Source organism: Bubalus kerabau, chromosome 4 (assembly GCF_029407905.1).
Source record: "Bubalus kerabau isolate K-KA32 ecotype Philippines breed swamp buffalo chromosome 4, PCC_UOA_SB_1v2, whole genome shotgun sequence".
Taxonomy (NCBI): domain Eukaryota; kingdom Metazoa; phylum Chordata; class Mammalia; order Artiodactyla; family Bovidae; genus Bubalus; species Bubalus kerabau.
Genome location: NC_073627.1, coordinates 15,936,300 through 16,062,985, shown reverse-complemented (window position 1 = coordinate 16,062,985; position 126,686 = coordinate 15,936,300). Strand labels below are relative to the sequence as shown.

The 126,686-nt window shown below is 52.6% G+C and overlaps 7 protein-coding genes and 2 non-coding genes across 15 annotated transcripts in view; 2 read left to right on the top strand and 7 right to left on the bottom strand.

Moving 5' to 3' along the window:
• Nucleotides 1-5,388: 5,388 nt before the first annotated feature.
• CD79B (CD79b molecule) lies at nucleotides 5,389-13,171 on the bottom strand. Its single transcript, XM_055575529.1, has 7 exons — nucleotides 11,062-13,171; nucleotides 9,668-9,777; nucleotides 8,980-9,033; nucleotides 7,703-8,014; nucleotides 7,332-7,450; nucleotides 7,045-7,086; nucleotides 5,389-6,920 (listed from the first exon to the last, which is right to left on the bottom strand). Exons 1-7 carry the CDS (start codon nucleotides 11,223-11,225, stop codon nucleotides 6,822-6,824), a joined length of 900 nt encoding a protein of 299 aa, XP_055431504.1. The 5' UTR covers nucleotides 11,226-13,171; the 3' UTR covers nucleotides 5,389-6,821.
• A 1,110-nt stretch (nucleotides 13,172-14,281) lies between these two features.
• Nucleotides 14,282-66,833, bottom strand: SCN4A (sodium voltage-gated channel alpha subunit 4). Its single transcript, XM_055575528.1, has 25 exons — nucleotides 66,551-66,833; nucleotides 47,260-47,921; nucleotides 47,053-47,170; nucleotides 46,813-46,903; nucleotides 46,420-46,548; nucleotides 45,851-45,942; nucleotides 43,280-43,594; nucleotides 41,536-41,599; nucleotides 41,149-41,290; nucleotides 39,404-39,613; nucleotides 38,638-38,791; nucleotides 36,262-36,500; nucleotides 34,132-34,305; nucleotides 32,958-33,314; nucleotides 25,996-26,484; nucleotides 24,246-24,378; nucleotides 23,436-23,590; nucleotides 22,745-22,918; nucleotides 22,521-22,643; nucleotides 20,797-21,075; nucleotides 20,457-20,510; nucleotides 20,117-20,254; nucleotides 19,491-19,595; nucleotides 18,602-18,872; nucleotides 14,282-17,554 (listed from the first exon to the last, which is right to left on the bottom strand). The coding sequence occupies exons 2-25, from the start codon at nucleotides 47,530-47,532 to the stop codon at nucleotides 16,329-16,331; spliced, it is 5,505 nt and encodes a 1,834-aa protein (XP_055431503.1). The 5' UTR covers nucleotides 47,533-47,921; nucleotides 66,551-66,833; the 3' UTR covers nucleotides 14,282-16,328.
• On the bottom strand, nucleotides 18,232-18,304 carry TRNAR-CCU (transfer RNA arginine (anticodon CCU)). The gene has a single exon. It is a non-coding gene; the product is annotated as a tRNA-Arg (tRNA).
• A 7,283-nt stretch (nucleotides 66,834-74,116) lies between the features above and the next one.
• PRR29 (proline rich 29) lies at nucleotides 74,117-77,865 on the top strand. Its single transcript, XM_055579595.1, has 10 exons — nucleotides 74,117-74,189; nucleotides 74,373-74,422; nucleotides 74,689-74,764; nucleotides 74,856-75,043; nucleotides 75,834-75,876; nucleotides 76,359-76,500; nucleotides 76,712-76,808; nucleotides 77,121-77,332; nucleotides 77,491-77,561; nucleotides 77,731-77,865. The coding sequence occupies exons 1-10, from the start codon at nucleotides 74,117-74,119 to the stop codon at nucleotides 77,754-77,756; spliced, it is 978 nt and encodes a 325-aa protein (XP_055435570.1). The 3' UTR covers nucleotides 77,757-77,865.
• Nucleotides 77,866-77,959: 94 nt separating this feature from the next.
• On the bottom strand, nucleotides 77,960-90,259 carry LOC129648839 (intercellular adhesion molecule 2-like). Of its 3 annotated transcripts, XM_055575525.1 has the most exons (5): nucleotides 90,154-90,259; nucleotides 82,884-82,988; nucleotides 81,151-81,408; nucleotides 79,568-79,888; nucleotides 77,964-78,906 (listed from the first exon to the last, which is right to left on the bottom strand). In XM_055575525.1, the coding sequence occupies exons 2-5, from the start codon at nucleotides 82,945-82,947 to the stop codon at nucleotides 78,722-78,724; spliced, it is 828 nt and encodes a 275-aa protein (XP_055431500.1). In that variant the 5' UTR covers nucleotides 82,948-82,988; nucleotides 90,154-90,259; the 3' UTR covers nucleotides 77,964-78,721. The 3 variants fall into 3 exon arrangements, with proteins under 3 accessions (XP_055431502.1, XP_055431501.1, XP_055431500.1); XM_055575527.1 differs by lacking the exons at nucleotides 82,884-82,988; nucleotides 90,154-90,259 and adding an exon at nucleotides 81,702-82,847 and having other exon boundaries at nucleotides 77,960-78,906; XM_055575526.1 differs by lacking the exon at nucleotides 82,884-82,988 and having other exon boundaries at nucleotides 77,961-78,906; nucleotides 90,154-90,254.
• A 1,843-nt stretch (nucleotides 90,260-92,102) lies between these two features.
• LOC129648838 (intercellular adhesion molecule 2-like) lies at nucleotides 92,103-105,431 on the bottom strand. Of its 3 annotated transcripts, XM_055575523.1 has the most exons (6): nucleotides 105,310-105,431; nucleotides 98,039-98,143; nucleotides 96,857-97,036; nucleotides 96,306-96,563; nucleotides 94,724-95,044; nucleotides 92,103-94,063 (listed from the first exon to the last, which is right to left on the bottom strand). In XM_055575523.1, the coding sequence occupies exons 4-6, from the start codon at nucleotides 96,523-96,525 to the stop codon at nucleotides 93,948-93,950; spliced, it is 657 nt and encodes a 218-aa protein (XP_055431498.1). In that variant the 5' UTR covers nucleotides 96,526-96,563; nucleotides 96,857-97,036; nucleotides 98,039-98,143; nucleotides 105,310-105,431; the 3' UTR covers nucleotides 92,103-93,947. The 3 variants fall into 3 exon arrangements, with proteins under 3 accessions (XP_055431498.1, XP_055431496.1, XP_055431497.1); XM_055575521.1 differs by lacking the exon at nucleotides 96,857-97,036; XM_055575522.1 differs by lacking the exons at nucleotides 96,857-97,036; nucleotides 98,039-98,143 and having other exon boundaries at nucleotides 105,310-105,410.
• TRNAV-UAC (transfer RNA valine (anticodon UAC)) lies at nucleotides 102,896-102,968 on the top strand. The gene has a single exon. It is a non-coding gene; the product is annotated as a tRNA-Val (tRNA).
• Nucleotides 105,432-107,281: 1,850 nt separating the features above from the next.
• LOC129648835 (intercellular adhesion molecule 2-like) lies at nucleotides 107,282-120,683 on the bottom strand. 3 transcript variants are annotated; one of them, XM_055575517.1, is made up of 5 exons: nucleotides 120,475-120,682; nucleotides 113,198-113,302; nucleotides 111,465-111,722; nucleotides 109,893-110,213; nucleotides 107,282-109,231 (listed from the first exon to the last, which is right to left on the bottom strand). In XM_055575517.1, the coding sequence occupies exons 2-5, from the start codon at nucleotides 113,259-113,261 to the stop codon at nucleotides 109,116-109,118; spliced, it is 759 nt and encodes a 252-aa protein (XP_055431492.1). In that variant the 5' UTR covers nucleotides 113,262-113,302; nucleotides 120,475-120,682; the 3' UTR covers nucleotides 107,282-109,115. The 3 variants fall into 3 exon arrangements, with proteins under 3 accessions (XP_055431492.1, XP_055431494.1, XP_055431493.1); XM_055575519.1 differs by lacking the exon at nucleotides 113,198-113,302 and having other exon boundaries at nucleotides 120,475-120,683; XM_055575518.1 differs by lacking the exons at nucleotides 113,198-113,302; nucleotides 120,475-120,682 and adding an exon at nucleotides 112,016-113,167.
• Nucleotides 120,684-123,808: 3,125 nt separating this feature from the next.
• Nucleotides 123,809-126,686, bottom strand: part of LOC129648837 (intercellular adhesion molecule 2-like) — a 4,670-nt gene continuing 1,792 nt past the window's right edge. The window contains exons 2-4 of the mRNA XM_055575520.1: nucleotides 126,664-126,686; nucleotides 125,077-125,397; nucleotides 123,809-124,416 (exon numbers count right to left, since the gene is read on the bottom strand). The exon at nucleotides 126,664-126,686 is cut by the window's right edge and continues 244 nt beyond it. Of these exons, the coding sequence (XP_055431495.1) occupies nucleotides 124,304-124,416; nucleotides 125,077-125,397; nucleotides 126,664-126,686 (457 nt within the window). The 3' untranslated portion in view covers nucleotides 123,809-124,303. The remainder of the gene's footprint in view (nucleotides 124,417-125,076; nucleotides 125,398-126,663) is intronic.

The window sequence follows — 126,686 nt, the reverse complement described above, 5'->3', positions numbered from 1 at the left end:
GAGGTGGAAGTGCCCATGACGGGCTTCTAGCTAATACTGGGGGGACTAGTATGTGAGCTGTGGACCACAGGAGAAGCCTCAGGCCTTCCCTAGGAGTGAGGGTACAGGAGCCCGAGTTGGGGATTGCTCGAGAGACACACAAGGTGGGCACATGTGAGGAGTGGTGACTCCAGGCAGGGGACTGCCAAGGACAGGTGGGACCAGTCAGAGTAGGGGAGTATCTCCTCTTACCAGCCCACTTCTGGTTGGCCCACAGGATCCTGGGGGCCCCTGGGACACACTTTTCTCAGAACTGGAAGGTGTAGGGGTGGATACTGGTGATCCTCTTCTCTATAAAGTCTTTTTCAGGATCTTTCGTAATGAAGACACACACACAAGTCATTGCTGCTGCTAAGTCGCTTCAGTCGTGTCCGACTCTGTGAGACCCCATAGACAGCAGCCCACCAGGCTCCCCCATCCCTGGGATTCTCCAGGCAAGAATACTGGAGTGGGTTTCCATTTCCTTCTCCAATGCATGAAACTGAAAAGTCAAAGTAAAGTCACTCAGTCATGTCTGACTCTTTGCAACCCTATGGACTGTAGCCTAGCAGGCTCCTCCATCCATAGGATTTTCCAGGCAAGAGTACTGGAGTGGGGTGCCATTGCCTTCTCCGCAAGTCATGGCTAGTAGAAGATAAACTTTGAATTAGACTTGGGATTTTCCTGCCCGTGCTAGGGAGTCATTCACCCTTTCTTGGGGCATAACCTGGGGCCAGACCCCCAGCTTCTCCGGTTTCAGAGACTGCCGGGCAATGGCCTCTGCATGGTGGCTGGTGGGCAGAGGCTGTGATCAGCATCTCCAGGGCCAGGCCCATAGGGTTAGAGATGAATTCCCCCATCATCTTGGAATCCATGAATTTCAGCGTGTTTGGTAGCCCTTCATATTTTCAGATTCGATCGTCTCTGGGGTTCTCATCACGGATACTCACAGATTTACTCTTGATCTGAGTGTTAGTCGCTCAGTCATGTCTGACTCTTTGCATCCCCATGGACTGTAGCCCACCAGGCTCCTCTGTCTGTGGAATTCTCCAGGCAAGAATACTGGAGTGGGTTGCCATTTCCTCCTCCAGGGGATCTTCCCAACCCAGGGATCAAACCTGGGTCTCTTGCATTGCAGGCAGATTCTTTCTGTCTGAACCGCCAGGAAAGTCCACTCTTGATCTGAAAGTGGCCTCTTTCAGGTTTCAAGAACCCCTCCAAGGTTCAAGTCCACTTGGCTTGGGGCCATCTCATTATTTAGAGTCATACTTGCCCTGGCCTTCGAGAGAGCCGCAAAGGGACTGCAGGTAGCTCTCTCCACTTCCCTCTTGTCACTTGAGGTCCATGCTTCCCATCTCTAGCTCTGTTCTGCCTTCCTTGAATCCAGAGGCTGGGATTGCCCCCAGGATATGCACCACTTCTTCTTTGACTGCAGCACAAGTCTGATGGCTGAGTGGATCACAGCTCATTGGGTCAACGTCTTAAGAATGTTATGTGGGGATTCTCAAAGGCTTCTCTAGGGGACACGCGTAAGGCCAACATTTCCGAGCACTTTCCATGTGCCAGGCACTGTACTGAGTGATGTGGGGAGGATTGTATGAGGATATATCCTTCAAACAAGGATACTCAGGCTCAGAGATAAGTAGTTTTCCTAGAGTCTCTCAGCTCCTAAGTGATAGCAGCCCAAGGTCCCAGTCTTTCATGGTGCCAAGCTCTTTAGAAGCCTCACCTAGGAAAGATGGTAGGGCTGCTGGGCATGAACAAACTATCCTTAGCGCAGAGCTGGCAGGGTGGGCTCAAGTCCCCACTCAGAAAATGCTCAATAGGACTTCCCTGGCAATCCAGTGGTTTGGTTCGGTTCAGTTCAGTCACTCAGTCATGTCCGACTCTTTGTGACCCAGTGGTTAAAACTCCCTGTTTCCAGCGCAGGGGACATGGGTTTGATCCCTGGCCAAGGAAGATCCCACACGCTGTGTGGCATGGCCAAAAAGAAAAAGAAGATGTTCAAGGAGCTTCAGCCCAGAATGAGGTCTGCAGGTACAGGTACCAAGACAAGCAGCAGAGAAAAACAACCTGAGGCAGCCCGATTTAATGAAGCAAGTCACATCATCCTTCACATTTGTGTTGCACGTTTCAGTGTACATCACATTTTCACTTCCTTCATCTCGTCGGACCCTTGGGTTTGCCAGAGGATTCAAGCATGGAGGAAGGGCCCAGGAGGGCTCTGGAGTGGGGGTGGGGAGGATGAGGGCAGGCACCCCTGTGAGCTGATGGGGGTGTTGTTTACAGTGGGTGAGGATCTCTGAACAATCTAGAAGAGCAAAACAACCGACATCACTGGACCTACTGGGTAATTTCACCTTGGGGATGACTCCCCAGGGGGACAAGCCCATTGAGAATGAAGTAGTAAGTACCGGGGTGTGTCCAGCAGCTGTGGGAAGTCTGAGGTGCTTTCCTGATTGGTGCTGTCAACTGGAAATAACCTCTGCCTCCTTCTACCTTATTCTGTGGTTGTTTGTGAACATCTTACCCCCATAGGGGAAGGTAAGCTCTTTGAGGCTGGGTTCATGCCTTTCACCCCTTCATTCGTTCACTCATTCTCTTATTCGTACATCAACCAATTCAATAAGCAGTTGCCATGCCTTCCATGTGCCAGGCATCCGTGTACCGGGCAGATGGGCAGACCTAGATAAACAGAGGACACCACCTTTTCTCTGCTGGAGTTTACAGTCTATGGGAAAGAGAGACAATAGCAGACAAATAAATACCTAACAGTAACATGTATCCAGAAATTTCACATTGTGAAAACTACCATGAAAGGAAGAGCTAAGAGGCGAGAATATAGCTCTGGGGAGAGGGGAGGGACTTGGCAGCTGGAACCATATTCCCAGGCCCAGGAAACTCAACAAGCATCTGCCGAGTGCATTGAATGGATGGAAGGACAGTGTCAAGGAAATAAACTCAAATATCCCCCCGGCCAGGAATGGCCAGGCAGGTCATGCTGCGTCTGTAGAATGAACTTCGCATAACAAGTGTGGAAAAAATGATAACGTGGGATCTTGCAACACACAGCAATACACACCTGAGCAAATTCAAATGTAAAAAGGGGACGGGGTGGCATGCATATGCTGAGGGCAAGCACACAGATGTTCAGTAGACCCACAGCTCACAGAACCTGAGCCCCAAACGGGACCTCACGAGGCGTCTGGCCGCCCACTCCTGCCACGTGAGAAAGTGATCTTAGGGCCGAACAGAACAATGTCTTCTATTATTATTGTTTGAAAAGTACATTATGATCTGTATAAATGTGTTTTAACAAACTAAACTCTGAATTCAGGGTTTCAGGCTTGCTGTTTTGTGTTCTCTGTGGAGTCACCTAAGTTTCCAAGTAAAGGCTCGGGCTGGGAGAGGGCCGGCGAGGTCTCCCCGACGGACTGGCAGGGTTGGTTTTGGTTTTTGTTTGTATCTGAGTCAATAGCGGTTCCCGAGGATGCCGTGCCCAGGTGCAGCAGTGTGGAGAGCAGAGACAAATCCAGAAACTTTACAGTTGTGTGGACTCTGAATCCAGCTGCTGAGGTTGCCTGCGGAGAGCAGAGCACAACGGCGCAGGAGTCCCGAGCCCCCCACCGCCACTCCCCCGGGGCTGAATGGCCTCTGAGGCCTTTCACAGAAGACCCAGCCAGGCTGCACCCCTGCTGGGGGTTGTCCACGGACACCCAGACAGCCTCAGCTTTCCGAGGTTTGTTTTTCTCTCATCTCTGATTCTGCTGGAAAAACACCCAAACCCTCTGGCCAGAGCGCCCCTGACCTAGCAGCACCTGCAGACAGGGGGCCGGAAGTCAAGCTAAAACGGAGGAGGAACCAGCTTGTGCTTCCACCAGGCCCCCGAGGGACTGGGCTGGATTCCCCCAGTGGGCAGCAGGGCATGTGCCCACCAAGGGGGCCTCGGGCTGCATTCTGGGAGGAGGAAGGCTGAGGAGCAGCCTGACATCCGGGCCTCTTAGGAAGGAGCGGGGCCTTCAGGACTCATGAACAAGGGGACACATTTGGAGATGGTTCCCCAGGACAAAGCTGTCCCAGGGTTCTCTCCTGATGGCCCTCCTCCTCTTCCTCTGGCTCAAAGCCTCCGAGCTATAAAGTCCTTCAGGGGAGGCAGCTGTGATGTAGTGGAAAGAATGCCACACTTGGAGTCTGAAGGTCTGTGTGTGACTTGTGGCCAATTACGGTAATCATCTCCCTGGGCCTTGATTTCCTCTTTTGTAAAGTGGGGATGAAGCTGTCCCCTTCCAGGGTTATGCTGGGGAAAGATCATATAAACGAAACGGAGGCGCTCCATAAAATCTTATTGGCAGTGAAGAGAGGCTCCATATATAAAAATCTGGGGGACCCAGTGAGAGAATCTGATTCATGTTTTGTATTTTGGATGTGGTGGTGGTTATTCAAATCTGTATGTGCTGAAACTCATGACAAGAAAACTTTACTGTACGATAATTTTCTAAAAACCAGCATCTGGTTCAACTCCTTTCCTTTGGAGAAGTTTTATGATTCCCATTTTGTAGAAAAAACAACTGAGATCTGAGATAATTATCACTTCCACCAGCATCACTCAGCTTTGTTTCCACTGCCTGTCAGTTCTGGGGGCCAGGGCCCCACACGACAGACACGCAGACACCCACAGTGTAAAAGCCTGTAAAACAGAAGAACAGGCCATCGAGGGCTTCTACATCGAAACCACGAAATCAAGACACCTTTGGGGGTGTCTGGTGGACAAGGCAGGCCTCCCTGCTCAGATGACTCTCTGTCAACAGTGCCTCAAAGCATTAGGAAAACAGTTATTCAAAGATATTTAATTGTCTTTCAAAAAAAGCCAAGGCCTCCCTAGACTGAGGGCAGCCCCAAGCAGGGGGAGACCCTGCCTGGGGGGAGAAGTGAAGACTCCATCCCACCCCCAGCCGGCTGCCCAGGGTCCCTGGTGGAGGTCGAGGACAGAATTAGCCCCACTATGCAAAGCAGCAGGAGAGGAAGAGCTCCAGTTCAGTGGAGGCAGATGCCAAAACAAGTGCGTTTCCTCTGGCAGCCCAGAGACCAGGGAGGGAGGAGGCCTGGCCAGGCCCAGCCCCGGCCTGGCTCAGTGTGGTCACCGCTGATCAAAGCAGAGATGGACCTTTACCCCAGGCGTGGGGTCCTTGGCCACCTGCCTGCCTCACCTGCAATTCCAGGTGGAGCTGCTCTGACATAGAAGCTGCCCTCCCTATGCTGACCTTGATTCTCCAATTAAACTGGCAGCTCCCTGAGGGCAGGAGTTTCTCCCACCTGAATCCAGAATGAAAGTGGCAAATCCAGAGCATGGTCCCCCCAAGGTCAACAGGAAGTGGAGGTCAGCCCGGCCCTGCACACAGAGGTGCACTGAACTTCAGCTCCTAGCCCTGAGCTGCTCCCAGTCACTCCCGCAGCAGGCGGGCTGGGGATTGTTTTGCTTCTGATTTTATGCTGAAAGTCTGAAGGGGTTATCTGACTAAGAATCCCCAGGCTTCCCCACCACAAGGCCTCTTGATTTGGGAATCTCTTGCATAGCTCTGGGTCAAATGAAAAAAAAATAAAAGAAAAAAAATATATCTCCAGCATCTCATAGTTTAATGTTTGACCAAAATCATATCCATACCTATACATTTATTGGATGACAAAGAACAATTTTTGACTGTGAAAAGTTAAGTCAAAGTTCGTAAGAAAAAATGTATATACATATATCCAGGCTTGGTGGAGGACAGGAGGTGTAGAGTAGAGGCAGGGGAAGCCCTGCCCTCAGGGACCTTCTAGTTTAACTGGAGAACGAGGCCAAGACGGGCAATGCAAAGTTGTAGCTACACCAGAGCTGTGGAGGACGGCATCCAAACAGGGATCAGGCAGGGGCTGGGGTATTTTGGGAAGGCTTCCTGTAGGTGGAGGACCTTGAAGGACAAGAAGACTGGGGTGGGTAGGGGAGGGTGGCTCCTCTAGGGCTGAGACGCTCGAGTCCTGCAGGACTCAAGCGCTGCTTGTCAGCTGAAGAGGAGGCAGGACGCGGGCATCCCCACCAAGAAGAAGGACCAGTCCAGTTAGACCTTCTCTGCTGTTCGGGGTCCCGCCAGAATCAGAGCGGGGAAAGAAAGCAGACACGACCACAGGTCCCAACTGGGCCTCCAGAGAGCCGGACATGAGCTGAGCAGACTTCCCCGCCCCCAGGCTGGTGGGTGCCCGAACATTTGTGCCCAAACAGGTACCCTTATCCACTCCAGAACCACAGACGTCACAAGCCTGTGTGTGTTTTCTCAAGACACACTGTTTATTCCACGGGGGAAAGGGCTCAAGGCCAGCAGCCCCCTGGGGATGGGGAGGGCGGGAGAGAGCAGGAGAGAACGGGAGAGGGACGAAGCTCTTGTGGCCCGTCTGCGGCTACTTGGGGTAGGCTGTGACCCTGCCCCAGCTCTCCAGAGAAGCCAGGCTGCTCTGAGTCCACTTGCAGGTTCCAGACAAGTCTCTGCCTTCCCTGGCCTTCACAGGGCCATGGATCCCCCACATAGGACCCCCAGAAGGTGGGGTCCAGTCTAACCCCTGAGGACCCCCTTGGTCCTAATCACTGCCCTGCAGCCCTTCTGTGCCAGTCCCTTCGGTGAGAGATGGGGACCAAGGGCTGGATGGGCAGGTGGGTCTGGCAGGCCTGCTTTGGAGGCTGACGGGGGTCCAGGGAAAAGTGGGGGATGTCTCTGAAGCAGTCACTGAGGGCCCAGCGGGCTGTGCCCAGGAGCATGGGGAGGGCCGGCCCCTCACTCCTGGCCTGGGTGCTCACCCACCGACCACTTCACCTCCCCTGTCCGCAGAGTCACTATGTCTTCATAAGTGGCTGTCTGGTCAATGTCCAGGCCCTGGAGAGATGAAACAGAGCTCAGGCTTTGAACACTCCCCTGGCCGCACGCCGATGGTGCCTCTGACTGCCCCCCTCGGCCCTCGGAGCTTCCAGAAGTATGGGGGGTCCACCTTGCCCCTTACCTCATAGGTGTGATCTTCCTCCATCCCGGCCTTGCTGTCATCCTGGTGGGGAAGGGATGGAGAGCAGAGTGTTAGCTTCACCCACCCCATCCACTGCTGGGCCAGGCTGGGGAGGGCCAGGGAGATTGGTCTTGGGTGAAGGGTGAAGGGTCAAGGGTCAGGGTTGAGGGGCACTCTGTGAGAACAGCTGATGAATGAGGGAGTGTTTGAATGGGTGTGTCAGTGGGTGGGCTCTGGGGCTGGGGAGACAGAGACCCTGCCGGTGTCTGGCCGGCCCCCACGGTCACCTTGTCCAGCAGCAGGAAGATGGGCACAATGATAAACAGAATGATAAGCAAGGTCTGGATCATGATGATGCCATCTTTCAGTGTGTTCCGCCGCTTCAGCTGGGCCAAAGTGCTGAACCCTGGGAGGAGGTGGGGCGGACGTGGTGAGGCTTGGTGGGACCTGTCCCTGCTTTGGGCCCAGACCCCTCAGGACCTGCTTCTCCGCGGCTCTCCCAGGTGCCCAGGGTCACAGCCACCCCACACGGTGTGACCCTCCCTCCTCCTGGTGGAGGGCTGGGGTGGGGTGGGTGTTGGTGGGGCTCCAGGAGCACCCCATGCTCTCCCTGGCTGGAGGGGGGCGGAGTGGGGTGAGGGGCGGGCCCCGCACACACCCATGACCCGGAGCTCGGTGCCACAGCCATGCTCTGTCCTCTGGGCTCCCTTGGCGCACTCCTGCTTGCAGAAGTAGATGCCATTGTCCTGAAACTGGACGCCTAGGATGGTGAGAATGGCCTCCGAGTTGTTACGGGTCTGGATGATGCGGCCCTCCTCCGGGTGAAATATCTTGGGCTCTGAGTCCGGCTTCGGCTTCCAGAACCAGCTCACAGTGCCATTATTCTCCACGTGGCACCTGATCTCCACTGTGGAGCCCCGTTTCTTGGCCACGAAACGTGGGTGCTGCCAGATCCGGGAACAAGTGTTTCCTGTGGGTGTCAGGGCTGGGGTCAAAATCCTGCTCCTTGCATTCTGGACCGCTGGCCGACCATGGCCCGCCACCCCCCCAACCATGGCCCCTGTCCCGGGCAGCGCTGACCCCTGGCTTGGTCTCCTGGCTTGCCCTTGCTTCTCAGAGTGTGGGACAGTCATGAGGCAGAGGTGTAGGGGAACTGAGCCATGTGAGGAGCTGCGGGCCACACCGCCGGACCCCGCCCCTTCCTAATGGCACACTCTCCCCATTTGATTTTCCTTTAGAAGGGCCTGGAACCTTCCAACGCATTCCATGCCCATTACAGCAGCCTGATGCAAGCCTCACCTTCTGAGGCCGGAGGGCCCCCAGGACAGCCTCTAACCTGGCCTGGTGTTCTCCCCTCTCCCTGCCCACACCAGCCCCCAGTCCTTAGGGTGACTCCACAAATCCTCAGCCTGGCAATCAAGGCTCCTGCATCAATCTCCTGCCCATGTCTCCCTTGTCACCCCTTCTGCGTGGTCCTGTTCCTCTTTTTATTCCTATGCCTTTCTCAGCTTGCCACACTCCCCACCACCCATCTGCCCCAGGAAACCTCCCTCCTGCTTGGTCCCCAGTCAGGGGTGCCCTAGGAACCCCTAAGCCCCTGCAGCCTGTTGGGGGCCCCCAAGGTTGCAGGCTCCTGCTGGGGCTAAGCCCAACTCCCCAGCCAGACAGCCCAGGCCTACATACCCAGTGGGATCCCCCCTTCCCTGATCTTTGGGACTCATGTTTGACGTGGGTGACGTTGGAGAAGTAGGGGTTGGAGGAACTTTAGAGCCAGGTCTTACAGAGGGATACAGACCCTCAGGAGGCCTGGGGATGGGTGGGGAGAACCCAAGGGGGCCAGGACACCGGGACGACCATAGGGCAGCTCGCGGACAGGGACCCCCACGTTGGACACAGACATACTTGCTCCCAGAAGGTTCAGGGGAAATTGCTGACCTTTGGGATCCCGGAGCAGGTCATCTATTCTGTCCGCCAGCACCTTCTCACCTGCTGGGTGGGAGGAAGTGGGCGGGGCTGGTCCCTCCGAGTTGGCTGCCCCGCCCCTGCATTCCCAGACCCACTTCCTCCCCCCAGGACATCAGCTCCAAGAGCCCTGCCCTGGAGAGTCTAGAGCAGGGTGGGGTCACCAGAGGATCTGATTCCCAGCCCTGCTTCTGCCCTCGGCCTTTGAGTGGGCTCTTGGATGAGAGGGAAGAAGTCACGCCTGGAGGGCTCTACTGCCTTCCAGACCGGAGCGCCGAGTGGGGAGCAGGCCTGTCCCAGGTCTGGTGGGGGGCAGCCTCTCCACCGCTTCCCCCACCCAGGGCCCTGCAGCACCTGGGGCTGAACGACCCTCTCTCCTTTCTTCCTCCCCGGCCTAGCTCTTCTCCGAGGTCAGAGCCACCAGCCCCTCTCCCCCAGCTCAGCCCGACCCCCTCCGGGCTGGAGAAGGGCTGGGGGCTGCAGACTTCAGAGCCCACCAGCCCCTCAGCCTGGCTGATTCCCACAGACCCGGTCCCCAGGGCTGTCAGAGGGAGACAGGAGGCAGCAAAAGTGAGAGACGGAAGGCGGAGGAGGCGAGAGCAGGAGACAGAAGCAGTGGAAAGAGCGAAACCAGGGGGCCTCTGGGCCCCTCGAGCAGTACCTGAAAGGAGCAGCAGCCCCAGCACCAGCCAGTTGTTGAGCCCGGGAATCAACGCCGACCCTGCCATGCTCACCCTGTCTCCAGCCCCAAGCCCGTGACAACGGAGGCTCCTGGGGGAAAACGTGTAACTGCCTGGGCTGCAGTCTGCCTGCTCCCCGCCTCTTCCCCACCAGGCCCCTTCCTGCCATGCAAATTGGGACCCAGGGGAGGCACCAGCTCTCTGGGGACCCTGGGGGAGGGCAGGCTCTCTTGTCAGCTGTGCTGCTAAGACCCAAGGGTCACCCCGGCTTGGGTACTGCAGCTGGGGTCCATGACGGATGCCCCTGGGGTCCGTGACGGATGCCCCTGGGAGGCAGGGACCCCTGAGGCCCCATCCCAACCCCCAAGATCACGTCCTGGGGCCCGGCGGCCTCGCAGTCCGGAGTCCCAGGCACTTAACTGAATCCACATGGGTCCTGTGGATGGATGTGGGCACAGCCCTTCCACCCCAGACCAATTTATACCCTTCAACTTACACATCCAGGAAGGACGGGGTAGGAGTGCTGGGGGGACAGCTAAGGACCCAGAGCCCAGCCTCTTGGCTAGAGCGCAGGTGGCCATGTTGGCAGTTGATGGAGGCTTGACCTTGTGTAGGAAGGGAGCCACAGAGGCTCTTGAGCAAGAACAGGCCAAGAGTGGCAGCCACTTGGGAGAAGATTTGGTCCCAGCTCTGGTGAGAGGCCCCTCCTCGCTCACTTGGTGGGAGAGTTTGCTGGGAGCTGCCAAAGACGGTGGACTTAGGTGTTGATGGCTTACTGAAAATCCACCACTCAGAAATCAGTGGACTCTCAGGGCACAGAAGTATTATCCACAGCTCCAGGGGTCTGGAGTGGAAGACAAGAGGCTGGTCTGGGGGAGCCTGCAAGTTCTGAAACAGAAAGTCTCTCTGGCTTTTTCTCGTCTGTCAGCAGAGCAGTGGATGGAACCACAGAGTCTAGGAGCTTGTCTAAGCTGAACTATGTGCCCTGCCCCTGGATCAGACACAGCCCTCATCCCTTGGGGTCTTGGGGGGGAGGTGCCCTTGTGCAGTGCATAGCTTGCACAGCTGCCCATGGCAGGCGCATCCCTCAGCCCCACAGCTGAGTTCTTGAGTTTTATGTATTATGGCACCTTCTTTACTCTATCTTGGCCCCTTGCTCTGTCTGTTCCTTCACCCCCCAGGAGGGGAAAGATGCTGAATCCTGTGTCCTCTGCCCACATCTCACTCTCTTCACCACCCGCTAGTTTTCAAGCAGCCTGTGCTGCTGGCAGGTCTGAGTTCTGGGCGACATGGACCCACCACCCAGGCCAGGGTTGCTGGTGAAGCAGGCAGAGGTCTGGGTGCTGGCCCCCTAAGTCCTGGGCATAGGCCTCACCTGGTACAGTGGCATCCCCACCCCCAACCCGAGGAGCACAGGTTGGGGCTGGAGCTGTGGGAAGTGGGGACAGGGGAGTTCAGGTTCCATCCGAGAAACAGCTGTTCCTGGCAGTCCCAGATGTTCTTACTGGTTCCAGATGTTCCAAACAAAGAGAAAAACATTTCTCTGAAAAGGTGTCAGATGTTCCGTTCACAGAACAAACAGCCCAGGAATATAAACATCAGCTAAGGTCAGCATGGGGACCACAGGCCCCTGGTGCTGGTGGGGGTGGTTGGAGACTCCCCCAGAGGAATGCGGGGAAATCCAGGGGTCTCTTCCTTTAGCCAAACACCTCCTGGTGATGGAGGACTTGGTTAGCTTTGGGGCTGGTGGCCCCCAAATTTGGCAGAAAGGTGGAGAAAGGTTGGGGTGCACCCGTGTGTGTGTATGTATGTGTGTGTGCATGTAGCTGCCAACTGGGGTGTACTGCCGAGCTGTAGGGTGTGAGGCTGTTTGGGAGCTGGTCTGCGGCCCAGGGTGCCTCTGGGGGGCCGTGGAGGTTGGGGACGCAGTGGGTACCCTCCAAACATACACACATGTCTGCATCTCCTGTGGGCAGCAATGCAGATGTGTCCTTTGGGCCTCATTCCCATTCATGCCAGGCAGGGATCTATTTTCAGGAGGGGTGGGGGCCCCACCGTCTGCAGGGTTATTTGTCACAGGTGGGGCCGTGCTGTTCCGTCCGCAGTGACAGCACCGAGCTCCTTCCGAGGCTCGTGACGCTTTTTCTTTCCTGGAACAGGAGGCCTCGTTAGCCCACCTCCGCCTCTGCCCCCAGCTGCCCTGGGCCGTACACCCCGACATCTGGCAGCTCCCACCCCACCTTTCCAGGAAGGCAGCATCAGAACAAGAGATGAGAGTATAGGGAGAATGGACAAGGAGCTCAGGGTTAGGGAAAGCAAGAGGGCAGGGACCCCCAGGATCCCCGGGAAGTGGGGGGAGGGCAGAGCCTCAGTTTGGAAAGAATGACCTCTGCCCCTGCCCTAGCCCTTCCTTCCTCACTGACTCTGCTTGGCCCCTTGTGACCAGGGCGGGTGGGCTCAGAAGGATGCCGGCTTGAGTAGTTACTGAGCGCGCACGCCTAGAGCCCGGGCTCTGCAACAAGAGGACCTGCTGCAATGAGAAGCCTGTGACCTGTGACGAGGAGTACCCCCTGCTTGCCACAACTAGAGAAAGCTCTTGCACAGCAACGAAGACCCAGCACAGCCCAAAATAAATAGATAAGAGAAACCAAGCCAAGTCACAGAACTTGTATCTGAAAACAAAAAAGAGAATGCTGGTTTGACCCCTAACTCTGCAGTACACCAGCCAGGAAGCCTCCCCCAGGTACCTGGCGATTCTCAACAAAGGGTGGTCCTGCCCCCCACTGACAGCTCTGGAAGTGCTCCAGGGCTGAGGGACTGAGGCGAACCCAGCTCTCCTGTATTGCAGGTGGATTCTTTACCGTCTGAGCTACCAGGGAAGCCCTTCCAGGGCCATGGTGGTTTAGTTGCTAAGTCGTGTCTGATTCTTTGCGACCCCATGTACTATAGCCCGCCACGTTCCTCTGGCCATGGGGTTCTCCAGGCAAGAATACTGGAGTGGGTTGCCATTTCCTTCTCCAGGAGATCTTCCTGACCCAGGAATTGAACCCGGGTCTCCTGCATTTCAGGCAGACTGTTTACTGACTGAGCTATAAGGGAAGCCCCCTCCAGGGCTGTGGCCATGGTCAAATGACTAGTGGAGAGCACTGGTGTTCCCGGGCCAGAGGCAGCGAAGACACAGCAGTGGGAGGGGCAGGTTTTTCCTGCCTTACCTGCCAACAGCACCCCAATTAAGCAACACTCATTCTTAACCTCTCAGGGACCAAGTTTCCTCCTTTAGGCAAAATACAAATAACTGTAATAAAACCTTCTTTGTGTGTGCTCAGGGGCTTAGTTGTGTTGGACTCTTTGAGGGCCCCTGGACTGTAATCTGCCAAGCTTCTCTGTCCATGGGATTTCCCAGGCAAGACTACCGGAGAGGGGGTTGCCATTTCCTCCTCAAGGGGCTCTTCCTGACCCAGGGATCGAACCTGCGTCTCCTGCATTAGCAGGTGGATTCTTTACCACTGAGCCACCTGTCCTTTGCAGGGCAGTCGTGAGCCTTGAAGGGCCTCTTGTATCTGAAGTGCATGGTGACGTAGGTGGGAGCACAGTCCACCCTCAGGAGGCGGTGAGTAGCACTGATATCTGGGGGAAGCACATGGTTCTGCATAGGAACTTCAGTTACGTTTATCACCCAGGATTTTACCTTTTTCTTTCACCATTCAAGGCTCAGGGGCAACATAGTTCGGGGCACTCTCAAGCTCTCCTGTTCTTGAGGACAGAGAGAGCCCCAACCGAGGTTTGGAGAAACTTAAAGTAAAAAGTGAGAAGGAGCCTTCCCCACCTCTGAGAAGGGGTTCAGCACCCCCGTGCGGACTCAGAGAACCCTGCTGGCACCCCACCCCCGCAGGCAAAGACACCCACAGGGTGGGAAGGGGCTCAAGGACACGGCTGAGGGAAGTTGGGGTGGCCTGTGGGTGCCCCTCCCCAGCCGCCAGGGGAGCCATGTAACCTCAGGACTCAGGAAAAGGGGAGAGGGGATACAGAATCTTGAAAGGGACTAAATATTTACTAGTTTAGAGGAATACAGCCCTGGCTGTCGGAAAGCAAAATTAAATCTAAACTTATATTTCACTCACTGGGATTGTGGCCTGAGCTCACCACATATTTCTCTTTGTCATAGGTCCATGGGATGCTGGGTCCTCTGGGGTCAGAGGCAGCATCCTAGGGGGGATTGGGCCTCAGGAAAGGGAAGGGCCACACCGTGGACCCACAGGCCATGGGTGAGGCAGAAAAGTGATGGGGGCTTCCAGAGAGGAGGGTCTGGGCACACAGGTCCCAACGCCTATTTCCCGGGTACTATTGCGGGCAGGGAGGGGCAGTGTGGGTGCTGCCTGTTAGTGGGGCGGGCAGGGGTGAGGGAACGACTCCTGACCTCATCTGGCTTCTTGAGGAGGCTGGGTTCCAGCCAGACTGAGCCAGAGGAGGGAGCTGGGGCCCTCTTTATCCTGCCCTCCCCAATTCCTGGTAGCTCCCCAAGGCTTCTCCACTTGTTTCCAATCCCCCTAGCCCTTCTTGTCACCCTCAGCTCCCGTCCACGTCCGCACACAGAGGCACAGAAGGAAAAAGTGTACTCGTCCGAGGCACCGGGAGGTTTATTATAAGAACTGTACAAAGGAGCCTTCTGCTGGCCTGGCTTGGGCCTGTTCCCACCCGGACGAGGTGCAATGGCTGTGGGTCTGCAGGGGAGGAGGCCTGGACCCTATTCAGCCACGCTGGCTCTGTACCCGGCCCAGTGGAGAGAGTTCAGTCCAACAGAGGCTGAGGCTCTGGGGCCACACTCATCCGGCCCCAAGGAGGAGGAAGGAAAGGACATGGGCAGGGTGCTGGTCAGAGAAGAGGCTGACCCCTGGAGGAACTTCTGAAGAAAGAGCCGGAACTGCTGCAGGAAGAGATGGAAGAAGCAGGGGCCTCCTTCCAGAGAGGACCCAGGCGGGGCCGGGGAGCGGGGCTGGACAGTGGGTGTGAGAAAGAGAAGCAGAGAAGGCAGAAGGGTGCCCTCATGGCCATGAAAGAAAGAAATGCCTGGGCAGAGCGGGCAGACAGAAAGGAAAGCTCCGGCCTGTGGGCGTGCACACAAGCAAACACACACACACATGTTGTTTGGAGGTTTTGCTGCTTCCTGAGTTTTAATCAAACTGTTCACGAGAAACAAGAAGAAAAAGAAGAGGAACTAAGTGCAGCGGGGGTGGGGTGGGGGGGCTCAGTGTGCAAATCTTACCATGTGTGTTCACACTCACATACACACTCACAGCACAGGACACTTCCACAGACTGGCCGACAGAGAAGACACACGCATACCCACTGGTTAGGCACTCCAGGGCACGCTGACACACACAGATATACACATAGACAGATGCATATGCAGGTTCTATGGGACACAGTGGTTCACAGACGCACACACACACACACACAGGTGAGTAAATCCAGTGACCCCGAGCTGGCGTCTCACCCCCTCCTCCAAGCTCGGCCTCTGTCTATTCACCGGAGCCCAGATCGGTGGTGCCAACAGAAGCACCGCACAGCTTCCAGTGGCTGGAAGTTGGACGCTTGGGCCTGAGCCGGGTGAGCAGTTCCCACCTCAGCATTGAAACCTCGAATGTGAGCTCAGCTAGAACATTCTTAGGACCACTTTGAAGAGGGGGGGAAGGATGACGCAAGAGGAAGAGAAGGGTGTGGCGGGGGGTGAGGAGGGGACCCTGGGGCTGGGGAGGCTGCCAGGAGCCCAAGTGGTGCTGATGGAGGAGGAAGACGGGAATCTTCTTCCCAAGCCCCAGGGTCCCCGACCCCACCCAAGATCTGGGTGCTCAATCCAAGGAAGCCCCCAGTGTAGTGATACACTGGTGGGATCCAACCCCTGCTACCCACCCCATCATGCTTTCTAGAAAAAGATAATTCCCAAGGGGAATCTTCCCTTCTGCTCTTCTCCCAGGGGCCAGCCAGGGAGCCGGAGGGTCTGGGCAATGGATGAATCGGGAAAGGATTCAGGGGCCACAACCCAGCCCAATGTCTCAGCATCCAGTAGCCTCCCCCCCACCCACCCACCACCGGGTATGTGGAGCCATTTCTGAACCAGGGATGTTTTCCTTCTCCTCAGAATTCCTGAGCAGACAGGGTGAGCCGCATCCCAGAGGCCGGACAGGGTGGCAGGCCCTGGGCTCAGGTGTCTGCTCCCATTGAGGTTAAGACTTCCTTGTCCCAGAGGGAGCTGGAGGCCTGAGCCACTGTCTGCAGAGAGGTCAGTACCCCTTAAGACTCTGGGGGCAGGAGGGCAGCCAACCCCTCCATCACAGGCCGGCTCCTCTCAAGTGGGGAGCAGAGACTCTGATGTTCTGACCTCCCCCGGGGCTGTGAGGAGGGCAGCAGGGCCCACGAGGAGGTGAGAGCAACTTGAACGTAAATATCGCGGAGGCAGTGGCCTCAGCCCAGAGTGGAGACTTCAGATACAATTCCCCCCTTCCATGGCCTGGGTGACAGCCCAGCATGGACAAAGCCTGTCCCCAGCAGGGAGCTGGGTCAGTCCTGGATGCACAGCCCTAGCTCCCTCAGTGGCAGGCACCAAGGGGGTGCTTCGGGGCTGTGCCACCTCACCACCACTTGCTAGACGAGAGACTCTTTGACCCCTGGGCGCACCATCTGCCCCAGAGGCGGGGCGGGAGGGAGGGGTGCGTTGGAGGGGCTGATGGGCCTGAGCCCCATGGCAGGTCCGGGGTCCCCCGTGGAGCCCCTCTCCTCCTCTTTGCTCGGCACACCGCTGTTCCCGTTGTTGGGGCCGTACATCTTGCTCATGGTGTCGGCGATCAGCCCCTCCTTCTCGGGGGCCCCTTCCCCACCGCCGTCATGGTTGTGGCGGTACATGTAGGAGGCCTGCTTCACGGAGCGCTGCAGGAGATGCCGGCGGTAGGCCCTCTGGATCTTGATGGCGCACACTTCTTCGTGCTTCCTCTTGAGGGTGGTGGTGATGGGCTCATAGGAGACCTTGGAGGGGTTGGCAGCCATGAACTTCTCCTCCATGGTCTCCTTGAGGGCGTCCATCTCCCCGGAGTCGCCCAGGACCTCTTTGGTCAGGGCAAAGAGGATGTCCAGGCAGTGGATCTTGTCCCCCGGCACCATGGGCAGGTCCAGTGTGATGAGCTTGATCTTGTTGGGCTTGGCGATCCTCAGCGGCTCCTGCAGGGTATCCACGAAGTCGGAGAGGCGGCTGTAGTCGATGAACTGCGTGGCGTCGGGGTCGAACTTCTCCCATGTCTCGTAGAACATCTCGAAGTCATCCTCCCCAAGAGGCTCGCTGCTCTCCTCCGTGGCCACGTTGAAGTTCTCCAGGATGATGGCGATGTACATGTTGACCACGATGAGGAAGGAAATGATGATGTAGCTGCAGAAGAAGCAGATGCCGATGGAGGGGTTGCCGCAGTCGCCCCGAATGCTGGTGCCTGGGTTCTCCAGGTTGGGGTCACAGTCGGGGGGCCCGCTGTTGAGGATGGGGTTGAGGAGCCCATCCCAGCCGGCCGACGTGGTGATCTCAAAGAGGCAGATGATGCTATTGCCAAAGGTCTCGAAGTTAAACATGTCATCAATGCCCGACTCCTTCTTGACATAGGCGAAGTTGGACATGCCGAAGATGGAGTAGATGAACATGACCAGGAAGAGGAGGAGGCCAATGTTGAAGAGGGCGGGCAGTGACATCATGAGCGCAAAGAGCAGCGTCCGGATGCCCTTGGCCCCGCGGATCAGCCGCAGGACCCGCCCGATCCTCGCCAGGCGGATCACACGGAACAGCGTGGGTGACACGAAGTATTTCTGGATCAGGTCTGAGAGCGCCAGGCCTGCAAGGGAGGAAGCCTCGAGGAAGCACTGCTGCCCTGGGGGTGGGCGGCAGGGTCGGGGAGCAGGGGGAAGGCGCAGCTCCTTGGGGCATGGAGTGCTAGGCTCGTCTACCCCAGGAAGGAGCAGTAGAAATTCATCGCTCAGTGCACAGCCTGAGTGCCCTGACCCATTAGACTCTCCCAGGGCTCTTGGGGTCCTGGGCTCCATCTCTGCCCTGATGCAGCCCGGTGGAGGTGGGATGTGCCAAAGTGGATGGGGGGGGGTGGGTAAGGCCCATTGCCAAGGCTGTTCACAGATGCCATGGATGAGAGTGAGGGGGAGAACAGCTCTGGGTGTGTGATGATGGGCATGTTGCCTACCTGGTTTGTGACTCAGTTTCCTCATCTGTAAGATGGAGGTGACAACAGTCCCAGTCTCAGGACATTTGTTAGGAACAGTTACTAATCACACAGCTAATACTGTGAAGTGCATGGCCTAGTTCAGGCAAACTGTAAGTGATGGATAAATGACAGCTAGTTACTGTCATAATTACACACACCTCTCCTGTGCGTAAGGCTGCTAGATCCATCTTCTTTTTTTAAAGTTTCTTTATTTGGCTGTGATGGGTCTTCGTTGCAATATGTGGGATCTTTAGTTGTGGTATGTGGGATCTTTAGTTGTGGCATGCGGGATCTAGTTCCCTGACCAGGGATCGAACCTGGGGCCCCTGCATCAGGAGTGCAGAGTCTTAGCCACAGGGCCACCAGGGAAGTCCTGGAACCATCTTCTTATGTCTTTCCCAAAGCACATTGGGACCTGAACGTGCATCTTCGGGTCAGGTGAATGCTTCTGGAGCTGTACTCGTGTGTGCACAGGTAATAGGCTGCCTGGGAACCCACCATCTGTGCTTCTGTGCATTTAGTGCAGACACCGGGTGCAAATGCATGTGTGTGTGTGTCTGTGTGTGTGTAAAAGCATACCAAGTGCATGAGCAGGTGCGCGTGTGGACACGAGGAGGGGGACCCCGGGCCTTCCCGAACAACTCAGCCCAGCCTGGCCCTGCTCACCCACAATGGACAGGATGACGACCACGAAGTCGAAGATATTCCAGCCGACGGTGAAGTAGTACTGGCGCAGGGCCAGCATCTTGAGCACACACTCGCCCGTGAAGATGATGATGAAGACCATGTTGATGTTGTACAGGATGTCCACCTTGAGCTGGCTCTGGTCGTCCGTCTCCACCATCATGGTGACCATGTTGAGGCAAATGAGGATCATGATGGTGATATCGAACGCCTGCTGGGTCACCAGGTCGTACACCATGCCCTGGACCTTGTTCTGCAGCAGGGGTGGTGGTGCGGGCAGCGGTCAGAGCAGGACGTGCACCGGCAGGAGAGGCGAGAGGACAGGACACAAGAGTGGGGGGGTGGGGAGGTGAGAGAGAGAGAACGAAGGCGTCAGGGCTGGGGCCGCAGGAGGCGGGGGGACCCGTGGAGACGGGCCACTCTGTGGGGTCTGTGGGCCTCCTTCCTCTCTCTGGAAACTTCTTCCTGAATTAAGGGCCCTCAGCAACCCCTCCTCCTTCTCCCGAAGTGGCTGCTCACTGGGGGAGCTGTCTGGACATCCTCTTCCTCCCCTCTCCAGGGGCCCTTGCCCCCAGAGGCCACCAGCTAAGGAGCTGAATGGACGCTGGGGGCGCTGGGCAGGGTTAGGCAAGGGGTAAATCAGTGACTGGAGTTTATCAGGCTGCTGCTTGCTTGTACATGAAGTGTGGCGTTATGGAGAGGTGCCCCTCCCAGCAGGTGGGCACAACCTTCCTGCAGGGGGCCCCAGCCTCACACCAGGGACACAGCCTGGTGGGCAGAGAGCAGGTTGCCTTTTGCACCCCCCGCACAGGGCCCCCTTGGGCAGGTGCCTCATATGGGCTGTAGCGGGAGGGGCCCAGAGGGCTGGTACCTGGGGCCGGGGAATTGGCTTCTGAGGCTTCTTGGAGCCAAGCTTCTTCATGGCATTATAGTATTTCTTCTGTTCCTCTGTCATGAAGATGTCTTTCCCTCCAAAGTACAATGGGATGGGGCCCATAAGGTTGGAGAGTCCCCCTTCTCAGCTTCCAGGACTTCCCTACCTCAAACATCTGTGTAAAACCCTCCCCCATCCCAGCAGGGGGGCCTGGTGGGAAGAGGGAAGGAGACCTGCTTAGAGGGCCAGAGATGAGGGTTGAAGGAGGCAGGGAAGGGGGACGGAAGGGTCCAGAGAAAGGGGGGGCGGGTGACAGACAGAGGGAAGGGGCCAGCGCAGCCCTCACGGCCCACTTTGGGCCACCTTCCATCAGTATTTCACTGGGTCCTCAGAATGAGCCAGCAAAGGAGGCAGCATGAGCCTCATTTTGTACAGAAGGAAACCAAGGTTCACATTGGCCCCGTCACTAGTTCAAGGTCACCTGGTGGGATCAGAACCCAGGCTCTGCCTCGATCGGATGCTTAGTGTTTGTGAACATACGAAAGGAGGAGTGGACAAAGCGGGTGTGAGGAGGGAGCCCAGCGCGGGGAGGACCCGGGGGGGAAGGCGGGCTAGATACTCATCTTCTTCTTCTGCTGGTTGAAGTTGTCGATGATGACGCCAATGAAGAGGTTGAGGGTGAAGAAGGAGCCGAAGATGATGAAGATGACGAAATAGAGGTACATGTAGAGGTTCACCTCATACTGCGGCTGCTCTTCCTTCTGCAGCGGTCACAGGACAGGGGCGGGTATGCGGGGTGGGCTGGGGGCACACGCTGCCTGCTCCCTGTCCTGCTGTGGGCCCACCCACCCCTGTAGGCAGTGGGGTCTCGGGGGCTCCCGAGGAGGCGGCGTGGGGTGGGGATGGATCTGAGTCCTCTCCCCTGGCTCACTCACCAGCCACATTTCGGGGACCCCCACTCACCTCCCGGGAGTCCACGGCAGCATACATGATGTCCATCCAGCCCTTGAAGGTGGCCTGCGAGAGTGTGGTTGGGTGTGAGGGGAGGGGCTGCTAGCTGCTTCCACCATCCATGAGTTTCCCTCCCTGCCCACCCCAGAAGCTGCCTGCTCTGAGTCCCACTGGGCAGGCATCAAATACAGACCATCAAAATACAGACAGGTATGGACACGACCTCTGGGTCCTCCAGCCCTGGAGGCGGGTGGGAGGTTCCCTAACGAGGAGTGGCCATGGGCTCAGTCCCAGTGAGATTCCAGGGGCGTCTCCACCCCTGCCTCATGCAGGGGCCGCACGTCACACTCACCACCTGTAGGAGCGAGAGGTAGCCGAGACCCACGTTGTCGTAGTTGACCTTGACGTTGAGCCAGCGGACCTGGCCCGTGTGCATCAGGCTCTCGCATTCGGACTTGTTGTTGACCTCGGTGATGTCGAATCTCTCGGAGGTGGTGGTGTTGATGCAGTAGTAGAACTTGCCGGCAAATAGGTTGACGCCCATGATGCTGAAGATGAGCCAGAAGATGAGGCAGACGAGTAGCACGTTCATGATGGAGGGGATGGCTCCCAGGAGGGCATTCACCACCACCTGGGGGGCCGGGGGTGGGGAGGAGGGAGTCACTGCCAGATCCTCTCCTAGGCAGCAGGGTAGGGGGCATCACCCAGTCTCCTCTGGGAGAGGACTCCCCACCCACACCAACCAAGGGACCAGGCAGGGAAGGCTTCCTGGAGGAGGGCTGATCTGAATGAACCCAGGCCTGCAGGAGAAGTCTACTGGGCTTTTTGTGGGGGTAGGGGATGGTGGGAACAGGGAGCAGGGGTAGGGGGTTGCCGGCCTGCTGGCTGAAGAGGGCTCTCTGCTTCGCTGGAGCCAACAGCCCAGGGTGGGGAGCTGGGCTTCTTTGGAAGCAGCCCGGCCACGGGTCACCAGGCAGGAGACAAACACTCTTTCCTCGGCCCCCATAGGAAACTCAGTCCCCGTGACCTGGCCCCCCGGCTCATCTGCTCACAGGATTAGAGACAAAGACCCAGAAAAGAACGGAGCCTTTGAAGCAGCAGGCACCTTGGGGACTGGAGCTCTGGGCCCAGCCAGCCCTGGCCACACAGGCCAACCTCATTGTTTCCGGCTGAGCTGAATCTGAGAATTAATCTGTTTTCAAGGAGAAGTGGTTTCATGACCTCCAGACAAAGTGAGTGGTGTAAGCCCGGTGATGCCCAGGGCAATTCTATTCCTGGCTGGGGCATCAACCAGGTGTGCGGCCATGGCCAGGTCATTTTCCCCCAGTGGGGAGGGATCCCTGGCTGGGCCGGGCTCTTGTATGGGAGACCCCAGGCTGAGTGCCCTGCTGATCTGCAACCATCTGCTTCATGGAAGTCTGTCCCCCCCAGAGTAGGCCTTGCTCTTAACAGAACCCCTACTTCCAGCCTTGGCCGGGGAAGTCCCCTTGGTCTTGCCCGAACCCTGTATTTACCTGTCACTTCCGCCCTCAGGGGCCTGAGGGAAGGATGGGCAGGCTCGGAGCCCTGGGGGGCCCCAGTCTGAGGCTGGGGAGAGTCACCTATAAACCCACAGACCTTTCCTTCCTCTCCTGCCTGGGTGCCCTCAGGCCCCTCCTGGGAGTGGCTGCAGCCTCTGCTGCCCCCTAGTGGTGGCAGAGAGGAGTGAAGGAGGGGGCTGCGGGCAGGAACGGGCACCTGGGCTGGTGTGTGGGGGTGCCTTTTGTCGTTGTTGTTGTCGCTCAGTCACTCAGTCGTGTCCGACTCTTTGCGACCTCATGCACGGTAGCCCGCCAGGCTCGTCTGTCCTCCGCCACCTCCCGGAGTTTGCTCAAATTCATGTCCATTGAGTCAGTGATGCTATCTAACCATCTCATCCTCTGCCACCTGCTTCTCCTTTTGCCGTCAGTTGCCTGGGGCCCCCCCAAACCTGGACTCCTGGTGGTGGCCAGAGTACACACACGCCCTCAGCCCCCTTCCAAGCTGTGGCTGCTCCCCCAATCCTTAGCCCTACTCACAGTCCCCCTCGACACCCACCCTCATGCCCTCGAATCGAGACAGTGCCCTCAGGGGGCGCAGGGCCCGCAGCGTCCGCAGGGATTTGATGGGTCCCAGCTCCGAGTAGCCCAGCCAGTTGGCCACCAGGCTGATGATGGAGACCTGCAAACGGGAGGGCGGGTGGTCAGGGAGCGCGGGGCCTTGGCCCCAGTGAGGGCCTCCGGAGCTGGCGGCGGGGCCGGGCGGGAGTGAGGCGGACTCACGTCCACGATGAGGAAGTCGAGCCAGCACCAGGCATTGGTGAAGTACACCTTGAAGCCGTAGGCCACCCACTTGAGTAGCATCTCCAGGATGAAGACGTAGGTGAAGACCTTGTCAGCGTACTCCAGGATGGTGCGGATGACTCGCCGCTGCTCAATGTGGATGTCCTCGAAGGCCTGGGGGCACCAGCAGGTGGGTGGCCAGGGCCCGGAGGCTGGGGCAGCAGCCACGTCCCTACAGCTGCGGGTTCCCAGGGGTCTGGCACTGGGGTTAGATGCGGGGGCAGACTCCCCGCGCCCATCGTGGGGGTGAGCGGGGGAGTTCCTGGTGGGGGGAAGCCCCTCAGCTCCCCTTCCCCAGACCTAATGATAGGAATGTTCACTAACCTGCAGGGGGGTTTGCTGTGACACAGGCTGGCCCCCCCACCCCATATTCCCTTCCCACCTGCTCCCTGGTCGGGACTTGTCAGCCAGGGAGGCATATAGGGTCAGAGCCCATCTGCCTCTTGGTGAAAATGAGCAGTCTGCCACACACCCTGGAAGCACTGGTGAGTTCTTCAGGGCTCTCTCTCTGGGTTCGGGCCTGTCCAGCAAGTGTCCCTCCCATGGTGCAGAAAGGAGGGAGCCCTGAGACAGCCTGCTTCCGGCCTGGCCCCTGCCCCTGCCCATGCCCGGCCCTCAGGGCGGCGCCTACCAAGGCCCCACTGCTGAGCAGGATCATGAAGACAATGAAGGTCTCAAACCAGTTGTGCTCGACGATCTTGAAGCAGGCCCTGCGGAGGGTCCACCACTTCTTCCCTCGACCCTGGGAGATGTCCACGTAGAGGAAGGGAAAGCGCTGCACGCAGGCTGGGGAGGGAGGGCGGCAGGGGCACCCGTCACGGTCAGCCCATTTCCCCCCCTCCCCTTCCCAGGATATGCCCCCTCCCCCCCTCCCCACCCTGACTGCATGCAGAGACACGCCGGAGAACAGGGGTGCGGGCCACCCACGCAGGTTCCACGGCTTTCAGCTGTCCCCATCCTCCCCCATGTCCCCCAGGCAGCCTCCACTCTGCACAACCCAAACTCTCTGGGCAAAGAATGTTCCGGAAGGGCCAGGCAGGCCTCTTTCTGGAAGACGAAGCTGAGAAGGACAGCCTTAGAGAAGCCAGTGCTGAGCGCCTGCTTCGTGCCGGCCATACTCAGGGCTCTATGGGGATTCTGTGCAGTAGCCTGTGGGCTGCTGGGACTGGCACCCACGGCACACACGGCAGGGGGCAGAGGGGGCAGGGGCTCAGAAGCATCTGCTCTGACACCCCTTCCTGGGGTCGCATTCTCCCGGGTGCGGAAGGGCAGGGCACCATCGGAGGAAGAAGGCCCTGCCGCTTTTGGTGACTCCTCTGTCCCCAAGCCGTCCCCAAGGAGACGGTGAGCTGAGGCTGAGGCTCTCCTCGGGCCCTAGCCTGGCCTGCCCCTTCCGGGGTCTTCTGGGCTGGGGGAGGCACCCCGGCGGGCTGGCCCTCACCCTCGGTGAAGCACTCCTCAGGCTGCTCCCCCTCAGGGCTCTCCTCGGCCTGTTCCTCGGGGTCGTCCTCGGGGGGCTTGTAGTCAGCAGTGCTGCAGACGGAGGAGTTCCCATCCAGGGGCTGCAGCGGCTTCTGCGGAGGCCACAGGGTCACGTGGGGCAGAGGGGGTCCAGATGGGAGCCCCGAGGGGAGGGCCCAGAAGGGAGAAGGGGAAGCGGGGTTGGGGGGTGGAGCAGACTCATTCATTCACAGACTCATTCATTCATTCAGCCCTGGATTGTGGAGCCAGCTCTGGGCTCTGTGCAGAAGGACCCAGGCCTTGGCCCTATCCTCAGGGCACTTGGATTTGAAGAGGCTCAGAGATGCTGGCTAGAAGGGAAGGGGTCAGGATGGAGCAAGGTCCGAGCCCCCTTATGCTCTGTTCAGCTGAGGAATCCAGGAAGGATGGGGGAATTCAGAAAGAGTGGGGGTGGGGGGCTGGTACTCCAGCCTGGCCAGACCTCCCTCACCTCCTCCTGGCCCAGCCTCCACTCCTCAAGGGGCCCCCTTTATGGCTGGGGTGAGGCCCCTGAAAAGGAAAATGGAGAGGGTCATGGGATAGTGGCAGGGGGCAGCTGTCAGAATGGTGGCCAGAAAGGGAGGGCCTGGTGCCCAGTTGACAGAAAGGGAAACTGAGGCACGGGGCATTAGGTCGGGCAGGATGCCCACTGAGCCACTGGCCCTGCCTGTGCCCCCCACTTCTCACCGCCCCTCGGGAGCTGTGCCTGCCCCCTTCAGAGTCCCCAGCGCCTTGGCCCGGCTGCTGTCCAGCCCTTCTCCACCCCCACTCCTCATACCGAGGTTGGTGCCACGTTTCCAGGGGTATTTATAGCTTGGCAGGCGCTCGGCTCCCTGGTAACTTAGTATGCCACGTATTTGGGGGGAATAAGGAGTCAAGAGCTTTCAGGGCAAAGTTTATTCAGGCTCTGGTGCCTGCTGGGCCCACGCTGCCAGGGTGGGGGTGGTCAGGGGGCCCTGCCCTAGCTTATGTGCTGATCCTTCCCCTGATGGAGCTGGAGGGTGGGTGAGGGGCTCAGCCTGAGCTTCTGGGGGCAACCACCAGGGCCTCCCCAACCCTCACAGGGGAGGGGCAGGGGCAGGGGGTGGGCATCAGGGCTCCAGCTGAGGCTGGGGCCCAGCTCTCCAGTTCTTCAGCTCCACCCCACTGGATCCCTGACCCCCCCTCCTCAGTGTCTCCAGCCCAGACCTGGCACTCTGGCCCATGCTGGGAAGTTGGGACCGGGTCCCCACCACCACCAGGGGGCGTCTACACAGAAATAGACAATAATAGCAAGAACTTGGTAGGGGCTTCTTAACCCCAGGGCAGGGTTAAGAGAGGCCCCTTGGGTTCCAGCCCTGGATTCAGGCTTCTCAGGTGAGAATATGCTATCTCACAGCGCCACCTGCTGGTGAGAGGGGACCCAGGAGGAGCTGCAGGGCAGGAGTGCAGGGAAAGGCCTGGGGTGTTCAGACAAGTGGAGTGGGTCATAATAATGGTATTTATATGTCACCATTCACAGAGATGCTCTGCACACAGCATCTCATCTAATGCTCACATTAACACCACAAGGTAGGTACCATTACCCCACCTTACAGATGGAGAAACTGAGGCTTGGAGAGGCTTTGTGCCATGTTCAAGGTCATACACAAATGTAGAGTCATCTCTGTCTGACTCCTGAGCCCTGAATCTGGACCTTGCTACGGGCTTACCTTGACATCCTCAGGCTCAGAGAAGGTGTCAGTTTCCTCCTCTGTGGGCATCTCCAGGTCAGACTCCTCGGAGGCGATGGGCACGTGGATGGTCAGGTAGGGGTTGTTGATGAAGTTGAGGTGGTCCAACTCGATGCTGGGGGGAGGACCGTCAGCCAGGCCCATGTGGTTCAGGATGTGGTTGTCCTTCTTGAGGTCCTTGCCATCCTCCTCGGGCGGAGGCTCCTTCTTCTCATCCTCGGGGGCACTTTCTGGAGCCTCGCCAGCCTCCCCAGCCTCGCCGATGCTTCCAAGGCTGAGCATGATAACCTTGGGGCTCAGGACCTTGCCATGCAGCAGCCCCACGAGGAAGGCTTTGGCGAAGCCGATGCCCCACGTGATGCGAGCGATGGCAATCTGCAGGTTGTTCATCTCGCCATCCTCGTCCGAGGCCGCCAGGCTGTCGGCACTGAAGGAGCTGAGCAGCAGGGCCAAGAACAGGTTCAAGACCTGGAGAGCAGGAGGTGAGTGGGAGCCTGAGCTTAGCTGCAGGGCCCCGAGGGTGCCACCTTCAGTCCACATGAGGGTCCTCGGGCCTCCAAGTCAGACCTACCACTTGGTGGGCATTAAAGAGGGGCATCATCTAAGAGAGGGCTTCCCTGGTAGCTCAGATGGTAAAGAATCTGCCTGCAATGCAGTAGACCTGGGTTTGATCCCTGGGTTGGGAAGATTCCCTGGAGAAGGGAATGGCTACCCACTCCAGTATTCTTGTCTGGAGAATTCCACGGACAGAGGAGCAGTGGGCTTCAGTCCTTGGGGTTGCAAATGGTTGGACACGACTGAGTGACTAAACATCAGCAGCAGCACCTAACAGAACCCTCAAAACTGCTCTTGGAGCTGAGAAGTGCTACAGTCATGCCCACTTTACAGATAAGGAAACTGAGGCTTGGGCACAAGAGGACTCTGCTGACCAAGGTGGAGGCAGGGTTTGAGGAGGCCCACTGGGGGACAGGGACTCTTCCACGACTCTGTCCTCCACTTCCACTGCTAGAGGATGCAGATCAAAAACTAGGTCTCCCGTCTCCAAGCTTCGAGGACTCATTGGGAGCCTGACTATTTTGAGCCTTCTCTTGTCTTGTAAGTGGGACTTCTAATAGTCCATGGGCTCCTGGTACGTGCTCCTGTGTCCTCAGTCGTGTCTGACTCTTTTCAACCCCATGGACTGTAGCCAGCACGATTCTTCTGGCCGTGGGATTCTCCAGGCAAGAATGCTGGACTGGATTGGGTTGCCATTTCCTCCTCCAGGAGATCTTCCTGACCCAGGGATCGAACCCATGTCTCCTGCGTCTCCTACATTGACATGTGGATTCTTTACCACTAGTGCCCCCTGGAGCTCACAGGACTCAGACATGCATCCCCGGTTGCTGTGGAAGGACGTCTGATCTACCTCGGCTCACTCCCTTTCTTTCCCCCGGGGTTCCCTGCTCTGCTGGCACTCTTCTCTTATCCTCACTGAAAGGGATGTAAGAGGCTACTGGTCTACCTCCCTCGGCTTTATTTTTTTTGGTGGATATTTACTGAGCCTCTCCTACTGTGTGCAGGAATGACTGGCCTCAGTTTGCTCCCAGCCTAGAGACAGACATTTGATCAGACGATTACAATGCAGTGGGTTTGCACAAAGTAGAGACTGGGGTTCACAGGCTTTGAAACCATGCTGCTTGGCCTTGAACCCCAAGTGATGAGCTGTGTGTCCAGAGGCAAGTCCTATCGCTGCCCCGTGCCTCGGTTTCCTTATCTGTACAATGGCGATGATTCCAGTACCTACCTCCTCACGTTGTTGTTGTGAGGACTGAAAGGCCGATACAACTAGAGCGCACAGTAGGCACTCAAAACGTGTGGGCTGTTATGTGTGCAGTAATAGAAGGTTCTACACGGTAGTGGCAGGAGTGCAATGAACTCTGAGGCCAGCTCTGCCTTTTATGAATGAGGAGCCTGAGTTCTCCCAGAGAGGTGGAGTGACTTGCCTAAGGACACACAGCACATCCAGAACCAGAATCCAGGTTTCCTGTCATTGCACAACTTTGTGTGTGTGTGTGCTCAGTCATACCCAACTCTTTGCGACCCCGTGGACTGTAGCCCGCCAGGCTCCTTTATCCATGGGATTGGCCGTGCAAAAATACTGGCGTGGGCTGCCATTTCCTACTCCAGGGGATATTCCTGACCTAGAGATCAAACCCAAGTCTCTGGCATCTCCTGCATTGGCAGGTGGGTTCTTTACCACTGATGCTACCTGGAAAGCCTGGCACAACTTTGGAGGGCATCATTTATTTAGACTACAGTGTGAAAGGCCACCCCAGAAGCTGTGCAGCGCAGTGGCTCCGTCTTCCATCAACCCACCTCCCAGGACAGAGGAGGACGGTGCAGCCTGACTGAGGAGGGGGAGGTCCTGGCTCCTGTCAACCAGAGGCAGATCTTACTCTGGGGGCCTCAGGGTGGGGCTGAGTGTGCGACTGTACATGAAAGAAGTAGGGTCAACTGCACTACGCTGTTTTCTATCGGATTTGAGTATCCCCAGATTTGGGTATCTGCAAGGGGTCTTGAGGGCTTAGGGAAGCCCCCAAGACGAAAAAGAATCTGCCTGCAATGCAGGAGACCCAGGTTCGATCCCTGAGTTGGGAAGATCTCCTGGAGAAGGGAATGGCTACCCACCCCAGTATTCTTGCCTGGAGAATTCCATGGACAGAGGAGCCTGGTGGGCTACAGTCCAGGGGGTCAACACGACTGAGCAACTAACACACAGGGGGTTTTGGAACCAATTCCCTGAGTGACCAGGGGAGGACCGTACATGTGAATCTGTCTGGCTTTCACCAGTGTCCTCTAAGGTCTTTTTGTCATTGTCTTAACTATCATGTTGACGTATCTTTAAAATAATTATAGGCAGGGAGGTTCGAGAGGGAGGGGATATAGGTATAATTAAAGCTGATTCACATTGTCATATGGAAGAAACCAATGCAATATTGTAAAGCAATTATCCTCCAATTAAAAATAAATAAATATGAACTGGAGCAGAAAAATTAAAAAAATATATATATGTATCTATTATGTATTGTTCATCTTCTCTCTCTGGGGCAATGTGCTGGGGGATTCGCTCCATCACCATGCCTTTTGGCTACTGTCCTGCCTTTGCCCCCCACCACAATGTACTGGTCTGTCTTTCCCTCTCTGGGGGGAGGTGTCCAGTTGCCAGAAACACATCTGAGATGGGAATTAGCTGCTCTCTGGGTCACCAGGGTTTGCACACGGCTCCTGCTTGGGACAGAAATAGCTGCCCCAGGCAAGGCATGGGGGGTGGGTTAAATTAGGGAATGGGGATGGACATTAGGTTCCCCAGGAGTGGGCTCCGACGGGAGGGTTCCCTATGACCTGGTCATTTCCTCTTCTTCACCCCCAAGGAAGTACCTGAGTGCCATGGACACTGGGGACCTGGGTCCCCACCCTCCCTGGCAGGGTGCCCCATGCCCTCTGGCAGACACTTGCTTCCATGAGGCCTGGGAGGGTGGTAGGCGGGGCCAGTGCCCAAGGAGCTGGCAGCGCGCCTCCCCGGGCCGCTCCGCTCCCTTTGAGCAAAGTGGGAGAGCTGCAGAGCTGGGCCTGAGAAGGATGTCAGGGTGTGTGTGTGTGTGTGTGTGTGTGTGTGTGTGTGATGGGAGGCGTGGGGGCACATACAGAGGCAGTGCCGTGCAGTGGTTCTGGATTCTGGGACCTGACTCCTTGGGTTCAAATCCTGCACAGGTTACTAAGGAAGCCCCCTGAGCCTCTGCTTTCTTGTCTATAAAATAGAGATAAGACAGCACATCCCTGGGGCCTCCCTGGTGGTCTAATGGTTAAGACTCTGAGCTCCCAGTTCAAGGGGTCTGGGTTCGATCCCTGGTCAGGGAACTAGGTCCCACATGATGCAACTAAGAGTTCCCATGCCACAGATCACGCATGCCTCAAGGAAGATGAAAGATCCTGTGTGCTGCAACTGGGGCCCAACACAGACAATTAAAGTTAAATATTATTAAATATTTTAATATGAAAAACAAAACAGAATCCAGCACACACCACATGGAGGCTGGTGAGCATTAAGAGATCAATACCCAGGGACCACTCTGGTGGCTCAGTGGAAAAGAATCCACCTCCCAGTGCAGGAGACACGGGTTCAATCCCTGATTTGGGAAGATCCCATATGCCTCAGAGGGACTAAGCCCATGCACCACAACTATTGAGCCCAGGCTCTAGAGCCCGGGAGCCGCGACTCCTGAGCCTCTGTGCCACAGCTATCGAAGCCTGAGTGTCCTACAGCCTGAGCTCTGCAACAAGAGAAGCCTCTGCAATGAGAAGCTCACACGCTGCGACGAAGAGCAGACCCTGCTCGCCATAACTAGAGAAAAGCCCTCAGAGCAATGAAGAGCCAGCAAAGCCAAAAGTAAATAAATACAATTTTTAAAAAGAGAGAGAATAATATCCGGAAATGCTCAGAATGCTGTATGAGCATGAACAGAGGTCGGTTGTCACCACTGGTACTCTGATGCTAACTCATCGTTAGTATCACTAATGATGATATTGATGCTCTTGTTGTTGAAAGTACGCAGACTCAGTTTCTAGTCCAGGCTCCGTTTCACACTTGCTGTGTGGTTCTGGGCTGTGCCTCCTGGGAGCACAGAGCCAACATTACCTGCCTCATGGGGTTGTCAGGAGCAGTAGGGATAATACACGTAAAGCCCCTGGCACAGGAACCGGCACGTGGCAGGAGCCCAGCGCCTGGCGTGTGGCGCCGGTTGGTGGCAGGTGTGGAATCTGCCACTGCTCCCTGAATGCCTGTAACTTTTCAGCTCCCCTGGCCTCGTGGGCCAAGCACTTTGCTGAGCACTTAGGTCGGTTTAATCCTTCCGACCACCAGCAGAGTAGCCACTACCCGCCTCATCCCCATTTTCCAGATGAGAAAAACTGAGGCCAGAGAGAGTGTAAATAACTTGCTCAAAGTTTCCCAGTCAGAAAATGGCGAAGTAGGGGCCTAAAATGTTTTTGAGTTTACATGTACACAGAAACCACTGCGACCCTTCTAGTCACTCCCAGGCCCCTTAAACTTGCCCTCACAAACATCTATTCAGAGCCTGCAACCCCGCCATCAGGAATCCTGTCCCAAAGTCCTGCTGAGGCATTTCCTTTACTCTCCCCGCTCCCTAAGACCCCCTTCTAGGAGCAGTCAGCCTGGGTTCTGCTGTCTGGCTGTCGGAACCCCATCCCACCGTCCCCTCCTCAGCCGTGGTGACTCCCCAGGCCGCCGGTCCGCCCCTGCCCCCAGCGGAGCTCAGCGTTATCTGAGAAGCGCTGACAGAGCAGCTCAAGGATTCCACCGGCCTTTGCGGAACGTGGGGACGTGCGTCTTCCCACCCGCTGTTGCCCGGGGTAGCATCGCCCCCACCCGGGGCAGCAGGGCACAGCTCTCCTGGCAGGGGTGACCCCGCCCCGAGGAGTAGGGTCGGCAGGGTGAGGAGAAACGCCTCCCTCCGCCCGGCTGCAGAAATTCTGGTCAGCTGGACCACGACCTCACATCCCATTTCTCCTGGACCCCTGTACCCCCTTCCCTCCTCCAGCGCCCCACCCAGAAAGTGGCAGGATGGATGCAGTTCAGGCCATCTCCACATCCTCCCAACGCCCGGGGCCTGATTCCCAGGAGCAGAGGGTGAGATGGGAGGAGAACAAAAGGGCCAGGAGTTCCTGGTACCGACCCACACTGTGCTTTCTTCCATCACGGTCAGTTCCCCCGGCCACCTCCTGAGGCAGGGGCCCCCAACCTCTGGGATATGATGCCTGATGACCTGAGGGGGAGCTGATGTAATAATAATAATAATAATAGAAATAAGGTGTTAAGTGTTAGTGGCTCAGTCGTGTCCGACTCTTTTGTGACCCCATAGACTGTAGCCCGCCAGGCTCCTCTGTCCATGGAATTCTCCAGGCAAGGATACTGGAGTGGGTAGCCATTCCCTTCTCCAGGGCATCTTCCTGACCCAGGGATAGAACCTGTGTCTCCTGCGCTGAAGGTGGGTTCATTACCATCTGAACCACCGAAATAAAATGCACAAAAACGGCAGTGTGCTTGAATCCCCCCAAACCATCCCCAACCCCACGCCAGTCCGTGGAAGAATTGTCTTCCATGAAACCAGTCCCTGGTGCCAAAAAGGTTGGGCACCGTTGCCCTGAGGAGTCTACCATTTTTCTCCCATGTGGAGTTAGAGAACCCAGCCAACCAGAGAGCAGTGATTCGTTCAAGGTCACATAGATGGCGAAGGAGCTGGGACTGGAACACAGGCCAGTCTGACTCCGGTTATCATGTTACTTTCCCCAAAACACTAGGTCTCTACTATTTGCATAGGACATCACCCAGAGCTCATTAGAAATGCAGGTTTGGGGGGCCTGGCTCAGAGCTGCCTCACCTGACTCTGGGAGGCTGGGACTGGGAATCTAGGTTTTGAGAAACTCACAAGAGTTTTGAAGCAGGTTAAAATTTGAGAGCCACTGGGTTAAACCATACAAAACTGCCATCTAGGGTCAGGGGAGGAATAAAACAATCACGTGTCAGCGATTTTACACAACACAGTTTCATAGGAAAAGAACCCTTCAACAGTCCGATTTAAGGGAAATAAAGGCATGGATGGGCTTCCCTGGTGGCTCAGTGGTAAAAAATCCACCTGCCAAGGCAGGATTTGATCCCTGGGTCAGGAAGATCCCCTAGACAAGGAAATAGCAACCCACTTCAGTATTCTTGCCTGGGAAATCCCACAAACAGAGGAACCTGGTGGGCTACAGTCCATAGGGTCACAAAAGCGTCAGACACAATTTAGCAAGTAAACAACAACAACAACAAAGGCACGGACATGCATGGGACACTTGGATTTTCTGGGCAAGGGTGCGGGAGCCACCCAGTCAGATGCACTCACCACCAGGTTGCCGATGACCATGACCATGAGGAAGACAGTGAGGCACATGGGCTGGCCGGCCACCTCCATGCAGTCCCACATGGTCTCGATCCACTCCCCGCACAGGATGCGGAAGACGATGAGAAAGGAGTGGAAGAAGTCGTGCATGTGCCAGCGGGGCAGGTTGCAGTCCGCGGCGATCTTGCACACGCACTCCTTGTAGCTCTTGCCAAACAGCTGCATGCCCACCACGGCGAAGATGAACACAATGATGGCCAGTACCAGCGTCAGGTTGCCCAGCGCCCCCACCGAGTTGCCGATGATCTTGATAAGCATGTTCAGCGTCGGCCATGACTTGGCCAGCTTGAAGACCCTCAGCTGCCGGGCAGGGGGAATGCAGGGGTTGGTGAGACCCAGGGACCCCAGGGATTGAACCCAAACCCTCAGCACTGAGAGTGCAGAGTCCTACCCACTGGATCACCAGGGGCTTCCCAGAAAGAACTCTTTTGAATGGCTCCAGCTCCTACCCTCTGAGGGATATGGGGCCTCAGTTTACCTCTCTGTTAAATGGGAATGCTCGCATTCTACCACCTCATCCTCTTCACATGATCAAAAGAAAGAGTCCTCATCTCTTACATATAAAAGCTAAAACATTTACAAGCGAAATAAAATCTCAGGATTTGCTTTAATATACTCCCCCATAAAAAGTGCGGGGACAGATAAAACAATAACTACAGGATGTTGATGGCCGTTGGAGCCAGGTGAAAGGTACACAGAGGCGTATCTTACTTTCTCTACATTTTTGTGGGTGCATGAAAGGTCCCTACGAGGTGGTGAAAAGGATGCTAATTCAGAGTCCTAATCCCACTACTGATGAACTTCCTGAGCCTCAGTTTTCAGGCCTGCAATATGGGCTGAAGTCCCTGCCCCACTGCCCCCCCCAAGTTCACTTAGGAGTCAAGTCCAAATGGCAGCTCCTGGGCTGTCATTCTGGTCTACCAGCAGCCCTGTGTGATAAGGAGGAGGGCATTTTTCTCCCTTTTGCCAGTGAGAAAGGTTCTGAGAGGCAGAGGGGTGCCCACGAGGGCAGAGGGGCCTCCTTTCCAGTCCTCTGGCTTCTTGGGGGTTTCTGCTTGTGTCCTCCAAGCATCCACACCCCACCCTCCCTCAGCCCGGGTCCCGGGGCCTCATGTACCAGACGGAAGGAGCGGAGCACCGACAGCCCCTGCACATTGGCCAGGCCCAGCTCCACCAGGCTGAGGGTGACGATGATACTGTCAAAGATGTTCCAGCCCTGCTGGAAGTACTCGTAGGGGTCCATGGCAATGAGCTTCAGCACCATCTCGGCTGTGAAGATGCCTGTGAAGACCTGCGGGGGGTGGGGTGTGCAAAGCCTCAGGGGCACAGGGCCTCCAGAGTCTCCCACCCCACTCTTAAACCTCCAGCAGAGCCCTCGAGGCCAGAAGAGAGAGTGACAGAGCCCCGAGGGGGCAGGCATTGTACATGTGTACCCATGGCCCACAGGTGTGTGTGAATGAATGAGGAGCTGAACAGCCATGCCACCGGGCAGAGTCGGTACTGCTCAGAGACCGGGGCCCATCTCTTCCTGACCTTGTGACTGTGGGCCTGTCACTTGACTTCCTGGGGTCTCAACCTGCTCATAATAATATTTGACACTCGTAGAGCATTCTGTGTTTCACGTTATGGCCTCATCAGTATCCTGATCTCCACGAAGCTGGGAGGGATGATCACCACGTCCATCCCAGAGAAGATTGAGGCTCCGAGAAGTCAGCAACAAGCTCTCAATCACGCTGTCCATATGAGGTCAGGTCTCAAACCCAGGTCTTGGGGTGCTTAGTTCAGTTTCCTGTCTCTACACTCTACAGCCTCTCTACCCTAGTTGGTGGGGGTGGGGCGGGGGGAGGTCCCAGGACCCAGAAAATCTTGATGGATTCGGAAATCTGGGGTGGGGGGGGTCAGACAGGAGGTGAAGTTGAGGATCAGTGAAAACCAGAGCTGATCCCCCACAATCCTGGACTTGTCTGAGGGCTTCAGAGTCCCTAAAAGCTCCCTGGGCACGGCCCCCGCCCTCCTGCCAGGCACCAGCTGCCCCGGGTCCACAGCCTGCCCAGGCACATGCTGAGCCCCGCCCAGGAGCTGTCCCTAACCATAGCAGGTGCCCAGACGGCAGCAGAGTGTGGGCAGGGGGTGGGCAGGCGGCGGGCTGGGCCCATCACGCACACCCCAGCAGCTGCGTGGCGAGTCCCGAGCCCGCCCTTGCCCCTCCAGCCCAGCCTGGCCATAGCTGCCTCGGGCAGCTCCATGGGGTAGATGTGGCTGCCTCATGGGCTGGGGAGTCCAGGGTCTGATTCCCATGCTGCCCACCCCAGCCTAATCCTGCTCCAGGCCCCACACATTAACGCTCCCTGGGCTCCCCTCACCCTCAGGGTGGGGGGAGCATCTAGCCCATTGGCCACCCTGGACAGATTGAGAAGGGAATCGGGAAGGGTGGGGCCGGGCTGGAGGAGGAGGCAGCGGCTTTTTCCCTTTGTCAGGCTCCACCGGGGCTGGCAACGAGGTGATAATGCTCCTAATGGGCAGGGATAAGCAGGAGGATCAGTGTGTGTCAACAATAGTGGAGCAGAAAGGGCTGAGAGGGGAGCTGGCCTGGTCGTGCTGGAGAAATGGAGTGGGCAGGGGGCCTCAGGGCTGGGGAATGATGCCCTGGGGCCTTCAGGGTGAGCTGGGGCCTCCTGGGCCTGGGTGCCCATGGCTCTACACCCTATCTTCTGGGTCCCTTGGTCTCTCTTAGGCCCCTGGGCTAAGTCACTTCAGTCATGGCCGATGCTTTGCAACCCTGTGGACCATAACCCGCCAGGCTCCGCTGTCCATGGGATTCTCCAGGCAAGAACACTGGAGTGGGTTGCCATGCCCTTCTCCAGGGGCCCACAACAACCTCTGAAAGTGGAGAGACTTGCCATCTAGCACTTCACTCCCCACCCCCAAGCTCCCACTCCCCCATCTCTGCCTCCAGGGCATGACCTGGACTCCAGAACCCCTGGAGTCCTGATCTTAAGAAGCCAGTACTTCATCCCCACTCTCTCTGCCCCCAAATATCCTGAAACCCAAATTCCACGGATCACCCCATGTACCTCCCCTGGTACATCAACTCATGTCCCTGTATTCCCATATGCTAGGAAAATAACCCCAGCCTGTCTCTTTATGCCCCTTAATCGTGCCCCTCATTCCCACACAGCCCGTGGGCCCTGTGGCCCCTCTCCTGTCCTGCCCAGTAAGGACCACCTCTCCCTTGTCCCCTCCGTACCAGGTTGCCCACGTTGAGCACACTGTCAAAGTGTTCTGTCATTGGGTAATGCTCCATGGCCATGAAGAGGGTATTGAGCACGATGCAGATGGTGATGCCCAGGTCCACGAAGGGGTCCATGACGATCAGGTGGACGATCTTCTTGAACTTCACCCACGGGGTGCAGCAGTTCCATATGAGCACTTTATGGGAACATTTGTACCACCATGGTGGGCACTTCTGGTGGGCCTCTTCCAGCTCTGAAAACAGACGGCAGATGAGGATCCGCCCCCTCACCTGCTCCTTCCTCCACCTCCAACTTTGAGCCCACCTTCCAAGCCCCGCCCCTCAGAGCGCCACACCCAAGCCCCGCCCTCTCAGGGATGCCCACCCCAAGCCCCGCCTCTCAGTGGGTCACCCTCAAAACCCACCCCTAGACCCCGCCCACATAGCTCCACCCTCAGTGCTCCGCGCCCCCAGTGACCAGTCCCTTGAAACTGAAGGTGTTCAGTTCAGTTCAGTTCGGTCACTCAGTCGTGTCCGACTCTTTACGACTCCATGAATTGCAGCACGACAGGCCTCCCTGTCCATCACCAACTCCCGGAGTTTCTCAGTAGTATCTGACTCTTTGAGAGTCCATGGACTGTAGCCGGCCAGGCTCCTCTGTCCATGGGATTTCCCAGGCAAGAATACTGGAGTGGGTTGCCATTTCCTTCTCCAGGGGATTTTCCCGACCCACGGATCACACGCAGGCAGATTCTTTACTATCTGAGCCCCCAGGGCAGCCCCATAAAGAGCCATGCCCTCAGAAGCCTTATCCCAGGTCACTTCTCCCAGTGCTCTACTTCAGCTCCACCTTTTCAGCACAAAATCCCCCTATGTCATAGGGTGACTTCCATCCACTACCTATGGCCCAGGGCTGCGATCCCGGCTAGGGAGGGGCCCGAGGGCCTCAGGGAGAGGCAGGAGGCCACTGCAGAAGGCTGGGTCTCAGTTCCAACTGTTGCTGGCCAGAGCCTCTGAGGAGCACACCGAGTCCTCCCTGGGGGCTCTGCCTCACACTGCCGCCGGCTCCTCCAGACCGGACCCTGCCAGTCCTTCCCCACCAGGGTAAGCTTCCTGGAAACATGCCCTGTTCCTGCCCCTCCAGCTCTAAACCCCTGGGGCTCTGTCAGGCCCATGGATATGCTACATCTCCTCCAGGTTTTCCAGGCCTCTGGTGCCCATGGGAGTTCTCAGCCAGGGCGTGATCTCATTTAATCCACGAAAAATGTATGAGGTAATAATATTAATGCCCCCATGTCATCGATGAGGAACGGGAACTGGAGTCAGGGGCTGTCCCATAGACATGTGGGTTTGAGGGCCTGAATGGGACACCCCAGGGAGGGGACGGCTGAGTGTCTCCCCCATCCAGCAATTAGTAAACCGGACCTCCCAAAGGCTGCAGGTTCTGACAGTAACAACCCCACTCCCAACCCAGGTGTTACCGCAGGTGCCTCAAATTGTGTCTGAGGTCCCAAACTTCCCACAGTGGTCCCAGCAAGGGCAGTGTTGAGTGATCTCCTTGGCTGTCTCTGCCCAGCATCCCCTGGGGTGTTCTCTGTCAGGGCACAGACACCTGGATGCCCTTCAGGCAAGGTCAGCTGGGATAGAGGTTTGCAAAGTCCTTCAAGTCCTTCCTGCCAAAAGGCAAGACACCTGGGGAGGGGACCCAATCCTTCTGATGTCAGATTTCCCTGCATCTTCCTTTCCTGCATTATTTCCTCCTCCTCCTCCCTCCCTCTCATCCATCCACACACCTGTGTATCTTCCCGTTCATTAATCTTTCAGCCCACCCACCCATCCATCAAACCATCTGTCCATCCATTCACCCATGCATCCATCCACTCACCCATCCATCCACCCACCTACCCACTCACTATCTGTCCATCCTTCCAACCATCCATCCATGTGTATGTCTACCCACCTATCCTTGTTACCTAGTCTCCTGAGGCCTGGGGGGCAGCATGGGGTTTTTTGGGGGGTCTGTGGCTCTATCTGGGCAGAGTTTGACTTTGACCTTTAGCTTTTACTCAGAAGATATTTGTGGAACAGGATCTCCAGTTTCCGGAACATTGGGCCTTCCTGGTTAGTATTCTTATCCTGCCCTTTCCCATTGCCTTGGCAGCCCACAAGGCCTCCCGGAAGCCCCCAGTTCCCGCCGCAGCCTGGCCTTGTGGCTAGAATCGGGCCAGGTTAAGCCAGGACTATATTTATCATGGCCATTTCTTCAATGCCAATATTAAGTTACTGTCCTGAAGCTGGGCCCAGCCAGGCCCTCCCTGCTCCCACCCCGGAAGCCGGAGTGGCCCGATGGGCAGGGTGGGCAGGATGGGTCTGGGGATGCTAGGCACTCACCTTCCATGGCATCGGAAATACCGCTGTCTGTGCCGCAGCTGGGCCTCGGAGGCCCCTTCTCCCCCGCCGATGTGTCCAGGCTGCCGTTGCAGTCTTTGCTGTGTGCTGGGTCCCCGTCCACCTCCCCACCTTCCAGAGCCTGGGCAGCCTTGGCCTGTGGACCAGCAAGGGTAATGGACATAAAGTTCGTCACCAAGCCATGGGAATGGACTCTCAGAGCTTCTTCCTGAGTCCTTCAGGCTGGGGACCTCTCTTTTTGGCCTGCACCCAGTCTACTGCAATAGGGGTGGTTGGTGGGGGGATGACAGGATAGGGACCAAAGTGACTGAGGACCCTCATCCCTGAAGACCCTTCCTTCTCTGAAGCCTTAACTGACCCTGCACTTCATGAGGTGGATGGGTGAATGCACAGCTGCTCCCTGGGGCCTCATCAGCACCCACCTTTCCCTCAGCCTGGACCCAGACACTGCCCATTAAAAATCATAAAACCATAGATATTTGAGCTGGAAGGCGACTTCAGGTTTAACTACTCCAGATTCCTGGTTATGTATGGGGAAACTGAGGCACTGAGCTACGAAATACTCTTTCCATTGCCTGGGAGCCTCCCACCCCACCAAACCTCCAGCCTGAGCCTTCTGCTCCCCATCCCCTGTCTCGCAGCCCCCATCCCACACCTCCCCGTGCCCCTCAGCCTGCCCAGGGTACCTGGGCTGAGGGGCAGGGAGACCCCTGGATCTTCCCCTCCCCCCACCTCCCCAAGTCCAGACCTTCTCCAGCTCCTCCTGCTGTTTTTTGAATTTCTCCAGCATCTGCTGAAACTCCTCTTCTTTCTCTTGATCCTCGGCCAGGGTGGCCTCGTTCTGCTCAGCGTAGGCCATGGCTACCACAGCCAGGATCAGGTTGATGAGGTAGAAGGAGCCCAGGAAAATGATGACCACGAAAAAGATCATGTAGGTCTTGCCGGCTGCTCGAAGGGTCTGGGAGTGAGGGAGGGGGAGCAAGTGTCACGTGGTACCCTGCCTGCTTTCACCCAGGGCCCCCCTCCATACAACCATTGCCCAGAGAGGCAGACAGGAAGGATCCCTCACAGAGCCTGGAAGTTTGAGGGCTTTTGAGGCAAGGTATGGCTTCCCACGTGGCACCAGTGGTAAAGAACCTGCCTGCCAATGCAGGAAACACAAGAGATGTGGGTTCAATCCCTGAGTCAGGAAGATCCCTGGAGGAGGAAATGGCAACTCACTCCAGTATTCTTTTCTGGAGAATCCCATGGACAGAGGATCCTGGAGGGCTACAGCCCATGGGGTGGCAAAAAGTCAGACATGATGGAAGTAACTTAGCATGCACGCACATAAATAATTATGTCATCTGCAAATAGAGACAGCTTTCTATCTTCTTCTATGGCCACCCTTGACGGGTTAAACCACATTCTGGGGCATTTCAAAATATGAACTTGGGACTCAGACCTTCCTGGGCTCCTGACTCAGAGAGCCCTGAGGACCCTGGCCAGGCATCTTGAGATCAGAGATCCAGGATAAAAATTGGAGAACGTGGGCTTTGGGATCAGCTTGAATCCTAGTGTCCCTATGATGCCTGGCATCTAGTAAGAGCTCAGCAAATAGAAGCTATTATTGTTATTATCATTACAGTTATTTATTTATTTTTGGCTGTGCTGGGTCTTTGTTGCTGCACACTGGCTTTCTCTAGTTGCGAAGAGCTGGGGTTACTCTCACTGTAGGGCACAGGCTTCTCGTCGTGGTGGCTTCTCTTGTCTGAGTGTGGGCTCTAGAGCATGGGGTCAGTAGTCCTGGTGCATGGGCTTGGTTGCCCCATGGCTTGTGGAATCTTCCTGGACCAGGGATCAAACCCATGTCCCCTGCATGGGCAGGTGGACTCACCTTCTTCTTTTTTTGAATATTTATTTGGCTGTGCCAGGTCTTAGATGTGGCTTTTTTCTTTTACTTTAAAAATTTTATTTATTTTTCATTGAAGGATAATTGCTTTACAATATTATGTTGATTTCTGCCATACATCAACATGAATCAGCCACAGGTGTACATAGCAGGCAGATTCTTAACCACTGGACCACCAGGGAAGTCCTATTACTATTATTACTAACATTGTCAATGTTAAAAACATCACCAGGGACTGGAAGGCATTGTTCTCCAGACTCAACCTGCCCACCTGCAAACTGTGGCAGGTAAATAATTATGGGCAGAACTGGTGTCTAAGCAACCCTACTGGTTACTGTGAGGAGGTCTGGGAGTCTGTGCTCAGCTCAGATCTCAGCTCCTAAGCAAATGGGGAAAAGGAAGAAAAGGCTGAGGCTCAGATCTGGGCAGGAACCGAATGCCAGAGGTGCCAAAAACCCATATATAGGGCCACCGAGGGGGGTCCCATGGAAGGGATGGCTTTGGTAAGGGTCCTACCAAGCCCAGAGGAGGCCGAGGAGATGGAGGGAGGTAGGGCTGTGGGGCTGAGGGGCAGGGCAGGGCAGGGCAGGGGGTCGCTGTACCAGCTGGAAGAGGTTCTCCCAGTAGTCCTGTGTCATGAGGCGGAAGAGAGCCAGGAAGGCCCAGCTGAACGTGTCATAGCTGGTATAGCCGTAGTTGGGGTTCCGCCCGGCCTTGATGCACTCATAACCCTCAGGGCAATGCCTGCAGACAGGATGGGGACTGGTTTTAGGGGGAAAAGAGAGCTCCAACTAGGGGCCACATGGGGGGCACTCCGAGAAAAAAAACATCCTTTTGTCCTGTCTGCATCCTGAAAACACGTGCATGCTCACGAGTTGTCTTTACACCTCCATCCACCCCAGGTTCTCATCCCCAACCATCCCCCATCTTCTGGCAACCCTGGGGCCACTGTTTCCCATTCACCCCCCACCCTCCCGGGTGTCACTCACCCAGCATCGCTGCTGTTCCCACAGAGCAGGGCATCGTTGGAGCCCTCCAGGAAATAGAAGTTCCCTGTGGGAGTCAGAGGTCACAAAGGAAGCATGTCAGCGCGTGGACACTGTGGGCAGAGTGCCCATTGCACACCCGTGGACACATCTGTGTGGATCACGGGCACCGCCACATGGATGCTCTGGGGGCACCCCTTCCCTCTCCTTTTTTTTAAAAAATTAATTTTTGTTGGAGTATAGTTGCTTTAGTTGTGTTAGCTTCCACTGTATAGCAAAATGAATCAGCCACACACACACACGCATACATATCCATTGCCACATATATACTCCATATATACGTGGAGTCCCTTTTGGACTTTCCCATTCAGGTCCCCACAGTGCATTAAGTAGCATTCCCTGATGGCTCAGCTGGTAAAAAACCTGCCTGCAATTTGGGAGACCTAGGTTCCATCCCTGGGTTGGGAAGATCCCCTGGAGAAGGGAAAGGCTACCCACTCCAGTATTCTGGCCTGGAGAATTCCAAGGACTGTATAGTCCACGGGGTCGCAAAGAGTCAGACACGACTGAGTGACTTTCACTTTCACCTGAGTGATACAGCACGTTCTCATTAGCTATCTGTTTTCTTCCTTCTCCTTTAAGGGCAGCTCCAAGTCCTAAGCTTTCTGGGTAGATACATTTTACTGTCAGTGCCGTGCCTTCTATGGGGTATAGTGGGGGTACAGAGGGAGATGGGGGGACATGTATGTGTGTGCTGGGGCTACCACATACCTGAGCGGGACCCCAAGTGGAGGAGTGAGTGGGGGGCTAGAATCCAGGATGCCAGGTTGAAGAATGTGGCGTTTCTAAGCTGGCGACTCCATGTCCATTTTCTAAGCTGCCAGGAGGCGCCATGTGGACTAGGAGTGGCTTCGTGAGAACGGTGTCTTGTGTGCGTGCGCCTGTGAAGCCTAGGTGTGTGAACAGGATGTGGGTGCCTGCTGCTGGCCCTGCCAGGACGATGGAGGAGAACGAGGAGCCCGCACATCGGGACTGTGCTTTTCCTAGCCAAAGCTTTAGGATTTTCCAAACAATTTGGTGTTTGCTGTTACCCTTGTTTGTTGTAAACCCTTTGAGAGGGTAGCTGTTGTTGTTTAGTTGCCAAGTTGGGTTCGACTCTTTTGCAACCCCATAGATTGTAGCCTGCCGGGCTCCTCTGTCCATGGGATTTCCCAGGCAAGAATACTAGAGCAGATTGTCATTTCCTTCTCCAGGGGTCTTTCCAACCCAGGGATCAAACCCAGGTTTCCTGCATTGGCAGGTAGATTCTTAACCACTGAGCCACCAGGGAAACTTGAGAGAAGCACTGTGGTCTTTATTTTATAGGTAAAGATTCTGAGGGTCAGGAGGATGAAGCGATTTGTCAGAGGTTGCCCGAGCTGTTAAGTGATGGATTTACACTCAGGTCTTCCCCATGATCCTTTTTTTTTTTTTTTAATTATTTATGTATTTGGCCATGTGGGGTCTTAGCACATGGGACCTTCATTGCAGCATGCTGGATTTTTAGTTGCAGCATGAGAACTTAGTTGGGGCACGTGGGATCTAGTTCCCCCACCCAGGGATCAAATCCGGGCCCCGCTGCGTTGTGAGCATGGAGTCTTAGCCACTGGACCACCCGGGAAGTCCCTTCCTCATGTTCTTTGTCTCACACAAGGGCTGCCAATGGGGCTAGGAAAGACCCCACTGGCCTCCCGCCCTCCCTTCTTACCTTCATCACTGATGTAAGCATCCCAGTCAAAGGTATAGTTGCCGGCCCAGCTCTCCTGGCTGCCCCAGGTGTCGTTGCCGTACCAGGTGCCGTTGCCGCCCCAGGTGTCGTTGCCGTACCATGTGTCGTTGCCATACCACGTGGAGTTGGTGTCATTGAAGGGCGGGGGCCAGCGCACACACTTCTGCCGCAGGTTTCCCATGAAGAGCTGCAGCCCCACCAGGGCAAAGACGCTCAGGCAGAAGACGGTGAGGATCATCACGTCCGAGAGTTTTTTTACCGACTGGATCAGGGCCCCCACGATGGTCTTCAGCCCTGATCACAGAGAGCGGGAGACTGTGGCAGGGGGTGACTCACCGACTCAGCCCCTCCGAGCCTCTGCCTGCTCCATCTCCTTCCAGCCTTGGCTTACTTGCGGCGCTACTTCCCTGAAGCCTTCCCAAATCAGCCCCATCCATCTCTGACTACAACCTCCGTCTCAAGCCTTCCAATGGCCACTGAATCTCAGCCACTAGAAGAATGGACTACGAAGACTCCACAGTGTGTTGCCTAACACAGGAGAGCAACAACACTCAGGCACACAGTGTAACTTAATAAATGTCACTAAGTCAGGACTCCCAAAGTGTTCATAGAACACTAATCTCACAAGCTGCGCCCTTCATGAAAGGGGTTCAGTCATGTTTTTGGAAGGCTGAACTCTGTAGCACTTCCACAGTTGCTCAGTAATAAAAAATCTGCCTGCCAATGAACGAGATGTGGGTTCGATCCCTGGGTCAGGAAGATCCCTTGGAGGAGGGCATGGCAGCCACTCCAGTATTCTTGCTCGGAGAATCCCATGGATAGAGGAGTCCGGTAGGCTACATACAGTCCATAGGGTCGCAAAGAGTCAGACACCACTTAGTGATTCAACAACAACAACAACCAACCCTGTGATACCCTTCTGGAGGGTCCTTATGTAGATTATCCTACCAGAGGCTGGGAAAAGTTCTGCAGAAACAAAAACTTTTTAATACCATGTTTCAGCTTATTTGACACAGAACCCTTTCTCTTTTAGCCTGTTAACACCCAAGGAACAGCAGGGTTCACTCTGGGAAGCTCTAGACTGACTTTGCAATATCATTGCATTCTGCCCCTCTGAACCGGCAAAGGCATAGCCAGATTGTGTGGAATTTCAGGCTCAGATTCCATAATTTATGAAAGAACCATAATTCCTTCCTTGGGCCTAATCAGGGTGTCTCTCACTTCAATATTTATTTCCTTTTCTTATCCTGGTATGAAGACAGATGCTCAGCAGCTTCATCATCAAAGCCCTACGGGCTCTGAGGATGCAGAAGTGTGCAGTGAGGGCAGGTATTGTGGCCTCGACTCAGTGGCTAACTCCGTGTTGCCTTCTCTCTGGGGGTCCCTCCTTCCTCAGCTGCAATTCACAAGGGCTTTGGACTAGAGAAAACTAAGGTACTTCCTGGCATTAAGACAACTTCCCTGTCTCCCAGAGCCTGTTCTCCATGCCTTTCAGATCATCTTTCTCTCCTTTTGGAGAAGGAAATGGCAACCCACTCCAGTATTCTTGCCTAGAGAATTCCATGGACAGATGAGCCTGGCTGGCTACAGTCCATGGAGTTGCAAAGAGTTGGACATGGCTAAGTGACTACACTTCTCTCCTTTAATGAACCTTCTCCAGTTTCTTCACATGCTTTTTTGAGGGTCTGGATGATCCAGATTCTATTTATTTCATGCTTTTCTCGACACATTACTTTGGAACTGCCTTGGCCTCATGGCTCAGTGGGTATGTGGTGTGTTCATTGTTGAGCTCTCAGGATGTGGACTTTCCATCACTGAGTCCCTCTGTGTGTCTCAGCTGGAGTGCTCTGCTCTACCCAGTCTGTTTATTTTATTTACAACATGAACCCTATGCCAGGGCTTCCCTGGTAGCTCAGTTGGTAAAGAATTCCCTACAATGCGGGGGACTCAGGTTCGATCCCTGGGTGGGGAAGATCCCCTGGAGAAGGAGATGGCAACCCACTCCAGTGTTCTTGCCTGGAGAATCCCATGGACAGAGAAACCTGGTGGGCTACAGTCCATGGGGTTGCCAAGAGTCGGACATGACTTAGGGATTAAACCACCACCACCTCCCAGTGCCAGCCATGGCTCTAAGCACCTTATTGCTATCAAGGCTTTGAATTCTCATAATAACTGAGTGAGCGGTACTGTCATTGTTCCCAGTTTACCGATATGGAAACTGAAGCAGACAGGGTAGCTGTTTAACCAAGGTCAAAGTCAGGAAGTGGTAGAGATGGGAGTTGAACCCAGGCAGTCTGGCTCCAGAGTCTGTGCTCTAACCACCTTACTATGCTGCCTCTCAAAGCCCATCCTCCCACTTGGGGCCTCTTCTTCTCCCTGTAGACACACTGGACCCCCAACTCTGTGTCCAGGCTTTGATGTGGGTGCTATGCCACCTGGGATGGTTATGACCCTGGGTCAGGCTCCCAGAACTTGAGTGCCCCGTTCTAGGCATGGGTGAGGGGGCAGGCCAGCTGGCCCAGGCAGAGGGTCCCTGCTCCTCCCCTGTACCTGGGATGACCGTGATGGTTTTCAGGGCCCGCAGCACCCGGAAGGTTCTCAGCGCTGAGATGTTGCCCAAGTCCACAAATTCCGTCAGGTACCTGGGTGGGGGTTGGGGGCAAGGGCTGTGTCAGAGCCAAGGGGTGGGTAATGGGGCAGAACGAGCCCCAGAACGAGGATTCCCAAGGAATCCTTGTATTTGGGGTTACCGTGGAGATGCAAGGGGACAGGTCAGGGACCACAGGCTCCTACTGGGGCCTGAGAGGTGGGAAAGACACTGCAGGGGCTTTGCTGAGACGTGGGGGAGTGGCAAGGGTAGCCCAGCTCTCCCAGTGGGTGGGGGCCTGGGGGCCAGGTCGTATGTACTGTGTGGGGGGCACCCAGATGGACAGCCTCCAAGTCAGACCCGGAGAGTGACAGGTCCTGGAAAGGTGCAGCCCACTGTCTGCATGCCGGACCACAGCCCTGCAGCCCAGCCTCGGAGGGTCACCCAGCCCACTCAGCTGCCCTCTCCAAGGCCTGGCCCCCTCCCTTCCCTCGCATCAGCCTCCAGACGCCCCCCAGGGGCCCCTGCTCACGCCATCATGATGACGCTGAAGTCCAGCCAATTCCAGGGATCCCGGAGGAATGTGAAGTCATCGATGCAGAAGCCTCGGGCCAGGATCTTGATGAGGGACTCGAAGGTGTAGATCCCTGTGAAGGTGTACCTGGCGGGGAGAGGGCAGGCCAGGGCCAGGCGTGTCACACCTGGGCCAGGATGTGGGTGGCAGAGGCAGGCCTCCTGGGAGGGAGGGCCCAGGGGGCTGAGGACATGGGTGAGAGTGGCGGTGTGTGCCACTCTGGGGACTTAGGGCGCTGATGGAGTGACAGGGACAGTGTTTGTCCCCCTGGAACACAGAGCAATGGTCACTTGGGGCATCTTCCCAGCGGAGACACTAGGGAACCAGGAGAAGTGGGGGCGGGGCACTTACTCCACATGCTTGGACCAGGAAGGCGGGTCACTCATGGTCATGAACACACAGTTGGTCAGGATGGTGATCATAATGAACATGCTGAACAGCGTTGGGGGGAGGGTCAAGGAAAGTGAGGGAGCAGGTGGGGAGGAGAGGAGGACAGAGGGCCTCCTCACCCAGAGCGCCACGTTCTTGCCCATCCCTGACCCCTGCCTGCCTTTCCCCGCCCCTGCGCTTGCCCCACTCCGCCAGGATATGAGTGGATGAGCACCTTGATGGCGCAGCGTCTGACGATGCTGAAGGGGCTCAGGATGTAGAGAGCAGGAGTGGCTGAGAAGCGGAAGATGGACTTGCCCTTGTTGAGCACGATGAAGGTCTGCGGCAGGGAGAGAGCTGTGAGGCCTGGGACAGGCAGACGGATGGATCAGGGACCGATAGGTGGAGGGAGGCCTCCCCGGTGCGGACCTTCTTGTCGCTGTAGTAGGGATCCAGATCCTCCAGGGGGATGCCGATGACCTCCGGTGGGGGGTCCCCATAGATGAGCGGCAGGTTCTTGCCAGCCTCCATGTCGCTGCGCGGCTTCTGCTCGGTTTCCTCGATCTCCATCTGCTTGTTCTGCAGCTGCCGGGCCTCCTCCTCCAACACCCGGCGCTCTATGGCTGCCAGGGACTCCCGGGTGAAGGGGCGTAGGCTCTCAGGGCCCAGAGGCACCACCGTGGGCAGAGACGCCTTGGCCATCTTCGCATCCTGGGCTCAGGGGCCAGCAGGGCGGCGGGCAGCTGGGGCAGCTGTAGCGTGCAGCCCCCGGGGTGCTGGGCGGCCACCCCGCCCTGGGCCTGCGGTCCCGCTACTCACCTCCCGCCTGCCCTGGGGCCAGGGCGGGCAGGTTGGCGCTGTCAGAACTGGAGGGTGTGCCTGTGGGTGCTGCTATTGCACAAATGCTGGACACAGAGCATCACCCCCCCACCCCGAGCCCTGCACCACACTCGCCCCAGCAGGGGGTTGGCTCCCCTCTGTACTGACAGAAAACCAACCAGGTCTTCTTCTCCCTTGGGAACTTGTGGCCAACGCCCCCGTGCCTTCAACTGCCTCCTGGGCCCGAGTTCTGGAAACTGTGTGGCTTCAGCCTACGGGGAACAGAGAAAACCACAGCTGGCTATAGCCCCGTGACCTCGACCCTGCAGTGAGGCAGAAAGGAATCGGATATGAGGGCAGACCCAGAGGATGGGCCGAGGTGAGGGCCCCGGCGGGGTCAGCCTAAAGCAGGAATGGCAAATGGATTTCATCTTGAGGGCTGATGTGGATCAGCTGCTCTTAGCTGCCTGGAGATGAGGGCAAAGACCATGTGGGCTGGAGACAGACTCGGTGTAAGGAGACTGCTGGGATTGATTAGTGATGTCTGCCTGGGGCATGAAGGAGGAGAGTGCGTGTACCTGCCACTATTCACCATATCTTGCCTGGAGGGAGGAGACAAGGAAGATGTGTGAACATGTAGCGCCTCGTCCTGAGCTTTGGGGAGGTGTGATGCTGGATGGGGAGCAGGAAGAAGGAAGATTCCTAGGCTCTAGAGATAGTCCCAATAGCTTCCTCCTCCACGACCCATGGGATCTAACCTATGGGCAGGGAGGGGGAACTGGAGCAAGAAAATGCAAGGTGTGTGTGGGGGGCCACGTCAGGAGAGTCTGCAGGTGTTAACATGGAAGAGCAGGACACACGGGTAAGGTCCTGGGGAGAAAGAGACGGACAGTTTCAATGGTGGGGGCAGGACCGGAGCTCCCAGGGACTGCTTTTGGCTGGTGGTCCCTGTATGAACTGGGCGGATAGAGGGGCCTTGGAGGCCCATAAGAGCTACACACTGTGTCTCCTGGCCAGTCCCTTGGTTGCTACTACTCCCCTCCTCCCCCAAAGCCTTCTTGAGCCTGTTCTTTGTGGAACTTATGGCAAAGGCCCTGGGGAATGACCCACATCAGGAGACGGACGCAGGGACATCCCAGCCACCTGGTCACACACAGCCTTCCCAAGGCCCCCATGGACAGAGGCCCCAAAGATACCCAGGGCTACACCGGAGGGCAGCTCTGTCACAGTGGGCCCAGACGCCCGAGCAGTGCCCAGGCCAGTGCGGGCACTTCCTCAGGCTTGGTCAACAGGTGGGGAGGGCGGCCCGGGGAGCGGCCGGAACCATTGGGCAGAACAGGCCACACCCCCCTGCCTGACTGCCCAGCTGCTCCCTCCCATCACCCGGGGAGTCGTGTTTCCACGGGGATGACTTTGCTCATTCCTGCCCACCCCATCCCTCAGCTGCTCATCGGCCCTGTCGTGTGCGTGGGAGTGTGTGTGCACGGACACACACGTGTGCACTCGTGCACACACAGAAGTGCGCACACCCAGCTTGAAACCCCTCCTCACACTGACCCCACAATTGTACCCACCACTTGCCACACACCTTCTCTCCTTCATCCCCATCACTGGTCTCACTGTCCGAACAGAAGACATTGACCTGCCAGGTGGCTCTGAAGAGGCCATGGCCGATGAGCACCCTCCCGGTTCATGGGCTCCGCTTGGCACAATTCTCTGGTCTGATGCTGCCCCCTCCCTCCTTCACAGGAGCCCAAGTGAAGGAGATCAAACCAATCAATCCTAAAGGGAATCAACCCTGAATATTCATCGGAAGGACTGATGCTGAAGCTGAAGCTCTAGTACTTTTGTCACCTGATGGGAAGAGCTGACTGGAAAAGACCCTGATGCTGGGAAAGGTTAAGGGCAGGAGGAGAAGAGGGCAACAGAGAGTGAGATGGTTGGATGGGCACCAACTCAATGGACATGAGTTTGAGCAAACTCCAGGAGACAGTGAAGGATAGGGAAGCCTGGTGTGCTGTAGTTCATGGGGTCACAAAGAGTCAGACACAACAGAGACTGAACAACAACATCAAAGTGGGATGACAGAAAACCAGAGACAAACTGTCCAACCTGGGCCCCAGCACCGGTGGAAACTGCTGGCCAGAGTCACCAGAGCCCCCAGCAGTCAGACCTGGTGGTCTCTGCGCAGCTGACCCTCCCTCAAGCATCTCCCGGCCATAGCCTCTCCTTCTTTTTAAATATTTATTTATTTTTGCCTGGTGTTTTGAAATATTTGTTTGCGTGGCATGCACAGTCTTTACTTGTGGCATGTGGGATCTAGTTTCCCATGCGTGCATGCTCAGTTGCTCAGTCATATCTGACTCATTGCAACCCTATGGACTGTAGCCTGTCAGGCTCCTCTGTCCATGGGATTCTCCAGGCAAGAATATTGGAGTGGGTCGCCATTTCCTCCTTCAGGGGCTCTTCCTGACCCAGGGATCGAACCCATGTCTCCTACGTCTCCTGCATTGGCAGGTGGATTCTTCACCATTGAGCCGCCTGGGAAGCCCTGACCAGGGATCGAACCTAGGCCCCCTGCATTGGGAGTGCTGAGCCTTAGCCACTGGACCAGCAGGGAAGTCCCCATAGCCTTTGTTCTTGAGAGAAGAGTGCGGCCTCCCCATCAGGCCGCTCTCTCTACATCTGCTCTGTGAGCTCTTTCTTCCTGCCCCTGGAAGATGCTGCTTCTCCAAGGCCTGGTCTGCAGCCCTGTTTTTGGTTTTGTTTTTCACAGCAGGCACCTCTCCCTGTGCCCTTCTCCTCTGCTCTGGGAACAATCACCATCCCCCTCCTTTCATGGTTTCTGTTCACACTCTCTGCAGTGGCCCCAAGACAGGTCAGGTCACGGCTCCTCTTCTTGTATAGCCTTCACAGCTCTTAGGTCAATGGTGACTCATGCCCTGCTTGTGTGATGGGTGTCTGTCTCCCCTACCAGAATCCTCAGAGACCAGGGCTTGGGGTCACCCTGAACTGGTGCCTGGCACATTGGTACGGGACCCACAGCTGGCACAGCTAGCCTGGCACTTCCTCCTGCTGGCCCCTAGCTGGCCCCCAGTGGACTCCTCATCCCTCCCTTTGGAATTTGCACTTGGTCCTAAATTCCCTGCTTCCTCCTCCCCTCTTCACCAGCCCTGGAGCCACTTAGCATCTGGTTGCTGTGTTATATGAGTGGGTGGATGCCCTCCTTGGCTAGGCCAGTGGAGGCAACGGTTTTGGTTGGTGATGGCCAAAATCATCCCAGTGGCACATCTGGTCAGTTCCCAACCTTGCCGAGGCTCCCTCCAGCACCCACCTGTCTCTCCATCCTGCAGGGGGTGCTTCATCACCCCTCACCTGCTGCATTCAAACAGCCTCCCATCTGCCTCCCTGCCTCCCACCTGGCTCTCCTCCAATCCACCATCCCCATTTCTTTTTTTTTTTTTATTATTTTTATTTATTTGGCTGCACTGGGTCTTAGTTGCAGTGTGAGGGATCTTTAGCTGTGGCATGTGGGATCTAGTTCCCTGACCAGGGATCGAACCCGGGCCCCCTGCATTGGGAGAGTGGAGTCTTAACCATGGACCACCAGGGAAGTCTCTACCCCCATTTCTAAAGTCATAAATCTGTTCAGGTCACCCTCTGCTTAATCCTTCGCTGGATTAATAACGCATCCATAACCAACAAGGGCCTGCTATAAAGCACAGGGAACTCTGCTTAATGTTATGTGGCAGCCTGGATGGAACAGGAGTTTGGGGAAGAATGGATACATGTACATGTATGGCTGAGTCCATTTCCTGTTCACCTGAAACTATCATAACATTGTTAATCGGCTAGACCCCAATGCATAATAAAAAATTTATTTAAAAAGTGCGTCTGCATTCCTCTATGGCTCCCAGGCCCTCCATGATCCGATTCCTGCCTTGCCACCCAGCCCTTCTCTACACGCACCCACCCTCTGGTCATGTTACTTCCATTTTCACAAATGGGCCACACAATTTTTCACTGAAGCCCGTGCCTCCTGAAGCACTCCTTCTTTTTGTCACCCTGGAAAGCTTTAATTTGTCCTTCCAGGCTCAACCTACACACGAACCACCACCTCCAGGAAGCCTTCCCTGGTAACCCTGGCTGAGTGGATTTCTCCTTTGGATCACCTGTGTGCCTGATGCTGAAGAAGAGTTTATCAAATGAATGAATGAATGAGAGGGCTCTTCCACCTGAGTTATTTCTCCTTTGAGCCCACTCTGAACTAAAATCCGGAACAGAAACTGGATCTCCTCTGATATGGCTGCTTTGAGCACTCCCCTCCACCACCTCCTACTACTCAGCTCAAGTGCTGGGTTGTGTAATCCTTGAGCTTCTCCTTGTTTTCTGCCCTTGACCCTGAGATTCCTCCCTCTCTATCAGCCCCTCAGACTTCACCTCCCTCCTCTTCCAGCCTCAGTTACAAGAGCCATCATAATCCCTCCTTGAAAATACTGTTGGGGGACCAAAGATTCTATGCTTGGAATCCTTCCAGACTTCTCCCTGTGTACCTTTTCATCTGGCTCTTCATTTTTACCCTTTATTATCCTTTATAATAAAATGCTTTTGAATTGTGGCTTTGGAGAAGACTTTTGAGAGTCCCTTGGATGGCAAGAAAATCAAACCAGTCAATCCTAAAGGAAATCAACCCTGAATATGCACTGGAAGAACTGATGCTGAAGCTGAAACTCAAATACTTTGGCCACTTGATGCGAAGAGCTGACTCATTGGAAAAGATTGAGGGCAGGAGGAGAAGGGGGCAACAGAGGACAAGATGGTTGGATGCCATCATTGCCTCAATGGACATGAGTTTGAGCAAACCGGGAGACAGTGAAGGACAGGGAAGCCTGGTGCACTGCAGTCCATGGGGTTGCAAAGAGCTGGACGTGACTTAGCGACTGAACAATTAAATGCTTACACTATAATAGTAAAAAATATTCCCTTGGGGGCTTCCCTGGCAGTCCAGTTTTTAAAAGGAAGAAAGAAAAGCAAATACCCTTAAGGATAGCCTTCTCTCTACCCCTCACCAGCGGGAACCTTCATCTACCTGGTAGCCCAGCTGTGCTCTGCCGGAGTCAGGGCCCTGAGCTGCTGGGTGCTACTGCTACCAAGGCAGGACCTGGCTGGGTTCACATTGCCTTTGTGATTATAAGCTCCAGGTTTTCCCTGAGTGCCACCCTCTAAGTATAGGTTTCCCTGTGAGTCTCACTTTTCTTCTTTTTGAGAACCATTTCGTGCTTTCTCTTCTTTCCTCCAACTGTCCCCTCCCCATCCTCCCCACAATGCTCCCAGCTGATGACTTGGTCTCAGTCTTCACACACAGGATCCATGACACACAGTCAAACCGATAGACCTAGCCTCACTGCCCGCCCCTTCCTCCTCCATCCTACCAACAGAAGAAGAGGCAAGACCAGGACTTCCACTTCGGCTTGGGCCCCTCACTCCACTTGTCTTCCAAAGGGCCTCCTCCTTTATGTATCTTCGCCTTCTCCCACCACCAGCCCCTCCCTCTCAGTGACCAGGCTTTCCCATCTTCAAAATAATGGTAGCGGTGACAAAAAGCACCCTCCTGCCTCCACGCCTCCCTTCCTTCTTTTTAAAGAGATATTTTATTTTTATTGATTTATCTGGCTGCACCGGATCTTAGCTGAGGCACAAGGATCTTCAATCTTCATTGTGGCAGGTGGAATTTTTTTTTTTTTTTTAGTTGTGGCATGCAGGATCTTAGAGTCATGGCATGTGAGATCTAATTCCCTGACCAGGGATGGAACCAACCCAGGTCCCCTGCATTGGGAGTATGGAGTCTTAGCTGCTGGACCCCAAGGAACTCTCACCTCCCTTCACTCTCGCTCTATTTTTCTGCCTCTCTTCATGGACAAACTTCTTGGAAAGTGTCTACACCAGCTGTCTTTACTTCCTTACCTTTTATTCCCTCTCCAAAACACTCCAACCTGGCGTGTGTCACCTCCCACACTCCACGGAAGTGGCTTTTGTCAAGTCACTAGCAGTCTCGATGCTGCCAAGTCTGCTGCACACGTTTCTGTCTTCACCTCCCTCAACCTCTTAGAAACATTCAACCCAGTTGGCCGTGGCCCGCTTCTGGGCAGGCTCTACCCGCTCAGCCTCCATGACAGCTCACCCATGCTTTACTTCCTGCCTCTCTGGCTGTTCCTTCTCAATGACCTTTGTGTTTGTCCCTCTTCCTCGCCCCAGGGCTCTGTCTGGGTCTGGATGGCATCATTCCTATGACTGTAGATTGTGTTGTTATAGGAGTATGGTAACTCTCTCCTCTGAACTCTAGACTGAAATACTCAACTGGCTACTGGACCCCACCATGTGGATAATAATAGGCAAGCAACCAATAGCATCTGGAATGAAACAGTTGCCCAGGGACCTGCTTATAGCACAGACAACTCTGCTCAATAATATGTAACAACCTAATGGGAAAAGAATTTGAAAAAGAAGAGATACATGTATATGTATAACTGAATCACTTTGCTGTACACCCTAAACTAATGTAACATTGAAAATCAAGTGTGTTGTTGCTGTTTAGTCCCCAAGTCCTGTCTGACACTTTTTGCAACTCCATGGACTATAGCTTGCCGGGCTCCTCTGTCCATGGGATTTCCCAGGGAAGAATACTGGAGTGGGTTGCCATTTACTTCTCCAGCAGATCCTCTGACCCAGGGATCGACCCCTCATCTCCTGTATTGGCAGGCGGATTCTTTACCACTGAGCCATTAGGGAAGCCCCGAATCAACTATACTCCAATATAAAATAAAAAGATAACAGAAATATATTCTCAAAACAAACAGATAATCCAATAAAAAATGGGCAGAAGATCTAAATAGACATTTCTCCAAAGAAGATATACAGATGACCAAAATGCACATGAAGAAGTATTCAACATTGCTAAAAAGTCTAGATAATTAATTCTGGAGAGGATGTGGAGAAAAAGGTACCCTACTACACTGTTGGTGGGAATGTAAACTGGTACAGCCACTATGGAGAACAGGTTTCACTCCCGAAAGGGGTTACGGTCAACTATTAAGCTTCAGGACACAGCCCACAAAAGACCGCCCACATTTCTGATATCAACCGCAAGGTTAGGTTTCTCAAGGTCACTGTCTTTTTCACCCTCTTCCTCAACCCAGGAGATGGTACCACCATCCATCCAAGCCTCAAATTTGCTCAAATCAAAAGCTGAGACGTCTTTGTGAATTCTTCTTCTCCCTCATCTCTATATTCGGCCTGTCCAAAGTTCTATTAATATCATCTCCAAAATACATACAACCTCTGTTTCCCCTCACCCACCCCGGTCCGTATCACAACATTTTTTTGCAATAGCTGCCTGCTTTTGTCCCTGCCCTCTCCAAACCAGTCTAGTAAAGCAGTGGGTGCTGGTTTATGTAAACATTAAAAAAAATATTTTATTTATTTATCTGTGCCAGGTCTTAGTTGCGGCATGCAGGATCTTCTATCTTCGTTGTGGCAGGATCATCAGTGGTGGCCTGTGGGATCTAGCTCCCTGACCAGAAATCAAATCTGGGCCCCCTGCCTTGAGAACATAGGATCTTAGCCAGTGGATCACCAGGGAGGTCCCAGCAGGTACTGTTTTAAAAATAAGAAACTAATCATATTGTTTCTCCTGCTTAAATTTCTCCAGTAATGTCCTATTATGCTTAGAATAAAACCTAAACTTCTTTCAGTGGCCTCCAAGGCCCTGGTGATCCAGCCCCTATCTATACCTCTTCACCTTTGTCTGCTGATCTGTTCTCCCTGCCCACTCTGCCCCCGTCCTTCTGGCCTCCTTCCAGCTTCTTGACCACTGAACTCACATCTGCCTTTGGACCTTTGCTCTCTCTGGAGCTCTTGTCTCCTATCTCTTCACATGGCTCTTCCTGCTCACTTTCCCATCAAGCCTCTAATGTCCCTTCTCCAAGAGGATTTCTCCTCCTCATCTTTCTGTCCTAGTCCCTTGTACTTTCCATGATGATGTATTTTCCTTGACATTATTTATCATAATTCATAATCACTTGTTTATTGGCCTAATTTATTTGTCTATCTCCTTCAACAGACCAAAATGCCAAGAGAGCAGGAACTCTGTCTGTCCAGATCACCACGGCTGGTCCCAGGCCTGGGCACTTGGCAGACACTCAGTGAGTGGATGAGGCCTTGGATATAGATCTTTCTGGGAATAAGATGGATTCTGAAAGGTTTCATTCATCCATCCACCCACCCATCCATCCATCCACCCACTCTCCATCCATCTACCCATCCATCCATCCATCTACCCACCCATCCATCCATTCATTCTGTTCATAAGTCAGAAGCTGAGCTAGCCCTGAGTAGGACACAAAGATGCACCAGCTATGCATCCCTCCTTCCAAGAGTTGATAGCTGGGGAGACATGGGCACAGAAGCTGTGATATGAGGAGACAGAGATGTCCTCCCTAAAGAAGGGAGCAGAAACTAACACAATATTATAAAGCAATTATATTCCAATAAAGATAAATAAATAAAGAAGGGAGTTGACTGTGCTACGGGAGTTCGGGTGGCTGAGTGGGGACTTCCAGACCAGGGAAAGTAAAGATGTGCCTTTTCAGTTGAGTCACAAAGGATGAAGGAGTTATGGATGCAGGGAAGTGAAAAGGAAGGACACTCTAGGAAGAAGGGACAGCCAGAGCAAATGCAGAAGCAGGACCTAGGGAGCTACCCTGTGTCAGTCTTTGGAGGGTTTGGAATCTGTTTATGGGCTTTTAAAAAAAAATTATTTATTTCTGTTTGCACTGGGTGTTTGTTGCTGTGTGGGCTTTTCTCTAGCTGTTGAGTGGGGCCTACTCTCTAGTTGCAGTGAGCAGGCTTCTCGTTGCGGTGGCTTCTCTTGTTGTGGAACATGGGCTCTAGGGCATGTGGGCTTCAGTAGTTGTAGCTCATGGGCTCAGTAGTTGCAGCTCCTGGGCTCTAGAGCACAGGTTCAGTAGTTGTGGGAGCATGGGCTTAGTTGCCTCGTGGCATGTGGGATCTTCCTAGAGCAGGGATTGAACCCATGTCTCCTGCATTGACTGGGGGATTCTTTACCATTGAGCCACCAGGGAATCCCTGTTAATGGGCCTTGAGGAAGGGGGCTGGGCAGCTAGGCCAGGGCCTTGAAGACCACATCTGGGAGTCTGGATTTCATCCCCCTGGTTTGGAAAGCCCCTCCCAGGGGTGCTGGGTTGCTTACATTGGCCAGTGTCTAGGTGCCCCCTGCTCACCCTAAGGGTATGTCTAGAACAGAATGACAAGCTGTGCTGTTTGCAGTGGCCCCAGTGAAGAATGAAAAGACATCTGGGGTGTACACACGGCGACTTTCTGGCAGGGACAAGCACTGATAATGTCCCATGTCAGTGGGTTGGGTGTCTTGCAGGCAGATCACCACATGGCCCCTCAAGTCCAGCCTGGAGTAAAGGGAGCCATGTGACAGCTCAAACCCTCCTTCCACCAGCCACAGGATCAGTCTCTGGCCTCAGAGATGTGGTGTTTGAGGGCCTGGGGGAACCTCTTCCCATGGAAAATTTTTTAATATTTATTTCAATTTTTTTTTTTTTTTTTTTTTGGCTGTGCCAGGTCTTAGTTGCAGCACTCGGCCTCTCTGATCTTTGTTGCTGCTTTAGTTGCAACATGTGGGATCTAGTTCCCTGACCAGGGATCGAACCTGTGTCCCCTGCATTGGGAGTGTGGAGTCTTAGCCACTGGACCGTCAGGCAGTGCCCCTCCCCTCCCCCCCACCACTGAATTTAAGAATGTTAGATTTGCAAGGACCAGAGACATGGAGTCCAACTCCCTCATTCTGCAGATGGGGAAACTGAGGCCTTGAAAGGAGCAGTAACTCCATACTCCCCAGACCACACATTTATTCCTTTAACAAACATGTTCTGAGCATCCACTCTATGCAGGGCTCTGTTTGGGGAGCCAGGGATACAGGAGTGGCAAAGTCCCTGTCCTCACTGAGCTTGCATTCCCGAGGGAGAAGGCAGATAATAAATAGGGAAGCAAATAAGATAATTTTAGAGAATGATAAATGAAAGGCTCAGCCAAGACTAAAACCCTGTTCCGTGGGCACCAGAACTCAGTTAGGAAGTGAGAAGCTCCGTCGGAAACTGCGTCAAAACGGAAGTTTGGGCGCAAGTCGGGGTTGAAGTCTTGGGAATCTGGAGGCAAGGGGTGTGAAAGGAAGGGTCGGGAGTCAGGGAGCCAGGCTAGGGCCAGCTGTCCCTGGGCAGGGAGCCGAGGGGGAGGACGCTGGAGGGTGAGGCAGCTCTTATCTGGGGCGTGTCCAGCCCGGCATTGTCTCCCTCTGTGGGGCTGCCAGATCGGAACACCCAATTCCAGATACAGTCTGACCGCAAAGAGACAGGCCTTTTCTCCTTGGCCTGGACACCCATTGTGTTCATTCATCCCAAGATGGCATTTACATTTTCAGCAGCCCACCTACAAGGGGAGTTTACAGACACCCCTGGAGTTTTCATCATGAACTGTGGCCACATCAGAGTTTCACCATCCTGTAATTATGCAACTGACTTTTCTCTTTTAAATCCAGGTGGAGCTCAACAAAATATTAGCAAATCAAATCCAACAGCATATAAAAAGGACTATACTCTACAACCAAAGGGGATTTACCCCAGGTATGCAGCACAGATTCAACACTAGAAAATCAGTTAATTTTTATAATTATTTATTCATTTGTCTCTGCTGGGTTTTAGTTGCAGAGTGCCAGATCATTTTTTTTTTTTTTTTTTTTAGCTGTGGCATGTGGGTTCTAGTTTCCTGACCAGGGATGGAACTGGGCTGCCTGCATTGGGAGCACAGAGTCTTAGACACTGTGCTAAGAAAATTAGCACAGGAAAGTTCCAAAAATCAATTAATGTTAATCTGTCATATCAACAGGCTGAAGAAAAATCCTATGGTCATATCAATGAATATAGAAAATGAATTTGACAAAATCCAACACCCATTCATGATAAAAGCTCTCAGCAAACTAGGAATAGAAGAGAACTTCCTCAACCTGATAGAGAACATTTTCCTGAAAAATCCTGCAGCTGACATAGTACTTAATGGTGAGAAACTGGAACTTTTCCCACTAAGATCAGGAACAAGGAAAGGATGTCACCTCTCTCCACTCCTTTTCAATAGCATACTGAAGTTCTAGCTAATGTAATAAGACAAGAAAAGGAAATGAAAGTTACACTGATCAGGAAGGAAGGAATAAAATTGTCTTTGTTAACAGATGACATGATTGTCTTTGTACAAAACCCAAAAGAATCAGCTAAAAACAAGCAAACAAACCCCCTCTTGGAACTAATAATGATTATAGCAGAGTTTCAGGATGTAAGGTTAATATAAATTCAGGTGGTGTTCAGTCACTAAGTCACATCTGACTCTTTTGTGACCCCATGGACTGTAGGGCCACCAGGCTCGTCTGTCCATGCGATTTTCCAGGCAAGAATACTGGAATGGGTTGCAATTTCCTTCTCCAAGGGATCTTCCCAACCCAGGGATTGAACCCATGTCTCCTGCATTGGCAGGAAGATTCTTTACCACTCAGCCACCTGGGAAGCCCAAATTCGGGTGTAGGATTTTCCATCTATCTCCACTTAAGTGCACCTCTTGACCTGCAATCTTTTGTAATATCTTGATTCTCCCACTCAAGACCAATCCCTCACAGCTGAGTGCCTATGATCCTAATTGTCCCAAATAATTGGCCAAACAAAACTCATGACAGACATCCCCACCTCCTGCCACTATATGCTTCTAGAACTTTCTCTCTTGGGACACCAAGCTTCCAGTGAGGGTCCTTCAAACCACCTAGCTGCACTGAAATGGCCTGAAACCCCTCAAGGAGCCTCAGCCATGCCCTGCCAGCTTGGTAACAGTTGCTGTGGGAAACCTCCGGAAGACTGAGAATGGATGAGACCTGCCCCTCACAGCCTTCCCGTTCACTCTAGGGCACATTTCCCAGGATGCAGAGATGGTGGATGACTTGCTGGCCTTGGTCAGTCACCATCTCTCTTGCCAACCAAGCATGCCCTTCGTCTCTAGTAAAGCCGCAGTCCAGGCTCAGGCTGTTTCTCTCTGGATTGAGAGCAAAATTACCCTGCTTCTGCTGCTGCTGCTGCTAAGTTGCTTTAGTCATGTCCGTCTCTGTACGACCCCATAGACGGCAGCCCACCAGGCTCCCCTGCCCCTGGGATTCTCCAGGCAAGAACACTGGAGTGGGTTGCCATCTCCTTCTCCAATGCATGAAAGTGAAAGTGAAAGTGAAGTTGCTCAGTTGTGTCCAACTCTTCGCAACCCCATGGACTGTAGCCTACCAGGCTCCTCCGCCCATGGGATTTTCCAGGCAAGAGTACTGGAGTGGGTTGCCATTGCCTTCTCCAAAATTACCCAGAGCTGCAGCCAACCCTCAAGCTTCACCTGCAGTGAGGGCTCAGACTCAGGACTTTCTGGGAGGCTGAAACAGATCAAACTTTCTCTGTCCTGGCCAAAGACAGCACCGGGCATCCTGGTGGCCTGCTTCCCAAATTCCTGCATTTCTGCTGTGGCCCAGCACCAAGAATGCAAAATGGATCTCTACCTCCCATCCCCCTAGTTGTAAATCTCAAATCATAGCTTTTTCTCAGCCGGGGCAGGCTAGGGGTAGGGATAGGAAGGGGGTAGCTGTGTTGTTTCTCTGCCAGCACTTAGAGCCTCGGCCTTGGCAGGCCAGGGGCCTGGAGGAAGTCACTCCAGATGGTCCTCCCCTCTGGTCTGACACTCTCTGTGGAGGAAATCTGCTCCAAGAGGTCTTGGAGGGCAGCCTGGAGCCAAATGCAGAAACCTCTGGACACTCAGGAGCTATGAGAGTTCTGGAAACCTTCAGGGTCACACAGTGGGGGGATGGGGAGGGGTTACCCTGGACAAGGGGTGGGCTAACGCTGATGACACTTTCCAGTTGGGGCTCACTGGGTTGAAATAAGCCTCCCTTTGATTTAACCAGCCTGATGATTTGTCCTGCCTACGGGGAAAGAATGATTGTAATGTGGCCACATTTATTTTCCACTTACTGTTTGCCTCGAGATGGGGCTCCCAGGAATGGGTTTTCCCTCCCAAGTGAAGTGAAAGTTGCTCAGTTGTGTCTGACTCTTTGCGACCCCATGAAGTCCATGGAATTCTCCAGACCAAATTCTGGAGAGGGTCGCCTTTCCCTTCTCCAGGGGACCTTCCCAACCCAGGGATCAAACCCAGGGCTCCAGCATTGCAGGCAGGTTCTTTACCAGCTGAGCCACAAGGGAAGCCCAAGAATACTGGATGGGTAGCCTATCCCTTCTCCAGTGGATCTTCCCAACCTGGGAATCAAACCAGGGTCTCCTACATATGAGGGAAGCCCCTCCTCTCCCAAGACTGAGCCTTAAATCAAAAGAATTGATCTTATCTCAAGGTGTAAATTCCAGGCCTCATCAGCATCGGCTCGAGGAAGATTCTATTAGGAGTGGGAATGCATTGGTTCCTCTGACCCCCAAACCTCAGTGCATTCACCTGTTATCCTGACATGTGTGGGCCTGAGAGATGGAGGCCCAATATATTTCATTGAAGTAGAGTTGACTTAGTGTTTCAGATGCCCAGCAAGGTGATTCAGTTATAATATACACCTATCATTTCCCAGATTATTTTCCGTTATAGGTTTTTACAAGATATTGACTATAGTTCCCTGTGCTAGACAGTAAAGCTTTGTTGCTTGTTGTATATCTATTTTTTAAAATTAGAAATCTAGCACTGAGAATTATTTCTTGATCGAGAGCAGCCATCCGTACGTTCATTTGGTGTTTAACGCATGCCAGGCCCTGTTTCAAGTGCTTCACATTCATCATCCCAGCGACTAAGAGGTGCAGCCAGGATTCGAATGTGGCTCTCGGAGGGGCCAAATCCACGTGCCTGCTACCACAAACACAACCTCCTTCTGGCTCGCCCAGTGGGGGATGGTGCTCGGCCGGCTGCCCTCCCCCAGCCCAGGGCACGCCCAGGTTGCAGTCCCCTCCAGTTTCCCCCTGGGCTGGCCTGAGCCTCACCTGTCTGTCCTCTTCAAAGGACAGACCAGAGTCCTCGGGCCAAGCCCCTGAAAGGCGTGGGCTGGGGTGGGCATCTGGCAAGCCCTGGCAGGCCCCAGGCTCAGGCTTCCTGGGGCCTCGAGTTGGGAGTTGGGAGTGGTGGGGATTAAGGGCCCCCACCTGTAGTTTGGTAAAGAGCCTTTGTCGAGGTCTGGTTTTTCATTTGCACCAATCAACTCTAAAATACCCTCCCAACTTCCTCAGCAGCCAGCTTGCTCCTACACAGACACACCCAACACACACAACACACACACACACACACTCGCTCACTCCCTCGTTGCTTCTATGAGTCATTTCCCAGCTGCTCCAAGGGGTGGGGAGGCTAATTAGTTCCACCCAAGCCTGGGGCTTCCTGCCCTCTGCTAGCTCTCTCAAAGGTGCCCCCAAGCATGGTGATGGGGGCTCCATGGATGGTCCCCCTCCAAATTGTGTGTGCACAGCCTTGTCTACACACATGTCCACAGTCACCTTGCCCATCCTCAGGCAGACTCACCCCTGCACACCGGGCTGCCTCCCCTCACCCTGCGGGCTCCCACCTAGGTCAGCCCCTGGAGCTGCCAGCCTCTGTTCTTCTCTCTGCCACGCACTCTCCCCACTCCCAGACCATGGCTGCCAGGCCTTTTTTCTGCCTTAGGTCTACCCAGAGGGTGAGAAGAGGATGGTTCAAAACTGATTCTGAGCCTGGAGAGTTCCAGGGCCAATCTGTCCCCGCTTCCCTCCATCAACCCCTAACCATCTGGGTAGCATGGGCTTTGACCCCTTTCACCCCACATATGGGCTCTAGGTCCCTGCTGGGCTCAGGGAATTGGACGAAGAGCGCTAGGAAAAGCGGCCCGCAGAACCTGAGCCTATAACCTAAACCCCCAAGGGGTGTCCCCCCCCTTCATCAGCTTGGCTTTAGCCACTCAGAGAATTTGGTTCAACCCCAGAAACTGTTCCAGGGATGTTTTCTCACCAGTGACCCCGTGGAAGATCCTTCTCCCAAATTAGGCCAATCAAGAACTTAACAAGCCTCAAAAAAGATAAGAGTCACCTGCAGCTCTTACTAAAATGGGAGGCTGGGGTAGGGGGAAGCTCAGCTTTGTCCTTTACTCTCACGGCGCTTAAGGCAATACCTGTAAACCACAGACTCTCATGAGGGGAGCTCTGCTGTTGGTATGATAAAAGCGTCTCTTGGTAGGAAAAAACCCACCTCCTCCCAGGTATGTAGGGTACCCAGAGCTGAACAGGTCTAATGCTTCCTACCAGGCACCCCCAACTTGTAGCTTCTTCTCCCCTTCTGTTACTCCCAACCCCCCAACAACGAGACATTTATTTCAGAGTCATAACCTGATAACAAGCGCAATAATGAATTCCTGGTTAACACTTTTATACTTGCCAAGCACTATGCTGGGCATTTCACATGCAGTGAGCTCATGTAATCCTGACATGATCCTATTGTTATTATTCCATTTGGCAGATGAGGAAACGGAGGTACAGAGAGGATAAGGAAGTTGCCAGGTGTTATTTATATAGTAAATTGGGGCTGGAAACCTGACCCCTGGGGCTCTCGGAAGAGACCCTGGCTCTGAACCACTAAGGTATATCATCACCCCAGTGTCTAAACTGGGCCATGACCTTCTAGCCCCTGTAGGGGTGGAGGAGGGGCTGGCACCTGGTTTCACAAACCAGTTCAAAAACAGAGTGGGGTCTGGTGACTCTTGTGGGTTTTGCACTGTGCATTTCTGCTAGGCCTCCCAGCAGAGGGCAGGGAGGCCTGCGGTGGGCAGGGGGCAGCCTGCCCTTTGAGGGGCACCATGGCTCCCCTGCCATCCCTACTGCCCAGTGGGCTCCTTGAGCTCCTCCCACTCCTCTGGCTGTCCCATGCCCTGCCGCCCCTCCCGCCACACACACACACAAGGGCTGTTGACTGAAAACTGCAGGGAATAAAAATAGCTGTGCTGACGAGGCAGAATGGGGGCCAGAGCACATGAAAGGCCTGGGGCTGGGGTGGCGGAGGCGGAGAGACCCTGGGATTCCCCAGCCCCATGAACACCTTCCAATGGCGCCGTGGGGAGCCCGGGCCCGTTCCTGCCTCTGCAGAGTTGGGGACCCCTAGGGATGCAACCGGGGACCCACTGCCCCCAGGGTCTCGGGGGAGAGCTCTGCCCCAGGGAGTAGGGGCCGTGGCTACTGTGGACAGAGCCCTGGCCCCTCACAAGCCGTGTGCCCTAGGTAAGTGACAGGGCCCTCTGAACCTGAGCCTTCCCTCTAAGAGGACTCGAGGGACAGAGGTCTGTGTAATGTGGACTGGGGCTGCTGACACCCCCTCCTCCTCCCCCGCCTTCTCTCTACCTGCTCTCCGAGGCCCCTGGGCTCACATCTTTCATGTCCCTTCTGTGCATCTATCCTATCACCTGGAGAGAGTGAGCCCTCCCACTCTGGTCTGGAGGGTCCAATCCCTTCTCTCCTCTCTGCCTTGCCTCCCCTGGGAGCCTTCTCTAAACCCACCCCTTCCTGCCATCACCCATGCTTTTCTCTGTTCTGGTGGACAGAGGTGCCCCCAAAGGCAGGGACTTTGTCAGGACCACCTCCAGCATCTGGCCAGGAGTTCAATGCCTTCAGCATCAGCTTCAGGGCTTCTCCTCCTTTGGGCCTGGGTGGGTCAGGGCAGGGAAGCTGGCTTGGCAGACTTTGACACTCAGGCCAGTCTAGAGCTGGAGGCGACCCTGAGTCCTGAGCCTCCACCCTATGCGGGTCCCGATGCAAAAATGACAAGGAAGCCAGGCAGGGATGGGACCACCTAGGAAGGATGCTTAAGTACCTTCCTCAAACCCCTCCCATCCCCTGAGAGCTGCCAGGAATGAAGATGGGGGTGGGCCTTGGGTTATGTCTGGGCTCCTGCATCATCCCACACAGGGGACGTGGCTCCAAATCCTAGTGCAGTGGCTATAATCATCCACACCACTGGCCACGAGCAGGGGACTAGGGATGTCCCTGGAAGAAGCTGGAGGGTTCTGGGAGAACCAGCCCTCTGACACCTGCCCCCAACCCCAGCTCTGCACACCTGGGTTCAGTCACTGCCACCACAGACGAGTGACAACACTCACCTCTGGTTCCGCCCCAACTTCTGTCAGCCTCCTCCCCTCTCCAGACTAGACAGACATGGAAACGTCTCTAGCTGCCCTCCCCGAGCTGGCTCATCTTTAGGGGCCGAATTAAATGGCCTTCAAGCCTTCCCAGGTGGCTCAGCGGTAAAGTACCTGCCTCCAATGCAGGAGATACAGGAGACGCAGGTTTGATCCCTGGGTTGGGAAGATCCCCTGGAGGAAGGCATCGCAACCTATTCTAGTATTCTTGCCTGGAGGATCCCATGGACAGAGGAACCTGGTGGGCTACAGTCCATGGGGTCACAAAGAGTCGGACAAGACTGAGCAACAATTACATCATGTCAAGGCTCCCCTGGGCTCTAGCCTTCCTGGGCTCTGGGGCAGACGCCTGCAGCAGGCAGTATAAATCGGAGGCGGACCTGTCTAGTCTCCACCTGGAAAGCCATCTCCCCACAGGGGGGTGTCACAAGCTCTCATCAGGACCTGGCCCCCTGCCCTGACCCCATGCCCTGAGCAGGGTGAGGGGCATTGGGACACAGTACTTAACGGGGCGCAGTGGGAAGGGGCTCAGGCCCCCCTGCCCCTACCAGTACATTCTTGGAAGCCTCCCATCCCACCCCCCTCCCCAGGCCTTCTACATGCAGCATCTTCGATCTTTTGAGCAAACTCCTCCAACACACACAAAACAAACCTCCCTTCAGCTCCATGAGCTTCCAAAAACACCTTCTCCCGTCTCTGCTCAGGCCGTCAGGCCTTCTCGGCCAGCCCCTGCCCACGCTCCCTCCCAGGGTCCTGGGTGCCCAGCTCTGCCAGCGAAGGCGGGGGGCTGTGCTCTGCCCTGGCACCATACCCCTGCCTCCCTGACCTCCAACCCCCTCACCCCAGCTCCAGTCTCCTTCTGAGTCCCCCAGAGACCCTTCAGTGCGGCGGACCCATGTGGGATGCCCCTCACCCTGGACTTTCTGGCTCCCTATCCCCACAACCCCTCCACTAAGAGGAGCTGCTCCTCTGCCCACCTCCTCCTCGGTTTCTCCAGGAGAGGAGCCCCAGTGTGCCCCTGGGCAGGGAGAGGCAGGGGCAGTGGGCAGAGCCTGGCTGGCCTCTCAGCCCGAGATGTGTCCTCTGCTGGCATCTCGCAGATTCCTGTTCCAGCAGAGCAAAGGAGCCGCCGCCACCCCCCAGCCGGCCTCCCGCTCTCCTCCCCGCCGCCAGCCCTGCCTTCTGGGCCACTGCGATCAGGCCGAGCCGAGTCACTGCTCTGGGCCCTCCACCCTCCTCCCCTGAGAAACTCAGTCCTGTCTCTGTCCCTTGGGTCACCCCGTCCGGAGCCGAGCCTTAGCCCCTGGGCCGTCTGTGATCAGGACGACGACCCTGGCTGAGGGCAGGGCCGGCTGGCCAGACAGGGGCACAGGCCGACGGGAAGAGGCAAGCACAGGGATCCGGCCGGGGTCATGGCACAAGGACCTCAGGCAGGGTGGCCGCGGAGCGGGGCCCGGCGTGGGCAGGAGGACAGTGGTTCCCGGAGCAAAGTGGTGACTTCCTCGGAGCCAGGCTGGGCTGGGGGCCAGGGCTCCAGGCCCCTGGGGTGGCCTGCCCTCGGGGTGCCCGGCCCAGCGGGGCTCAGGGCGGGGGCGCGGTACTCACTGTTGGACGGGAGCAGAAGAGCCCGGAGCGGCGTGCCCACCTCGGGCTGGGGCTGGGACTCTGGGGGACTTGGCCGGGGGGCCGGCCGGCGGGGACAGCTGCTGCCGCTGATGTCACAGGGTCATGAGTGAAACCTGAGGACCCGGCCAATCTTCAGGTGGGAGCCTGGGCCGCGCTTGCCTCACGGGTGCCCGGGGCTCGGCTTGGGACTGCCTGGGCTGGGGGGCCGCTGACCCGGAGCGTGACACACTCAACACGTTCGTCCACTCTCTCTCACACACACACACGCACACACGCCCACTGGGGCATGCGTCTGAGGCCACAGGCTCATTCTCATACAGGACTCTCCTTTCACACTCGTTCCCAGAAGCACTCCCAGGGCACACACTGGCTGGCACAGTCTACACACTCACGGCTGCGTTCCCCGCTGCCCACTGTCACACTTATACATGCTCAGCCGAACATGTAAACTATACCCTTCACACAGTCACACAAATGCTTCCACTGCGTGTCACACTTATTCAAATGCATACCCGCTAGTCCCATAGACACACTCCCATGCTCACAGCAGGTTTGTGCACAAATGTGTATTATTACACGCATGCAGCCACATGCACTCTCCTGCCCAGGTGAGCACAGATGTTGCATATTCTAGACACTACAGTTGTATTAAGTGTGTACACATACCACTGTCATGCTGATGCATTTGGGCATTTCAGGCATGTTATTTATATCCGGGCGTTTGTCTGTGCCCACGTAACATGCTTCCATTCCCATGTACATAGGACCACCTATATGTACCTATGGTCATTATATTTTTTTAAAATATTGATTTTATTTATTTATTTGATTGCACAGGATCTTAGCTGTGGCATGTGGGGTCTAGTTTCCTGGCCAGGGATCGAACCTGGGCCCCTTGCATTTCCCAATGTGCAGAGTTTTTTGCCCCTGGACCACCAGGCAAGTCCCTGGTCACTAGGTTTTTATCAAGTGTATGTCTGTCCATATGCCCACACCCACATCTCACACCCATGAACTCCTCCCCACAACACAGCTGTTTAGCTGGACCACACAGCAGTCTTGAGGGTCATTTCTCTACCAACACTCCCCCACCCCACTGACTAGACATCTGTCCCTCCGAAGTTGGGGAGGGGAGGGACGAGGTTAGTTTAGCCCCCCTCCCCCATTTCCACTCTGGGGCTGTGGTGACCTCTAGTGGAGGTGTCTAGAAATGACCCATTTCTTGTTGCTCATTAGCTCCTGCCCCAGGGCAAACAAGAGAATCTCTGAGTGAATCCAGAGTAACTGTCCCCCAAAACATCCCCCATTCTCCCATACCTCTCACTGCCACTGACTTTTCTGGCAGCCAGAGCTCTGTCTAAGCTGAGCCCAGGCCAGAGTGACCTTTGCAAGGGGCATAGGGAAGCCTGGGGAGCTGTCACTCTCGGTCCAGGGGACTGGCCCCATGGCGCCTCTCCTCCCAGGGGCTCTCTGTGGTTCCAGCCTTCAGCATAGTCCAGCCCCTCCCTGGGGGCCAGGCCTGGCTGTGGTCTGAGAACTTCCTGCTCTGCCCAGACTTCGAACATCTCCTCCCAGTGAGTCATTCACACCCTCAGAGGGTGGAAGTCTTGGTGTTTTCGCTGCAAGGTTCTTTATCCTGCTTTGCTCACTGACCTAACAACCATTTTCCATGTGGTTGTATTGCTAACGTAGTCCAGCATCTGCTGGCCCCGACTTCTTCTTTGCTTCTTCTGGCATTCAGAGAAAAAATGAGATTTTTATCTCACATCCTTCGCAAGTTGTCTCCCTGAAACTGCTCCTCAGGGGTTTCTCTCATCACTCCCAGTCCTGATGCAGCTCCAATTTGCTTTGCTGCTGGCCACCGTCTGGAATTCCTGGTCAGTGTTCCCTTGATAGCACACTGCTCCCTGTCCGTGGGCACTGAAGGGGAGGTGGTGGGAGGCAGCTGTCATTCCCAATTATGGCTCTGCCCTTTAGGTCTCTGCCTTGCCACTGCCCAAAGCTCTATGGAGTCAGACTTTCTTTAATGAGGAATTGAAGTTATTGAAGGGAATTATAGTACATAAGGCGGCAGGGTTGTATGCATTCGGTTGTATGGGTTGTGCACTGCACAATTCTGGGAACCAATCACATCTATAGTCATTATAGATTAGAATATTTAAGATGACAGTTTTCTAGCAGATGATGGCAAAATATCTCGAGGAAGGGGCTAATTTTTCTGATTTGCACAAGGTTCCATTTGGATTAGGGATGGGGCTCATGGGAAAACAAAAGCTGTGTGTTAAATATGACTTTTTTTCCACAGCCCGAGGGGAATGCATACCTCTCTATTGATAACAATATTCTTCCTTTCTTTGGGGAACTGCTCCTTCCCTACTCCAAATATGTGATTCTGGCCGAGCTGCTGATTACAGGACAGCCACCTTGCCCTGGCCACACAGATGAACACTGTCACCTAGGGCTGGCCAATCCTCTTGGCCACAGTGGTTGGTCCAAAAGCTGGATATGTGACTCAATAGGGTCAATCAAAGGTCCATATAGTCAAAGCTATGGTTTTTCCAGTAGTCATGTAGGGATGTGTGAGTTGGACCATAAAGAAGGCTGAGCGCCGAAGAATTGATGCTTTTGAACTGTGGTGTTGGAGTAGACTCTTGAGAGTCCCTTGGACTGCAAGGAGATCAAACCAGTCAATCCTAAAGGAAATCAACCCTGAATGTTCATTGAAAGGACTGATGTTGAAGCTGAAGCTCCAATACTTTGGCCACCTGATGAGAAGAGCTGACTCATTGGAAAAGACCCTGATGCTAAGAAAGGCTGAGGACAGAAGAAGGAGATGACAGAGAAAGAGATGGTTGGATGGCATCACCGACTCAATGGTGATGAGCAAGCTCTGGGAGATGGTGAAGGACAGGGAAGCCTGGCGTGCTGCAGTCCATGGGATTGCAAAGAGTCTGACACAGCTGAGTGACTGAACAACAGCAAGAGCCAGTGATAGTCCTTCCTGGGGATTTATATGTATCAATACAAAAGAAAGTTCTTCTCTCTCTGTGTGGGATTCTCTAAGTTTGTCTAGAGTAACTGAAGCACCTCTGAAGGTGCCCAGGGTATGTCTGTCAGAAGTGAAAGAGTCTATTTATAGGAAGGGGGGACACCATACAGACGGGGGGGACAAAGAGGGTGGATTAGAGGAACCTGAAGACACCTGAGTCAATTACACTATGAACCAACTCCATCACTCTCCTGTATCACATGAGCCCCAAAATGTTCCTTTTATTTAAACTGGTTTAGGTTGAATTTCAGTTGCCCACAAGCCAAAGAATTCTGCATACTAGAATCCCCTTTCAGGAAATCTCATCCTGACCCACAGGAATTGGCCCCGGCACATCCTGTCCCATCTAACACCCCTTGGCCTGAGCAGTCAATTTCTTCCCTGAATCATTCAGTCAAGGGTGACTTCCTGGGAGTTTGGCAAGTGTTCCTCCATGGTTGGGGGCACCCCAGTTCCAGGGAGCCCAGAAGGGGAGGCTTCTGGACTCCATATCATAGCTCTGTTCTGGTGGGGTGAGACCTTGAAACTGTGTCCCCAGCACACAGCATCCCAACCCCACCAGTGTGATCTATGTGTGTGTGCTGTGTGCGTGCTAAGTCGCTTCAGTTGTGTCCGATTGCGACCCTGTGGACTGTAGCCCTCCAGGCTCCTCTGTCCATGGGGATTCTTCAGGCAAGAATACTGGAGTGGGTTGCTGTGCTCTCCTCCAACGGCTCTTCCTGATCCAGGAATCAAACCCGTGTCTCTTATGTCTCCTGCGTTGGCAGGTGGGCTCGTTACCGCTAGCACCACCCAGGAAGCCTGATCTACATGTTTATAAGTCTCCAAAGTACCACCAGGGGCCTTTTGGATAACCTCCCCCCTCCCCGCCCACCACACACACACATCCCACAAGGATAACCACAATTTTTAGAAATAGCAGAGTTGGAGCCTCTAAGAGGAAAAATGGAATTTCTTTACTGTTACAATTTCAAGACTTCTGTCCACAAATCCATTAGTCTTGTAATTCTGCAAACTGGTATTTAACACCTCTCCTTCAACCGTCATATTCTAATTCCTTCCAACTTGTGCCTCTTTAGGAACTGGGCCCTCCCAAAAGAGTCTGCCACTAGGTCAGTCTCTCTCGGCGTGCCACCTCCTCACCTGTACTGAAAAGAAAACACGGACATTTCCAGTTAAATTCTTTTTTTAATTATTATTAATTAATTATTTGGCTGTGTGCCTCTGTAGTTAGGGCCCACGGGCTCAGTTGCTCAGTGCTGTGTCGGATCTTAGTTCCCCGAACAGGGATTGAGCCTATGTCCCCTGCATTGGCAAGTGGATCCTTAACCACTGGACCACCAGGGTAGTCCCTCTGCTTGAATTCTTAAAAGGACCCTTGTCTCTCCATTTCCATCTCAGGAAGAGAGGAGGGAGTCACGTTTTCCCATCCCAAGGTTTTTAATGGCTGCACACTTTTCCGGAGTGAATTGCCTCCATTTACATGACCACTTCCCTATTACTGGATATTGGGTAACGTTCAACTTTCAGCTCTTAAAAATAACACTGCAATGGACACATTTGAATCGAATCTTTTTTCCATGTCTAGCTTATCGCCAGGAATAGAGACTTTTGGTACATATTGTCTTGGAACATTTAAAAAAAACATCAACACAAAACTGAAGGTGTAAATAAGAGTCCCCACTGAGAAGAAAAGGAAAGGGACTGTGTGGAATGTTCAACACCCCAGACAAAATCATAGTAGGCAGGGTGAAGAGTCAGGAAGTCAACTCCATTGTTGCACATCATAGCGCTGCCAGATAAGTGTGTGGTTTTCCCATTATTCAAAGGGCAAGGGCTTCAGTTTCCTTTGACAATGAACTCTAATTGGATACCAGAACCAGATTGTTTGACTCAGCCCTGTCTTCCAAAATACAAGCAGTCTCACGTAAGGTTAACATACAATCTTACATGTGAGGCATCAAAATGATCACTCTTCCTGCCTCTTTTCCACAGCCCCCTCCAGCCCGCCCTGGGCTTCCTTTACAGGGAAGGAAGGAGGCGTCCTTCCTGGCCTCCCTGCCTCCAGCTTTGCCTCAGTTTAATCTACGACCTTTATATTCCCAGACGAATGTTCTTCAGTGTCTACTTTGGTATTTCTCATCATGGGACACAAATTCATCAGAGAGCTACAAGAATAGATTTCCCCTAGAGTTAGCAGCAGGCTGGGCAGAAGACATGGAAAAGGATGTTTGAATTCCCCCCAAAGCAGAGCCTGAAACAAGGACTTGGGAGCAAGTAGTTCATTTGGAGGGCGATCCCAGGAGGCACTGTGAAGGGGTGGAGAAGTGGGGAGCCTGGCAGGGGTGGGCCGCCCTGACAGCTTCTCTGTAATGGCCCCCCCGCCCCGCTCTCTCTTCTTCTTTCTTTCTCTTTTGTTCTCTCTCCACACACACACACATTTATACATATAATTTTTTTTTTTAATAAGATCTTACGCCGCTTTCTGATTGCCTTGCTCGACTCTGTTGGACATTGTTCCACATCAATTAGATATATTTTGTACCAAAATTGTCAATGGTGGAACAAGTATTCCACTGGGAAGACACATCCCATCAGACATCTATTCTTTCAAATTCTGGTTGACGTAAACAAAGATACGACAAACAAGATAAATCTTCCTAAAACATAGCTATGTACACGTCATCCACTTGTTTCTCTCCTGCAAAACCCACCAAGAATTTCTCATTACCCATATGGCAAAGCCTCATTTCTATAACTTGGCCATGGAGTCTGACCTTGGTCTGCCTGGAACATCCCTTCGCCCAGCTCCCCTCATCCCGCCAGGCAGTTTGAGCCACTGGATCTTTCTAGGTCCTGTCCTTTCCTGCATCTATGCCTTTGCTCTGGCTGTGTCCCCAGCCTGGGCTGCCCTGTCCCATCCATTGGCCCCATTCTAAGGGTCTCGACTTCCTTCAAAACTCCATCCTTCAGTGACTGAGTCCTCTCTTTTTCATGATCCTTTCTCATAGAAGGCTTTGCATAGGTTACTCTGTGCCCTTGTTTTTCACTTCCCAACAATGCTGGAACCAGCAAGGATACACCGCTGTGCCTAGAGTGCTCAGAAGGAGCACACACAGGCACCTCCTGGGCATAAGGCTTGGTTCCCTCTTTCTACCTGGAATGAGGGTGGGCCTGGGACCACAGTGCCCCATCTCAGCTTGGTCACGGCTGTTGAAGCCAGAAGACCCCTGGGGACAGCTAATGCACTGCCCACAGTACCCCATCTCCCAGAGACAGGAAGAAGGTTTACTGACGAGGAGGTGCGAATGGCCTTTCTGGTTCTAGACACCAGGACTGCTGGGAAGGAGAACAGAACAGAAGTGGAGGGTGGGGGAAGGGCAGCTCCAGGGTGCTAATCCCAGCTTCCTGTCTGGATTTTCTTCGACTGCTGCTCAGGGCCTATCTTAGGATGGTCACAGCTGCCGAAATAGATCTCTCCCTTCACCTGTTCTTAAGCAAAGAAGACCTTGACAACTTCCTGTCGAAAGAATGCATGCTTTGGTAATTTTTAAAAGATAAGGGACAATAATGGGGGCACTGATGTTAAACTCCCCACTCTCCACTTTGGAGAAGTGGCTCACCTTGACCAGGGACCAGGGAGCAAACAGGAACCAGCCTTTTCCGCGAACTTGGTCGGTGTTTCCTTCCATGGTCTGCTCCAGAAGCTTCTCTTGGCCTGTAGGCCGGCCCTCTGATTCAGAGTGTGTGTCTGTGCTCAGTCATGTCTGACTCTTTGCAACCCCCATGGACGGCAGCCTGCCAGGCTCCTCTGTCCATGGGATTGTCCAGGCAAGAGTACTGGAGTGGGTTGCCATGCCCTTCTCCAGGGCATCTTCCCAACCCAGGGATCGAACCCTTGTCTCTTCCGTCTCCTGCACTGCAGGAGGATTCTCTACTGCTGAGCCTCAGAGCAAGAGATGTGGAGTAAACCCCCTGCCCTCCTTACTCACCTGCCCCTTGCCCCCAAGCCTGCTGCTGTATAATTCTCTACTCCTAACTCATTATCCTCGGAGAAGGCAATGGCACCCCACTCCGGTACTCTTGCCTGGAAAATCCCATGGATGGAGGAGCCTGGTGGGCTACAGTCCATGGGGTCACTAAGAGTCGGACACGACTGAGGGACTTCACTTTCACTTTCATTGGAGAAGGAAATGGCAACCCACTCGTGTTCTTGCCTTGAGAATCCCAGGGACAGGGGAGCCTGGTGGGCTGCCGTCTATGGGGTCGCACAGAGTCGGACACGACTGAAGCGACTTAGCAGCAGCAGCAGCAGCAACTCATCATCCTAGTCAATTGGGCTCTGGCCCCGAAAACCAAGTGTCCGAGGTGGGGTGGGCCTCCCCAGTCACTCATTTATTCATTCAACAAACACCACCCCCCAACCCTGCCCCGGCTCCCCAGGCCTGGTGCTGGGGATGCCCAAGGGTGTGAGATACAGCGTAGGATGAGACGCGATGTCCACAGAGCCCCAGCGCAGGGGTTTGGATATGGACATCTGGGAGAGAGTCCGGCCTCCGGAGCTGTCGGGTGAGAATCCCTGGGAACTTCTCCGTAGAGTTGGAGACAGCCGAGCAGGAGGCGGGGACTTAGGGCGAAAGCCCCGGGCACCAGAGTAGCGCAGGCAGGACCTGCGCATGCGTGGGAGGAGACTTTGGCGTCCTCCAGTGTCGTCAAGGTAACCGTGATCCCCGCAGCTGGCCATGGCCTCAGGAATTGGAAGGAGCTGGCGTCAACCCCCAGCGCAGACTGCAGCCCCGATGGTGAGGGCTGAGTCAGGGAGCGGAGCCTGCCTTTATCTGGACGGCCTTGTGGGCAGGCGAGGGTCTGGGGCTGAGTTGGGGAAATATTCCTGGAGGTTTGAAACCCTGGAGGGGTGGTGAGGAGAGAGACCCCAGCCAGAGAGGAAGAGACTTGACAGAGAACTGGAAGGCCGTGGGGGCGCAGAGAGGAGAAGGTCCTGCAGGTTTAGGGGCTCCCCATCCCTTCCCTGCCTGCCTGCCTGAGCCCCCCTCCCCCCCCCCCCCAGCCCTGGGTGACCATTCTGCAGCCCCTCCCGTGGACCATCCCACCTACATCCCCGCAGCCAGGCCGCGTGAAGGAAGGTGAGACTCCGGGAGTTCTCCATTTTGTACCCTGCTCTGCCCGGCACATTCTCTGGGCACCCCCCACCCGACCCATCCACTCCCGGGGCAGGACGCTGGGGAAATGACCCTGGCGTCACCAGCAAGGGCAGGGGAAGGGCTGGTGGGGGCCTGCTGAACTCCGGTCCCCTAGACCTGCTGGAGCTGATGCTGCTACAGAACGTTCAGATGAACCAGCTCTTTCTGAGTGGCCAGGTGGCAGCGGTGCTCAACCAGGGGCTTTCCTGGACTAACCCACAGGTGCGTTGCCTGGGAGTGGGGGTGGACTGCCAGAGCTGCCCACCTGCAGGGACAGAGGCGGGCAAACATTTGGGGTTCCCGCTATCTTGAGAGGAAAAAAGAAAATCAGGCAACAGAGGAGCCAAAAGTCAGCCCACATCTATGTGGCTTCTCTGTTTGGCATCTATTATGTGCCAGATAGCCATGCCATCCTCCATGGAGTAGAGGTAGGGGGTCCCAAAATCCAGACCACTCAGGTCTTGTGTTTAAAGATCCCCTGCAGTGCATCCCCCTCTGGACTCCCAGGGACAGAGAGGCTCCACTGTACCCTGGGACTATAGGGTACCTGATAAATTACTAGGGGCTCAATTGCTTTTGTTGAACAAGTGACTGAAGAAATGAATGACTATGAATACAAAGCAACTTTGGCTGTGACTGGTACAAATTGTGAGGGCCACCTGGTTGGGGTTCCTCAGAAGAGCACGTGGCCTTAGAACCAGCCCTTAAGAGCCAGGTAGAGGACCTGGAGAATCCCAGGGATGGGGGAGCCTGGTGGGCTGCTGTCTACTGGGTTGTACAGAGTCAGACACTACCGAAGCGACTTAGCAGCAGCAGCAGCAGCAGCAGCAGAGGAATTCCCTGGTGGTCCAGTGTTAGGACTACGAGCTTCCACTGCTGGAGAGCCCGGGGTTCAATCCCTGGTCAGGGAACTAAGATCCCAGAAGCTTCTTGGTGGGGCCAAAAAGAAAAAAAAAAGCAGGTAGGATTCTGATGCTTGAAGGAGGTGAGGGGTGTACAGTCCACCATCTAGGTGAACAGTGACAAAGTCAGAGACAGAATGGAGGAAACCTTGGGTACTTGTGTGTGTATGTGTGTCGGGGGTGGGGGGGGGGTACATGGGAGGAGCTCTAAGGAGGAGCCTTATTTAGCAGACGATAGGCACCCTGAGAGGTCTGCAGGAGTGACAGCTGGGTGGAGAGAGGATGCCAGTCAGCTTGGAGGGAGCAGAGAGGAGGTTCAAGGAGGGGCTGGTCAGAGGCAGAGGGAGACCCTGAGGAGCTGCTGCCATCCCATCCCTTCACCCCTCCCCTGCCGGCCCTGGAGGTGGGGATGGCCCTGGGATGAGCACCCCACCTCAACAGGGGCATAAGTGGATCAGGGACTGGGGCTTGAGATGGGCTGGGACCCGGAAGTCTTTACAGAAGTGCTTGCACCTGGACTAACCATCAATGGGAAACAAAGAAACTAAAAATAACTGCACGCATGCGCAGCTGGGGCACTTATGAACAAGAAGCTACAAAAAGGTCACAAATCAACTGCCGTTTCTGAGCTTCAGGGAGCAAAACAAGGGTACTGCGCACGATCCCTGCACACGGCACCACCAAGAGAGTGGGCGGACCACCTAAGCCACCCCTCCAGCCCAACCCACGCATCAGCCCGGAGCTTGGGCACCCGACAACTCTCATTCTCACTCTCTGGTGCGGCGTGAGGCCCAGTGAATCATCAGCCTGAATTCCTTGGCTGGCTTATTAAAATCTATTGATTAAAGAGTTGTATCCGACTCTTTGTGACCCCATGGACTATATGTCCATGGAATTCTCCAGGCCAGAATACTGGAGTGGGTAGCCATTCCCTTCTCCAGGGGATCTTCCCAACCCAGGGATCGAATCCAAGTCTCCCACATTGCAGGCGGATTCTTTACCAGCTGAGCCACCAGGGAAGCCCAAGAATACTGGAGTGGGTAGCCTATCCCTTGTCTATTAAAGAGTCCAGTGACCCTGGATCGGTAAGAGGGTGAGGCCAGGGGGACTCCTGGGCCCAGCTCTGGAGCCATATTTGGGTCCCTCCAGTCCCTGCTTGGCCACTTAGGAGCTGGGTAACCTTAGAAAAGCTGCTTAACCTGTGAGCCTCAGTTTTCCCACCTGCAGAATAAGGAATAAATGTCTCCAAAGTGCTTTGCTTGCTTGTCTTAAATGCTCAAAAAACAGGAGCCATTTTGAGCTGTGTATCCGAAGAAATAATTCAGAGGAATGGAGGACCAGGGGCAGGGAGAATCTGACGCTATATTGTCTCCCCTCCCATCTCGCACAATCCCCAGGTCTCCCTGGAGGTTCAACACCAGGAAGAGACAGAACCCCAGGAGGAGGGGCCTCTGGTTTTCCACCACCACTACCTGCCCTGCACCATGCCTGCCCTGGGCCCCCTGCTGCCCTGGCCAGGCCCTCTCCTTTCCCCTCCCCTACACCAGCCCCGCATGCAGGATTCAGCTGAGATTCAGCATCACCCTCCTGCGCCTGGAAAAAGGGGGGTGTAAGTGAGGCTGGGGGTCTGGGTGCTGCCAAGGCTTTGGTCCGGGGGTGGAAGAACTGACCAGGGTCTGTGGGTGGGGTAGGGAGACTTGCGGGTCAAATTGCAGAGGCCACTCTGAGAACTCTGATGGGGGGTTTCTTTTCCCTTCCCCATCTAAGGAGAGCGGTGCCCCCACCTCCACCGCCCAGTGCCACGGGAACTGTGGGTGCAGATGTACCTCCAGCTTCAGGTAGGGACCAGGTGGGTGGTCAGCAGGGCCCAGGCCGAGGCGTGGATCTGAAGGCTGGGAGGGCCGTGTGCCCTGAGGTGGGGGGCATGTCGAATTGTCATCATTACAGACAGCGGGTCTGTCCCCTTAACTCTTCCTTGGGGCCCACTGAGGATGCTTCTCCCCCCAGACTACTACGATGCTGAGAGCCCATAATGAGGACAGACAGCAGCCCTGGGGCCAGGCCAGCTTCATTGAAGAGTTGGAAACAGCCGCCCTGGACTCCTCATGTTCATCTCGTGCCTAACAATCCCTTTCTACACCTGGCAACCCTTCTTACCCCCCCATCCCCATACCCAACCAGGCCGTCTCCCCAGGGTGGATGAGTCCCATCTCCACCACACGGAGACCTTGAACCAACCTGATATCTGATCCGTGGTGAGAGCCCCTTAGAGCCCCGTCCAGGAACCAGAAGCCACGTGAGAGGCCAACCCTGTCACATTGATCACTGCCCCGGCTGGCAGAGGCCTGGGAGACGGAGCCCTCCCTCGAACTCCTCCCCTTCCCCTCTCTCTGGATGACCAGGGCTGTGGGATCTCCATTTGGCCCAATAACAGAACTGGAGGTAAGAGACGAGGACGGCTTAGGTTTCCATGGCTCTCAGAAGGCCCAGAGTGGCAGGGGAGGCCTGGCGGGAGGATCCCGGAGCCAAGCCATTGGGGCCCCCACACTCACCCCTGGATGCTGGCTCTGTTGGCAGAAGACAGAAGTCAGAGCCATGTCCTGGAGGGCCACGTGGGAACAGAGTGTCTCTCTGCCCCTCTGGGCCAGGGTGGGTCTCCCCACCCTCCCTCAGGAGGGAGTCACTCAGGGTCCCTGGGTGAGGTGCCTGGTGCCCCGGCGGGTCGGCCTGGGGGCACACCAGGGCCTGGGTTTGCTGGGGCTCAGGAAGGCCTCTGAAGGAGAGGGTGGAGGGAGGCTGAGGAGACATTTGGAGACAGAAGTTCAGCCAGACCTGGTGGCTCCCCTTCCTGGCCATTCCCAGGAGGCGACATGAAGGCACGGGGTTAAGTCCTGGTGTTTGTATTCAGGCTGCTTCACATGGTCCCTCAGCCAGGCCTGGACTGCAGCCTAAGCAGCCACACTGAGTTCCAAGGCTGGCATGACAGTGGCCACGCTGCTCATAGGGGCTGTGCCCGGTGGCTCCGTCTCAGCCTGCTCCAAGCGGCCTGCACTGGGTAATGACCTGTCCGCCCCCGGCGCCACTTCTCACTGAAGACAAAGCACACGAAGACGAATGTCACAAACAAGAGCAGCAGCACTATCACGATCGCCATGATCACCGTCTGGTTGTTGGGCTCAGGCTCTGGGGAGAGAAGGGGGAGAGGTCACAGAAGTCCTCCGGTCCCAGGTGCCTGGCTCCAGAGGGGCCGCTGTCTACCCGTCACCCACCCACCCACCCCTGGGCAGCCTGCTGTCACTCCGCATTGCAGGGATGAGTGGCAAATGGTGTTATCACTGGAGGGAAGGAGGACGGGGTCCGGGCCACCAGCCGGCCTCTGTGAGACCGTGAGGGCAGATGGACTCAGATGGTCCCCTTGCCATGCACTGCCAGACCTTATGGTCTGCGCTGTGGCGTGGTCCAGGCCAAGACCCTCCCTGGGCAGAGATGAGGGAGCTTCAGCCAAACTCTCTGAAGACAAAGAAGATCCTGGCCATCTAGGGCCACAGAAGCAGGACTCCAGGGGACCTTAGGGGTCAGTGAGGTCAAACTTATCATTGCAGAGAGGGGTCAAGGCCAGAGAGACGAGCTTGACTTGGTTAAGGTCAGCCAGCTCACTCATGACCAAGCAACTAGTCAGGGTCCAAGCTAGGAACTCGCCAGGAGCTCCAGGGAACCCCAGGGATCAAGTGCCGTTTCCCCGAGTGCCTCACCTGAGCTGGCAGAGAGTGGGGCGAAGGCGTTTTCTTCCCCTGAAGGGCTGAAAGCGAATGTCCCCCCTCCTGATCTGTGGGCTCCCCCTCACCTTTGACTTCAAGCCTCTGGGGATCTGAGACTCTGTGGACAAGGCCACCGCCACGAGAGCGCAGGTCCATCTGGGCCTCGCACGAGAAGTTATGGTGGCCGTCTTCCCTGTGAGCTGTGGTGTTGTGGGTGACCACGGCATCTTGGGGGAAGGGTGCTGTCCCCACAAAGGTGTGATTGTACAAGACCTCAGTACCACGGAGCAGGGTGACAGTGAGGCCTTCGAGGGGTGCCACGGCGGGGACCAGGCACTCGATGGTGAACAGTGTCCCTACGGCCACTGAGGTGTGCGACAGCGTCAGCAGCACTTGCTTTGGAGGGTCTGCAGGAAAGCGGAAGGGAGGTCTGCTCAGGATGGGGGTGCAGCTCGGGCAGGCCCCACCCCACCCAGACCATCCCCTGTGACCACGGTGTTCTCAGGAAGTGGGCTGGGGTTGGACGGAGGAAGCAGTTCAGGGTGAACGATGTCCTGGGTGGTAGTTTCAGGGACCTGATGACTTCTGCAATGGACAAGAATGGAGGTGCCCTGGTGTCTCCAAAGAAAAGGTTCAGAGTCTGTTCAGTCTACTAGAAAGATAAAAAAGTTTTGGTTGTGTCTCTTTCCTCTCCATAAATTCAAGAGAAATTTCAAAAATGAAACAGTTGGGTAGTTTTGTTGAGAGAGACTTAGAAGGGAGTACTCACTGGAATGGGGCCATGAATTGTGAGGGTCTTCAGAGGTGGGGGCAAGAGTCAGAACTGCCTTGGTTTTCAGGATCAGGGTTAAAACATTGCTCTCCCTTAGATATTAAACTCCATGGTTCCCTGAGTTTCCTTTTTTTTTTTTTTTTTAAATCCAAGATTTATTTCTTTGGTTGTGCCAGGTCTTAATTGTGGTATGTGGGATCTAGTTCCCTGACCAGGGACCAAACCTGGGTCCCCTCCATTTGGAGTGCATAGTCTTAGCCAATGGACAACCAAGACATCTCCCTGGGTTCATTTTTGAACTAGAATACCTAGCCCGCATTACCCCAGGATAATGTGGTAGATTTAGGACATCTTTCTCCTCATTTGTCCACTGATGTCAGTTCTGAGCGATACCCTGGGTGCTGAGCTTCCAGGAGAACCCTGGTCTCTCCATGGTCTCTGTGGCCTATGGACAGGTGTGTGTGTGTGATGGTCACACATTTGGAAAGGGCCGTCAGGGGAACATAAGACCACAACCCTCTCTCCAGGAGGTGAATGGGTTATTGTAGAGTGTGCCAGCCCTCCTGATGCAGTCCCTGTTGCTTGTCAGGGGATGTGGGGTGTTCTGGTGATGGGGGTGCTCTCCAGCTGGGAGGAGATTCTGGGAAACGAATTTTAGGTTTGTCTAAACCTTGCTTGGATTGCTGCTTCTGAGCAAATCTCAAAATCCCAGTTGCTGGCAGGGTTCGAGGAGGCCAGGGGAGGGTGTGAGCAGATTCTGAGCCTGTGCCTGGATCTGAAGCCCAGGGAGGTGCAGGCCATAGGAGAGTGCCCAGGAGCAGTGACAGAGCAGCTCGTTGTGGGTTTGCAGACACAGGCTCCGGCCTCGGGGAGCAGGGCCCCGTGGGCGACACTCACAGAACACGGTGATGTTGAAAACTCTGGTCTCCTGCTTGCCGGCGCAGATGAAACTGCACAGGAGCTGCTCATCCTTGGAGATGTTGTAGACCCTGAACAGCTTCCACTGAGCCTGGCTCTCCAGGACAGTCTTGTTTAGGTCTGTCTCCAGAACAAGTTTCTTGGGGTCCGTACAGCTGGCAGTGCAATTAATCACTTGAACCTCTCCAGACCCCACCATCAGGTGCTCTGGCCCCTCGAACGCCTTCTCACCAGACCCTGGAAGGACACAAAACACTGCTCAGCGGACACCCCCGCTGCCCTGCCCGGCGTGGCTGCCCACATGCGCAGTCTCATCAGTGGGTCCCTTCTGCTCCTCCCTCTGTTCAGACATTACTGCCTCTGGTCTAGACCAAGGGGGATGCTCCCTAGCTGTCTCCCTGCTCCTGACTGCTCTTCCAGCTTGTCCCCTCCAGGTGAGTCTTCCTCATGCACATCTTCTATCCCCATGGAGATTATATTCGAACTCGCCCCCCAGCCCAAATCACCCCTCCTCTGAAGGCCTCCCTGACCTGGAGGTGGATGGTGTCCCCTCAGGCCCCATGTGCATGAGTTCAGCTCCTCCCTCACTCCTTGCCTCTCTCCTGCAAATCCTTGTAGAATACCAGCTGTGTAGCAGGCACTGTTCTAGGCTCTGGGGAGCCATCAGAGACTGAAGAAATTCAAAGGTTGTCCTTGTGGAGCTCGCGCTGCTGCAAAGGACGCAGAGTAACCAACAAGCGAACTAGCCAGCCTTTCAATTGGTGGGAAGCGCCCCAGAAAGGAAAGAGGGAGTTGGGTGGGGCTGAGTCATTAAATACTGTGCTCAGGACAGGTTTCATGGAAACAGTGACATTTGAGGAAAGGAGGAAGGAAATGGGGGGAGCTTGGCTGCCAGGTGTCTGCAGAGGGCAGAAAACCAGCAGCGCCAAGACCCTGGGGGAGAAGACACCAGGATGGCTGGAGCCCAGCGAGGAAGAAGGCCAAGAATCGGAACTGATCTCGGCCAACTGGGCCTGTGCTCTGTCCTGTGTTCCCACCACACCCGCACGCCCACATCTAGCCCTCAGCTGGGGAAAGAGAAAGGTTCTCTAGGGAGAGAGAGAGAGCTGCCTTTGAATCCCGAGTTTGCCAGCTCTGTGGCCTTGGGCAAAGTGCTTTCCTTTTCTGAGCCTCAGTTTCTCCATCTGTCAAATGGGCTAGTAATCCCTTTCCTGCATGGTCGTCATGAAGGCACCTGACAGGTTTTCCAAAACAGAGTGCTCACACCTGGAGGCATTCTCCTTCCCTGTCCCCTGGGCCACCCAGAAGGGGCTTCGTTTGCACATTGATGGTCAGCAGAAGACGATGCCCTCCACTGATCTCTGCTGTCCACTGGCCACCTCTGAAGACCCGCTGGGACGTTCCCTTACTTTCCCTTGAGCCCCAGCCTCCTTGGTCTCCCATCAGTCTCCACGACCTGCCACATCCACACACTGAAGTTACGGGGCCTGTTCAACCCAAAGTGTGAAGGCCAGGTCCCCCATCTGCTGCCCCGGGGTCATGGGGTCATGGGGAAATCAGGCTTGCATAGCATCCCACACCCGTGGTGGGCAGTTGCTGTCCTCAAAGCCTCAGCGACTTCTGGACCAGGACCCCCTTCTCCACACGGCACCAGGGGAACAGGCGCCCTAACCTCTGGCGGGAACACACCCAGTCTGGACCCCCAGGCTCACCTTGGCAGCAGAGCAGGACGAGAAAGGCTGTGAGCGCTCCCCAGCCACCAAAAGTGGACATCATGGGTGGTGTCCGCAGGCTCACAGGGAACAGCTGAGGACTGCCTAGAGAGGTGAAGGGCTCTGGTCAGGCAGGCAGCGGGGAGGACTTGTAGCTGCAGTCCTGAACCCCCAGCCTCTGGAAGCTGATGACCACATTTTCTCTCATTATCTGAGTGGTCTTGGGGATGCCACCTGCAAGGCCAACTCCCAGGGCCACAGGTCTGCAAGAAGCTGGGCAGAGGAAGCCAGGAGCCAGCTGATAAGCGGGACATACCTAGTCCTCCTGGCACGCTGCCATCAGGGGTGGACAGGCACCCGGGGCCCATGTGTGTGTGATGCCTGTGCACACGGGGCATTGACCGCTACAAGCCCCAAATCTGGAGAGCCCTGAATCCCACAGGACACTTTTTTGGTGTCAACAAGGGAGGGACTTTCCAAGTCGGAAAGAGGGTTTGGGAGGCGATAGCTGGACATTCTCCCCTGTCCTCTGCCCCTTCCCTTTTAGATTTCTGGTGATGCACACGGTCCCCAGGCACTTTCTTGTCTGTTTTCTTAGCTACATGTGATTTCATGTTACTAATTCAAGGAGGAAGGAAAAGGAAACCAACATTTCACTGATGCCTATTCTCTGTTAGGGACTAAATTAAGGGTTTAATATATTGTCTCATTATCACACCAAATCTAGCCATGTTGATTGTGCATCTGAGGAAGTTCAGGGCTCAGGTGAATTACTAACTTGCCTAAATCACAACGATATTAGGTGATGGAACTGCGGTGAGAATTTAGGAATGAGGAGTGGTTGGTTGGAGAATTGGTGGTTGCCAGGGATTAAAGGGAGGGAGACATGGACTGAAAGAGCAGAGAGGACTTTAGGACGGGGAAGCTGCTCTGTTGGCTACTACAATGGTGCATACGTGTCAGCACACACGTGCCCAAACCCACAGAATGTACACACCAAGACTGAACCGTGATGTCCACTATGATCTTTGTGTGATAATGATGTGTCAATGCAGGCTCATCAGTCAGGAGAAATGGACCACTCTGGTGGGGGATGTTGGTAACAGGAGAAGCTGTGCATGTGTGGGAACAGGAGGTATGTGGCAAGTTTCTACTTCCCCTAAGTTTTGCTCTTAGCCTAAAACTGCTCTTCTAAAAAGAAGTCTACTAAAAAAATGGAGGTAGTGGAGGACAGAGGAGCTGGTGTGTTACAGTCCATGGGGTTGAAAGAGTCGCCACGACTTAGAGACTGAACAACGACAGAAAAATAGCTCAAACACACCACCCTGGAGGGCAGCCTTCTGGGTCAGGATGCTTGTCAGCCATGGATGGTTGTTGCAAATGCAGGCTTTTCTGACTTCCCTGGTGGTCCATTCATTAAGACTCTGCTTCCGAGTGTTTGATCCCTGGTCTAGGGAACTAACATTCCATATGGGCGCTCCATATGTGCGTGGCATAGCCAAAAATAAAGAAACTGCAGGTTTTTAAACTCCATTTTTAGCAGGTTTAGAGGAAGTCATTTACTCGGTCATGTCTAAATTTTTATCTCGAATTACATTTTTAAAATATGTATTTACTTGGCTGCACCAAGTCTTAGTTCTGGCATGCGGGATCTAGTTCCCTGACCAGGGTTGGAACCCAGACCCCATGCATTGGAAACTCAAAGTCTTAGCCACTGGACCACCAGGGAATTTCCTCCGAGTACACTTTAAAAGATATTTAAACACAAAACCCAGTTCTACATTGTTTATGAGACACATCTAATGAGTAAGAGTGTGGAATGGTGGAATGAAAAAAGATATACCAGGCAAAAGCTAACCAAAAGAAAAGCCGGGAAAGGTTTATTCATATCAAAGAAGAAGGAATTTTAAGACAAAAAATATTTATGAGGGATACAATGAGTACCTAGATTAAACGGTCAACTCATACAGAAATTATAATTGTTGTAAACTTGTAAGCACTTAGCTTGAAGGAACACCAAAGAGATAAAACCATCATCATAGCAAGAAATTTTAATACAACATCTCTCTGTTATGAATAATGAAGCAAATGTGAAAAGACGCTCAGCATCATTCATCATGAGGGAAAGGCACATCAAAGCCACAATGAGACATCACCCCACCACTGTCAGAATGGTTATCATCAAAGACAACAAATAAAAACATTGGCAAGGGTGTGGAGAAAAGGGAGCCCTCGTGTCCTCCTGGTGGGATTGTAGATTGGTGCGAATGCTGTGGAGAAACGTGTGGGAGTGCCTCAAAAATTAAAAATAGAACTGCCGTATGATCCAGCAATTTCACTTTCTGGGTATTCTCCTGAAAAAAACAAAAGCACTAATTCGACAACATATATGCGCACCAATGTCCACTGTGGCGTTATTTCCAATAGCCAACACGTGAAAGCCACCTGAATGTTCATCCATAGATGCATGAATAAAGATGTGTTTGGTATAACTACACAACGGAATATTATTCAGCCATAAAGAATGAAATCTTGCCATTTTCGACAACACGGACAGACCTGGAGGGTATTATCCCAAGTGCAATGACCCAGACAGAGACAGACAAGTACCATATGATCTCACATATATGCAGAATCTGAAAAACAAAACAAACAAAACCAAAACCAGGCTCCTATATATAGAAAACAAATGGGTGGTTGCTGGAGGCGAAGGGGCCGAGCAGGGTCCAAAATAGATGAATGGGATTAAGAGGGGCAAAGCACCAATTACAGAGTAAGCCACAGGGATGTAATACAGCATGAGGAATATGGTCAGTAATATCGGAATAACTTTGTATGGAAGCAGGTGGATACTAGACTTATTGTGATAACTGCATAATGTAGGCAAATACCAAACCACTGTGTAGAACACCTGAAGGTTACATAATACTGTATATTATAAGCCAGTCTAAAAATATGAAGTAATGTCTCTTGCAATTCACAAAAGAAGAAGACTATAGATTCATAGAAACAGAAAGCAGAACAGTGGTTGCCAGGGCCTGGGGGCAGGGGGAAATGGTGAGTTGTTTGCTTAATGGGTATAGACTTTCAGTTTTGTGAGATAAAAAAAGTTTTGAGATCCATCGTGAAACAATGTGAATGTAACCCAACCAAATTTACATTTAAAAAGAGTTATGTGGTGTATTTTGTGTTGGGTGTATTTTACCATAATTGAACATTTAATTTACACAACGTTGTAAATCTTCAATAAGCTTAAAAATTCAAAACTTACAAAAATTAAAAACTTATGAATCGTTTATGCCAAGAAATATGAACCCAAGTAGAACAAGTCTTAGAAAAAGTCAGTTCGGTTCAGTGGCTCAGTCGTGTCTGACTCTTTGTGGACACGCAAAAGGTACCTAACTTGATTGAAGAAGAAATAAAAAGCCTGAACAGTTTTACAACTATTATAGAAATTACATCCATAATTTGAAATCTCCCCACAAAGGAAGTATCAAGTCTAGATAGCATTACAGAAGTTTAAGTAGGGATCATTTTAATCTTACAAAAACTCTCTCTGAGAATGAAAATAGCAGGAACACGCTGTCTTTCTAAGAGGCCGGTGGAACCTTAATGCCAAAATGAGACAAGAATAGGATGAAATAGAAAAATTAGAAGCCAGTGTCACTCGTGAATACAAATGCAAAATAAAAACACAAACAAACCAAATCTAGCCATGTGTTAAAAACATTAGACATCATATCCAAGTTAGGCTTAGCTATGAAAAGCTGGTCGCACGATAGAAGAGAAAGCTGCAAATGTCATTTATTATTGTCGGGAATAGTAAACTTTGGTGCTTTATGTCACGATACTTCTGCCCTGCTCTGGAATCCTCTGTATTTACAGCAGATAATTTCCTGCAACCTGAGACTCACCTTATGTTCCATGACCCCACCTCAAGTTTATACCATGTTTCCTTTTTGCTTTTTTGCCTCAGGGTCTTCTTCAATGCTTTAGGAGTCACTTAGATACCTGCTAGTGTTTCTTAGAAGCCTAGGAGTGTCAAGTTCCCTAACATGAAACCCTCAACCAAGGAGAGGCCAAGAGCTAGGAGAAACATGGCCCAGCCTCTTTCTTTTGGGGTGGCAGTTCTAGCCAGCATCCTGTAGACCTATCAGAGATTCTGAAAGGCTTCAACTCCCTTTGCTTACACCCGCAACATCAGTTATGCATCTTCTATTGGCTTTCTCTCCCCTGGTTCAGCCTTCTTCCTTCACTCCCTACTTCCTGGCCTCAATCATTAAGTAATCTACCTGAACTGAAGTCCTTGTTGCAGGCTCTGCTCTGAAGGAGTCCAAACTAAAATCTTATGTTACAGATTTAGGAAGAAAAAACATATGATCATCTTAACAGATCTAGGAAAAAAAATGATGACATTCAATATTCTTTCACGATAAAACCTCTTAGCAGACTAGAAGGAAATATCCTTAACATAATAAAGGAAACTCAGAAAAAGTTTGCATGTGTACTATTATTTTTTTAACATCTGTATTATCTTTTTAATGAGTACATCTTCAGAGTAATTCCTTTAAACTCTGGAACCAAACAAGGATGCCCACTATCTTTGCTTGTATGTTAACATTTTACCAGGTATCCTAGACAATATAGTAAGACAAGAAAAAGAAATTAAAGGCCTAGGGATGGGAAAAGAGCAAAATCCTCAGTATTTTCATATGATATGGTGGCCTAGATAGAACATTCAAATGAATGATTCAAAATAATCAGAGATTTTAGCAAGACAGCTAGCTGTAAGATGAATATCCAAAAAGAATTGCTTTTGTATAGAACAGTAACATACAAAAATGTAATTTAGGACTTCCCTGGTGGTCCGGTGGTTAAGACTCTGCACTTACACTCCAGGGGCCACAGGTTTGATCCCTGGTCAGGGAAGTTCTGCATGTTGCACAGAGCATCCAGGAAAGAAAAGTAATTTTAAAAGCACACTATGTTATAGCAGCAAAAAGATAGAAGTGATACATATACAGAAACAAAAAGATAGCAGAATATAAGACTTAAAGTCAGAAAGTTCTAAAACACAATTGAAAGACATTGAACACAATTTAAATAAATGTAGAACCCGCCCATGTTCGTGACTAAGGGATTCAATATTATAATGAGGACAATTCTCTTCCTATAGATTTAATGCAATTCTAATAGATCCCAATAAGGGATTTCATGGAAAACAAAAGATGATTCTAAACCTTATTATGGAAAGAACAAAAGGACCAAGACACCCCTAAAGGAGAATAAAATGAGGGGATTTGCCCTACTAGATATGAAGACTGACTATAAAATATAATTTTAGTGTAGATGAAGGCAAATTAACCAGTGGAACAGTGAAGTGCCCAGAAATAGTCTTGCGTGAAACTCACACCCCACAAACATGGCCCTGGAGATCACTGGGTGGAGAGGGAGATAAAAATGAATGATGCTTGATCAGCTGGTCAACTATGTGGAGAAAAAAGATGGGAAATGTATCCCCACATTGCTCCCTTCATTGGGAGGGATGTATCCCTTCATTCCTCACCTGGAATGAAGAAATCAATTCTATCTAATTTAAAGATTTACATGTAAAAGAACACTTTAAAAACTTTGATAAGAAAATATATATATTTAGTCACTCAGTCGTGTCCAACTCTGTGACCCAGTGGACTGTAGACTGCCAGGCTCCACTGTTCATGGGATTTCCCAGGCGGGAATACTGGAGTGGGTTGCCATTTCCTACTTCAGGAGATCTTCCTGACCCAGGGGTCAAACCCTTGGCTCCTGCAGTGGATCCTGTGTTGCAGACAAATTCTTTACCTGCTGAGCCACCAGGGAAATCCATAAAAAAATATAGGAGAGTATGTTTATGTCCTTGGGGCAAGGAAGGATTTCCTAAGCAAGACCTCAAGATCACCACTGCTAGAAAAAACAACTGATAATTTTGAGTATATTAAAGACATGATGAACATTTCAAAGAAAACAAAATGTCTCGGAGCAAGGGAAATTAAAACCACAATGAGGAACCACTTCATATCTACTAGATTGGCAGAAGTTAAGAAAGTCGACAAGACCAATTGTTGGAGAGGCTGTGGGTCGATAGGAACTCATATGTTGCTGGTGAGAGTGTATTTTGGTTCTCTGAGAAATAATCAGGCATTTTCTTCTAATGCTGAATAGTGCCATTCCGTATAACCCACAATTCCACCCTTAGATATATGCCCTAGAGAAACTCTTGCACTAAGAACCAGAAGACCTGTCTCCTTCTTACTATCTGTATGACCCTGAGCAAGTCGCTTTAATCTCTGGGTGCCTCAGTTTTCTCTTCTGTAAAATGGGATTAACCATAGCACATTCCTTATGGGCATAGTGTGTGGATTAAACTAATTAAATGACAATATTAACAAGTATTCCAAACAGTAGCTGGCACACAGTATATGTTATATAACTATTACATAAAATGAAATAAATGCATGTGTGATAAAGCACGTATATGTGATAAAGCACTAAATTAAAGAAAGAATCAAGAGAAGAATAGAAACAGACTTCGGGAGGGTGGTTACTGATGTCTGGGTGGAGCTGAGTAGCACAGCAGGTAGATGGAAAGTTTAGTGGTAGTTCGTCCTTGGGTTGAGTGTTGGGTTCAGGGCTGATCGTTATATTATCTTACTGTGCAATGCACATGCATGTTACATAGATGTGTTCATTATGTATCACATATTAAATTTTACAAAAAGAATACAAAGGGAAAAGAGAAATTCCTACATATCTAGAAAGAAGAGGCTGCTTGAGACTATGAGCCACAGGGTAGGAAAGTCCCTTCTAACCAGGTAGGACTTCATTGAATGGGATTCATCAGGAACCTTGGGTGTGACCCCAAGAGGCTGGGGACTATACTTGTCCCCTAAGCAGCTCTGAGCTCAGTCCAGATGACCTGGACCCACGTGGGCCATGGCGGGAAGGCAGCTCCACGCTTCTAAGACAGTTGTGTGGTTGATAGAGCAGGAGAGGAAGAGAAAGGACAAAAAGAGAAAATAACCACAAAGCAATAGGCTGTTGGACTCAGAGAGATGGCTGGCTGAGCTCCTCATGCAACGACCAACCAGCCGGAGGAAATTTTTAGTAACTGCAGCCCCTGGGCTTATGGGGAGACAGGGAGAGAGAGAGAACAAGAACTCAAATGTTGATTGACAGTCTATCCCAAGCCCTTTCCACTCTGCCAAAAGGGAAGCAGGGAGCATCACCTTACCTTTATCAGCAAACAGGTGATGCCGTGATGGGTAAACAGGGTGGCCGAGGTCCAGCTTCCAGCAGCCGTTGTTCCCTGGGCTGCTGCTGGTTCAACAAGTGTTGCCTGGTTTTTCACTGATTTCCCTTCTCAGAAGTCACGTGCTTCCTGTCTCAGCTCTGACCTCATACTAACATCACTTTCTGTTTATTACTTCTTGTTTTAAATCCCGATAAATATATACCGGGGCTTCCCAGGTGGCTCATTGTTTAAGGATCCGCCTGCCAATGAAGGAGCCGATTCCTGAGTCAGGAAGATCCCCTGGAGAATGAAATGACACCCCACTCCAGTGTTCTTTCCGGGAACCCCCAAGGACAGAGGAGTCTGGTGGGGTATAGTGCATGGAGTCCCAAATAGTCAGACATGACTGAGCATGCACGCATGCATTCAAGGGACCAAGACAGTTGAGGCCACACAAGCTGAAGACTCCCTGGTTGGGGATCTTAGTTCCTCAACCAGGAATTAAGCTCGGGTCAGAGCAGTGAAACTGCTACTCATCACTGGACCAGCAGGAAATTCCCTCTGCACTCTTTTTTTTTGATGTGTGGTTTCTGTGCTCCTGGGAGCCTTGGATGAATGAGACAGATCCGGGATGAGTCACCCTCTGAACCCCTGCAGGAGGCTTGTCAACATCAGGGAGCAGGGTCTTCCCTGTATACGACATCCCCAACCACCAAACTCTTCTACTTACACCTAAGAACGATTGTGTTCTGAGATCTTTTCACATCCGCCACTTCACCTAACAATTAAAAAAAACCCTCCCCTGGCAGAGTAGCTTTGTACCAAGAGGCAGAGTTTCAGAGCAGCCAGCTGGGCTCACCCACAAGCAGAGGTTTTGCTCTCACAGGCCTGCCACTCAGCGCCTGCCACTGAAAGTCCTGGCTTAGGAAAGACACAAATAAGTATGTGTCTGGGACTTTGGCGGTGGCCGACTGGTAAAGAGTCCGCCTGCCGATGCAGGAGATGCAAGAGGCTGGAGTTCAATCACTGGGTAGGACTATCCCCCAGAAGAGGGAATGGCAACCCATTCCATATTCTTGCCTGGGGAATCCCTGGACAGATAACCCTGGCGGACTACAGTCCAAGGGGTTGCAAAGAGTCGGACACGACTGAAGAGACTGAGCACAGCACAGACAGAGCAAGGGCAGGGAGAGTCTGACACTGTGTCCCCTTCCATTTGCACAACCCTCAGCTCTCCCTGGAGGGTCAACAGGAGGAGGAGATGCAACCACAGGAGGAGGGCCCTCTGGGTTTCCACCACCACTACCTGCCCTGCCCGCTGCCTGCCCTGGGCCCCCTGCTCCCCTGGCCAGACCCTCTCCTTCTCCCTCGCCTACACCAGCCCTGCTTGTAGGACTCGACTGAGGTTCAGCACCACCATCCGGCATCTGAGAAAAGGGGAGCTTCAGTGAGGCTGGGGATCTGGGTGCTATCAGGGCCTTGCCCTGGGGTTGAAAGAGGCAGCCAGGGGCCAGGGGTGGTGTGGGGAGACCTGTGGGTGAAATTGCTGAGGCCACCCCAGGAACTCTGATGGGGGATCTCTTTTCTCTTCTCCATCTCAGCAGAGCCGTGCCCCAACCCCCACCCACCAGTGCCATGGGAACTGTGGGTGCAGATGTATCCCTGGCTTCAGGTAGGACCGGGTGGGTGGTCAGCAGGGCCTAGGCCAAGGGAGAGATCGGAATGCTGGAAGGGCCATGTGCCCTGGGGCAGTGGGGGGTGGTCTTATAATCATCACCACAGACAAGGGTTCTGTCCCCTTAACTTTTCTTCCTTGGGGTCCATGAGGCAGGGGGTAGTCACGGTGAGGGTGCTTCTCCCCCCAGACTACTGATAGCTTCCAGTGAAAGGTCTCAGACTCGTGATCTCCTAAGAAGAAGATTTAGCTTAGGGACCAGAGACCAGGCGTGATCTCTCAAGCGCTTTTGTGTAGCAGAGTTTTATTAAAGTATGAAAAGCACAGAGAAAGTTCTGACGTAGATATCAGAAGGGAAGGGGGAGTGCCCCCCTCCCTAGTGTTAGCAAGGGAGTTATATTCTTTTAAATTAGTAATTACAATAAATCAAAATATTGTCTTTAGGTTGTAAAGATCTTGCTAGACCCACTGAGTTATATACTTATTAAATTAGTAATTACAATAAATCAAAAGACTGTTTAGGTTGTAAAGATCTTGCTAGACCCCCTCCCATAATTTACATTTTAAGATAACAGGATTGGCCCAAGGTTTTCAGGAAGGGAAAACTGCCCTCAAGCAGGATACATTGTTGTTATATAACCCTCAGTACAGAGTTTACACAGAGTTGTTTGTTGTAATTATCAATTCCAAGGCTTAAAGAAAAAAGCCTTTTATGTGCCCAAGGATTTCCCTTATAGCTCAGTTGTGAAAGAATCTGCCTGCAATACAGGAGACCTGGGTTCAATTTCTGGGTCAGGAAGATCCCCAGGAGAAAGAAATGGCAACCCATTCCAGTATTCTTGCTCCTTGCCTGGAGACTGTCAGGGACAGAGGAGCCTGGCGGGCTACAGTCCATGGGGTCACAAGAGTCGGACACGACTTAGCGACTAAACCACCCATACCATGTGACTAAGGCTAAGGAATGGAGAGAGAAAAAGATGTTTGTTCTTCCCTCCTCCTTGAGATTTCCAGACCCCTATCACCTCCTCCTTGGGGACCCCAGACTTCTTATCGACCTGCCTAGGAATTGACTCTCTCACTACTATGATGCCGAGAGCCTCATGATATGAGAACACACATCAACCCTGGAGCCCACACCAGCTTCATCACGGAGCTGCAAACAGCCTGGAGCCCCCGTGTCCCTCTCATGCCTGCCAACCCCTTTCTACACCTGGCAACCGTTCTTACCCCGCATCCCCAACCAGGCTGTCTCCCCAGGGTGAATGAGTCCCATCTCCACCACATGGAGACCTTGAACCAAGCTGATCTCTGATCCGTGGTGAGAGCCCCTTAGAGCCCCGTCCAGGCCCCACAAGCCAGGTGAAAGGCCAACCCTGTCCCATTGATCGCTGCCCCGGCTGGCAGAGGCCTGGGAGATGGAGCCCTCCCTCGACCTCCTCCCCTTCCCCTGTCTCTGGATGACCAGGGCTTGTGGGATCTCCATTTGGCCCAATAACAGAACTGGAGGTAAGAGGCAAGGATTGCTTTCGTTTCCATGGCTCTCAGAAGGCCCAGAGTGGCAGGGGAGGCCTGGCGGGAGGATCCCGGAGCCAAGCCATTGGGGCCCCCACACTCACCCCTGGATGCTGGCTCTGTTGGCAGAAGACAGAAGTCAGAGCCATGTCCTGGAGGGCCATGTGGGAACAGAGTGTCTCTCTGCCCCTCTGGGCCAGGGTGGGTCTCCCCACCCTCCCTCAGGAGGGAGTCACTCAGGGTCCCATAGGATGGGTGGCTGGTTCCCCGGGCGGGTCGGCCTGGGGGCACACCAGGGCCTGGGTTTGCTGGGGCTCAGGAAGGCCTCTGAAAGAGAGGGTGGAGGGAGGCTGAGGAGACATTTGGAGACAGAAGTTCAGCCAGGCCTGGTGGCTCCCCCTCCTGGCCATTCCCAGGAGGTGACACGAAGGCATGGAGTTAAGTCCAGGTGTTTGTATTCAGGCTGCTACACATGGTCCCTCAGCCAGGCCTGGACCGCACCCTACAGAGCCACACTGAGCTCCAGTGGCCTCTATGACAATGGCCACGCCGCTCATAGGGGCTGTGCCCGGTGGCTCCGTCTCTGCCTCTTCTAAGTGGCTTGCACTCAGGTGTTACTTCTCCGCCGTTGTTTGTACCAGTGCAGGAGGACGAATGTCACAAACAAGAGCAGCGGCACTATCACGATCGCCATGATCACCATCTGGTTGTTGGGCACGGGCTCTGGGGAGAGAAGGGGGAGAGGTCACAGAAGTCCTCCGGTCCCAGGTGCCAGGCTCCAGAGGGGCCGCTGTCTACCCGTCACCCACCCACCCACCCCTGGGCAGCCTGCTGTCACTCCGCATTGCAGGGATGAGTGGCAAATGGTGTTATCACTGGAGGGAAGGAGGACAGGGTCCAGGCCACCAGCCGGCCTCTGTGAGACCATAGGGCACATGGACTCAGATGGTCCCCTTGCCATGCGCTGCCAGAACTCATGTTCTGCGCTGTGGCGTGGTCCAGGCCAAGCCCCTCCCTGGGCAGAGATGAGGGTGTTTCGGCCAAACTCTCTGAAGACAAAGAAGATCCTGGCCATCTAGGGCCACAGAAGCAGGACTCCAGGGGACCTTAGGGGTCAGACAGGTCAAATTTATCATTGCAGAGAGGGGTCAAGGCCAGAGAGACGAGCTTGACATGGTTAAGGTCAGCCAGCTCACTCATGACCAAGCAACTAGTCAGGGTCCAAGCTAGGAACTCGCCAGGAGCTCCAGGGAACCCCAGGGATCAAGTGCCGTTTCCCCAAGTGCCTCACCTGAGCTGGCAGAGAGTGGGGCGAAGGCGTTCTCTTCCCCTGAAGGGCTGAAAGCGAATGTCCCCCCTCCTGATCTGTGGGCTCCCCCTCACCTTTAACTTCAAGCCTCTGGGGATCTGAGACTCTGTGGACAAGGCCACCGCCACGAGAGCGCAGGTCCATCTTGGCCTCGCACGAGAAGTTATGGTGGCCGTCTTCCCTGTGAGCTGTGGTGTTGTGGGTGACCACGGCATCTTGGGGGAAGGGTGCTGTCCCCACAAAGGTGTGATTGTACAAGACCTCAGTACCACGGAGCAGGGTGACAGTGAGGCCTTCGAGGGGTGCCACGGCGGGGACCATGCACTCGATGGTGAACAGTGTCCCTACGGCCACTGAGGTGTGCGACAGCGTCAGCAGCACTTGCTTTGGAGGGTCTGCAGGAAAGCGGAAGGGAGGTCTGCTCAGGATGGGGGTGCAGCTCGGGCAGGCCCCACCCAGCCCAGCCCATCCCCTGTGACCACGGTGTTCTCAGGAAGTGGGCTGGGGCTGGACGGAGGAAGCAGTTCAGGGTGAACGATGTCCTGGGTGGTAGTTTCAGGGACCTGATGACTTCTGCAATGGACAAGAATGGAGGTGCCCTGGTGTCTCCAAAGAAAAGGTTCAGAGTCTGTTCAGTCTACTAGAAAGATAAAAAAGTTTTGGTTGTGTCTCTTTCCTCTCCATAAATTCAAGAGAAATTTCAAAAATGAAACAGTTGGGTAGTTTTGTTGAGAGAGACTTAGAAGGGAGTACTCACTGGAATGGGGCCATGAATTGTGAGGGTCTTCAGAGGTGGGGGCAAGAGTCAGAGCTGCCTTGGTTGTCAGGATCAGGGTTAAAACATTGCTCTCCCTTAGATATTAAACTCCATGGTTCCCTGAGTTTCCTTTTTTTTTTTTTTAAAAATCCAAGATTTATTTCTTTGGTTGTGCCAGGTCTTAATTGTGGTATGTGGGATCTAGTTCCCTGACCAGGGACCAAACCTGGGTCCCCTCCATTTGGAGTGCATAGTCTTAGCCAATGGACAACCAAGACATCTCCCTGGGTTCATTTTTGAACTAGAATACCTAGCCCGCATTACCCCAGGATAATGTGGTAGATTTAGGACATCTTTCTCCTCATTTGTCCACTGATGTCAGTTCTGAGCGATACCCTGGGTGCTGAGCTTCCAGGAGAACCCTGGTCTCTCCATGGTCTCTGTGGCCTATGGACAGGTGTGTGTGTGTGATGGTCACACATTTGGAAAGGGCCGTCAGGGGAACATAAGACCACGACCCTCTCTCCAGGAGGTGAATGGGTTACTGTAGAGTGTGCCAGCCCTCCTGATGCAGTCCCTGTTGCTTGTCAGGGGATGTGGGGTGTTCTGGTGATGGGGGTGCTCTCCAGCTGGGAGGAGATTCTGGGAAACGAATTTTAGGTTTGTCTAAACCTTGCTTGGATTGCTGCTTCTGAGCAAATCTCAAAATCCCAGTTGCTGGCAGGGTTCGAGGAGGCCAGGGGAGGGTGTGAGCAGATTCTGAGCCTGTGCCTGGATCTGAAGCCCAGGGAGGTGCAGGCCATAGGAGAGTGCCCAGGAGCAGTGACAGAGCAGCTCGTTGTGGGTTTGCAGACACAGGCTCTGGCCTCGGGGAGCAGGGCCCCGTGGGCGACACTCACAGAACACGGTGATGTTGAAAACTTTGGTCTCCTGCTTGCCGGCGCAGATGAAACTGCACAGGAGCTGCTCATCCTTGGAGATGTTGTAGACCCTGAACAGCTTCCACTGAGCCTGGCTCTCCAGGACAGTCTTGTTTAGGTCTGTCTCCAGAACAAGTTTCTTGGGGTCCGTACAGCTGGCAGTGCAATTAATCACTTGAACCTCTCCAGACCCCACCATCAGGTGCTCTGGCCCCTCGAACGCCTTCTCACCAGACCCTGGAAGGACACAAAACACTGCTCAGCGGACACCCCCGCTGCCCTGCCCGGCGTGGCTGCCCACATGTGCAGTCTCATCAGTGGGTCCCTTCTGCTCCTCCCTCTGTTCAGACATTACTGCCTCTGGTCTAGACCAAGGGGGATGCTCCCTAGCTGTCTCCCTGCTCCTGACTGCTCTTCCAGCTTGTCCCCTCCAGGTGAGTCTTCCTCATGCACATCTTCTATCCCCATGGAGATTATATTCGAACTCGCCCCCCAGCCCAAATCACCCCTCCTCTGAAGGCCTCCCTGACCTGGAGGTGGATGGTGTCCCCTCAGGCCCCATGTGCATGAGTTCAGCTCCTCCCTCACTCCTTGCCTCTCTCCTGCAAATCCTTGTAGAATACCAGCTGTGTAGCAGGCACTGTTCTAGGCTCTGGGGAGCCATCAGAGACCGAAGAAATTCAAAGGTTGTCCTTGTGGAGCTCGCGCTGCTGCAAAGGACGCAGAGTAACCAACAAGCGAACTAGCCAGCCTTTCAATTGGTGGGAAGCGCCCCAGAAAGGAAAGAGGGAGTTGGGTGGGGCTGAGTCGTTAAATACTGTGCTCAGGACAGGTTTCATGGAAACAGTGACATTTGAGGAAAGGAGGAAGGAAATGGGGGGAGCTTGGCTGCCAGGTGTCTGCAGAGGGCAGAAAACCAGCAGCGCCAAGACCCTGGCGGAGAAGACACCAGGATGGCTGGAGCCCAGGGAGGAAGAAGGCCAAGAATCGGAACTGATCTCGGCCAACTGAGCCTGTGCTCTGTCCTGTGTTCCCACCACACCCGCACGCCCACATCTAGCCCTCAGCTGGGGAAAGAGAAAGGTTCTCTAGGGAGAGAGAGAGAGCTGCCTTTGAATCCCGAGTTTGCCAGCTCTGTGGCCTTGGGCAAAGTGCTATCCTTTTCTGAGCCTCAGTTTCTCCATCTGTCAAATGGGCTAGTAATCCCTTTCCTGCATGGTCGTCATGAAGGCACCTGACAGGTTTTCCAAAACAGAGTGCTCACACCTGGAGGCATTCTCCTTCCCTGTCCCCTGGGCCACCCAGAAGGGGCTTCATTTGCACATTGATGGTCAGCAGAAGACGATGCCCTCCACTGATCTCTGCTGTCCACTGGCCACCTCTGAAGACCCGCTGGGACGTTCCCTTACTTTCCCTTGAGCCCCAGCCTCCTTGGTCTCCCATCAGTCTCCACGACCTGCCACATCCACACACTGAAGTTACGGGGCCTGTTCAACCCAAAGTGTGAAGGCCAGGTCCCCCATCTGCTGCCCCGGGGTCATGGGGTCATGGGGAAACCAAGCTTGCATAGCATCCCACACCCGTGGTGGGCAGTTGCTGTCCTCAAAGCCTCAGCGACTTCTGGACCAGGACCCCCTTCTCCACACGGCACCAGGGGAACAGGCGCCCTAACCTCTGGCGGGAACACACCCAGTCTGGACCCCCAGGCTCACCTTGGCAGCAGAGCAGGACGAGAAAGGCTGTGAGCGTTCCCCAGCCACCAAAAGGGGACATCTCGGGTGGCATCCGCAGGCTCACAGGGAAGAGCTGAGGACTGCCTAGAGAGGTGAAGGGCTCTGATCAGGCAGGTAGCGGGGAGGACTTGTAGCTGCAGTCCTGAACCCCCAGCCTTCTGGAAGCTGATGACCACATTTCCTCTCATTATCTGAGTGGTCTTGGGGAGGCCACCTGGAAGGCCAGCTCCCAGGGCCACAGGTCTGCAAGAAGCTGGGCAGAGGAAGCCAGGAGCCAGCTGATAAGCGGGACATACCTAGTCCTCCTGGCACGCTGCCATCAGGGGTGGACGGGCACCTGGGGCCCATGTGTGTGTGATGCCTGTGCACACGGGGCATTGACCGCTACAAGCCCCAAATCTGGAGAGCCCTGAATCCCACAGGACACTTTTTTGGTGTCAACAAGGGAGAGACTTTCCAAGTCGGAAAGAGGGTTTGGGAGGCGATAGCTGGACATTCTCCCCTGTCCTCTGCCCCTCCCCTTTTAGATTTCTGGTGATGCACACGGTCCCCAGGCACTTTCTTGTCTGTTTTCTTAGCTACATGTGATTTCATGTTACTAATTCAAGGAGGAAGGAAAAGGAAACCAACATTTCACTGATGCCTATTCTCTGTTAGGGACTAAATTAAGGTTTTAATATATTGTCTCATTATCACACCAAATCTAGCCATGTTGATTGTGCATCTGAGGAAGTTCAGGGCTCAGGTGAATTACTAACTTGCCTAAATCACAACGATATTAGGTGATGGAACTGCGGTGAGAATTGAGGAATGAGGAGTGTTTGGTTGGAGAATTGGTGGTTGCCAGGGATTAAAGGGAGGGAGACATGGACTGAAAGAGCAGAGAGGACTTTAGGACGGGGAAGCTGCTCTGTTGGCTACTACAATGGTGCATACGTGTCAGCACACACATGCCCAAACCCACAGAATGTACACACCAAGACTGAACCGTGATGTCCACTATGATCTTTGCATGATAATGATGTGTCAATGCAGGCTCATCAGTCAGGAGAAATGGACCACTCTGGTGGGGGATGTTGGTAACAGGACAGGCTGTGCATGTGTGGGGACAGGAGGTATGTGGCAAGTCTCTACTTCCCCTAAGTTTTGCTCTTAGCCTAAAACTGCTCTTCTAAAAAGAAGTCTACTAAAAAAATGGAGGTAGTGGAGGACAGAGCAGCTGGTGTGTTACAGTCCATGGGGTTGAAAGAGTCGCCACGACTTAGAGACTGAACAACGACAGAAAAATAGCTCAAACGCACCACCCTGGAGGGCAGCCTTCTGGGTCAGGATGCTTGTCAGCCATGGATGGTTGTTGCAAATGCAGGCTTTTCTGACTTCCCTGGCGGTCCATTCATTAAGACTCTGCTTCCGAGTGTTTGATCCCTGGTCTGGGGAACTAACATTCCATATGGGCGCTCCATATGTGCGTGGCATAGCCAAAAATAAAGAAACTGCAGGTTTTTAAACTCCATTTTTAGCAGGTTTAGAGGAAGTCATTTACTCAGTCATGTCTAAATTTTTATCTCGAATTACATTTTTAAAATATGTATTTACTTGGCTGCACCAAGTCTTAGTTCTGGCATGCGGGATCTAGTTCCCTGACCAGGGATGGAACCCAGACCCCATGCATTGGAAACTCGAAGTCTTAGCCACTGGACCACCAGGGAATTTCCTCCGATTACACTTTAAAAGATATTTAAACACAAAACCCAGTTCTACATTGTTTATGAGACACATCTAATGAGTAAGAGTGTGGAATGGTGGAATGAAAAAAGATATACCAGGCAAAAGCTAACCAAAAGAAAAGCCGGGAAAGGTTTATTCATATCAAAGAAGAAGGAATTTTAAGACAAAAACTATTTATGAGGGATACAATGAGTACCTAGATTAAACGGTCAATTCATACAGAAATTATAATTGTTGTAAACTTGTAAGCACTTAGCTTGACGGAACACCAAAGAGATAAAACCATCATCATAGCAAGAAATTTTAATACAACATCTCTCTGTTATGAATAATGAAGCAAATGTGAAAAGATGCTCAGCATCATTCATCATGAGGGAAAGGCACATCAAAGCCACAATGAGACATCACCCCACCACTGTCAGAATGGTTATCATCAAAGACAACAAATAAAAACATTGGCAAGGGTGTGGAGAAAAGGGAGCCCTCGTGTCCTCCTGGTGGGATTGTAGATTGGTGCGAATGCTGTGGAGAAACGTGTGGGAGTGCCTCAAAAAGTAAAAATAGAACTGCCGTATGATCCAGCAATTTCACTTTCTGGGTATTCTCCTGAAAAAAACAAAAGCACTAATTCGACAACATATATGCGCACCAATGTCCACTGTGGCGTTATTTCCAATAGCCAACATGTGAAAGCCACCTGAATGTTCATCCATAGATGCATGAATAAAGATGTGTTTGGTATAACTACACAACGGAATATTATTCAGCCATAAAGAATGAAATCTTGCCATTTTCAACAACACGGACAGACCTAGAGGGTATTATCCCAAGTGCAATGACTCAGACAGAGACAGACAAGTACCATATGATCTCACATATATGCAGAATCTGAAAAACAAAACAAACAAAACCAAAACCAGGCTCCTATATATAGAAAACAAATGGGTGGTTGCTGGAGGTGAAGGGGCCGAGCAGGGTCCAAAATAGATGAATGGGATTAAGAGGGGCAAAGCACCAATTACAGAGTAAGCCACAGGGATGTAGTACAGCATGAGGAATATGGTCAGTAATATCGGAATAACTTTGTATGGAAGCAGGTGGATACTAGACTTATTGTGATAACTGCATAATGTAGGCAAATACCAAACCACTGTGTAGAACACCTGAAGGTTACATAATACTGTATATTATAAGCCAGTCTAAAAATATGAAGTAATGTCTCTTGCAGTTCACAAAAGAAGAAGACTATAGATTCATAGAAACAGAAAGCAGAACCGTGGTTGCCAGGGCCTGGGGGCAGGGGGAAATGGTGAGTTGTTTGCTTAATGGGTATAGACTTTCAGTTTTGTGAGATAAAAAAAGTTTTGAGATCCATCGTGAAACAATGTGAATGTAACCCAACCAAATTTACATTTAAAAAGAGTTATGTGGTGTATTTTGTGTTGGGTGTATTTTACCATAATTGAACATTTAATTTACACAACGTTGTAAATCTTCAATAAGCTTAAAAATTCAAAACTTACAAAAATTAAAAACTTATGAATCGTTTCTGCCAAGAAATATGAACCCAAGTAGAACAAGTCTTAGAAAAAGTCAGTTCGGTTCAGTGGCTCAGTCGTGTCTGACTCTTTGTGGACACGCAAAAGGTACCTAACTTGATTGAAGAAGAAATAAAAAGCCTGAACCGTTTTACAACTATTATAGAAATTACATCCATAATTTGAAATCTCCCCACAAAGGAAATATCAAGTCTAGATAGCATTACAGAAGTTTAAGTAGGGATCATTTTAATCTTACAAAAACTCTCTCTGAGAATGAAAATAGCAGGAACACGCTGTCTTTCTAAGAGGCCGGTGGAACCTTAATGCCAAAATGAGACAAGAATAGGATGAAATAGAAAAATTAGAAGCCAGTGTTACTCGTGAATACAAATGCAAAATAAAAACACAAACAAACCAAATCTAGCCATGTGTTAAAAACATTAGACATCATATCCAAGTTAGGCTTAGCTATGAAAAGCTGGTCGCACGATAGAAGAGAAAGCTGCAAATGTCATTTATTATTGTCGGGAATAGTAAACTTTGGTGCTTTATGTCACGATACTTCTGCCCTGCTCTGGAATCCTCTCTATTTACAGCAGATAATTTCCTGCAACCTGAGACTCACCTTATGTTCCATGACCCCACCTCAAGTTTATACCATGTTTCCTTTTTGCTTTTTTGCCTCAGGGTCTTCTTCAATGCTTTAGGAGTCACTTAGATACCTGCTAGTGTTTCTTAGAAGCCTAGGAGTGTCAAGTTCCCTAACATGAAACCCTCAACCAAGGAGAGGCCAAGAGCTAGGAGAAACATGGCCCAGCCTCTTTCTTTTGGGGTGGCAGTTCTAGCCAGCATCCTGTAGACCTATCAGAGATTCTGAAAGGCTTCAACTCCCTTTGCTTACACCCGCAACATCAGTTATGCATCTTCTATTGGCTTTCTCTCCCCTGGTTCAGCCTTCTTCCTTCACTCCCTACTTCCTGGCCTCAATCATTAAGTAATCTACCTGAACTGAAGTCCTTGTTGCAGGCTCTGCTCTGAAGGAGTCCAAACTAAAATCTTATGTTACAGATTTAGGAAGAAAAAACATATGATCATCTTAACAGATCTAGGAAAAAAAATGATGACATTCAATATTCTTTCACGATAAAACCTCTTAGCAGACTAGAAGGAAATATCCTTAACATAATAAAGGAAACTCAGAAAAAGTTTGCATGTGTACTATTATTTTTTTAACATCTGTATTATCTTTTTAATGAGTACATCTTCAGAGTAATTCCTTTAAACTCTGGAACCAAACAAGGATGCCCACTATCTTTGCTTCTATGTTAACATTTTACCAGGTATCCTAGACAATATAGTAAGACAAGAAAAAGAAATTAAAGGCCTAGGGATGGGAAAAGAGCAAAATCCTCAGTATTTTCATATGATATGGTTGCCTAGATAGAACATTCAAATGAATGATTCAAAATAATCAGAGATTTTAGCAAGACAGCTAGCTGTAAGATGAATATCCAAAAAGAATTGCTTTTGTATAGAACAGTAACATACAAAAATGTAATTTAGGACTTCCCTGGTGGTCCAGTGGTTAAGACTCTGCACTTACACTCCAGGGGCCACAGGTTTGATCCCTGGTCAGGGAAGTTCTGCATGTTGCACAGAGCATCCAGGAAAGAAAAGTAATTTTAAAAGCACACTATGTTATAGCAGCAAAAAGATAGAAGTGATACATATACAGAAACAAAAAGATAGCAGAATATAAGACTTAAAGTCAGAAAGTTCTAAAACACAATTGAAAGACATTGAACACAATTTAAATAAATGTAGAACCCGCCCATGTTCGTGACTAAGGGATTCAATATTATAATGAGGACAATTCTCTTCCTATAGATTTAATGCAATTCTAATAGATCCCAATAAGGGATTTCATGGAAAACAAAAGATGATTCTAAACCTTATTATGGAAAGAACAAAAGGACCAAGACACCCCTAAAGGAGAATAAAATGAGGGGATTTGCCCTACTAGATATGAAGACTGACTATAAAATATAATTTTAGTGTAGATGAAGGCAAATTAACCAGTGGAACAGTGAAGTGCCCAGAAATAGTCTTGCGTGAAACTCACACCCCACAAACATGGCCCTGGAGATCACTGGGTGGAGAGGGAGATAAAAATGAATGATGCTTGATCAGCTGGTCAACTATGTGGAGAAAAAAGATGGGAAATGTATCCCCACATTGCTCCCTTCATTGGGAGGGATGTATCCCTTCATTCCTCACCTGGAATGAAGAAATCAATTCTATCTAATTTAAAGATTTACATGTAAAAGAACACTGTAAAAACTTTGATAAGAAAATATATATATTTAGTCACTCAGTCGTGTCCAACTCTGTGACCCAGTGGACTGTAGACTGCCAGGCTCCACTGTTCATGGGATTTCCCAGGCGGGAATACTGGAGTGGGTTGCCATTTCCTACTTCAGGAGATCTTCCTGACCCAGGGGTCAAACCCTTGGCTCCTGCAGTGGATCCTGTGTTGCAGACAAATTCTTTACCTGCTGAGCCACCATGGTAATCCATAAAAAAATATAGGAGAGTATGTTTATGTCCTTGGGGCAAGGAAGGATTTCCTAAGCAAGACCTCAAGATCACCACTGCTAGAAAAAACAACTGATAATTTTGAGTATATTAAAGACATGATGAACATTTCAAAGAAAACAAAATGTCTCGGAGCAAGGGAAATTAAAACCACAATGAGGAACCACTTCATATCTACTAGATTGGCAGAAGTTAAGAAAGTCGACAAGACCAATTGTTGGAGAGGCTGTGGGTCGATAGGAACTCGTATGTTGCTGGTGAGAGTGTATTTTGGTTCTCTGAGAAATAATCAGGCATTTTCTTCTAATGCTGAATAGTGCCATTCCGTATAACCCACAATTCCACCCTTAGATATATGCCCTAGAGAAACTCTTGCACTAAGAACCAGAAGACCTGTCTCCTTCTTACTATCTGTATGACCCTGAGCAAGTCGCTTTAATCTCTGGGTGCCTCAGTTTTCTCTTCTGTAAAATGGGATTAACCATAGCACATTCCTTATGGGCATAGTGTGTGGATTAAACTAATTAAATGACAATATTAACAAGTATTCCAAACAGTAGCTGGCACACAGTATATGTTATATAACTATTACATAAAATGAAATAAATGCATGTGTGATAAAGCACGTATATGTGATAAAGCACTAAATTAAAGAAAGAATCAAGAGAAGAATAGAAACAGACTTCGGGAGGGTGGTTACTGATGTCTGGGTGGAGCTGAGTAGCACAGCAGGTAGATGGAAAGTTTAGTGGTAGTTCGTCCTTGGGTTGAGTGTTGGGTTCAGGGCTGATCGTTATATTATCTTACTGTGCAATGCACATGCATGTTACATAGATGTGTTCATTATGTATCACATATTAAATTTTACAAAAAGAATACAAAGGGAAAAGAGAAATTCCTACATATCTAGAAAGAAGAGGCTGCTTGAGACTATGAGCCACAGGGTAGGAAAGTCCCTTCTAACCAGGTAGGACTTCATTGAATGGGATTCATCAGGAACCTTGGGTGTGACCCCAAGAGGCTGGGGACTATACTTGTCCCCTAAGCAGCTCTGAGCTCAGTCCAGATGACCTGGACCCACGTGGGCCATGGCGGGAAGGCAGCTCCACGCTTCTAAGACAGTTGTGTGGTTGATAGAGCAGGAGAGGAAGAGAAAGGACAAAAAGAGAAAATAACCACAAAGCAATAGGCTGTTGGACTCAGAGAGATGGCTGACTGAGCTCCTCATGCAACGACCAACCAGCCGGAGGAAATTTTTAGTAACTGCAGCCCCTGGGCTTATGGGGAGACAGGGAGAGAGAGAGAACAAGAACTCAAATGTTGATTGACAGTCTATCCCAAGCCCTTTCCACTCTGCCAAAAGGGAAGCAGGGAGCATCACCTTACCTTTATCAGCAAACAGGTGATGCCGTGATGGGTAAACAGGGTGGCCGAGGTCCAGCTTCCAGCAGCCGTTGTTCCCTGGGCTGCTGCTGGTTCAACAAGTGTTGCCTGGTTTTTCACTGATTTCCCTTCTCAGAAGTCACGTGCTTCCTGTCTCAGCTCTGACCTCACACTAACATCACTTTCTGTTTATTACTTCTTGTTTTAAATCCCGATAAATATATACCGGGGCTTCCCAGGTGGCTCATTGTTTAAGGATCCGCCTGCCAATGAAGGAGCCGATTCCTGAGTCAGGAAGATCCCCTGGAGAATGAAATGACACCCCACTCCAGTGTTCTTTCCGGGAACCCCCAAGGACAGAGGAGTCTGGTGGGGTATAGTGCATGGAGTCCCAAATAGTCAGACATGACTGAGCATGCACGCACGCATTCAAGGGACCAAGACAGTTGAGGCCACACAAGCTGAAGACTCCCTGGTTGGGGATCTTAGTTCCTCAACCAGGAATTAAGCTCGGGTCAGAGCAGTGAAACTGCTACTCATCACTGGACCAGCAGGAAATTCCCTCTGCACTCTTTTTTTTTGATGTGTGGTTTCTGTGCTCCTGGGAGCCTTGGATGAATGAGACAGATCCGGGATGAGTCACCCTCTGAACCCCTGCAGGAGGCTTGTCAACATCAGGGAGCAGGGTCTTCCCTGTATACGACATCCCCAACCACCAAACTCTTCTACTTACAACTAAGAACGATTGTGTTCTGAGATCTTTTCACATCCGCCACTTCACCTAACAATTGAAAAAAACCCTCCCCTGGCAGAGTAGCTTTGTACCAAGAGGCAGAGTTTCAGAGCTGGAGCTACGCAGCCAGCTGGGCTCACCCACAAGCAGAGGTTTTGCTCTCACAGGCCTGCCCCTCAGCGCCTGCCACTGAAAGTCCTGGCTTAGGAAAGACACAAATGAGTATGCGTCTGGGACTTTGCCGGTGGCCGAGTGGTAAAGAGTCCACCTGCCGATGCAGGAGATGCAAGAGGCTGGAGTTCGATCACTGGGTAGGAATATCCCCCAGAAGAGGGAATGGCAACCCATTCCATATTCTTGCCTGGAGAATCCCTGGACAGATAACCCTGGCGGACTACAGTCCACGGGGTTGCAAAGAGTCGGACACGACTGAAGAGACTGAGCACAGCACAGACAGGAGCAAGGGCAGCTAGAGTCTGACACTGTGTCCCCTTCCATTTGCACAACCCTCAGCTCTCCCTGGAGGGTCAACAGGAGGACGAGATGCAACCCCAGGAGGAGGGCCCTCTGGGTTTCCACCACACTACCTGCCCTGCCCGCTGCCTGCCCTGGGCCCCCTGCTCCCCTGGCCAGGCCCTCTCCTTCTCCCTCGCCTACACCAGCCCTGCTTGTAGGACTCGACTGAGGTTCAGCACCACCATCCAGCATCTGAGAAAAGGGGAGCTTCAGTGAGGCTGGGGATCTGGGTGCTGTCAGGGCCTTGCCCTGGGGTTGAAAGAGGCAGCCAGGGGCCAGGGGTGGTGTGGGGAGACCTGTGGGTGAAATTGCTGAGGCCACCCCAGGAACTCTGATGGGGGATCTCTTTTCTCTTCTCCGACTCAGCAAAGCCATGCCCCGACCCCCACCCACCAGTGTCATGGGAACTGTGGGTGCAGATGTATCCCCGGCTTCAGGTAGGGACCGGGTGGGTGGTCAGCAGGGCCTAGGCCAAGGGAGAGATGGAATGCTGGAAGGGCCATGTCCCCTGGGGCAGTGGGGGGTGGTCTTATTATCATCACCACAGACAAGGGTTCTGTCCCCTTAACTTTTCTTCCTTGGGGTCCATGAGGCAGGGGGTAGTCACGGTGAGGGTGCTTCTCCCCCCAGACTACTGATAGCTTCCAGTGAAAGGTCTCAGACTTGTGATCTCCTAAGAAGAAGATTTAGCTTAAGGACCAGAGACCAGGCGTGATCTCTCAAGCGCTTTTGTGTAGCAGAGTTTTATTAAAGTATGAAAAGCACAGAGAAAGTTCTGACGTACACATCAGAAGGGAAGGGGGAGTGCCCCCCTCCCTAGTGTTAGCAAGGAAGTTACATACTTTTTAAATTAGTAATTACAATAAATCAAAATATTGTCTTTAGGTTGTAAAGATCTTGCTAGACCCACTGAGTTATATACTTATTAAATTAGTAATTACAATAAATCAAAAGACTGTTTAGGTTGTAAAGATCTTGCTAGACCCCCTCCCATAATTTACATTTTAAGATAACAGGATTGGCCCAAGGTTTTCAGGAAGGGAAAACTGCCCTCAAGCAGGATACATTGTTGTTATATAACCCTCAGTACAGAGTTTACACAGAGTTGTTTGTTGTAATTATCAATTCCAAGGCTTAAAGAAAAAAGCCTTTTATGTGCCTAACGATTTCCCTTATAGCTCAGTTGTGAAAGAATCTGCCTGCAATACAGGAGACCTGGGTTCAATTCCTGGGTCAGGAAGATCCCCAGGAGAAGGAAATGGCAACCCATTCCAGTATTCTTGCTCCTTGCCTGGAGACTGTCAGGGACAGAGGAGCCTGGCGGGCTACAGTCCATGGGGTCACAAGAGTCGGACACGACTTAGCAACTAAACCACCCATACCATTTGACTAAGGCTAAGGAATGGAGAGAAAAAAAGATGCTTGTTCTTCCCTCCTCCTTGAGATTTCCAGACCCCTATCACCTCCTCCTTGGGGACCCCAGACTTCTTATCGACCTGCCTAGGAATTGACTCTCTCACTACTATGATGCTGAGAGCCTTATGATATGAGAACAGACATCAACCCTGGAGCCCACAGCAGCTTTATCAAGGAGATGCAAACAGCCCTGGAGCCCCTGTGTCCCTCTCATGCCTGCCAACCCCTTTCTACACCTGGCAACCGTTCTTACCCCGCATCCCCAACCAGGCCGTCTCCCCAGGGTGAATGAGTCCCATCTCCACCACATGGAGACCTTGAACCAAGCTGATCTCTGATCCGTGGTGAGAGCCCCTTAGAGCCCCGTCCAGGCCCCACAAGCCAGGTGAAAGGCCAACCCTGTCCCATTGATCGCTGCCCCGGCTGGCAGAGGCCTGGGAGACGGAGCCCTCCCTCGACCTCCTCCCCTTCCCCTCTCTCTGGATGACCAGGGCTGCGGGATCTCCATTTGGCCCAATAACAGAACTGGAGGTAAGAGGCAAGGATTGCTTTTGTTTCCATGGCTCTCAGAAGGCCCAGAGTGGCAGGGGAGGCCTGGCGGGAGGATCCCGGAGCCAAGCCATTGGGGCCCCCGCACTCACCCCTGGATGCTGGCTCTGTTGGCAGAAGACAGAAGTCAGAGCCATGTCCTGGAGGGCCACGTGGGAACAGAGTGTCTCTCTGCCCCTCTGGGCCAGGGTGGGTCTCCCCACCCTCCCTCAGGAGGGAGTCACTCAGGGTCCCATAGGATGGGTGGCTGGTTCCCCGGGCGGGTCGGCCTGGGGGCACACCAGGGCCTGGGTTTGCTGGGGCTCAGGAAGGCCTCTGAAAGAGAGGGTGGAGGGAGGCTGAGGAGACATTTGGAGACAGAAGTTCAGCCAGGCCTGGTGGCTCCCCCTCCTGGCCATTCCCAGGAGGCGACACGAAGGCATGGGGTTAAGTCCAGGTGTTTGTATTCAGGCTGCATCACATGGTCCCTCAGCCAGGCCTGGACCGCACCCTACAGAGCCACACTGAGCTCCAGTGGCCTCCATGACAATGGCCACGCCGCTCATAGGGGCTGTGCCCGGTGGCTCTGTCTCTGCCTCTTCTAAGTGACTTGCACTCAGGTGTTACTTCTCTGCCGTTGTTTGTACCAGTGCAGGAGGACGAATGCCACAAACAAGAGCAGCAGCACTATCACGATCGCCATGATCACCATCTGGTTGTTGGGCACGGGCTCTGGGGAGAGAAGGGGGAGAGGTCACAGAAGTCTTCCGGTCCCAGGTGCCAGGCTCCAGAGGGGCCGCTGTCTACCCATCACCCACGCACCCACCCCTGGGCAGCCTGCTGTCAGTCCGCATTGCAGGGATGAGTGGCAAATGGTGTTATCACTGGAGGGAAGGAGGATGGGGTCCGGGCCACCAGCCGGCCTCTGTGAGGCCGTGAGGGCAGATGGACTCAGATGGTCCCCTTGCCATGCACTGCCAGAACTCATGGTCTGCGCTGTGGCGTGGTCCAGGCCAAGCCCCTTCCTGGGCAGAGATGAGGGTGTTTCGGCCAAACTCTCTGAAGACAAAGAAGATCCTGGCCATCTAGGGCCACAGAAGCAGGACTCCAGGGGACCTTAGGGGTCAGACAGGTCAAATTTATCATTGCAGAGAGGGGTCAAGGCCAGAGAGACGAGCTTGACTTGGTTAAGGTCAGCCAGCTCACTCATGACCAAGCAACTAGTCAGCGTCCAAGCTAGGAACTCGCCAGGAGCTCCAGGGAACCCCAGGGATCAAGTGCCGTTTCCCCGAGTGCCTCCCCTGAGCTGGCAGAGAGTGGGGCGAAGGCGTTCTCTTCCCCTGAAGGGCTGAAAGCAAATGTCCCCCCTCCTGATCTGTGGGCTCCCCCTCACCTTTAACTTCAAGCCTCTGGGGATCTGAGACTCTGTGGACAAGGCCACCGCCACGAGGGCGCAGATCCATCTGGGCCTCGCACGAGAAGTTATGGTGGCCGTCTTCCCTGTGAGCTGTGGTGTTGTGGGTGACCACGGCATCTTGGGGGAAGGGTGCTGTCCCCACAAAGGTGTGATTGTACAAGACCTCAGTACCACGGAGCAGGGTGACAGTGAGGCCTTCGAGGGGTGCCACGGCGGGGACCAGGCACTCGATGGTGAACAGTGTCCCTACGGCCACTGAGGTGTGCGACAGCGTCAGCAGCACTTGCTTTGGAGGGTCTGCAGGAAAGCGGAAGGGAGGTCTGCTCAGGATGGGGGTGCAGCTCGGGCAGGCCCCACCCAGCCCAGCCCATCCCCTGTGACCACGGTGTTCTCAGGAAGTGGGCTGGGGCTGGACGGAGGAAGCAGTTCAGGGTGAACGATGTCCTGGGTGGTAGTTTCAGGGACCTGATGACTTCTGCAATGGACAAGAATGGAGGTGCCCTGGTGTCTCCAAAGAAGAGGTTCAGAATCAGTTCAGTCAACTAGAAAGATAAAAGTTTTGGCTGTGTCTCTTTCCTCTCCATAAATTCAAGAGAAATTTCAAAAATGAAACAGTTGGGTAGTTTTGTTGAGAGAGACTTAGAAGGGAGTACTCACTGGAATGGGGCCATGAATTGTGAGGGTCTTCAGAGGTGGGGGCAAGAGTCAGAGCTGCCTTGGTTTTCAGGATCAGGGTTAAAACATTGCTCTCCCTTAAATATTAAACTCCATGGTTCCCTGAGTTTCCTTTTTTTTTAAATCCAAGATTTATTTCTTTGGTTGTGCCAGGTCTTAATTGTGGTATGTGGGATCTAGTTCCCTGACCAGGGACCAAACCTGGGTCCCCTCCATTGGGAGTGCATAGTCTTAGCCAATGGACAAGCAAGACATCTCCCTGGGTTCATTTTTGAACTAGAATACCTAGCCCCCATTACCCCAGGATAATGTGGTCGATTTAGGACATCTTTCTCCTCATTTGTCCACTGATGACAGATCTGAGCAATACCCTGGGTGCTGAGCTTTCAGGAGAACCCTGGTCTCTCCATGGTCTCTGTGGCCTATGACAGGTGTGTGTGTGTGATGGTCACACATTTGGAAAGGGCCGTCAGGGGAACATAAGACCACGACCCTCTCTCCAGGAGGTGAATGGGTTACTGTAGAGTGTGCCAGCCCTCCTGATGCAGTCCCTGTTGCTTGTCAGGGGATGTGGGGTGTTCTGGTGATGGGGGTGCTCTCCAGCTGGGAGGAGATTCTGGGAAACGAATTTTAGGTTTGTCTAAACCTTGCTTGGATTGCTGCTTCTGAGCAAATCTCAACATCCCAGTTGCTGGCAGGGTTCGAGGAGGCCAGGGGAGGGTGTGAGCAGATTCTGAGCCTGTGCCTGGATCTGAAGCCCAGGGAGGTGCAGGCCATAGGAGAGTGCCCAGGAGCAGTGACAGAGCAGCTCGTTGTGGGTTTGCAGACACAGGCTCCGGCCTCGGGGAGCAGGGCCCCGTGGGCGACACTCACAGAACACGGTGATGTTGAAAACTTTGGTCTCCTGCTTGCCGGCGCAGATGAAACTGCACAGGAGCTGCTCATCCTTGGAGATGTTGTAGACCCTGAACAGCTTCCACTGAGCCTGGCTCTCCAGGACAGTCTTGTTTAGGTCTGTCTCCAGAACAAGTTTCTTGGGGTCCGTACAGCTGGCAGTGCAATTAATCACTTGAACCTCTCCAGACCCCACCATCAGGTGCTCTGGCCCCTCGAACGCCTTCTCACCAGACCCTGGAAGGACACAAAACACTGCTCAGCGGACACCCCCGCTGCCCTGCCCGGCGTGGCTGCCCACATGCGCAGTCTCATCAGTGGGTCCCTTCTGCTCCTCCCTCTGTTCAGACATTACTGCCTCTGGTCTAGACCAAGGGGGATGCTCCCTAGCTGTCTCCCTGCCCCTGACTGCTCTTCCAGCTTGTCCCCTCCAGGTGAGTCTTCCTCATGCACATCTTCTATCCCCATGGAGATTACATTCGAACTCGCCCCCCAGCCCAAATCACCCCTCCTCTGAAGGCCTCCCTGACCTGGAGGTGGATGGTGTCCCCTCAGGCCCCATGTGCATGAGTTCAGCTCCTCCCTCACTCCTTGCCTCTCTCCTGCAAATCCTTGTAGAATACCAGCTGTGTAGCAGGCACTGTTCTAGGCTCTGGGGAGCCATCAGAGACCGAAGAAATTCAAAGGTTGTCCTTGTGGAGCTCACGCTGCTGCAAAGGACGCAGAGTAACCAACAAGCGAACTAGCCAGCCTTTCAATTGGTGGGAAGCGCCCCAGAAAGGAAAGAGGGAGTTGGGTGGGGCTGAGTCATTAAATACTGTGCTCAGGACAGGTTTCATGGAAACAGTGACATTTGAGGAAAGGAGGAAGGAAATGGGGGGAGCTTGGCTGCCAGGTGTCTGCAGAGGGCAGAAAACCAGCAGCGCCAAGACCCTGGGGGAGAAGACACCAGGATGGCTGGAGCCCAGCGAGGAAGAAGGCCAAGAATCGGAACTGATCTCGGCCAACTGGGCCTGTGCTCTGTCCTGTGTTCCCACCACACCCGCACGCCCACATCTAGCCCTCAGCTGGGGAAAGAGAAAGGTTCTCTAGGGAGAGAGAGAGAGCTGCCTTTGAATCCCGAGTTTGCCAGCTCTGTGGCCTTGGGCAAAGTGCTTTCCTTTTCTGAGCCTCAGTTTCTCCATCTGTCAAATGGGCTAGTAATCCCTTTCCTGCATGGTCGTCATGAAGGCACCTGACAGGTTTTCCAAAACAGAGTGCTCACACCTGGAGGCATTCTCCTTCCCTGTCCCCTGGGCCACCCAGAAGGGGCTTCGTTTGCACATTGATGGTCAGCAGAAGACGATGCCCTCCACTGATCTCTGCTGTCCACTGGCCACCTCTGAAGACCCGCTGGGACGTTCCCTTACTTTCCCTTGAGCCCCAGCCTCCTTGGTCTCCCATCAGTCTCCACGACCTGCCACATCCACACACTGAAGTTACGGGGCCTGTTCAACCCAAAGTGTGAAGGCCAGGTCCCCCATCTGCTGCCCCGGGGTCATGGGGTCATGGGGAAATCAGGCTTGCATAGCATCCCACACCCGTGGTGGGCAGTTGCTGTCCTCAAAGCCTCAGCGACTTCTGGACCAGGACCCCCTTCTCCACACGGCACCAGGGGAACAGGCGCCCTAACCTCTGGCGGGAACACACCCAGTCTGGACCCCCAGGCTCACCTTGGCAGCAGAGCAGGACGAGAAAGGCTGTGAGCGCTCCCCAGCCACCAAAAGTGGACATCATGGGTGGTGTCCGCAGGCTCACAGGGAACAGCTGAGGACTGCCTAGAGAGGTGAAGGGCTCTGGTCAGGCAGGCAGCGTGGAGGACTTGTAGCTGCAGTCCTGAACCCCCAGCCTCTGGAAGCTGATGACTACATTTTCTCTCATTATCTGAGTGGTCTTGGGGATGCCACCTGGAAGGCCAACTCCCAGGGCCACAGGTCTGCAAGAAGCTGGGCAGAGGAAGCCAGGAGCCAGCTGATAAGCGGGACATACCTAGTCCTCCTGGCACGCTGCCATCAGGGGTGGACAGGCACCCGGGGCCCATGTGTGTGTGATGCCTGTGCACACGGGGCATTGACCGCTACAAGCCCCAAATCTGGAGAGCCCTGAATCCCACAGGACACTTTTTTGGTGTCAACAAGGGAGGGACTTTCCAAGTCGGAAAGAGGGTTTGGGAGGCGATAGCTGGACATTCTCCCCTGTCCTCTGCCCCTTCCCTTTTAGATTTCTGGTGATGCACACGGTCCCCAGGCACTTTCTTGTCTGTTTTCTTAGCTACATGTGATTTCATGTTACTAATTCAAGGAGGAAGGAAAAGGAAACCAACATTTCACTGATGCCTATTCTCTGTTAGGGACTAAATTAAGGTTTTAATATATTGTCTCATTATCACACCAAATCTAGCCATGTTGATTGTGCATCTGAGGAAGTTCAGGGCTCAGGTGAATTACTAACTTGCCTAAATCACAACGATATTAGGTGATGGAACTGTGGTGAGAATTTAGGAATGAGGAGTGTTTGGTTGGAGAATTGGTGGTTGCCAGGGATTAAAGGGAGGGAGACATGGACTGAAAGAGCAGAGAGGACTTTAGGACGGGGAAGCTGCTCTGTTGGCTACTACAATGGTGCATACGTGTCAGCACACACGTGCCCAAACCCACAGAATGTACACACCAAGACTGAACCGTGATGTCCACTATGATCTTTGTGTGATAATGATGTGTCAATGCAGGCTCATCAGTCAGGAGAAATGGACCACTCTGGTGGGGGATGTTGGTAACAGGAGAAGCTGTGCATGTGTGGGAACAGGAGGTATGTGGCAAGTTTCTACTTCCCCTAAGTTTTGCTCTTAGCCTAAAACTGCTCTTCTAAAAAGAAGTCTACTAAAAAAATGGAGGTAGTGGAGGACAGAGGAGCTGGTGTGTTACAGTCCATGGGGTTGAAAGAGTCGCCACGACTTAGAGACTGAACAACGACAGAAAAATAGCTCAAACACACCACCCTGGAGGGCAGCCTTCTGGGTCAGGATGCTTGTCAGCCATGGATGGTTGTTGCAAATGCAGGCTTTTCTGACTTCCCTGGTGGTCCATTCATTAAGACTCTGCTTCCGAGTGTTTGATCCCTGGTCTAGGGAACTAACATTCCATATGGGCGCTCCATATGTGCGTGGCATAGCCAAAAATAAAGAAACTGCAGGTTTTTAAACTCCATTTTTAGCAGGTTTAGAGGAAGTCATTTACTCGGTCATGTCTAAATTTTTATCTCGAATTACATTTTTAAAATATGTATTTACTTGGCTGCACCAAGTCTTAGTTCTGGCATGCGGGATCTAGTTCCCTGACCAGGGTTGGAACCCAGACCCCATGCATTGGAAACTCAAAGTCTTAGCCACTGGACCACCAGGGAATTTCCTCCGAGTACACTTTAAAAGATATTTAAACACAAAACCCAGTTCTACATTGTTTATGAGACACATCTAATGAGTAAGAGTGTGGAATGGTGGAATGAAAAAAGATATACCAGGCAAAAGCTAACCAAAAGAAAAGCCGGGAAAGGTTTATTCATATCAAAGAAGAAGGAATTTTAAGACAAAAAATATTTATGAGGGATACAATGAGTACCTAGATTAAACGGTCAACTCATACAGAAATTATAATTGTTGTAAACTTGTAAGCACTTAGCTTGAAGGAACACCAAAGAGATAAAACCATCATCATAGCAAGAAATTTTAATACAACATCTCTCTGTTATGAATAATGAAGCAAATGTGAAAAGATGCTCAGCATCATTCATCATGAGGGAAAGGCACATCAAAGCCACAATGAGACATCACCCCACCACTGTCAGAATGGTTATCATCAAAGACAACAAATAAAAACATTGGCAAGGGTGTGGAGAAAAGGGAGCCCTCGTGTCCTCCTGGTGGGATTGTAGATTGGTGCGAATGCTGTGGAGAAACGTGTGGGAGTGCCTCAAAAATTAAAAATAGAACTGCCGTATGATCCAGCAATTTCACTTTCTGGGTATTCTCCTGAAAAAAACAAAAGCACTAATTTGACAACATATGTGCGCACCAATGTCCACTGTGGCGTTATTTCCAATAGCCAACACGTGAAAGCCACCTGAATGTTCATCCATAGATGCATGAATAAAGATGTGTTTGGTATAACTACACAACGGAATATTATTCAGCCATAAAGAATGAAATCTTGCCATTTTCGACAACACGGACAGACCTGGAGGGTATTATCCCAAGTGCAATGACCCAGACAGAGACAGACAAGTACCATATGATCTCACATATATGCAGAATCTGAAAAACAAAACAAACAAAACCAAAACCAGGCTCCTATATATAGAAAACAAATGGGTGGTTGCTGGAGGCGAAGGGGCCGAGCAGGGTCCAAAATAGATGAATGGGATTAAGAGGGGCAAAGCACCAATTACAGAGTAAGCCACAGGGATGTAATACAGCATGAGGAATATGGTCAGTAATATCGGAATAACTTTGTATGGAAGCAGGTGGATACTAGACTTATTGTGATAACTGCATAATGTAGGCAAATACCAAACCACTGTGTAGAACACCTGAAGGTTACATAATACTGTATATTATAAGCCAGTCTAAAAATATGAAGTAATGTCTCTTGCAATTCACAAAAGAAGAAGACTATAGATTCATAGAAACAGAAAGCAGAACAGTGGTTGCCAGGGCCTGGGGGCAGGGGGAAATGGTGAGTTGTTTGCTTAATGGGTATAGACTTTCAGTTTTGTGAGATAAAAAAAGTTTTGAGATCCATCGTGAAACAATGTGAATGTAACCCAACCAAATTTACATTTAAAAAGAGTTATGTGGTGTATTTTGTGTTGGGTGTATTTTACCATAATTGAACATTTAATTTACACAACGTTGTAAATCTTCAATAAGCTTAAAAATTCAAAACTTACAAAAATTAAAAACTTATGAATCGTTTCTGCCAAGAAATATGAACCCAAGTAGAACAAGTCTTAGAAAAAGTCAGTTCGGTTCAGTGGCTCAGTCGTGTCTGACTCTTTGTGGACACGCAAAAGGTACCTAACTTGATTGAAGAAGAAATAAAAAGCCTGAACCGTTTTACAACTATTATAGAAATTACATCCATAATTTGAAATCTCCCCACAAAGGAAATATCAAGTCTAGATAGCATTACAGAAGTTTAAGTAGGGATCATTTTAATCTTACAAAAACTCTCTCTGAGAATGAAAATAGCAGGAACACGCTGTCTTTCTAAGAGGCCGGTGGAACCTTAATGCCAAAATGAGACAAGAATAGGATGAAATAGAAAAATTAGAAGCCAGTGTTACTCGTGAATACAAATGCAAAATAAAAACACAAACAAACCAAATCTAGCCATGTGTTAAAAACATTAGACATCATATCCAAGTTAGGCTTAGCTATGAAAAGCTGGTCGCACGATAGAAGAGAAAGCTGCAAATGTCATTTATTATTGTCGGGAATAGTAAACTTTGGTGCTTTATGTCACGATACTTCTGCCCTGCTCTGGAATCCTCTCTATTTACAGCAGATAATTTCCTGCAACCTGAGACTCACCTTATGTTCCATGACCCCACCTCAAGTTTATACCATGTTTCCTTTTTGCTTTTTTGCCTCAGGGTCTTCTTCAATGCTTTAGGAGTCACTTAGATACCTGCTAGTGTTTCTTAGAAGCCTAGGAGTGTCAAGTTCCCTAACATGAAACCCTCAACCAAGGAGAGGCCAAGAGCTAGGAGAAACATGGCCCAGCCTCTTTCTTTTGGGGTGGCAGTTCTAGCCAGCATCCTGTAGACCTATCAGAGATTCTGAAAGGCTTCAACTCCCTTTGCTTACACCCGCAACATCAGTTATGCATCTTCTATTGGCTTTCTCTCCCCTGGTTCAGTCTTCTTCCTTCACTCCCTACTTCCTGGCCTCAATCATTAAGTAATCTACCTGAACTGAAGTCCTTGTTGCAGGCTCTACTCTGAAGGAGTCCAAACTAAAATCTTATGTTACAGATTTAGGAAGAAAAAACATATGATCATCTTAACAGATCTAGGGAAAAAAATGATGACATTCAATATTCTTTCATGATAAAACCTCTTAGCAGACTAGAAGGAAATATCCTTAACATGATAAAGGAAACTCAGAAAAAGTTTGCATGTGTACTATTATTTTTTTAACATCCGTATTATCTTTTTAAAGAGTACATCTTCAGAGTAATTCCTTTAAAATCTGGAACCAAACAAGGATGCCCACTATCTTTGCTTGTATGTTAACATTTTACCAGATGTCCTAGACAATATAGTAAGACAAGAAAAAGAAATTAAAGGCTTAGGGATGGGAAAAGAGCAAAATCATAAGTTTTTTCATATGATGTGGTTGCCTAGATAGAACATTCAAATGAATGATTCAAAATAATCAGAGATTTTAGCAAGACAGCTAGCTGTAAGATCAATATCCAAAAAGAAATTGCTTTTGTATAGAACAGTAACATACAAAAATGTAATTTAGGACTTCCCTGTTGGTCCAGTGGTTAATTCTCTGCACTTATACTGCAGGGGCCACAGGTTTGATCCCTGGTCAGGGAAGTTCTGCATGCTGCACAGAGCATCCAGGAAAGAAAAGTAATTTTAAAAGCACACTATGTTATAGCAGCAAAAAGATAGAAGTGATACATATACAGAAACAAAAAGATAGCAGAATATAAGACTTAAAGTCAGAAATTTCTAACACACAATTGAAAGACATTGAACACAATTTAAATAAATGTAGAACCCGCCCATGTTTGTGACTAAGGGATTCAATATTATAATGAGGACAATGTTCTTCCTATAGATTTAATGCAATTCTAATAGATCCCAATAAGGGATTTCATGGAAAACAAAAGATGATTCTAAACCTTATTATGGAATGAACAAAAGGACCAAGACACCCCTAAAGAAGAATAAAATGAGGGGATTTGCCCTACTAGATATGAAGACTTACTATAAAATATAATTTTATTGTAGATGAAGGCAAATTAACCAGTGGAACAGTAAAGTGCCCAGAAATAGTCTTGTGTGAAACTCACACCTGACAAACATGGCCCTGGAGATCACTGGGTGGAGAAGGAGATAAAAATGAATGATGCTTCATCAACTGGTCAACTATATGGAGAAAAAGGATGGGAAATGTATCCCTACATTGCTCCCTTCATTGGGAGGGATGTATCCCCTCATTCCTCACCTGGAATGAAGAAATCAATTCTATCTAATTTAAAGATTTACATGTAAAAGAACACTTTAAAAACTTTTATAAGAAAATATATAATTAGTCACTCAGTCGTGTCCAACTCTGTGACCCGGGGGACTATAGACTGCCAGGATCCATTGTCCATGGGATTTCCCAGGCGAGAATACTGGAGTGGGTTGCCATTTCCTACTTCAGGAGATCTTCCTGACCCAGGGGTCAAGCCCTTGGCTCCTGCAGTGGATCCTGTGTTGCAGGCAAATTCTTTACCTGCTGAGCCACCAGGGAAATCCATAAAAAAATATAGGAGAGTATGTTTACGTCCTTGGGGCAAGGAAGGATTTCCTAAGCAAGACCTCAAGATCACCACTGCTAGAAAAAACAACTGATAATTTTGAGTATATTAAAGACATGATGAACATTTCAAAGAAAACAAAATGTCTCGGAGCAAGGGAAATTAAAACCACAATGAGGAACCACTTTATATCTACTAGATTGGCAGAAGTTAAGAAAGTTGACAAGACCAATTGTTGGAGAGGCTGTGGGTCAATAGGAACTCGTATATTGCTGGTGAGAGTGTATTTTGGTTCTCTGAGAAATAATCAGGCATTATCTTCTAATGCTGAATAGTGCCATTCCGTATAACCCACAATTCCACCCTTAGATATATGCCCTAGAGAAACTCTTGCGCTAAGAACCAGAAGACCTGTCCCCTTCTTACTATCTGTATGACCCTGGGCAAGTCGCTTTAATCTCTGGGTGCCTCAGTTTTCTCTTCTGTAAAATGGGATTAACCATAGCACATTCCTTATAGACATAGTGTGTGGATTAAACTAATTAAATGACAATATTTAAAAGTATTCAAAACAGTAGCTGGCACACAGTATATGTTATATAACTATTACATAAAATGAAAATAAATGCATGTGTGATAAAGCACTAAACTGCATATGTGATAAAGCACTAAATTAAAGAAAGAATCAAGAGAAGAATAGAAACAGACTTCGGGAGGGTGGTTACTGATGTCTGGGTGGAGCTGAGTAGCACAGCAGGTAGATGGAAAGTTTAGTGGTAGTTCGTCCTTGGGTTGAGTGTTGGGTTCGGGGCTGATCGTTATATTATCTTACTGTGCAATGCACATGCATGTTACATAGATGTGTTCATTATGTGTCACATGGTAAATTTCACAAAAATAATACAAAGGGAAAAGAGAAATTCCTACATATCTAGAAAGAAGAGGCTGCTTGAGACTATGAGCCACAGGGTAGGAAAGTCCCTTCTAACCAGGTAGGACTTTATTGAATGGGATTCATCAGGAACCTTGGGTGTGACCCCAAGAGGCTGGGGACTATACTTGTCCCTTAAGCATCAGCTCTGAGCTCAGTCCAGATGACTGGACCCATGTGGGCCATGGTGGGAAGGCAGCCCCAGGCTTCTAAGTCAGTTGTGTGGTTGACAGAGCAGGGGAGGAAGAGAAAGGACAAAAACAGGAAATAACCACAAAGCAATAGGCTGTTGGACTCAGAGAGATGGCTGGCTGAGCTCCTCATGCAACGACCAACCAGCCGGAGGAAATTTTGTAGTAACTGCAGCCCCTGGGCTTATGGGAAGACAGGGAGAGAAAGAACAAGAACTCAAGTGTTGATTGACAGTCTATCCCAAGCCCTTTCCACTCTGCCAAGAGGGAAGCAGGGAGCATCACCTTACCTGTATCTGCAAACGGGTGATGCCGTGATGGGTAAACAGGGTGGCCGAGGTCCAGCTTCCAGCAGCCGTTGTTCCCTGGGCTGCTGCTGGTTCAACAAGTGTTGCCTGGTTTTTCACTGATTTCCCTTCTCAGAAGTCACGTGCTTCCTGTCTCAGCTCTGACCTCACACTAACATCACTTTCTGTTTATTACTTCTTGTTTTAAATCCCGATAAATATATACCGGGGCTTCCCAGGTGGCTCATTGTTTAAGGATCCGCCTGCCAATGAAGGAGCCGATTCCTGAGTCAGGAAGATCCCCTGGAGAATGAAATGACACCCCACTCCAGTGTTCTTTCCGGGAACCCCCAAGGACAGAGGAGTCTGGTGGGGTATAGTGCATGGAGTCCCAAATAGTCAGACATGACTGAGCATGCACGCACGCATTCAAGGGACCAAGACAGTTGAGGCCACACAAGCTGAAGACTCCCTGGTTGGGGATCTTAGTTCCTCAACCAGGAATTAAGCTCGGGTCAGAGCAGTGAAACTGCTACTCATCAGTGGACCAGCAGGAAATTCCCTCTGCACTCTTTTTTTTTGATGTGTGGTTTCTGTGCTCCTGGGAGCCTTGGATGAATGAGACAGATCTGGGATGAGTCACCCTCTGAACCCCTGCAGGAGGCTTGTCAACATCAGGGAGCAGGGTCTTCCTGTATACGACATCCCCAACCACCAAACTCTTCCACTTACACCTAGGAACGATTGTGTTCTGAGATCTTTTCACATCCGCCACTTCACCTAACAATTAAAAAAAACCCTCCCCTGGCAGAGTAGCTTTGTACCAAGAGGCAGAGTTTCAGAGCTGGTGCTAGGCAGCCAGCTGGGCTCACCCACAAGCAGAGGTTTTGCTCTCACAGGCCTGCCCCTGAGCACCTGCCACTGAAAGTCCTGGCTTAGGAAAGACACAAATGAGTATGCGTCTGGGACTTTGCCGGTGGCCGAGTGGTAAAGAGTCCACCTGCCAATGCAGGAGATGCAAGAGGCTGGAGTTCGATCACTGGGTAGGAAGATCCCCCAGAAGAGGGAATGGCAACCCGTTCCATATTCTTGCCTGGGGAATCCATTGACAGATAACCCTGGTGGACTACAGTCCACGGGGTTGCAAAGAGTCGGACACGACTGAAGAGACTGAGCACAGCACAGACAGGAGCAAGGGCAGGGAGAGTCTGACACTGTGTCCCCTTCCATTTGCACAACCCTCAGCTCTCCCTGGAGGGTCAACAGGAGGAGAGGACGGAACCCCAGGAGGAGGGCCCTCTGGGTTTCCACCACACTACCTGCCCTGCCCGCTGCCTGCCCTGGGCCCCCTGCTCCCTTGGCCAGGCCCTCTTCTTCCCCCTCGCCAGGCCCTCTCCTTCCCCCTAGCCTACACCAGCCCTGCTTGTAGGACTCGACTGAGGTTCAGCACCACCATCCAGCATCTGAGAAAAGGGGAGCTTCAGTGAGGCTGGCGGTCTGGGTGCTGTCAGGGCCTTGCCCTGGGGTTGAAAGAGGCAGCCAGGGGCCAGGGGTGGTGTGGGGAGACCTGTGGGTGAAATTGCTGAGGCCACCCCAGGATCTCTGATGGGGGATCTCTTTTCTCTTCTCCATCTCAGCAGAGTCGTGCCCCAACCCCCACCCACCAGTGCCATGGGAACTCTGGGTGCAGATGTATCCCCAGCTTCAGGTAGGGACCAGGTGGGTGGTCAGCAGGGCCTAGGCCAAGGGAGAGATCGGAATGCTGGAAGGGCCATGTGCCCTGGGGCGGTGGGGGGTGGTCTTATAATCATCACCACAGACAAGGGTTCTGTCTCCTTAACTTTTCTTCCTTGGGGTCCACTGAGGCAGGGGGTAGTCACGGTGAGGGTGCTTCTCCCCCCAGACTACTGATAGCTTCCAGTGAAAGGTCTCAGACTCGTGATCTCCTAAGAAGAAAATTTAGCTTAGGGACCAGAGACCAGGCGTGATCTCTCAAGCGCTTTTGTGTAGCAGAGTTTTATTAAAGTATGAAAAGCACAGAGAAAGCTTCTGACATAGACATCAGAAGGGAAGGGGGAGTGCCCCCCTCCCTAGTGTTAGCAAGGGAGTTATATACTTTTTAAATTAGTAATTACAATAAATCAAAATATTGTCTTTAGGTTGTAAAGATCTTGCTAGACCCACTGAGTTATATACTTATTAAATTAGTAATTACAATAAATCAAAAGACTGTTTAGGTTGTAAAGATCTTGCTAGACCCCCTCCCATAATTTACATTTTAAGATAACAGGATTGGCCCAAGGTTTTCAGGAAGGGAAAACTGCCCTCAAGCAGGATACATTGTTGTTATATAACCCTCAGTACAGAGTTTAAACAAAGTTGTTTGTTGTAATTATCAATTCCAAGGCTTAAAGAAAAAAGCCTTTTATGTGCCTAAGGACTTCCCTTATAGCTCAGTTGTGAAAGAATCTGCCTGCAATACAGGAGCCCTGGGTTCAATTCCTGGGTCAGGAAGATCCCCAGGAGAAAGAAATGGCAACCCATTCCAGTATTCTTGCTCCTTGCCTGGAGACTGTCAGGGACAGAGGAGCCTGGCGGACTACAGTCCATGGGGTCACAAGAGTCGGACACGACTTAGTGACTAAACCATCCATACCATGTGACTAAGGCTAAGGAATGGAGAGAAAAAACGATGTTTGTTCTTCCCTCCTCCTTGAGATTTCCAGACCCCTATCACCTCCTCCTTGGGGAGCCCAGACTTCTTACCGACCTGCCTAGGAATTGACTCTCTCACTACTATGATGCTGAGAGCCTCATGATATGAGAACAGACATCAACCCTGGAGCCCACACCAGCTTCATCACGGAGCTGCAAACAGCCCTGGAGCCCCCGTGTCCCTCTCATGCCTGCCAACCCCTTTCTACACCTGGCAACCGTTCTTACCCCGCATCCCCAACCATGCCATCTCCCCAGAGTGGATGAGTCCCATCTCCACCACACGGAGACCTTCAACCAACCTGATCTCTGATCCGGGTGAGGGTCCCTTAGAGCCCCGTCCAGGCCCCGGAAGCCACGTGAAAGGCCAACCCTGTCCCGCTGATCGCTGCCCCGGCTCGCAGAGGCCTGGGAGATGGAGCCCTCCATCGACCTCCTCCCCTTCCCCTCTCTCTGGATGACCAGGGCTGCAGGATCTCCATTTGGCCCAATAACAGAACTGGAGGTAAGAGGCAAGGATTGCTTTTGTTTCCATGGCTCTCAGAAGGCCCTGAGTGGCAGGGGAGGCCTGGCGGGAGGATCCCGGAGCCAAGCCATTGGGGCCCCCACATTCACCCCTGGATGCTGGCTCTGTTGGCAGAAGACAGAAGTCAGAGCCATGTCCTGGAGGGCCATGTGGGAACAGAGTGTCTCTCTGCCCCTCTGGGCCAGGGTGGGTCTCCCCACCCTCCCTCAGGAGGGAGTCACTCAGGGTCCCATAGGATGGGTGGCTGGTTCCCCGGGCGGGTCGGCCTGGGGGCACACCAGGGCCTGGGTTTGCTGGGGCTCAGGAAGGCCTCTGAAAGAGAGGGTGGAGGGAGGCTGAGGAGACATTTGGAGACAGAAGTTCAGCCAGGCCTGGTGGCTCCCCCTGCTGGCCATTACCAGGAGGTGACACGAAGGCATGGGGTTAAGTCCAGGTGTTTGTATTCAGGCTGCATCACATGGTCCCTCAGCCAGGCCTGGACTGCATCCTAAGGACCCACACTGAGTTCCAAGGCTGGCATGACAGTGGCCACTCCGCTCATAGGGGCTGTGCCCGGTGGCTCCGTCTCTGCCTCTTCTAAGTGGCTTGCACTCAGGTGTTACTTCTCTGTTGTTTGTACCAGTGCAGGAGGACGAATGCCACAAACAAGAGCAGCGGCACTATCACGATCGCCATGATCACCATCTGGTTATTGGGCACGGGCTCTGGGGAGAGAAGGGGGAGAGGTCACAGAAGTCCTCCGGTCCCAGGTGCCAGGCTCCAGAGGGGCCGCTGTCTACCCGTCACCCACCCACCCACCCCTGGGCAGCCTGCTGTCACTCCGCATTGCAGGGATGAGTGGCAAATGGTGTTATCACTGGAGGGAAGGAGGACAGGGTCCAGGCCACCAGCCGGCCTCTGTGAGACCATAGGGCACATGGACTCAGATGGTCCCCTTTCCATGCGCTGCCAGAACTCATGGTCTGCGCTGTGGCGTGGTCCAGGCCAAGCCCCTCCCTGGGCAGAGATGAGAGAGTTTCGGCCAAACTCTCTGAAGACAAAGAAGATCCTGGCCATCTAGGGCCAGAGAAGCAGGACTCCAGGGGACCTTAGGGGTCAGACAGGTCAAATTTATCATTGCAGAGAGGGGTCAAGGCCAGAGAGATGAGCTTGACTTGGTTAAGGTCAGCCAGCTCACTCATGACCAAGCAACTAGTCAGCGTCCAAGCTAGGAACTCGCCAGGAGCTCCGGGTAACCCCAGGGATCAAGTGCCATTTCTCCAAGTGCCTCCCCTGAGCTGGCAGAGAGGGGGGCGAAGGCGTTCTCTTCCCCTGAAGGGCTGAAAGCGAATGTCCCCCCTCCTGATCTGTGGGCTCCCCCTCACCTTTAACTTCAAGCCTCTGAGGATCTGAGACTCTGTGGACAAGGCCACCGCCACGAGAGCGCAGGTCCATCTGGGCCTCGCACGAGAAGTTACGGTGGCCGTCTTCCCTGTGAGCTGTGGTGTTGTGGGTGACCACGGCATCTTGGGGGAAGGGTGCTGTCCCCACAAAGGTGTGATTGTACAAGACCTCAGTACCACGGAGCAGGGTGACAGTGAGGCCTTCGAGGGGTGCCACGGCGGGGACCAGGCACTCGATGGTGAACAGTGTCCCTACGGCCACTGAGGTGTGCGACAGCGTCAGCAGCACTTGCTTTGGAGGGTCTGCAGGAAAGCGGAAGGGAGGTCTGCTCAGGATGGGGGTGCAGCTCGGGCAGGCCCCACCCAGCCCAGCCCATCCCCTGTGACCACGGTGTTCTCAGGAAGTGGGCTGGGGCTGGACGGAGGAAGCAGTTCAGGGTGAACGATGTCCTGGGTGGTAGTTTCAGGGACCTGATGACTTCTGCAATGGACAAGAATGGAGGTGCCCTGGTGTCTCCAAAGAAGAGGTTCAGAATCAGTTCAGTCAACTAGAAAGATAAAAGTTTTGGCTGTGTCTCTTTCCTCTCCATAAATTCAATAGAAATTTCAAAAATGAAACAGTTGGGTAGTTTTGTTGAGAGAGACTTAGAAGGGAGTACTCACTGGAATGGGGCCATGAATTGTGAGGGTCTTCAGAGGTGGGGGCAAGAGTCAGAGCTGCCTTGGTTTTCAGGATCAGGGTTAAAACATTGCTCTCCCTTAGATATTAAACTCCATGGTTCCCTGAGTTCCTGTTTTTTTTTTTTTTTTTAAACCCAAGATTTATTTCTCTTGTTGTTCCAGGTCTTAGCTGTGGTATGTGGGATCTAGTTCCCTGACCAGGGATGAAACCTGGGTCCCCTGTCTTGGGAGTGCATAGTCTTAGCCACTGGACCACCAGGACATCTCCCTGGGTTCATTTTTGAACTAGAATACCTAGCCCCCATTACCCCAGGATAATGTGGTAGATTTAGGACATCTTTCTCCTCATTTGTCCACTGATGACAGTTCTGAGCGATACCCTGGGTGCCGAGCTTCCAGGAGAACCCTGGTCTCTCCAGGGTCTCTGTGGCCCATGGGCAGGTGTGTGTGTGTGTGTGATGGTCACACATTTGGAAAGGGCCCTCAGGGGAAGATAAGACCACAACCTTCTCTCCAGGAGGTGAATGGGTTAGTGATGGTTGTGCCAGGCCTCCTGATGGGGTCCCTGCTGCTTGTCATGGGATGCAGGGTATTCTGGTGATGGGGGTGCTCCCCAGTGGGAGGAAACTGTGGAAATGACTTTTAGATTTGTCTAAACCTTGCTTGGATTGTCTGCCTCTGAGCAAATCTCAAAATCCTGGTTGCTGGTAGGGTTCAAGGAGGCCAGGGGAGGGTGTGAGCAGATTCTGAGCCTGTGGCCTGGATCCAGGAGCCCAGGGAGGTGCAGGCCATAGGAGAGTGCCCAGGAGCAGTTACAGAGCAGCTCGTTGTGGGTTTGCAGACACAGGCTCCGGTCCTGGGGAGCAGGGCCCCGTGGGCGACACTCACAGAACACGGTGATGTTGAAAACT

Coding starts and splice junctions, on each gene's coding strand:
- LOC129648835 (XM_055575517.1), bottom strand. CDS start 113,261: ATGATGTCCACTTTTGGTGGCTGGGGAGCGCTCACAGCCTTTCTCGTC. Junction 111,723..113,197: donor CGTCCTGCTCTGCTGCCAAG/GTGAGCCTGGGG, acceptor GTGTCCTTCCAG/GGTCTGGTGAGAAGGCGTTC. Junction 109,232..109,892: donor CCAGAGGCTTGAAGTTAAAG/GTGAGGGGGAGC, acceptor TTCTCTCCCCAG/AGCCCGTGCCCAACAACCAG.
- LOC129648838 (XM_055575521.1), bottom strand. CDS start 98,111: ATGCCACCCGAGATGTCCCCTTTTGGTGGCTGGGGAACGCTCACAGCC. Junction 96,564..98,038: donor CGTCCTGCTCTGCTGCCAAG/GTGAGCCTGGGG, acceptor GTGTCCTTCCAG/GGTCTGGTGAGAAGGCGTTC. Junction 94,064..94,723: donor CCAGAGGCTTGAAGTTAAAG/GTGAGGGGGAGC, acceptor TTCTCTCCCCAG/AGCCCGTGCCCAACAACCAG.
- CD79B (XM_055575529.1), bottom strand. CDS start 11,225: ATGTTTTTCTCTTTGTTTGGAACATCTGGAACCAGTAAGAACATCTGG. Junction 7,451..7,702: donor CACCGAGCTCCGGGTCATGG/GTGTGTGCGGGG, acceptor ACCTCCTCCCAG/GGTTCAGCACTTTGGCCCAG. Junction 7,087..7,331: donor TCTTCCTGCTGCTGGACAAG/GTGACCGTGGGG, acceptor CTTCCCCACCAG/GATGACAGCAAGGCCGGGAT.
- LOC129648839 (XM_055575525.1), bottom strand. CDS start 82,947: ATGATGTCCACTTTTGGTGGCTGGGGAGCGCTCACAGCCTTTCTCGTC. Junction 81,409..82,883: donor CGTCCTGCTCTGCTGCCAAG/GTGAGCCTGGGG, acceptor GTGTCCTTCCAG/GGTCTGGTGAGAAGGCGTTC. Junction 79,889..81,150: donor TTTCAACATCACCGTGTTCT/GTGAGTGTCGCC, acceptor GCTTTCCTGCAG/ACCCTCCAAAGCAAGTGCTG.
- SCN4A (XM_055575528.1), bottom strand. CDS start 47,532: ATGGCCAAGGCGTCTCTGCCCACGGTGGTGCCTCTGGGCCCTGAGAGC. Junction 46,904..47,052: donor CATCAAGGTGCTCATCCACT/CATATCCTGGCG, acceptor CCCTCCCCCCAA/CGCTGTTCAGCATGTTCATT. Junction 41,291..41,535: donor GGGAACAGCAGCGATGCTGG/GTGAGTGACACC, acceptor TCCTGTCTGCAG/GCATTGCCCTGAGGGTTATG.
- PRR29 (XM_055579595.1), top strand. CDS start 74,117: ATGTCCACAGAGCCCCAGCGCAGGGGTTTGGATATGGACATCTGGGAG. Junction 75,044..75,833: donor TTTCCTGGACTAACCCACAG/GTGCGTTGCCTG, acceptor TCCACCATCTAG/GTGAACAGTGACAAAGTCAG. Junction 77,562..77,730: donor AGATGTACCTCCAGCTTCAG/GTAGGGACCAGG, acceptor TTCTCCCCCCAG/ACTACTACGATGCTGAGAGC.